The 144,179-nt window shown below is 36.1% G+C and overlaps 7 protein-coding genes and 1 long non-coding RNA gene across 17 annotated transcripts in view; 3 read left to right on the forward strand and 5 right to left on the reverse strand.

Moving 5' to 3' along the window:
• Positions 1-10,191, forward strand: part of LOC139977792 (guanylate cyclase soluble subunit beta-2-like) — a 25,920-nt gene extending 15,729 nt beyond the window's left edge. Inside the window, exons 5-12 of the mRNA XM_071987429.1 lie at positions 221-393; positions 1,832-2,315; positions 2,746-3,066; positions 4,001-4,149; positions 5,926-6,072; positions 6,439-6,593; positions 7,187-7,290; positions 9,766-10,191. Of these exons, the coding sequence (XP_071843530.1) occupies positions 221-393; positions 1,832-2,315; positions 2,746-3,066; positions 4,001-4,149; positions 5,926-6,072; positions 6,439-6,593; positions 7,187-7,290; positions 9,766-10,010 (1,778 nt within the window). The 3' untranslated portion in view covers positions 10,011-10,191. The remainder of the gene's footprint in view (positions 1-220; positions 394-1,831; positions 2,316-2,745; positions 3,067-4,000; positions 4,150-5,925; positions 6,073-6,438; positions 6,594-7,186; positions 7,291-9,765) is intronic.
• Positions 10,185-24,609, reverse strand: LOC139977793 (uncharacterized). Of its 2 annotated transcripts, XM_071987430.1 has the most exons (13): positions 24,126-24,609; positions 22,803-22,967; positions 22,156-22,233; positions 21,273-21,386; positions 19,780-19,857; positions 18,897-19,010; positions 18,638-18,730; positions 17,572-17,712; positions 17,040-17,168; positions 15,445-15,660; positions 14,333-14,521; positions 13,148-13,345; positions 10,185-12,427 (listed from the first exon to the last, which is right to left on the reverse strand). In XM_071987430.1, exons 1-13 carry the CDS (start codon positions 24,199-24,201, stop codon positions 12,222-12,224), a joined length of 1,797 nt encoding a protein of 598 aa, XP_071843531.1. In that variant the 5' UTR covers positions 24,202-24,609; the 3' UTR covers positions 10,185-12,221. The 2 variants fall into 2 exon arrangements, with proteins under 2 accessions (XP_071843531.1, XP_071843532.1); XM_071987431.1 differs by lacking the exon at positions 18,638-18,730 and having other exon boundaries at positions 24,126-24,472.
• Positions 24,610-49,239: 24,630 nt separating this feature from the next.
• LOC139977952 (uncharacterized) lies at positions 49,240-50,936 on the reverse strand. The gene is made up of 2 exons (XR_011796754.1): positions 50,609-50,936; positions 49,240-49,372 (listed from the first exon to the last, which is right to left on the reverse strand). It is a non-coding gene; the product is annotated as an uncharacterized lncRNA (long non-coding RNA).
• Positions 50,937-56,646: 5,710 nt separating this feature from the next.
• Positions 56,647-70,837, reverse strand: LOC139977599 (C-type mannose receptor 2-like). Of its 3 annotated transcripts, none has more exons than XM_071987008.1 (7): positions 70,503-70,837; positions 62,778-62,914; positions 61,873-61,920; positions 60,230-60,445; positions 59,779-59,982; positions 58,438-58,641; positions 56,648-56,984 (listed from the first exon to the last, which is right to left on the reverse strand). In XM_071987008.1, exons 1-7 carry the CDS (start codon positions 70,517-70,519, stop codon positions 56,812-56,814), a joined length of 999 nt encoding a protein of 332 aa, XP_071843109.1. In that variant the 5' UTR covers positions 70,520-70,837; the 3' UTR covers positions 56,648-56,811. The 3 variants fall into 3 exon arrangements, with proteins under 3 accessions (XP_071843108.1, XP_071843109.1, XP_071843106.1); XM_071987005.1 differs by lacking the exon at positions 70,503-70,837 and adding an exon at positions 63,910-66,826 and having other exon boundaries at positions 56,649-56,984; positions 62,778-62,930; XM_071987007.1 differs by lacking the exons at positions 61,873-61,920; positions 70,503-70,837 and adding an exon at positions 63,910-66,826 and having other exon boundaries at positions 56,647-56,984; positions 62,778-62,930.
• On the forward strand, positions 66,991-104,765 carry LOC139977595 (uncharacterized). 3 transcript variants are annotated; one of them, XM_071986998.1, is made up of 9 exons: positions 66,991-67,231; positions 80,275-80,392; positions 84,974-85,028; positions 87,720-88,424; positions 93,842-94,023; positions 96,138-96,294; positions 96,916-97,125; positions 97,964-98,042; positions 98,897-104,765. In XM_071986998.1, the coding sequence occupies exons 1-9, from the start codon at positions 67,147-67,149 to the stop codon at positions 99,745-99,747; spliced, it is 2,442 nt and encodes an 813-aa protein (XP_071843099.1). In that variant the 5' UTR covers positions 66,991-67,146; the 3' UTR covers positions 99,748-104,765. The 3 variants fall into 3 exon arrangements, with proteins under 3 accessions (XP_071843099.1, XP_071843100.1, XP_071843101.1); XM_071986999.1 differs by having other exon boundaries at positions 96,916-97,116; XM_071987000.1 differs by having other exon boundaries at positions 96,138-96,234.
• A 143-nt stretch (positions 104,766-104,908) lies between these two features.
• On the forward strand, positions 104,909-118,946 carry LOC139977596 (focal adhesion kinase 1-like). Of its 3 annotated transcripts, none has more exons than XM_071987001.1 (16): positions 104,909-108,217; positions 109,181-109,513; positions 110,290-110,643; positions 111,049-111,177; positions 111,437-111,458; positions 112,006-112,076; positions 112,683-112,713; positions 113,028-113,107; positions 113,753-113,917; positions 114,514-114,624; positions 115,588-115,760; positions 115,918-116,037; positions 116,220-116,331; positions 117,362-117,455; positions 117,808-117,889; positions 118,812-118,946. In XM_071987001.1, the coding sequence occupies exons 1-16, from the start codon at positions 107,896-107,898 to the stop codon at positions 118,911-118,913; spliced, it is 2,301 nt and encodes a 766-aa protein (XP_071843102.1). In that variant the 5' UTR covers positions 104,909-107,895; the 3' UTR covers positions 118,914-118,946. The 3 variants fall into 3 exon arrangements, with proteins under 3 accessions (XP_071843102.1, XP_071843103.1, XP_071843104.1); XM_071987002.1 differs by lacking the exon at positions 104,909-108,217 and adding an exon at positions 108,278-108,589; XM_071987003.1 differs by lacking the exons at positions 104,909-108,217; positions 109,181-109,513 and having other exon boundaries at positions 110,502-110,643; positions 112,013-112,076.
• A 1,091-nt stretch (positions 118,947-120,037) lies between these two features.
• Positions 120,038-130,498, reverse strand: LOC139977593 (uncharacterized). Of its 2 annotated transcripts, none has more exons than XM_071986994.1 (15): positions 130,355-130,498; positions 129,724-129,801; positions 128,581-128,904; positions 126,747-127,394; positions 126,109-126,453; positions 125,257-125,394; positions 124,727-124,782; positions 124,507-124,552; positions 122,506-124,019; positions 121,882-122,090; positions 121,466-121,542; positions 121,236-121,291; positions 120,915-120,962; positions 120,604-120,629; positions 120,038-120,159 (listed from the first exon to the last, which is right to left on the reverse strand). In XM_071986994.1, the coding sequence occupies exons 2-15, from the start codon at positions 129,779-129,781 to the stop codon at positions 120,144-120,146; spliced, it is 3,561 nt and encodes a 1,186-aa protein (XP_071843095.1). In that variant the 5' UTR covers positions 129,782-129,801; positions 130,355-130,498; the 3' UTR covers positions 120,038-120,143. The 2 variants fall into 2 exon arrangements, with proteins under 2 accessions (XP_071843095.1, XP_071843096.1); XM_071986995.1 differs by lacking the exon at positions 130,355-130,498 and adding an exon at positions 130,001-130,021.
• Positions 130,499-132,304: 1,806 nt separating this feature from the next.
• The window catches only part of LOC139977594 (uncharacterized), a 12,984-nt gene continuing 1,109 nt past the window's right edge, over positions 132,305-144,179 (reverse strand). Inside the window, exons 2-18 of one of the 2 annotated variants that reach the window (XM_071986996.1) lie at positions 143,236-143,352; positions 141,957-142,752; positions 141,087-141,285; positions 140,433-140,503; positions 139,568-139,681; positions 139,268-139,295; positions 138,573-138,679; positions 138,296-138,356; positions 137,614-137,696; positions 136,586-136,637; positions 136,232-136,299; positions 135,873-135,993; positions 135,138-135,458; positions 134,597-134,823; positions 134,002-134,145; positions 133,705-133,851; positions 132,305-133,338 (exon numbers count right to left, since the gene is read on the reverse strand). In XM_071986996.1, coding sequence (XP_071843097.1) covers positions 133,324-133,338; positions 133,705-133,851; positions 134,002-134,145; positions 134,597-134,823; positions 135,138-135,458; positions 135,873-135,993; positions 136,232-136,299; positions 136,586-136,637; positions 137,614-137,696; positions 138,296-138,356; positions 138,573-138,679; positions 139,268-139,295; positions 139,568-139,681; positions 140,433-140,503; positions 141,087-141,285; positions 141,957-142,752; positions 143,236-143,264 — 2,583 coding nt within the window. In that variant the 5' untranslated portion in view covers positions 143,265-143,352 and the 3' untranslated portion in view covers positions 132,305-133,323. The remainder of the gene's footprint in view (positions 133,339-133,704; positions 133,852-134,001; positions 134,146-134,596; positions 134,824-135,137; positions 135,459-135,872; positions 135,994-136,231; positions 136,300-136,585; positions 136,638-137,613; positions 137,697-138,295; positions 138,357-138,572; positions 138,680-139,267; positions 139,296-139,567; positions 139,682-140,432; positions 140,504-141,086; positions 141,286-141,956; positions 142,753-143,235; positions 143,353-144,179) is intronic. The other variant, XM_071986997.1, reaches the window with a different exon arrangement.

The following is a 144,179-nucleotide window of genomic DNA, read 5'->3' on the forward strand; positions in this document are numbered from 1 at the left end:
AATTTGAAGGTGTTGTATAAAACAAATAATGAATGGTTTCCATTCGTGCAATAGTGCAAATATTTCATTCGTTGAAAGATGTAATTTGTTCCATTCAACTCGGCTGCGCCTCGTTGAATGGAACATTTCATCTTTCATCTCATGAAATATTTGTATACTAATCACTCAACACAAGACTTGAAATATTCCTAATCTTGTTTCTCTATGTTTGTTTGTACAGGAATTGTAAGGGGCGTGGCACGTATCATCTTCATGACAAATATAAAAATGTTACTGCTTAGATTTAACATAGAAACTCAAATGGGCATTGTCAAGGAACATTACACTTTTCACATCAAGAAACTAGAAAGCAATCTACCTCCTCTTGAGAAAAACGGTTTCATCTCTCAATCGGTAAGAAAACATAATTATCATTGTTTCAATGGTAGTAAATAATTAAAGTACAATATGTCAGTCAATACAAACGTGGTTGTGTCTGGTACATAGGCCTATCATCTGAGTATGTGTAGTAAAAGTATCAACGAGGTTTATGCTTTTTCTTTTATGTTAACGAATGGTCGTTTCCATTGACTTCTCGTGTACGCCATAAGGTCCCACATACAGGCGAGTAAGTGGAATGTGAGGCTGACGCTATCTTCACGTACAAATCTGATAATGTTGATTAAACTAATTCTTCATTCTATAACTGGATTTTGGTATTTTGCAAGTTACTTAGAAGAAGATAAAACGGCAAACAAAGGCAAATGGCGAACGGAATAGATATCGGTCAGTCCATATGTAATATTTTTGGATGAAAGCCAAGGCTCTCTCATATCTTACATATACTTGGTAGACAACGTGCAAATGCGATAGACACCATTTCGTATACCTTCATCATACCCATATCCGCCATACACGCACAATGCATTATGGGAAACATGAAAGTGATTTGAGATTGTTCGGCGAAGTAACGCTTGCATGCATAGACCTGGCTCTATGAATTATTCAATTTCCATACACATCAAACTGTTTTTATACAAAAGATTATAAAAAAGTTTAAAAAAAATGTTACCAAAAAAGGTGCTGCATGGCGTGTGTAGTTTCCGTTTTTTCTTTTTCTTACTCTCAATTTCATATATGCTACATTTACCATCCTAAACTGTATTCCAATTTAATTCAAAATATGTTAATATCAAAATAGACTACGATTCCACCTTTTTTTGAAATTATCAAGTCAAAGTTTGATCCTGGGGTTATGTTTCAACAATTGTACAGATTAAATTAACTGTGTATATAAAGCAATTTCCGTGACTGAATTAGTAATATGATGGTTAATCTAATCGAGCATGTTGTGAAGTGACTCTTGAAAGCTTTGGTTTGAACGTCGAGTAAGGAGACTGATGTTTTTGGGGGCTAATCTGTAACCTTTGTATTTCTTAATCGACTTAAATTTAAAGAAACGCTGATGTAATAGTAATGTACATATGTTGTCTACAAAGATTTTTCAGTTCGCCAGATGAATTTCCGATGAAAGCTCAAGTATGAATTTAGTTAACTTCGTATTATTCAATAAGATTTAGGTCGTTCTTTTTATGTCATCGGTCGCGTGTATTTAAAGAAGGGCCTGCATGATGGGACAGTTTATATCATTCATATCATCATAAAGAAATAGATAAATAGTATACTTAATTGCAAAATATAATGGTTTGCCAATTGAAGTTGGAATTTTGATAATAAATTCTTCCTTTGTTTTTGTTTCTCTTCTTTGTATTGATTCCTGCATGGTTCTTCAAATAGATTCAAATCATTATTCGAGTGGACATTTTTTTTAACACTGTTTCTTCCCTGACAGGACTGGATGTCCATTTTAGACACTGACTGGAAAGGTTCACCGGAGACTTTGGATGATTTAGCTGCCAAAGTAGAAAATACTGACCAGTTACAAGGGAATTCTCAAAGAGATTTGCAAGAAAATATGCCGGCGGTTGAAATCAAACATTGCCCCTTCGATTACGGTGCCTCTGCAACTCCATTAGATTCTGGTGTCGGCAGTGTAGTCCCATTCATAGATAACGCAATTATCTGTGAGGCACAACCTTATCACGTGATATTTGATGAGGACCTTAACATTAGACAAATGGGCAACACCGTACAGATGATTTCATCGAGGGATTTGACGAAAACAATAAAATTTGGCGATATTTTTTATTTGGAGCATCCACAAATTGACCTAACCGCTAGAAACATCCTTAAATATCTAGATATGATCTTTATGATGCAAATAACGAAGGGTAAAGATGAAACGAATGGGAAAAGACTAACCTTATCTCTACGAGGTATGTGTATATGTCGTATATTATTATTTTTGTCAATATATGTCACATGTTATATGCACACAAATAATGTCTCTCGGTACATCAAGGTTATGCAAAGGGACAATACAAATACACATGCATATGTCTCGAATAGGATTATGTAATAAACTATTAACGAAGATCAATTATGACACTTCAACCGGACTGTGACGTCAATGACTATCACATTATCTCCTTAAAATATGGTACAATAGTTATAACACCTGTCGGACTAAGACATGTGAGTGGCACGTTATTAGATGAATGCATAATACATCCAATTATAATTAATTAAGCGAATAAGTAGATTAATTTATTCGTATTAATAATATGTACATTTTGTAATAACACGAAACCTAACCCATAGCTCAATTCTATCATATACATGATATCACTTCAACAAATTCTCCAGGACAGATCATATGGATGAAGAGGCAACGACTGTTCCTATTCCTGGGTTCTCCGATGCTCACCTCTTTCGAAGACCTTCAACAAAGGGGTATGCATTTCTCAGATATTGCAGCCCATGACGTCACACGCGACCTTATCCTCTTCAATCAACAGAGGATAGCTGAAGTCGAGTTGGCTCGGCAACTTGAGCAGAAACAAGAAGAATTGAGAGTCTTGATGAAAGCCTTAGAATTGGAAAAATCTAAGACGGACTCACTTCTTTACTCGATGCTGCCAAAAGAGGTCGCTAATCTTCTAAGGGAAGGCAAAGCAGTTGTAGCTGGTAAGAAAAAATCAGTAAAATTGTCATTGGTACGAGAACATGAGTGTCGTAAGTTGGTGTTTCTGCATTGCAATAACTACATGCACACAGAATAAGTTTCCAAATCGACATAAAGAAGCAAACATGAATGGATGGATTATAATGTTCTACATCAACATTTGTTAATGTACACTGGTACTTCTACAATCAATATAACATACGTGATTATTCCTTCAGCGACATAAGTGGAAGCATACAAACGTGTTTCTGCATGGACATACAGAAGGAAACATGGCAGGATGTATTCTTGTGTTCCCACATAAACATAAATCCATGCATACGTTAGAACAATCAAACTGATACTTTTAAATGAAAACAATTAAACATATAGACATTTGTGTTCTTATAACACCGTGATCTAGAGGTTGACAATATGATATAATTTTAATTTGTTATTAGCTGGGGAAACCAGCTACCAACAGTGCAGGTTATTTCCATAACAGAAGCTCATCTATTAAAGTGATAAACAGCGTATTAGAAATCCCATAGAGTATACTTTTTCCTTTTTAATGGACTGCTTAGATAAGATTTTGAATTGTTCGATAAGTATAAACACTCTTTTCAGTTCGTATCCTTCTTATTCATGCTAACTCACTGGAGAAACGCTGATCTTTCTGATATTATTAGAAACAGAGGGGAAAAATCAGTACTTTTGGTAGCAAACTTAATAGATAGTAAAATTTAATATTTAAAAAAAGGATGGTCAATACAACTGATTTCGCTATTAAATGGTTTAACTAAACCATGTTGTTCTAACAAAGTGCACTTCATTTGACCACCACGATATGTCTGTTCTATTCAGATTGCTCAAGATTTTAAAAGCAATTAAGTTGTTACTCCATTTTGTCGAAATATTTTCATCAAAAGTAAATTAAAGTGTTGTTCTTACCTCCAGGTGAATTTGATGAAGTCACGATTCTGTTCAGTGATGTGGTTAAATTTACTGATATGTGCTCCAGCTGTGAGCCAATGAAGATAGTTCATTTACTGAACGAAATGTACACTAAATTTGACCAACTTACAGAGAAACATAGTGTTTACAAGGTGAGCAATGACATCTAAGATGGCATCTGATCCATGATTGGTTCAATATTACCTACTTATTACCTACATAAATATTCATCAAATCTATCAATGAATGAACCAATCATGAGTGAGAAAGAAAACAACACCTGGTCCAAATTTGTGGTTATGTTATTCCTTGTCTGAAAATAGGGGCTCCGGAACTAGACGTCTGAAAATGGCCCGAACAATTGTTTATGTATTTCTTTATTCGGGAACCGTGTGAATTAACGAGTGGAAACTTGAAGGTCAAAAGTGCAAACTGTGAAAGACCTTGCGGGAGTTTCAAAGGAACTTAAAAGACTTAAAGAGGTATAGTATCACTTCATGACAGTAGAGATCTTCAAGAGATTTGCGTTTCATATTATAATGATGCATTAAGCTTGTAATACGATACTGTCACGGTTGGATTGCTTGCCATTTTGGCCAATGTTCTCTATATTTAGAATTTCAATCCCAAATTTCAAAATTAATTTTTTGAAATTAAAAAAAAAGTAAAAATATAATCGTGAAATCTTTCACTCTGGCAATAATCAGAATTATTCAAAAGACGGCACCCAATCTTGAATTATAAACAATTTTTTGGATATACAAAATTCGATGTAAAAATTTGGTTTCAACCTAAATATTCCGACAATTTTGTAAACCAATAAGCATCCCCAGCCAGAATATCCAATTCATAACTGTTGGTTGATGATATTCTTACTGATATGAATTACTCGTACTATTATGAATATGAATATCATCACAAAATGTATAATATTACTTGGCTTGTAGTGATATTCTAACAGACAAGTTGTTCCTTCCCGGAAAATGGATTAACCCTTTGTTATGAAATTTCTCAAAGCAACTATTTTTTGATCATGTCAGAACACGTGAAGTCAGAAATTGTTTTAAACTTTGGAGATCTATATTGAAAGTTCTTATACAATATAATTCTTTCAATGATAAAGTTAACAATTATTTTCTTGTCCCACTGACCTACGAAGAACGATTCATTGCAGAGAGCTCAGTCACTAGTAACAACAAGAAACAAATTAATTAATGCCGCTGGTAGTAACCTTGATCAACTTTAAGTTTTCGCCGTTTGAATTGATTTTAGATTGTGAAGCCAAACACATACATAGAACGGCAATGAAAAATATAGAGAGAAAGGCAAGCCGGACGTAATAACTTTTCTTCGAACGTTCTGTTTGGATGTCTTTTTTCTATTATTTGGTGAAAATTCAATTTAATATTTAATATCGTTGTAATTTTCAATACTCCCTAAACAAGTTTTGTAAAGCAAAGAGAAAAACAGGCAAGATAATATCTTTACATTGTCATTACACTCTGAGTCTCTCGGTAAGGTACAGTGTCGGCTGGGAAACCGCTCATTGGTTAAAGTTGACAGCCTGTTGCAGCCAAACCAGATAGTTACGTAACAGTAACGTTTTATATATATATATATATATATATATATATATATATATATATATAATGCTATATTTCTCACCAGATTCATTCAAGTTAATAGCGCCCTCTTTACCGACTAATTACATCAAATCAATCATAAAAGAAAAGAAAAGGAAAGAAAGGTTAACAACAACAGAGAGCGTAGTTTACCAGAACAAAACTTCAAAATGCTTTCTAATCTGGGTTTCTGAGTAATTGGTGCTGAATGGCATAGAGAGGGGCGGTGTGGGGGGGGGGGTAGGGGGATGGTATCAATTACTGTTCCATCTGTGTGACCAAATTTAATATTATTTAACCTTGCAGGTAGAGACCATAGGCGATGCATACATGGTGGTTGGGGGAATATTCTCTGCCTCAGATTCTCACGCAGCTCGGATTTGTGAGTTTGCCCAAGATCAGTTGAAATGCATTAAAGATGTTAGAAAGCCAACAGGCGACGGGTCTATACAGGTCAGTAGGAGAGAGGTGTAAAATGTTTGACTACATAAAAAATAAATTTATTATGTATTAAACAAATGCGAAGAACTGAAGTCATTTCACATTACTATTGCAGTTAGGTTTTTAAAGTAATGATATATCTTATAGAAATTGCTCCAACATGAAAAACAGATCACAGTTTCTAGGGCACATATACTTCACAAAGAACATAGCCATCTAAGGTATTTTCTAGCAAGAGTGTGGATAATTTGATGGTCAATTGGTTTTACCTTTTTAAAATTTCGATGTCAACTTGAGTTATCAACAGTGGGTTACTGATTTTGGTTCTGCAAGAAAGTTGTTATCGACTTTATGTATTTTGTTGATATTTTGTAATAGATACGGGTAGGAATTCATTCAGGACCAGTCGTTGCTGGTGTGGTCGGTTTGAAGATGCCACGATATTGTCTCTTTGGTGACACCGTCAATACCGCCTCCCGAATGGAAAGCCACGGTTTACCAGGGAGAGCCCACGTGTCAGAAAATGTTCTCAGGTAAGCAACAACTTCATTATATTAACACTTAAATCCTCAGTAAAGCAGTAAATGTGAAACACCATGACGGTGTAACTCCATAACAGTGTAGTCAAGTAACACCATGACGGTGTTACTCCCTTGATTAAGCACATGGCTATCTTTTTAGTTTAATGTGCAGTTATATAGAATACAAGCAGTGGATGGTAAATGGCTTATTAAACGTTTGTGTTACACTCCACGAGAGTGAACAGCTTCAATCTTTCATTCCCTAAAAAAATAATTTATCGATTACGAGTTGTTTTAACTGTTCAATCAAATCCATGAAATGTTGTTTCACCCCAAAATTGTGTTATTTATGCCTTAATCCATCATTTCCTATGTGAATGTATTAGAGTAAAGTAACATATTACATAACATAACATATTACATAGCATATTACATATTACATAGCATATTACATTTTTCTTGAAGTAGTTTGGCTTTCCTTTAAGTCCTTTAAGCCCACGAACCACCAACCACCAAAATATGTAGTATACGGTATTAAATCCGTTGTTATAATTATTGTTAATATTAAAATATATTGTGCTTCTGGTTGTGTGATTTTTATGTAGGTGTATTACAGAAGGCAACTTTCAGTTTGAATTCAGAGGCAAGGTAGATATCAAAGGAAAAGGAATGATGCCGACCTACTTCCTAACTGCTGATAATACCGAACGTAAGTATCTGAATTCTGCAGTATGCAAGAACATACGGTTACAAAACGCAACATGGGCAATGGAGCCCCCTCCCTCCCCTTCAAAGACGACAGATTAAATTTTTAACGTCAGTGGTTTCATATTGGGGTCCTAGATCGCTTCAATTGCTTAAATAAAGTAACATTGCATCAAAATAAAAACAAAAATTATATGACGATTAATTACATATTCACGAAATGTATAGTACCACGTTTAATAATAACAATGTTTGTGTATATAATATGTAGATGTTGGTAAAAAGACGTGAACAGGTGAAATACATGCATAATGCATAGTCTGGCTGTACACAATCTACTGACACTTAACTATATAGATATTTAGAGACAGTGTGTTTTTACAATTATCTTTATTTTGTTTTTATTGTAGTACAGAAGCAATTTGTCTCTGTGGTATGATGTGAATCAAGTGGACATTCTCAAACAAATGAACTTAGCTGTGAAAATTCATTGACTCATTCAAAAACATTAATAACTCACCACCGCCTCTGTACCCCGCATAAACAGAGCTGTCACTGTCAGTTACACGAATTGCCCAATACATTTCAGGAAATATTTCATTTTCAAATTTGAAAAACAACAGCCTCTACACTAATTGATACGATCCATTTTGTCCTAGTATTTATTTTTGATATTACGATACCGTCTTTGATTAACTATCCATATTTTAGGTACAATAAAAAAGCACAATTGTATATATTCTGGGAAGGAAAACAGACAGAAATAAAAACCAAAAAAAATTCGTGAAGCTTGATTAACTGAAATAAGCGATTTCATAGTTCGGACTTTTACTTCTTCTAATCATGGTATTATTTATTTCAATAGAAATTAAAGGTACCTAATATAGGAAACGTATTTTTATCACAAATTGACCGAGTGATGCTAAACGTAAATATTATTCATAAACTAAAGAAACAATCTTCCCGAGATACCGTGTATTGCTACACTACATGACGTGTTATTTTGCCAAGAAAAAGGTAAAGAACGGGATATATATCTGCCAATTTACTTATGGATTAGAAATTACACTATAACTCAAGTCTTTTCTTTAGAATAAAGTGATATTGCTGCAGGCTGCAATACAATTTATTCAAAACGCGTTTGAAACAAACACGGTTGTTAAGAAACGTGTGAAAAGAGGGCTTAAAAAAAGTGTGATGTAAATACGTTATTTATAGCTGACTAACTTCTAGTGGTATTTAAAGATAGCATATGGTTGAAAAGATAATGTTATGTTTTGAAATTAAAAGACTGTTCTTCTTTGTTTTCTGATTTGCATATATTCACTAGAATGATTCCACTCCAGTGAAGTCGTCATAGTTGGAAGAAAAACAAAAATCGACTACGGTCGTTGCATGCCCCAGAGTTAGTAAATTAGGCTTGTAAGCTTGGAAGCTTGTATAGAACAGCGCATAACAAAAGGTGAAAATGATATACATCATTAAATATTGTATTAATTTTGTGCATATTTAGGGTAATCAGTAGTAATCCCAAAAGTTGAGGATATAACAGCTGGCAGAAGTTTCTGAACAATTTCATTAAACTTTGCAAACAATTATGATTCTCAAGTAATATTGACGTGCCAGTTGTCTACATTACGCATGTACTGTATTGGAAGAGGCATTACTGGTGTCCTGAATTCTGCTTCAGTCATTTTGGTAGAACAGGGTATAAATATAAGCATTTTGGAGGATGGATGATTCTTGAACAAACGAAGAGAATAATAATATAACATCAGCGTGTAATGACACGAATGACGTTCGTAACTTTTTCCCGTTTATTTAATACATTGACGACCATTTTATATTATATGTTCCTGCAGCCGATACTCATAGCTAGTACATTAACTACTGGTCCCACCGTGTAACACATGTTACATTGTAATTAACACAAAGTAGTAATTACTGATGCACGATTGTGGAACATGTGCAGTAGAAACATGTGTTACAGGTGGCACCAGTAGTTACTGTATTAGCTATTTGAATGAGGTAAAGGAGGTAACGCTTGATTACAGTTCACACCTCTCTTTAAATTACGCCAATTCATCATGCCGAGAACGCAGAAAGGCCATGTTCGGGTATATCCATAGACCTACTTGTAGTATAAAACGACTTGATACGACTTCATTTGAATCGCGTGTCAAAGAAATCGCACTGAATGGTTGGTACGGCAACTACTGTTCATGTCCCACAACCGTGCATCAGTAATTACTACTTTGTGTTCGTAACATGTGGTACAGGACATGAACAGTAGTTAATGTACGAGCCATGAGTATCAGGTGGTTCTTGAGTTTACATGTCATCGCTGTGTGCATGTCTTCTCGTAGAAAGATTAAGGATGCTCAGTCAAACCCTGCTTTGTGCTCTAAACAATAAGTAATCTTAATAATGAACAGTTCTTGAATTCCAATAGAATACATTTCGGTTTCGATCATTACAGATACAGCTGAAATGGTGACGTCAGTGATTCGTAAATCAGATGCTCCTCAAGTGATACTAGAAGACGAGGAAGCTATGGATGGACCTCGGTTGAGCATCATGGACACCGGAAAAGCAAAACTTGGGAAGATTGACGAAATACCGGAAACGACCAAACTGTCAGAAACTGTACAACCGGCAGAAACAATCATAAATAACCAAAACACGTCGAAATCAGGACAATCGTTCGTGTGCATAATTTTGTAAACAAACATGGAGAAACTCAATGGAAATATGACTATACTTTCAACGTTCATTCATAGCAATAGTGTAAAGCGTAAGGAAATAAATAAGTGGAAACCGGAAATGTGCTTCTTTCTTTGCCAAGACTATCTGTTTATGACTTGAACAGAAGAGGCATTGTATCCTTTTACCTATGAACACTATTTTGTCCTTGTTTATTATTGGATATCTCGATAAAGTGTTTCTTGATTCGACTGTTGGATCACTTTTCAAAAGCCAAAATGATTGCCCAAGAAATGTGAGCATACTTAAAACAACGCTACTCGGGAGGATATTTCTCATTTCTCATTGGGTCCGATCCATTCCCCCCCCCCCCCTCCCCAGCAGCTAAGAGAAGCTAAGGTGCAACCGACGCAGTGAAAAAAAGAGGTTTGATCAAAGAGGCAATAATCTTTGATGTTGTATTGAATTATTATTTGTAATATCCTGACTATCACATGTATAGTTAAGCACGTAAAGTTATAAAACCTTACCATAAGTAAGCCATCTATGGTGAAAACCCGTACGATTCTCGCAGGACGTGTACGTTATAACTTGTGTGATCCAACAAACGTTATTTAGAGTTCTATGAATTACGTTCAACATATATATCATCCTGAATGTTCAAAATGGTGGCCTTCATGACAATAGCCGGTTTTGAGGGAATTAAAATGTTAATATTTTGCTTTGAAATGCCTTTATGTATCCTTGATAGGAACTGGTCAGGCGTCCTACCACAAGTATAACTCTAATATAATGTTAAACATGATAGTTTTTGAGTTACCAGAGAAAAAAAAGCCCGTTTTGATGCGTACATATTTACTTTTGGTTTACTTTTAATGGCGTTAAGTGGACGATGTCGTATCAGCCTAACGAGAAGTAATGGTACATATTTTGAGTCCTAACCACTATAATTTGTTAAGCTCAGCATAGACTGTCTTGTCTGTTCATTAAGTTACGTAGCAGCTGGAGGCCTTCAGTATTTATTACATTTTACTTTTTAGGGTCCAACGTGTTTCAAATTCGAACTATGAACATTTATAAGGCTCACTTTATTTATTTAAGAAGACATAAATATTTGTAAATTGAAAAAAGAAACAAACATAAATTTCACTGACATATATTTTCGAAAACAATGTATGTAAATCAGTTCAAATAAATGAAGCAAAATAGTACATTTTAATGGCTGAGTCATTTTTCTGATGCTTCTTTTCTGCATAACACATTTCGATGTTGGATTCCGCCTGTGTTTACTGACATACCTTACATCTATTCATACAATAGTCCACGAATTAAAACAAGATTTAACTGAGTTGCAGTTATAACAGCTAACTAAAACGAATAGATATACACAGAAAGAATTATTCTTCATCTATGCCTTCAAGCTTCAAAAAGTATGGTCGGAGCATCACGTTATTAAGCATGACGTCACGTAAATCATTTACTATATTTTACTGCTGAAATTGAAAAATTTGTCTCGATTTCCAAAAGTTAGCGACATGAAATGGTTGTTAATGCATTTTCGAGATTTAAGTGGTCAACATATTGTACAAAGCAGTCTAAAATATCAAACAAATAAGAACGCTATAGCAAAATCTTGGTTACGACTGTTTTTTGTTGTTCTTCATTTGTTGGTTGAATAAATGAAACGATGCTTCCCTAAAGTTGCATGCATCATTAGTTGTGTTAATATTTATCAAATTGATTTTCCTTTTAATCTTAAATATCTAAATCTAAAATAGAAACAACCATTGCGCTGCTCTGAGTTGGAAAAACAATAATTGCTTAATCGATTCAGTCAAAATGAAGTCAAGAATAAAACGGAGGCAGGATATAAAGGTCATAGAAATAAATCGAACAATATAAGCATTATTAAAAGTCAAGCGTCAATAAACATCAAACGATATTTATGTTTCATTGGTTTTATCTTCCAAGGAGCTGACGTTGATAATTTGATTATATTCCTTGTGGTTCCACATTTCTATGACTAATTTAGTAACAAATAACATTGAATAATGATGTAATGCACAATGCTCCATTAAGCTAGTATAACAGATTGCTACCCGCTCATTGAAAATAAAAATTAGGAAATTAGAACAAATTTAAGACAACATTCAACGGAACAGTCAAATAACATAGACATCGATTTTCCTAATCTTACAGTGCATATAAAAAATATGAATTAAATTAATCAAATCAATTAAATTTATGCATATAAGCATAGAAAATACAAACAATGTTAATATGGGCTAAGGGGAAATGATCTTGTTCAACTTCACATATAGAATAATGCTTTTCGTTACATTTTGTTGTTACCCAATCGCCATTGATCAGTAGAACGCATGGACCTTGGTCAAAGCTCTCACCATTCACCCAGTAGGAGTAAGTATCAGAGGGTAGTCCTGTTGACATAACGAACACAAGGTGACGTATTATTTACAATTAAAAATTAATATACAACATTGCATCCACATTTAGATTAATATGCTACGAGTTGACAACGTGTTTTTTTTCAAAGTAACTTCCGGAGAATAACAAAAAAAGAACATCCCTATTTATACCTATAATTGAATGACTGGTTCTCTTAGGTAATTAAATTTGTAAGTGTTTGGAAATGAGCAAAAATCAGTGGGCAATTTTCAGACTAAGAGATGATTACTTGACTTATTTATTTAAACGTATATATTGGATCATTGCCGTTAACCTTCAACATGTAATTAGTAATCTTCCTACTTTGCTAATGAAACGTATATACCAAACACCAAAGTCTACTGTGACTGTTAGAAATACATTAGATGTTTGAGGATATACAGTGACATTTAGCTAGGTGTTGAAATTGTGTACCCGGCTATAAGTTCGTTTATCTAGTGTGACAATTCACTTGGCTGAATTCGTTCACATAGAACCTTGGAGTTGCACAAGAAAATATTAAGCAAGAAATAGACACATCTTGTTTGTCGTTAATACTTTCAGAGCCAGTTGTAAGATAATGGGAAGTTGAATTACCTCACAATGTATGTCTGGTGATTGTGACTGTCAATTCACATTTGTTTGGAATATATTTCAAATAGTATGATCAGATTTTTTTCTTGTACTACTTCCATTAGTTAATTTACACTCACCAGGATGAAGGTCGTTAAACCAACTACCTGGAATCATAACGCTGACGAATTCGGATTCTTGAGAAGAATCCAAGAACACCAGATGACCACCGTAAAACATGTCACAGTTGAAGGTTGCCTCTGACCAGTCCGAAAGTACTGGTAGTTTATAATAGCAGCTTCCCAAAGCAAAATTACTGATTCCGTCAGACAGGCAGTCTAAAATGTAAGCATCAAAAGGTGGATACAAAAGAAAGAAGAAGGAAAAAAAAAAAAAACATAACACAAACATACAAGAACTTCTTTCTACAGAATGATTTTTATTGACATTTTCAATTAAGATACATAGCTATTAATCGTGTTATTGCTAGTAATATATGTTCTTTTTAATCATGAATTTGCAACCAATCAAGGTTACCGTTTATTGGAATGCGATCTTAATTATTCTAAATTGGATTCTTTCTTCTCATTGCGTGTCCTACGACGACACTTGCAATATTGCTTTTCTTCAATCAAAATCATAGCGAATTAAGTGTGCCCGAGAGTTGTTTTTTCGTTTTTACCTCTACTAATTTACCTCTACTAATTATTCGACCAGTTTTATCCTTTACTTTGATATTTCTAAATAACCTGACAATGTATCATGTCAGAGAGATATACATTTTAGCGCAACGTAGAGGTTTACAATTGTAAATCTCGTTAACGTAATTAATGGACAACTTTAAGTATAATGACTGCAATCTGTAGTTCTTTGTTTTGTTATGATTCATTAATTACCGTACAGACTGATTTCACATTTTCCTGTTTTCATGTATGTTTGTCATTTACCCATGACAGAGAACCAACTAGTGCCATTGTTACAATTTAACAATTCAGTTTCAATTTTGGTTCTTTCCTTTAACATCCCGGCTCCACTCACCCCTCCCACACCCCACCCCTACCCCCAAAGTAACCGTTTCTTTCAGTCTTACTCTCCGTTGAAGTATACTTTTAAGGTATAGTCACTTCCTTCACCAAGTGTACAATAATTATTATCAAAGTCTTTGATTCCATACTTCTCACAGTATGACATCATGTCTATAGTACAAATAACAAATAAATAACATCATTCTACAGGTTTCTTTTTTCGTTTAACCAAATTAATTAAACTTTGTCTCTTATACATAGTACTTCAGAAAGGGGAACATAATAGATAGAAATCATTACCGGTTTCATAATCTCGTTCGTAATCTCTCTCACATATGAAGTCCTTGGGGTTGCCGCAATGATCCACTTGCCAATAACTGCTGGGAGAAACGTACACGCAATCCAAATTCATATCATTCGAGGGAGAGAGTGCCCAACCAACGTAGCTGCTCGGATTAAGCGCTTTCTTGTCTTCCCATGAATAACGACCTGTTTTTTTTTTTTTGTAAACCAATACCAAGAAAAGAAACGATGTAGATACGATATCTCTCAGAGCAGCATACTTGGGTAAAAACGAGTAAAAACGTAGATAGGATGTCCTTACTATGAGTATGTCGAATGTTCTATTAATTATAAGATTCCGCTTACATGATGAGATGGTTTTGTATGAAGTCATACTAAGTATTTTCTCTGCCAACGTCGCGCTGCCTAAGATACTTCGTACAATAAATATGTCCATATTTACATAATATGTCCATATATACAATTTCATTCAATTGCACAGTGAACACACATGTTATGTTACATTTACGCGACGCGCATGAAACATGAACATATGTCTAGTCACCAAAGAATTGGTTTGCATATTCTAGGTCAATTCAGTTAATAGCTGTGCCTACAAATATATTGATATGTAATTGTAGGTCATAACCATAACTTCGGTATATCTTCCAGCGAAGATAATACCGGATCCCCAAACACCCAAAGCTAGAACGTATCAATTCACAACCACTGGATAGGTCTGTAGCCTACCAGGCCATGTTATCTTTGTAAAATATACTAAGGTTTTCTTTTACTTTTGAAATAAGGGCTGTTTCCAAAAACAGAACATTATTATTTGTAATTGTTCACTCACATTTTACTTAACATAAAAATAGATGTAACAATTATTTAAGTGTAAAATTAAAGTATAATAATGTATCAGCCTTTTAGGTCTTTATAGATCAGATCCGAGATATGTAATGTAATGTAATATTAGCTACCACAGACAAAAAAAAACACATCATTTGTAATGTAATAATGTCGTTAAGTCACAAAAAGTATCCTGCATTTAAGCAGTAATATATTCTGTTAACGTCATTTCTAGTACCACCCACTCTCTAAAGATAAAATTGCCATTACGTTATACGAACCCTCAGTAGCAATGTCGTTCAGACCTATCCATGCACCTGTTGACGAGTTAAGCATAGACAGGGAGTAATCCATCTCTTCGGCTGTTTCAATGAATAACAAATGCGAGTCGAAGAACTGGCAAATACCTAAAGCCACATCCCAAGTAGTTGAAAACGATGAAACTAAATAACAACTGTTGATACTTTCAGGTCCTGAATGGAACCATGATTCACAGCCTAGTGAAGAAGAAGATGAAGTGAGAAAGATAAAAATTAAAACACAATTCCTATAAATGGTCCTCGACGTGAAATACACACTTAAATGAGAACGCCACTTAAAATGTGCCCTATTCTACAATATGGTGAATGTTCTGTTTGGCTATATCTAAATTGTTATCCGCCTCGATTAATCCTCATTTCTTTATACGATAGATAAATCCACGTCGTCAACAGATATTGACTTTAAATTCGAGATAAATACTGTTTAGGCTGGTACATTCTCATTTAAAGAGGTAGACCAGTGATAATGTCAGTTTCTTTCTTACCATATAATTTAAGCCTGTATCATAATTCACGTGTACGAATGGGAGCTTCATCGCATTTAAGTCTACTTAGGTCCGTCACGAAAAATGACTCTTCATTTTCTGGAGGCAGGTCGTGGAACAGTATTCCCCCCAATTTGAAATGCTTGCCAAATGTAAAAATATTTAAACCCAATATAAATACTTATATAGTTTGTTTAGATTTCTGATATTTGTTTTTCTATCTTTTTGCCGTCTTTTTTTTGTGCTTTTAGATGTTTACCGTTTGTCTATTGCATAATATTGTATATGTATTTTGTATTGAGGGTTCCTCTGGAAAGCAGTGCTTCTGCACTGAGCAGGACTCCCCTCATTAAAAATTACATTAATTAGAAAAGAAAAAAAAAACAAAGTTCTGCCGTTCGGTTAATGCTCATACTATTGAGCTCGGAATGTAATATCACAACTATTTTATCAAACATAGGATCTTAATCAAACTCCAACATTGTTGGATTTGTATATAGGCAAACCTACGGTAGGCGTGTAATCATCTTTCTCTGTTGACGCCTGGATGTCGATGCTGGAGTCCATATTTCATACTGAAACTGAAATCTATGCACTTAGTATTTAACAATATAAAAGTATCATTTGTCTAAGAAAAATATTGTGACTGTCTCTTTTGTTTGGGCTCTACATATTTCAAGGTCTGGGTAATTTTTGTCTGACGCATTCAAAGCCGATTAAAATGGGTTGAGCGGAATCCAATATAACCCTTTTTGATCGAGTTATGTCGATTTGTGTGTGGTTGTTGGTGGGGTGGTTGGGGGGGGGGTGTAGGTAGAGTAGATGGGAGAGTAACCGTGAATGGAACTGTTGTTACTGATATTTTTTCCTAGGTTCTCTATCTTCGATAACCGACTGAAAAAAAAATATGCAAAAAATAAAAACTGATTTTACGGCGCTGTTATATCATTGTAATGGTTAGATTCTTTCGAAATCTTGAAACAGATCGATGGTAACTCAGTTATCCAGTCACAGTTTCATTAATCAAATCAAACTTTAAACGGACAACTACACAATAGTACAATAATGTACCTGGCCGTGTTGCTTTGATAATGCTCTCGGTCGAAGTATTGAATAACGGCAGACTATCTGCGGCGGTAGTCGATTCATTCCTGTTGCTTCGTTGGTCCTGTTGGTCCAGGTAGGTGGAACTGGCGTTGTCTTCAGAATGAATTCGGATAAGAAAGAACATGTGTTACAGAAAATCTACAGATTGAAAGTAAATTTCTTGAATAAGTCAAGCAGGATATACGGGTGGACTCCCAACATCCATCGAAGAAGACATTCTCTTTGGATACATTAGTTAGCATATGTGGACATATCACCATACTTACGAAGAACTGTTTTCTTTTTTATCTTCAATCACATTTGGTTTTCTTCGGAAAGTTCTATAAGTAATACAAGGAGTTGTGGGACACAGTTGTAGTTTCACCTTTACTTTATCGCAACTTAATGCTTTCAATTATCTTATTGATAAGTAAAGTTACGATTTCAGATTAAGGCATTTCACCAGCTTTATATAAATTACTGAATGGAGCTATGGTTTCAGATTCAGTCAACTCACCAGTTTGGTGCAAATGATTGAATGCAGTCACAATTTCAGATTCGGTCAACTCCCCAGGTTGATACAAAGAATTGGAGGTAGGTACATGTTCAGATTCAGTCAGTTCATCGGTTGGGTACACGGAAGTAGAACCAGTGGTATCTTTTTATAAACAGAAATATCAAATAAATCAGAATATCAAAGGATCACTTACGGGAAATGTAAAACATAGAAAACATAACATGATATTGATTTACATTTTTACAAATTATTTCAATACGGAATCGTTTTATATCAATGGTTATAATTTGACTAACTACATCATCAACAGTAAAATTAAGCTTATAGACATTGAAATACTGTACTGATTAATATGATATGATTACAATAACTAACTGAAATTGAAACTCACCTAAATTGAAATTGAAACTCACCCGAATTGACAATGAAACTGACCTGAATTGAATTGAAACTCATATGCATTGAAAATAAGACGCAGCTGAATGGAAATTGAAACTAACCTGAATTGAAAATGAAACTCACCTGAATTGAAATTGAAACTTACTTGAATTGAAATTGAAACTCACCTGAATTGAAACTCACCTGAATTTAAATTAAAACTCACCTGAATTTAAATTAAAACTCAACTGAATTGCAATTAAAACTCACTTGAATTGAAATTGAAACTGCTGAATTGAAATTGAAACTCATTTGAATTGAAATTAAAACTCACCTGAGTTGAAATTGAAAGTCACCTGAATTGAAATTGAAACTCATTTGAATTGAAATTGAAACTCACCTGAATTAAAAATGAAACTCATCTGAATCGAAATTTAAACACACTTGAATTGAGACTCACCTGAATTGAAACTGAACCTCACCTGAATTTAAATTGAAATACATCCAATCAAACTGTCATTCACCTAAACTGAAATTGTAACTCACCTGAATTGAAACTTACATGAATTGAAAATGAAACTCACCTGAATTGAAACTTACATGAATTGAAAATGAAACTCACCTGAATTTAAACTCACCTGAATGGAAATTAAAACTCACTTGAATTGAAATTGAAATTTAAACTTACTTCTTTGTGTAGACTTGATCACAGATCTATTGTATGTGATAGAATTGGAAAATGACGTCAGTGACTGTGTGGTTGTGTCCTTAGTCTGTTTTCCTAGTTGTTCCGGAGAAGTTAAGCTATTGGTACTTTTATAATGAATAAATTAATAAGAAAATGTCGTATGTTTAGTAAATCCATTGTCGCTTATTTTTTTCACCTTTAACGGTCAAATGTCTAACAGATTTACAGAAAAAAGGCAAACCATATTGGATTGACTCACCTAGCGATGTCTCTTCGGTTACAACGTCATTTGTGGTAGAATGAAGAGATGGGAACATGGTTGGAGATACATTCGTCACTTCACTTTTGTCCAGATTAGCATTACTGGAAGTATCTTTAGAGGAAAAAGATATTTAAACCTAAAGTTACATATATTTCAGACGCATATGTGATCTTCATGCGATTACCACGGTACTTCATTAGTATAACTCGTTAACTGGTAAAGCAAAGGCAGATACTTGAGATATTATGCTTGTTTCCCGAAATTGATGTACATATATCTCATCCAAAGCTACTTTATTTTGTTCTTTATAACAGCATGCATCAAACAGAAAACGAACTTGAATATTATCTATATTTTCATCAAGCAGAAGTGAGGACGTTGTATAATAGAGAAAAATGAAGGATTGACCACTATTGGAAATCGTTTCTATTGTGTTTTAAATTATGCTCCTCGCACTCACTCAATCATTTCATATTGCGGTTTGTTAGTATAGAAGTGTCTTTCCTTAGGTAGCCAAGTTGAAGTTTCCCCATGGTGCTCTAGAGAAAGGATGGCTCGTGACGAAGACACATACCACGACCTGCTCCGAAAATACGTCCAGCTAGAGCAATTATTACACGTTTATATCATGCCGAACAGCAGTGCTGTTTCGATGATCACAGTGTTAATTATACCGCGTGTACTATAGCGTAACGTCTTCTTTCACTTAGGGAACTATTACTGGGTGACACATGCACCCAACCCGCACCCCACGCGCACCCCCACCCCACCTCCATCCACCCCCACTCGCCTATATCAAATGAGTAATGTTTAAAGACGCAGTAACGCATACACAATTGTAAATATTATCTGAATTTTAAACAAATATATACCCACTCACCTGCAAGATGTGCAGTACTACGTTGTCCATCACTCTTCGTTGTTGCTTCTGTAAATGACACACTGTGAGCAATTGGATCTGTTTTGAAAACCAGCAGCAAATATATATTTGATTTTATACCATAGCACCCGTATTTACGAGGTTGTCACCATTATATGCCAACACATTATATCACTTTAAAGCAATGATATCATGAAAACACCGTTAACTTCTACGCACCTTTGCCAACATAAACATAGATGTTTTAGCAGCTTTTTTGTACCCGTACTGAAACTTGTATTTCAACGTTCATCGACTAGACGGGGTATTCATATATAGATACTAAACAAATGGATCTAAACTTACGAATCGTGGTATTAAGCATATCCCGTACCCTCGGTAGTGGGTGAATTCTTTGCTTGAAACTTATGGCAAAATAACTAAACATAAGTAAGAATGGTGCTCTTCGAGATATCACATATTGTGGAGGTGATGATTGGATCAAATCTTAGAGGAAAAAGGGTTACGTTCCTTTTGCGGCTGGAACAGATTATGCACTGTGCTCCTATAAAGTGATATTGCATCTTTAATAGTCATTGTATTAAAGAGAACCCCATGGGGAAATGGCTTACTTCATAATACATATGAGGGAAACATATACAATACGAACCAAAGCGAGTGAGGCTGGTAGTAGAAAAATCCTCCAAAGGAAAAGTTATTATATTGACTATGTCGTTAGTCTCCTTCTCGCAAGGCACACAGTTATACCTAACAGTTTTCTGTGAAACTATTTCAACATGAAAGCACAACTGTTCCTCTAAATTGAAATTGGAACCCACCTGAATTGAAACTCACCCGAATTGACAATGAAACTCACCTGAATTGAATTGAAACTCATCTGAATTGAAAATAAGACGCAGCTGAATGGAAATTGAAACTAACCTGAATTGAAATTGAAACTCATTTAGATTGAAATTGAAACTGACCTGAATTGAAATTTAAGCTCACTTGAATTGAAAGTGAAATACATCCAATCAAACTGTCACTCACCTAAATTAAAATTGAAACTCACCTGAATCAAAATTTAAACTCACTTCAATTGAGACTCACTTGAATTGAAACTGAAACTCACCTGAATTTAAATTGAAATACATCCAATCAAACTGTCATTCACCTAAATTGAAATTGAAACTCACATGAATTGAAACTCACTTGAATTGAAATTTAAACTCACCTGAAATGAAAATGAAACTTACTTCTTTGTGTAGACTCGATTGCAGATCTATTGTATGTGATAGAATTGGAAAATGACGTCAGTGACTGTGTGGTTGTGTCCTCAGTCTGTTTTCCTAGTTGTTCCGGAGGAGTTAAGCTATTGGTACTTTTATAATGAATAAATTAATAAGAAAATGTCGTATGTTTAGTAAATCCGTTGTCGCTTATCCTTTCAGCTTTAACGGTCAAATGTCTAACAGATTTACAGAAAAAAGGCAAACCATATTGGATTGACTCACCTAGCGATGTCTCTTCGGTTACAACGTCATTTGTGGTAGAATGAAGAGATGGGGACATGGTTGGAGATACATTCGTCACTTCACTTTTGTCCAGATTAGCATTACTGGAAGTATCTTTAGAGGAAAAAGATATTTAAACCTAAAGTTACATATATTTCAGACGCATATGTGATCTTCATGCGATTACCACGGTACTTCATTAGTATAACTCGTTAACTGGTAAAGCAAAGGCAAATACTTGAGATATTATGCTTGTTTCCCGAAATTGATGTACATATATCTCATCCAAAGCTACTTTATTTTGTTCTTTATAACAGCATGCATCAAACAGAAAACGAACTTGAATATTATCTATATTTTCATCAAGCAGAAGTGAGGACGTTGTATAATAGAGAAAAATGAAGGATTGACCACTATTGGAAATCGTTTCTATTGTGTTTTAAATTATGCTCCTCGCACTCACTCAATCATTTCATATTGCGGTTTGTTAGTATAGAAGTGTCTTTCCTTAGGTAGCCAAGTTGAAGTTTCCCCATGGTGCTCTAGAGAAAGGATGGCTCGTGACGAAGACGCATACCACGACCTGCTCCGAAAATACGTCCAGCTAGAGCAATTATTACACGTTTATATCATGCCGAACAGCAGTGCTGTTTCGATGATCACAGTGTTAATTATACCGCGTGTACTATATCGTAACGTCTTCTTTCACTTAGGGAACTATTACTGGGTGACACATGCACCCAACCCGCACCCCACCCGCACCCCCACCCCACCTCCATCCACCCCCACTCGCCTATATCAAATGAGTAATGTTTAAAGACGCAGTAACGCATACACAATTGTAAATATTATCTGAATTTTAAACAAATATATACCCACTCACCTGCAAGATGTGCAGTACTACGTTGTCCATCACTCTTCGTTGTTGCTTCTGTAAATGACACACTGTGAGCAATTGGATCTGTTTTGAAAACCAGCAGCAAATATATATTTGATTTTATACCATAGCACCCGTATTTACGAGGTTGTCACCATTATATGCCAACACATTATATCACTTTAAAGCAATGATATCATGAAAACACCGTTAACTTCTACGCACCTTTGCCAACATAAACATAGATGTTTTAGCAGCTTTTTTGTACCCGTATTGAAACTTGTATTTCAACGTTCATCGACTAGACGGGGTATTCATATATAGATACTAAACAAATGGACCTAAACTTACGAATCTTGGTATTAAGCATATCCCGTACCCTCGGTAGTGGGTGAATTCTTTGCTTGAAACTTATGGCAAAATAACTAAACATAAGTAAGAATGGTGCTCTTCGAGATATCACATATTGTGGAGGTGATGATTGGATCAAATCTTAGAGGAAAAAGGGTTACGTTCCTTTTGCGGCTGGAACAGATTATGCACTGTGCTCCTATAAAGTGATATTGCACCTTAATAGTCATTGTATTGAAGAGACCCCCGTAGGGAAATGGCTTACTTCATAATACATATGAGGAAACATATACAATACGAACCAAAGCGAGTGAGGCTGGTAGTAGAAAAATCCTCCAGAGGAAAAGTTATTATATTGACTATGTCTTTGTTCTCCTCGCAAGACACACAGTTATACCGTACAGTTTTCTGTGAAACTATTTCAACATGAAAGCACAACTGTTCCTCTTCGCCGGTCCATGCAGCAGCTGGAATGAAGAACGACACGTCGGTACTATTCATTAACATAACGAACACGAAATTATCCAGATGGGAAAACGAACTGGGCGGTAAACAGAGGGAACATGTTTCGAATAGAATTGACGTAATGGTAGTTGTCTTTATCCAGTTGGTTGTATTATTTATTGTATGATTAAACTTGATAGCATTATCCACATTCACATTGCCTCTCTGATCAACTATAACATTAGGCCTATTGCGTTGCAAACGGAATGAACTGCGTGGTATAAACCTGTTTTAACTAGCCGAGAAGTACCCAGTTCCAGCAAAACGATCATTAGAGGCAATTTATATGCATATCTGTACCCAATGGTACATGGCATGATCAGTTTGTACTGTGAAAACCGAAACAACAGTTCATCAGTATAAACTGAAGTGTGTTTTACCACCGTAACACATGTTAGACCTGCCAGCAGATGCTACTGTGGAAAAACATACAAATCTAATTACTCAAAGGCTGTTTCAACTAATGACTGGTTAGAAATCTAAACAACTGTCCCTATGTTTGTCGAGTAAGTATACCTTGTAAAGATGATTCAATAGCATATTTTAAGCATTTTGCAGTAAAGTGTCACACATTTTCTGTTATTACGGACGAAATTATTGGCGAAACCTTGGAGTAGTCTGGTTAGTCCAGTCATTCATTATGCATATGATTGTATGCTTAGTTTGTAAGTCCTTCTAAGTAGTAACTGCTCATACTTGTTACACATGTTAAGAAATTATAATACACATCAGGTGTAAACTGATAAACGGGTACTCACCGTTTTCAAGTTTAACTGATAAAGCCATGTGAATCGGTTGGCATATACCTATTAGTGTAACAGTTATTGACAAAACTGAAATAAGCACCATTCGGACCTATTCAACTAAGAAGTTAGACTCTTGTAAACGAATACAACGGGCTTCCTGTCAAGTGAGTAACATATTAGTAACAATTCCACAATCCAAATAATATGTCATATTTTTTTTTCAACAGGAAGTTCATTTATTACAAATCAGTAACGAGGTTATCTCCAACAGAAATGTATTACTGTTCTAATGTTATGACATATTACACGAATAAATAAATAAACCAAAAGAGAAAATTGATGCTTTTATTCGACCAAGATGTCAAATAGACTTACCGGTAAAATGTTCTTGTTTGTTAGAGACGATTGTAAGGCAAAAAAGTAACACGGACGAGAGGTGTACAGGAGTCATCTTCCCAAATGAATGTGTTATGTTAGGTTTGACGACAGTCGACGCGGTACGTCATCAGCAATGTCGCTTAAAGTTATAACAAACTATTTGTACGTCCAGCCTATTTTACGGCGGAAGCCGTTTTCAATCCAACCAATACAATCTTTAAATCATTCCAACGTTTTCCATGATTTTATTATTGACGAGTTCTAAATTCTAGTTCTCCTAAAATATATTTTGACGCACATTGATATGATGTTTTCTGAGTTGTTCTTCCATTAAGATATAAAAAAAATACAAGTATTTACTATGTCTGCTTTTAATCGATTATTGCATTCAAAGATACATCAACTGTTATTGATCAACTCGTCACAGCCCTTGCCCAACGATTGTTTACTCTCTGGGCATATGTTTACATACGTGGATGTCGAATAACGATAAGTCTCGATACGGGTATAACAAATACAGATACTTTAGTTACCTATATGCTGTATCTAGACCTAACTTCTTTATTGAGCTATCAATTTGTGACATATACCAAGCTTATAAAATCACAAAAAGAACTTAAAAATTGGATTTTTTTGGGGGGAACCTTTGATCATAAATCTTCAAATCTAATTTGGGTCAGTGGCTTATTGATACAAGCCAGATATTGATTTTGTTTTTCACCTTGGAGTGTAATCATGAAAAAATGTGAAACTAAGAAATCTAAGAGAACAATGAAGGTTTTGTAACTATTGTTAATTGTCAGAAAACAGCGGCGTGCCAATAAATCGATCGGATAAAACGGTTTAAATATTTGTTTTCAAATAATGTCATCTCGTAAGTACACTATAGATATCAACCTTGCAAATATCATCTGAGGATGACTCATGTACTTGATGTAACTCTATACGTTAATAAGGTGAATATTTCAGCCTGTTTAAACTGTCATCACAGATCACTTTTATCTACTTTCATGATTGGAGACTAACAATGGTAGCACTTAAATAGGCCATATCTATGTCATTGTATTTTTACAAAGTTACTCGCAGTGTGCTTTATACGAACGAATATCGAAATATATCGTACTTGATTTAAGAATATGAAATTTTGTCTAATTTCGGGTCATAAAGTGGATTTGAAAGACCAGATATAGTGTTTTCAAATAAATGTTACTTCTCAGTTAGCAAAGATTTCGTAATCTAGCCCTACCCTCCCCACTCTCTGGAGGGAGCCCAGGCCTCCCAGCTAGCGAAGTCAAGCGAATAAAAAACAGTTTAATTTTGGATTGTGGGTGAAGATGAGAGACAAAATCATGATAGTTGATGATAATAAGAGATGTGCAAAAACATGATATTTGGACACATTTCAATCTATTATCCTTATTGACATATTCAACTTGGAATGGTTTAGTGCAATAATTGCACTGGAAATACAGACAGAAACAATTTGCTACTTTACGTGTGCATTGGATAATGTGTCTATTTAAGGGGTATCTGCGGATCACGGGATAGGACAAACACCACGATCACAGGAAGTCAGTATGCTGAGGAAGGCTTTGTCTACTCGCAAGACGAGTTATATGCATCACTAAACTTATTATATAGGTGAAAATTTATTTCAATGTTTTCATTTCAAAGCATCGCTTAATATTTACAAGTTATTTCGACATGTTCATGACTGCCGTATTACCAGATACTGACACGTGCCAATGACTTCAGATCTTCTTGAAGCACTTCTTGAAGCACTTCTTGAATGCACTTCTTGAATGCACTTCTTGAATGCACTTCTTGAATGCACGTGCTTAAACTCACGTGCTTAAACTGTAACGTCGAACTAGTAAAATAAGATTAAAAACCAAATAAAGTGATAACTGGTTAAATTATCTTACATTTAACATACTGGTCATGGTCAGTAGACGAAGTCGTTGGTGCTAACCTTCAAACTGGTTTATTTCTTTCGGCGATTAACGGGTCATCGAAACTAGAAGTTTGCTTAACCTCAACCACCATCCAGCCACCCACCAATTTGATTTCCTGCTGTTGGTGTCCATGCAGGAAAATAAAGTCTCTTCCTTCAAATGATTTTACTGAAACTACATTAAGCCAGGGTCGATATTCTTGGCGATTGTTGTTTGCTTTGGTCAGTTCTTACATCTGTAAAGTAAGAAACATCCCATTGTGCAATTAATGAAAGCAGCTAAAGTAATCACAATTTGCATGATACAGCGTTTATGCATGCAGAAATGTGATTGTACAAACAGTATTATCTAACTTTATTATATAGAAACGAAATTAGTTGAGACATCTCATCTTGCATAGTCGTTTCGGTCAGATTGTTTTGATTCTTATATACGCTTCACCAGTACTTTTAATAGTTTTTCGATCTCATATTCCTGTTTATATCTGTTTTATATTGTTCTGTCGTGTTGGGTTTTAGGTTCTAACTTCAATTGGAATTATCACTTTTTAGCATTCCAATTGTAGATTTTGTAGTCAATCTGTTTTATCGCTTTACGCTTCACCAGTACTTTTAATAGTTTTTCGATCTCATAGTCCTGTATATTTCTGTAGATGGTATATGTATTTACTGTTTTTTCTATTTAATGTTTTATGGCATTGTATTTTCTAGATTGTTTGTAAAGCGCACAGATGCATCGCGCGTAGTGCGCTATATAAGATTTTATTTACATTACATTACATATATAACATAGAACCTGAACAATTAACGCGTTTCAGAAAACTTAACATTTATTCTTTTATTACATTGCATTTTATTATGCACGTTATGTTAGTAAAAGTTTACGATTTTTCAATAACATGTTTTTTAAATATTGATAACGTTGCTACTTGACTTTCTCGTTCTTTTTTTCATTCCAATCCATGTTTGAAATATTGAAATCAACAAATCGTTTTTTTCCCCCTCTGTCTGCTCCAAATCGATCTCATGATTATAATCAGGTAATTGCGTTTTCATCGATTATGTCGTCTCGTCCGTCAGAGAATGTGTTAACAAAGAAAGTGTGGCTGTTAAGGCTTTTTTTTTTAAATATATTATTCTTTATGGAAGTCTCCATGTGGCAGCAAATGGTAAACGTTTGTCATAACAACATTTTTCAATATGTTTGTGTAAGTGAAGACGATGTAATCAAATGTATATTAGTCTATAGTTATCATTCGTTTCGAAAATAACAATGTCAGATGTGAAGTAGTACACCACTAACGGGGCTCTCTATAGTCGCAAACAAAAACTCAGTATTGGATAAATCCGGAAGTAAGAGAGAGTGTGCGGTGACTTGTAGGAGAGGTCACCGGGGGCACAGTGTTACAATGTATACCAGTGGCGTCTAGGTAGACTAGGAAAGGTGCGTTTGTGTTGTAGGAGACATGTGAGAGAGGAGTGAAGTAAATTCAAATAAGGGCGCTGTCATATCGGTCCTGGCTAGTTCCCAAAACACTTGATAAGTTGCTGTTATGAGTTTTATTACATTTGACATGGAATCACATGCAGTTGCATAGCGGTAACATGAGCCGAGTCAAACAAACTGTTTTAAGCACCTTAACATTTGCTTTCTCATATGTGTTTTCGTTGGGCTGCGCAAGTAGAACCTTGTACCGAATTGGGACACTCTTGACAGCACGAGCAATATGAATATCAATTTCTGGCATATAACAGTTAGAGACTGTTCATATAGTCAGTATCAGGGCTTTAAAGCATGATATTGGAGGACCGTATAGATTGGTACTAGCATTAGGAACTATTCATACTGTCAGTACGAGTGCTTTAAAGCGTGATATGAGAGGAAAGCACATGGTGGTATAACTTATAAGCATTGGAAAATTGTCCAAACATGCTGAACTTTGACTCAGTCATGTAGCGCTTCTGCGCACAAATGCACCCAGAGTGTTTACACGGTTGTGAGTGCTGCAGTGTCACGCGACCGTGTTACTTTGATTCAGAGATTTGTTAAATACACTAAAGATTAAGCACATTAGGACCTTTTTGAAAGCCCCATTAACTAAGACGCTGGAGACCAATATCCCCATTAGTAACTTAGTATGGTTATGTCTTATTGTTTGATGGTTTAAAGCTAATGAATCTGGTTAACTAGGAAGCATTTTTCTTAGTCCTAGAGCAATACCAATTTAGCACTCTAAGTCCTAGCTTGAAGTTTCTTTGTTTACACAGATATTCCGATGGCTGAAGTGAACTGCTTTACAAAACTGGTGACAAGTTTCAACATTTTGAGATCAAAAGCAATATCTCAAAGCATAGTGTACAATCTTTTATTTTTAGGTGATATTCGGTGAATGCATCTGCCAATTATCCTACTGAAAGGTAGTATTTTAATAGAATAAATGTTGAATTATAATGAAATTCTCAATACAAACAGCAATGAGGTCCATTTCACTAGGAATATTACATTAGTGCAAGGTACTGTAAAGCTTTTGCAGTATCATAAAGCTATTCAGAAAATAGAAGTAGTAGTTATACACACTGGTATACGATGTGTGAGTTATTTGTCTAAAGTTAAATATTGGATTGGGCAATTGATATCACTTCACCAGCGAGTAATACAACTTGAGTTAATACATTTTGGTGACATCCAACTGTTGAACAAGTTTGTTCAAAAGTAGTTATTAGCACAACTCTACATTTAGACCTACTAATATACCGTTATTTATAGTCTAAATATACCGAACAATGCACCACTTAAGGTCCTTGTTTCTGAGGAGGATGCCCCTCTACATGTTCATCGGCTTCTTTGACTCCAGGCAACACAACACTCCTGTTCTTAAGAAACAACCTCTTAAGTGCCCATGATGAATTCGAAGTTGTAAAATGAACATACATAAGCCATTTATTAAATGAATCAAATCGTTCAATTCTAAGCGTCGAGTTATATATGTTTGGTATTTAACACAAAATAAGTTGCCAAATACCATTTATTTTTTTTTACTTATATCAAGTGCAAATTTATTTGATTTTATACAGTCTAAAATTTTGAGGAATATGAAAATGAAATAGATGAAAAACCCTATCTGAATAAATAGATATATATCTTGTATCCGTTACTTTCGACACATTGAAACGAAAAACTCAAAATTATGCAATTTCAACTTTAAGCTATTTCCGTTTATATTCAGTATCACACTTACTCGCGATACAGTCATAATAACATGATATCAAACACCCACTCAAGCACACAAAGACCATGGCAAAGTAACGTCGTTTATAAACACAAGACTATAGTTCTAACAGAACAAAAAAGGTAAAAAGCCAAACCGTTTTTCAAATCCACATAATTTAAATGATCTTCTCTGAGACTTCAACAGTAAACTCCAAACTCCCCAATATCCTTTAATCGATGCGAACAAAATAGATGACTTGAAAAAGTAGGAGGCAATCTCCGCGATTGAGATAGAATGTTTAATTTAACAGTCCATAGCCTGTCAAAGTACTTCCTCGATTTTCGGTATTTATATATGATTTACAGAATCACTGTAGTCAGGTAAGCGGTGATGCTTTCTAGAACACTTCATTAGTTTTCTCAACTATGTGATATCCTTATGTAGTCAATTCTATGAAATAGTTCATCTGGCTGCGGAAAAAATAATTGAATGAAATGAATGTATTTCAAGGGAAATTCAACATTGTGGTACATTATTAAACTGACTAAATTACCTGAGGTCCTAAGTCCTAAGTCAATATTCATTGATAACTTTCTACTCAGATTGCTGTTCAGAAATATGTACATTTATGGAGAAGAACGCGATAGATTATCAAGGGTAAGCCGTTCTGTCACATATATATGGTATATGTACATTTATTAGCTATAAATCATTATCTTTCCGTATTTGCTTTTTGGTTTTGAATCACTTGTTTGTGGTTAGTCTACTTTCCATGTGTGTTACAATTTTAAATCGCATCATCGACAGCATAGCGACAGTGATCGTAATGACAAGTGCCTCTCACTGGACTTTCACGCCCCTTCTCTTCTCTTTTATGATATATTGGTATATATATATATATATATATATATTTGGTAGTGACAGCTAAACAACTAGGGAAAAGAAACCCTAGAACTACATTTGCCTGGAAATACGCAATATTTTAGTGCGCGTGGAGTGCTTGCAGTATTGTAGGAAGAACTTTGCAAATACGCAGAATTGTAGTGCGTATGGAGTGCTTGCAGTATTAAAGGAAGAACTTTTCGGTTGTTCATTGTGTTATTTTTTGATCAGACAACACACCATGGAGTATTCATGTAAGTACCTATAAAGTGAGGGCGCCAGTGAGTGCCTTGACATGCTCAGAATAAGTTGGCTTCGCAGCTAGACTCTGAAACTGCAAATGTCCATTTAGTATTATGACTATTTGAAACTTTAAGTTTTAACGTCCAGCCATGTAGGTATCCGTTCACCTGTCCAGTGATGACAATATTGTAGCGCGCACGCGAACTACAGTAATGAGAAGGCGGGATACAGAATATAATCTATATATTACGAACAGCAACCGGTTTTTCTCGTAGAACTTCCTGCAAAATGCTCTGTTGGACATATTATTGAACAGCACATCATAGCAGCAGAGACATGGGGGTACCCTTACAAATTGATGGCGCTATTACGAAATATGTGTCGGGAAAAATCCGAGTGAGTGAAATCGTCATGGCAATTTAGATCAATAGGTACTTGTTTGAGCTAGTTTATAATGTACAAACCATGTATGCAGAGTGGAAAATAACATTCTTAAGATTTGATGGAAGTTTTGAAGAGTATACAGTGAAAGCATCGTGAATATTTAAAAGTTCGGAGCTTGTCACAATTGATTGAACAAAGGATAGTAAAGACTTAGAAGAACATGCATACATCATGAGCATATATATAGCAGATCACATAGCCTACTGTGATTCATTTCATGGAGAAAACGGAAGTCACCTGCGAAAAACCATACATCGTGTAATATTCATACATCGTGTAAAAACCATACATTGTGTAATATTGCAGATTCATTCCAACAACTACTTTGCACGTTGCAGTAAATGTGTCAAGGCTTTTTTGTTTACATAGCTTGTTCAATTGTCGGTTATTTGCTTTATTTAGTCATTTTGTATTGTCTTTTGAAATTCCCAATTTTGAACTGTGCATTAAACCGTAACACATCAACGACCAGCTTGAATACGTCATGCAGATGGATGGGAGCATGAAAACCTGGAAGGCAAAGTTAAAAATGAAGATGAAAACAGACAAAATGCACCATATGCACTAATTAACAACTGGGACTGCTGTAAAATGATTACCGTGGTGTTTCTTTCAAACACCTGTAGTGTGTCAGGGTCGGTGTTATTCCGCAGTTTGCACCATGTTACCGTCAAATTGTACACGTGTGTAGTTACGTCCATTCTCACATGTGTGATTTAAATGGAAAAAGAATAAAAAAAATATCATGGTTGAGCGCCTGGGGAACTGCCCCCCGAGGCCCTGCCCATGCCCTCTTTTCGTCCCGTAGGACATGGCGAGGAGTTAGTTCCATTGAGACATTCTAAATATGTTACACATCGGGTGTTCAAAACAGTTTGAAAACAGCCCTCAGACAATCAGACACGAAGACACGCAGACAATCAGACAGGCAGATATTCAAACCAGGCAGACAATCAGACACGCAAACAGGCATACACGCATACAATCAGACACGTTGACAATCAGACACGCATATAACCAGACAGGCAGACAATCAGACACGTTGACAATCAGACACGCATACAACCAGACAGACAGACAATCGGACGGGCATATAATCAGACGGGCAGACAATCAGACAGACAGACAATCATACGATCATCACATCTGAAATGCAGACAGGCAGTCGTTTATACGATCATACAATGAGACAGTCAGACGATCAGACACGCATACGATCATACCATCAGACAGACATACAATCAGGCAGGCAGTCAGGCAAACAATCAGAGTGGCAGATAGGTAGACAATAAGGTACTCAGACAATAATACACGCAGACAATCAGACACGCAGACAATCAGACACGCAAACAGACATACACGCCTACAATCAAACACAATGATAATCAGACACGCATACAACTAGACAGGCAGACATTTAAACACCAAGACAATCAAAAAAGCAGCCAATCAGACAAGCTTACAATCAGACAGGCAGACAATCAGAAGGACATATAAACAGACGGGCAGACAATTAGACACGCAGACAATCATTCGATCATACCATCAGACAGGCAGACAATCATACGATTATACCATCAGACAGGCAGACGATCAGACACGTATAATATCATACCATCAGACAGAAAGTCAGGCAGACAATCATACAGGCAGCTGGGCAGATAATCAGTCAGGCAGACAATCAGACACGCAAACGATTATACCATCGGACAGACATAAGAGCATACACCTAAACGATCATTCATCAGACAGGCAGTCAGGCAATCAAATCAGACAGGCAGTTAATCAGACAATCAGTCAGGCAAAAAGTCAAACACGCATACGATCATACCATTAGACACACAGAGGATCATACACGCAAACGATCTTTCCATCGGACAGACAGACAATCAGACACGCACACAATTCGACACGCAGACAACCAGACCCGCTGACAATCAGACCGCAAACAAAAAGACACGCAGAAACGAAGACAGGCAGATAATTAGACACAGAGACACGGAGATACGCAAACAGGCACACACTCAGAAAATCAGACACGCATACAAGCAGACAATCGGACACGCAGACAATCAGAAACGCAAACAATCAAACACACAGACAATCAGACCGTACACAATCAGACAGGCAGACGATCATACCATCAGACAGGCAGACGATCATACCATCAGACGAGCAAAGACACAGAGGATGAGACACGCAGACAGTCATACACGAAAAAAAGCATACACGCAGACAATCAGAAACGCATACAATCAGACACGCAGACAACCAGACGGACAGAATATCAGCCAGGAAGTCAATCATACGATCGTACCATCTGACAGGCAGGCAATCAGACAGGCAAACAATCATACCATCAGACAGGCAGACGATCATACCATCAGACGAGCAAAGACACAGACGATGAGACACGCAGACAGTCATACACGAAAACAAGCATACACGCAGACATTCAGACACGCAGACAATCAGACACGCATACAATCAAACACGCAGACAACCAGACGGACAGGCAATCAGCCAGGCAGACAATCATATGATCGTACCATCTGACAGGCAGACAATCAGACAGGCAGACACGCAGACACCAGAAATGCAAACAATCAGACACGCAGTCACTCTTACATGCAGACAAACAGACAATCAGACATGCAAACAGGCAGACATGTAGACATGCATATAATTAGACACGTAGACAATCAGACTTGCATAGAACCAGACAGGCAGACCACCAAGCACTCGCACAATCGAACACGCAGCCAATCAGACACGCAGACAGGCATACACGCAGACAATTAGACACGCATACAATCAAACCATCAGGCATGCAGATAAACATACCATCAGACGAGCAAAGACACAGACAATAAGACACGCAGACAGTCATACACGAAAACAAGCATACACGCAGACAATCAGACACGCATACAATCAGACACGCATACAATCAAACACGCAGACAACCAGCCGGATAGGCAATCAGCCAGGCAGACAATCATACGATCGTACCATCTGACAGGCAAACAATCAGACAGGCAGACACGCAGACACCAGAAATGAAGACAATCAGACACGCAGTCACTCTGACATGCAGACAAACAGACAATCAGACACGCAAACAGGCATACAGGCAGACATGTAGACATGCATATAATTAGACACGTAGACAATCAGACACGCATAGAACTAGACAGGCAGACTACCAAACACTCGCACAATCGAACACGCAGCCAATCAGACACGCATACACGCAGACAATCAGACACGCATACAATCAAACCATCAGGCAGGCAGATAATCATACCATCAGACAGGCAGGCTTTCATACGATGATACCATCAGACATGCAGACGATCATACGATTACACCATCAATCAGGCAGACGATCAGACAAGGCATACGATTATACCATCAGACAGACAAACGATCATAAACGCAAACGATCACACGATCAAACAGGCAGCCAGGAAAACAATCAGTTAGGAAGACACCCAGACATGCAAACACAATCAGAAACGTAGACATGCAAACAGACACGCAGACAATCAGGGTACAGACAATCAGATGCTCAGACAATCAGACACGCAGACAAACAAAAACGCAGACAATAAGACACGCAAACAGACATACACGCAGACAATCAGACACGCATACAATCAGAAACGCATACAACCAGACAATCAATCACCTAGAGAATCAACACACAGCCAATCAGACAAGCAGACAATCAGACCCGCAGACACAAATACAGGCAGTCAAGCAGATACGGAGACACGCAGAAACGCACACAATCAAACACACATACAATCTGACAGGCAGACAATCAGACACGTAGACAATCAGACAGGCAGATAATCATACGATCATACCATCAGACCGGCAGACGCTCATAAGACAGCCAGATAATCATACGAAAAAAAGAAACGAAGACAGGCAGATAATTAGACACAGAGACACGGAGATACGCAAACAGGCACACACTCAGAAAATCAGACACGCATACAAGCAGACAATCGGACACGCAGACAATCAGAAACGCAAACAATCAAACACACAGACAATCAGACCGTACACAATCAGACAGGCAGACGATCATACCATCAGACAGGCAGACGATCATACCATCAGACGAGCAAAGACACAGGATGAGACACGCAGACAGTCATACACGAAAACAAGCATACACGCAGACAATCAGAAACGCATACAATCAGACACGCAGACAACCAGACGGACAGAATATCAGCCAGGAAGTCAATCATACGATCGTACCATCTGACAGGCAGGCAATCAGACAGGCAAACAATCATACCATCAGACAGGCAGACGATCATACCATCAGACGAGCAAAGACACAGACGATGAGACACGCAGACAGTCATACACGAAAACAAGCATACACGCAGACATTCAGACACGCAGACAATCAGACACGCATACAATCAAACAGACATACACGCAGACAATCAGACACGCATACAATCAGAAACGCATACAACCAGACAATCAATCACCTAGAGAATCAACACACAGCCAATCAGACAAGCAGACAATCAGACCCGCAGACACAAATACAGGCAGTCAAGCAGATACGGAGACACGCAGAAACGCACACAATCAAACACACATACAATCTGACAGGCAGACAATCAGACACGTAGACAATCAGACAGGCAGATAATCATACGATCATACCATCAGACCGGCAGACGCTCATAAGACAGCCAGATAATCATACGATCATACCATCAGACCGGCAGACGCTCATAAGACCATACCGTCAGACCGTCAGACACGCAGAAACGCAGACAATCAAACACACAAACAATCAGACAGGCAGACAATCAGACACGCAAACAATCAGACAGGCAGACGATCATACGAGTATACCATCAGACAAGCATGTGATGATACGATCATACCATCAGACAGAATAACAATCATACCATCAGACAGGCAAGCAATCATACCATCAGACAGGCATACGATCAGACGATCATACCATCATACAGGCAGACAATCATACGATCATACCATCAGACACACAGAGGATCATACACATGGACGATCGTTCCATCAGACAAACAGACAGTCAGACGCGCAGACAATCAGACCCGCTGACAATCAGACCGCACACAATCGGATACGAAGAAAGGCAGACAAGCAGAGATACGGATATACGCAAACAAGCACACACGCAGAAAATCAGACACGCATACAAGCAGACAATCGGACACGCAGACAATCAAACACACAGACAATCAGATCGTACACAATCAGGCTGGCAGACAATCATACGATCACACCATCAGACAGACAGACGATCATACCATCAGACAAGCATATGATGATACCATAACACCATCACACAGACAAACGATCATACACGCAAACGAACATACGATCAGACAATCAAATACGCATACAATAAGCCACGCATACAGCAGGCAGACAATCAGACGGGCCTATAATCAGACGGACAGACAATCAGACAGGCAGAAAATCATACAATCGTACCATCTGACAGGCAAACAATCAGACAAGCAGACACGCAGACACCAGAAATGCAAACAATCAGACACGCAGACAATGAGACACGCAGACACTCTGACATGCAGACAAACATACATTCAGACACGCAAACAGGCAGACAATTAGACCTGCATACAATTAGACACGTAGACAATCAGACACGCATAGAATCAGACAAGCAGACAAGCAAACACCCACATAATCGAACACGCGGTCAATCAGACACGCAGACAGGCATACACACAGACAATTAGAAACGCATACAATCAGAAACGTAGGCAATCAGACACGTTTAAAAAACAGACAGGCAGACAATAAAACACCCAGACAATCAATCACGCAGCCAATCAGACACGCATACGATTAGACAGGCAGACAATCATACGATCTTACAATTAGGCAGGCAGACAATCATACCATCAGACAGGCAGGCGTTCCTACGATCATACCATCAGACATGCAGACGATCATACGATTATACCATCAGTCAGGCAGATGATCAGACGCGCAAACGATTATACCATCAGACAGACAAACGATCATAAACGCAAACAATCAAACAGGAAGCCAGGAAAACAATCAGTAAGGCAGACACGCAGATACCCAGACATGCAGACACAATCATAAACGCATACAATCAGACACGCAGATAGACAATCAGATACTCAAACAGTCAGACAATCAGATACTCAGACAATCAGACACGCAGACAATCAGAAACGCGGACAATCATACACGAAAACAGACATACGCAGACAATCAGACACAAATGCAACCAGACAAACAGACAATCAATCACCTAGACAATCAACACGCAGCCAATTAGAAAAGCAGACAATCAGACACGTTTGAAAAACATACAGGCAAACAATAAAACACCCAGACAATCAATCACGCAGCCAATTAGAAAAGCAGACAATCAGACACGTAGGCAATCAGACACGTTTAAAAAAACAGACAGGCAGACAATAAAACACCCAGACAATCAATCACGCAGCCAATCAGACACGAATACGATTAGACAGGCAGACAATCATACGATCTTACAATTAGGCAGGCAGACAATCATACCATCAGACAGGCAGGCGTTCCTACGATCATACCATCAGACATGCAAACGATCATACGATTATACCATCAGTCAGGCAGATGATCAGACGCGCAAACGATTATACCATCAGACAGACAAACGATCATAAACGCAAACAATCAAACAGGAAGCCAGGAAAACAATCAGTAAGGCAGACATGCAGATACCCAGACATGTAGACACAATCATAAACGCATACAATCAGACACGCACACAGACAATAAGATACTCAAACAGTCAGACAATCAGATACTCAGACAATCAGATACTCAGACAATCAGATACTCAGACAATCAGATACTCAGACAATCAGACACGCAGACAATCAGAAACGCAGACAATCATACACGAAAACAGACATATACGCAGACAATCTGACACGCAGACAATCAGACACGAATGCAACCAGACAAACAAACAATCACCTAGACAATCAACACGCAGCCAATTAGAAAAGCAGACAATCAGACACGTTTGAAAAACATACAGGCAAACAATAAAACACCCAGACAATCAATCACGCAGCCAATCAGACACGCATACGATTAGACAGGCAGACAATCATACGATCTTACAATTAGGCAGGCAGACAATCATACCATCAGACAAGCAGGCGTTCCTACGATCATACCATCAGACATGCAAACGATCATACGATTATACCCTCAGTCAGGCAGACGATCAGACGCGCAAACGATTATACCATCAGACAGACAAACGATCATAAACGCAAACAATCAAACAGGAAGCCAGGAAAACAATCAGTAAGGCAGACACGCAGATACCCAGACATGCAGACACAATCATCAACGCATACAATTAGATACTCAAACAGTCAGACAATCAGATACTCAGACAATCAGAAACACAGACAATCAGACACGAAAACAGACATATACGCAGACAATCAGACAGGCAGACAATCAGACACGAATGCAACCAGACAAACAGACAATCAATCACCTAGACAATCAACACGCAGCCAATTAGAAAAGCAGACAATCAGACAGGCAAACAATCAGACAAGCAGACACGCAGACACCAGAAATGCAAACAATCAGACACGCAGACAATGAGACACGCAGACACTCTGACATGCAGACAAACATACATTCAGACACGCAAACAGGCAGACAATTAGACCTGCATACAATTAGACACGTAGACAATCAGACACGCATAGAATCAGACAAGCAGACAAGCAAACACCCACATAATCGAACACGCGGTCAATCAGACACGCAGACAGGCATACACACAGACAATTAGAAACGCATACAATCAGAAACGTAGGCAATCAGACACGTTTAAAAAACAGACAGGCAGACAATAAAACACCCAGACAATCAATCACGCAGCCAATCAGACACGCATACGATTAGACAGGCAGACAATCATACGATCTTACAATTAGGCAGGCAGACAATCATACCATCAGACAGGCAGGCGTTCCTACGATCATACCATCAGACATGCAGACGATCATACGATTATACCATCAGTCAGGCAGATGATCAGACGCGCAAACGATTATACCATCAGACAGACAAACGATCATAAACGCAAACAATCAAACAGGAAGCCAGGAAAACAATCAGTAAGGCAGACACGCAGATACCCAGACATGCAGACACAATCATAAACGCATACAATCAGACACGCAGATAGACAATCAGATACTCAAACAGTCAGACAATCAGATACTCAGACAATCAGACACGCAGACAATCAGAAACGCGGACAATCATACACGAAAACAGACATACGCAGACAATCAGACACAAATGCAACCAGACAAACAGACAATCAATCACCTAGACAATCAACACGCAGCCAATTAGAAAAGCAGACAATCAGACACGTTTGAAAAACATACAGGCAAACAATAAAACACCCAGACAATCAATCACGCAGCCAATTAGAAAAGCAGACAATCAGACACGTAGGCAATCAGACACGTTTAAAAAAACAGACAGGCAGACAATAAAACACCCAGACAATCAATCACGCAGCCAATCAGACACGAATACGATTAGACAGGCAGACAATCATACGATCTTACAATTAGGCAGGCAGACAATCATACCATCAGACAGGCAGGCGTTCCTACGATCATACCATCAGACATGCAAACGATCATACGATTATACCATCAGTCAGGCAGATGATCAGACGCGCAAACGATTATACCATCAGACAGACAAACGATCATAAACGCAAACAATCAAACAGGAAGCCAGGAAAACAATCAGTAAGGCAGACATGCAGATACCCAGACATGTAGACACAATCATAAACGCATACAATCAGACACGCACACAGACAATAAGATACTCAAACAGTCAGACAATCAGATACTCAGACAATCAGATACTCAGACAATCAGATACTCAGACAATCAGATACTCAGACAATCAGACACGCAGACAATCAGAAACGCAGACAATCATACACGAAAACAGACATATACGCAGACAATCTGACACGCAGACAATCAGACACGAATGCAACCAGACAAACAAACAATCACCTAGACAATCAACACGCAGCCAATTAGAAAAGCAGACAATCAGACACGTTTGAAAAACATACAGGCAAACAATAAAACACCCAGACAATCAATCACGCAGCCAATCAGACACGCATACGATTAGACAGGCAGACAATCATACGATCTTACAATTAGGCAGGCAGACAATCATACCATCAGACAAGCAGGCGTTCCTACGATCATACCATCAGACATGCAAACGATCATACGATTATACCCTCAGTCAGGCAGACGATCAGACGCGCAAACGATTATACCATCAGACAGACAAACGATCATAAACGCAAACAATCAAACAGGAAGCCAGGAAAACAATCAGTAAGGCAGACACGCAGATACCCAGACATGCAGACACAATCATCAACGCATACAATTAGATACTCAAACAGTCAGACAATCAGATACTCAGACAATCAGAAACACAGACAATCAGACACGAAAACAGACATATACGCAGACAATCAGACAGGCAGACAATCAGACACGAATGCAACCAGACAAACAGACAATCAATCACCTAGACAATCAACACGCAGCCAATTAGAAAAGCAGACAATCAGACAGGCAGACAATCAGACACGCCTACACAAAAACTGGCAGATACGGAGACACGCAGACAATCAAACACACATACAGTCAGAAACGCAGACAATCACACAGGCAGACACACAGACAGACAGACAATCATACGATTATACCATCAGACCAGCAGACCAGCAGATCATACCATCAGGCAAGAACATGATGATACGGTCATACCATCAGACAGGCAGACAATCAGACGGTCATACCATTATACAGGCAGACAATCATACCGTCAGACAAGCATATGATGATACGATCATACTATCACACAGACAGACAACTATACCATCAGACAAGCAGACGATCATACCATCAGACACATAGGCGGTCATACACGCAAGCGATCATTCCATCAGACAGACAAACAATCAGACATGCAGACAATCAGACCCGTACAAAATCAGACCCGAACACAATCAGACATGCAGACACAAAGACAGGCAGACAAGAGATAAGGAGACACGGAGACACGCAGAAACGCAGACAATCATACACATAGACAATCATACACATAGACAGGCATACAATCAGACACGCAAACAATCAGACAGGCAGACGATCATATGATCATACCATCAGACAAGCATGTGATGATACGATCATACCATCAGACAGGCAAACAATCATACCATCAGACAGGCAGACGATCAGACGATCATACCATCATACAGGCAGACAATCATACGATCATACCATCAGACACACAGAGGATCATACACACGGACGATCATTCCATCAGACAAACAGACAATTAGACACGCAGACAATCAGACCCTCTGACAATTAGACCGCACATAATCAGACACTCAGAATAGAAGACAGGCAGACAAGCAGACACAGAGACACGGAGATACACAAACAGGCACACACGCAGAAAATCAGACACGCATACAGGCAGATAATCGGACACGCAGAAAATCAGACAAGTTGACAATCAGACTAGCATACAACAGACAGGCACACATTTACCATCAGACAAACATATGATGATACGATCATACTATCACACAGGCAAAAATCATACCATCATACAAGCAGACAATCAGACCCGCACATAATCAAACCCGAACACAATCAGACACAAAGACAGGCAGACAAGAGATAAGGAGACATGGAGACACGCAGAAACGCAGACAATCATTCACACAGACAATCAGACAGGCAGACAATCAGACAGGCAAACAATCAGACAGGTACACGATCATACCATCAGACAAGCATATGATGATACGAGCATACTATCACACAGACAGATAAATATACCATCAGACAAGCAGACGAGTATACCATCAGACACATAGACGGTCATACACACAAGCGATCATTCCATCAGACAGACAAACAATCAGGCATGCAGACAATCAGACCCGCATACAATCAGACCCGCACACATCAGACACGCAAACACAAAGACAGGCAGACAAGAGATAAGGAGACACGCAGAAACGCAGACAATCAAACACACAGACAATCAGACAGACAGACGATCAGAGAGGCAGACAATAATGCGATCATACCATCAGGCAGGCAGTCGTTCATATGATCATACCATTAGGCAAGCAGACTAGCAGACACGCATACGATCATACCATCAGAATGGCAGTCTGGTAGACAATCATAGTAGACAGGCAGACAATCAGACACGCAAACGATCATACCATAAGACGGGCAGACAATCAGACAACCAGACACGCAGATTACTTATTAGATTACTTAGGAATAATATTCAACTATGAATATGTGTGGCATGGAATACTTAATAATAGAATAAAGCTATGAATATTTGTGGCTTAGAATACTTTAGAATTTTAAGCTATGAATATCTGTGGCTTAGATTACTGAGGAATTAGAATAATATATGAATATCCGTGGCTTGGAATACTTACGAATATTATTAAACTATGAATATATATGGCTTAAAATACTTACGAATAGTATTAAACTATGAATATATATGGCTTAAAAAACTTAAGAATAGTATAAATCTATGCATATCTGTATCTTAGAATACTTACGAATAGGATTAAACAATAAATATCTGTGGCTTAGAATACTTACAAATAGGATTAGGCTATGAATATCTGTGGCTTAGAATACTTACGAATAGTATTAAACTATGAATATCTGTAGCTAAGAATACTTCACAACAGTATTAAACTATGAATATGTGGCTTAGAATATTTACAAAGAAGCTTAAGCTATGAACATATGTGGCTTAGAATACTGACGAATAGTATTAAGCTATGAATATCTGTGGCTTAGAATACTTACGAAGAACTTCAAGCTATGAATATCTGTGGCTTAGATTACTTACGAATAGTATTAAACTATGAATATCTGTGGCTTGGAATACTTAGGAATAGTATCAAACTATAAATATCCGTGACTTAAAATGAAAACGAAATACTTCAAGCTATAAATATCTGTGGCTTAGATTACTTACGAATAGTATGAAGCTATGAATATAAGTAGCTTAGATCCCTTACGAATAGTATTAAACTATGAATATCTGTGGCTTGGAATACTTAGTGAATAGTATCAAACTATGAATATCTGTGGCTTAAAATAATTACAAAGAAGGTTAAGCTATGAATATGTGTGACTTAGAATAATGACGAATAGGATAAAACTATGTATATGTGTGGCTTGAACTACCTACGAATAGTATTAAACTATGAATATATATATGGCTTAAAATACTTACAAAGAAGCTTAAGCTATGAATATCTGGCTTAGAATACTGATGAATAGGATTAAGCTATGAATATATGTGGCTTAAAAGGGTTACGAACATTATTATGCTATGAATATCTGTGGCTTAGAAAACTTTAGAGTAGTATTAAGCAATGCATATCGTTTGATTAAAATACTCTAGAATAGTATTAAACTATGAATATCTGTGGGTTAGGATAATAACAAAGAACTTAAAGCTATGAATATCTGTGGCTTAGATTACTTAGGAATAGTATACGGCTATGAATTGCTTAGGCTTAGAATACTTATAATAATAAACTAAGAATATCTGAGTCTTTGAAATACTTAGTTATAGGATTAAGCTATGAATATATGTGGCTTAAAATATTTACACAGAAGCTTAAGCTATTAATATCTGTGGCTTACAATACTGACGAATAGGATTAAGCTATGAATATCTGTGGCTTAAAATACTTACGAATAGTATTAAACTATGAATATCTGTGGCTTATAATACTTAAGAATAGTATTAAGCTATGCATATCGTTTGATTAAAATACTTTAGAATAGTATTAAACTATGAATATCTGTGGCTTAAAGTAATAACGAAGAACTTCAAGCTATGAATATCTGTGGCTTGGAATGCGATTAAGCTATGCATATCTATAGCTTAGAATACTTTAGAATAGTATTAAACTATGAATATATGTGGCTTAGAATATTTACAAAAAAGCTTAAGCTATGAATATCTGTGGCTTAGATTAGTTAGAAATAATATTGAACTAAGAATATCTGAGTCTTGGAATACTTAGTTACAGGATTAAGCTATGTATATGTGCGGCTTAAAATACTTACGAACAGGATTAAGCTATGAATATCTGTGGCTTAGAATACTTACGAATAGGGTTAAACTATAAATATCTGTGGCTTAGAATACTTACAAATAGGATTAGGCTATGAATAGCTGTGGCTTAGAATACTTAGGAATAGTATTAAACTATGAATATCCGTTGCTTAGAATACTTACGAATAGTATTAAACTATGAATATCTGTGGCTTGGAATACTTAAGAATAGTATCAAAATATGAATATCTGTGGCTTAGAATACTGATGAATAGGATGAAACTATGTATATGTGTGGCTTGGAATACTTTAGAATAGTATTAAACTTTGAATATCTGTGGCTTAAAATAATAACGAAGAACGTCAAGCTATGAATATCTGTGGCTTAGATTACTTACGAATAGTATGAAGCTATGAATATAAGTAGCTTAGAATACTTTAGAATAGTATTAAACTATGAATTTATGTAGCTTAGAATATTTACAAAAAAGCTCAAGCTATGAATATCTGTGGCTTAGATTAGTTAGAAATATTATTGAACTAAGAAGATCTTAGTTACAGGATTAAGCTATGTATATGTGTGGCTTAGGATACTTACGAACAGGATTAAGCTATGAATATCTGTGGCTTAGAATACTTACTAATAGGATGAAAATATGAAAATATGTGGCTTATGATACTAACAAATAGGATTGAGCTTTAAAATTATGTGGCTTAGGATACTTACGCAAAATATAAAGCTATGAATATATGTAGCTTAGAATACTTACGAATAGTATTAAACTATGAATATCTGTGGCTTGGAATACTTAGGAATAGTATTAAACTATGAATATCTGTGGCTTAGAATAATTACAAAGAAGCTTAAGCTATGAATATCTGTGGCTCGGAATACTGACTAATAGGATAAAACTATGTATGTGAGTGGCTTGGAATACTTACGAATAGTGTTAAACTATGAATATATATGGCTTAAAATACTTAAGAAAAGTATAAGACTATGCATATCTGTATCTTAGAATACTTACGAATAGGATTAAACTATAAATATCAATGGTTTAAATACTTAAGAATAGTATAAGACTATGCATATCTGTATCTTAGAATACTTACGAATAGGATCAAACTATAAATATCTGTGGCTAAGAATACTTACAAATCGGATTAGGCTATGAATATCTGTAGCTTAGAATACTTACGAATAGTATTCAACTATCAATATCTGTGGCTTGGAAATACTTAAGAATAGTATCAAAATATAAATATCTGTGGCTTAGGATAATTACAAAGAAGCTTCAGCTATGAATATCTGTGGCTTAGAATACTGATGAATAGGATAAAACTATGTATATGTGTGGCTTGGACTACTTACGAATAGTATTAAACTATGAATATATATGGCTTAAAATACTTACAAAGAAGCTTAAGCTATGAATATCTGTGGCTTAGAATACTTAAGAATCTGATTAAGTTATGAATATCTGTGGCTTAGAATACTTACGAATAGTTTTAGGCAATGCATGTCGTTTCATTAAAATACTTTAGAATAGTATTCAACTATGAATATCTGTGGCTTAAAATATTAACAAAGAACTTACAGCTATGAATATCTGTGGCTTAGATTACTTAGGAATGATATTGAACTAAGAATATCTGAGTCTTTGAAATACTTAGTTATAGGATAAAGCTATGGATATCTGTGTCTTAGGAAACTTACAAATAGGATTAGGCTATGAATATCTGTGGCTTAGAATACTTACGAGTAGTATTAAACTATTATTATATGTGGCTTAGGATAATTACAAAGAAGCTTAAACTATGAATATCTGTGGCTTAGAATACAGACGAATAGGATAAAACTATGTATATGTGTGGCTTGAACTAGTTACGAATAGTATTAAACTATGAATATATATGGCTTAAAATACTTACAAAGAAGCTTAAGCTATGAATATCTGTGGCTTAGAATACTTAAGAATCTGATTAAGTTATGAATATCTGTGGCTTAGAATACTTACGAATAGTTTTAGGCAATGCATGTCGTTTCATTAAAATACTTTAGAATAGTATTCAACTATGAATATCTGTGGCTTAAAATATTAACAAAGAACTTACAGCTATGAATATCTGTGGCTTAGAGTACTTAGGAATGATATTGAACTAAGAATATCTGAGTCTTTGAAATACTTAGTTATAGGATAAAGCTATGGATATCTGTGTCTTAGGAAACTTACAAATAGGATTAGGCTATGAATATCTGTGGCTTAGAATACTTACGAGTAGTATTAAACTATTATTATATGTGGCTTAGGATAATTACAAAGAAGCTTAAACTATGAATATCTGTGGCTTAGAATACAGACGAGTAGGATAAAACTATGTATATGTGTGGCTTGAACTAGTTACGAATAGTATTAAACTATGAATATATACGGCTTAAAATACTTACAAAGAAGTTTAAGCTATGAATATCTGTGGCTTAGAATACTGAAGAATCGGATTAAGCTATGAATATCGTTTTCTTAGATAACTTACGAATAGTATTAAACTATGAATATCTGTGGCTTGGAATACTTACGAATAGGATTAAGCTATGCATATCTGTGGCTCAGAATATTTTAGAATAGTAATAAAATATAAATATCTGTGGCTTAGAATATTTACAAAAAAGTCTTAAGCTATAAATATCTGTAGCTTATAATACTTACGAACATGATTAAGCTATGAATATCTGTGGCTTAGAATACTTACGAACATTATTAAGCTATGAACATCTGTGGCTAAGAATACTTAGGAATAGTATTAAGCTATGCATATCGTTTAATTAGAATACTATAGAATAGTATTAATATATGAATATCTGTGGCTTAAAATAATAACGTAGAACTTTAAGCTATGAAAATCTGTGGCTTAGATTACTTAGGAATAATATTACACTAAGAATATCTGAATCTTGGAACACTTTGTTTTAGGATTAAGCTATGAATATCTGTGGCTTATGATACTTACAAATAGGATTAATCTATGAATTGCTGTGGCTTAGAATACTTAGGAATAGGATTAATATATGAATATCTGTAGCTTAGAATACTTACGAAGAAGCTTAAGCTATGAATATATTTGGCTTAGATAACTTTAGATAGTATTAAACTATGAATATCTGTGGCTCAGAATAAATACAAATAGGATTAACCTATGAATATATGTGGCTTAGAGTACTTATGAATATATGTGGCTTAGAATACTTACGAAAAGAATTAAGTTATGAATATCTATGGTTAAATGTGGCATGCAATCATAACATAATATATTTATATCTCTGATTATATGTGGCCCACAACACTAACATTTAATAGATGTGGGCCACTATCTATGAATATATGTGCCCACAACATTAACATAACAGCTGTATCTTTGAATATCTGTGGCATACAACCCTAACATAATATATGTATACATAGATGTTTATATATATATATATATATATATATATATATATCTGAATAAAAGTGGTCTACAACACTAACACACTATATGTATCTTTGGACAATGTGGCCAAAAATACTAACATATATAGATTTGGGCCCCCATCTATGAATATATGTGGCTCACAACACTAACATAAAAGCATATTTTCGAATATATGTGGCATTCAATACTAATAAAACAGTTGTATCTATAAATATATACACTACAACAATAAACACAGAGGAAAAAAAGAGAGGGGTTAGTAGAAACTTAGTCTCTATGTTGTGTTGTTTTATGAAGGGAAATCATACAGAGTTGGATGGGTTGGTACCAGAGTTTATGTTTGCCCTTAATCCTACACTGGATTCCACTGGATTCTCACTAGCAGAGTTATTTCTTAACCGTACCCTGGGAGGACCCGGAGAATGGGTGGGAAGTGATAGCAAGGTAGAATGGGATTAGGAAGCCATGTTGGCAGCTGCGAAACAGAACATGGAACGCTAGGCAAAGGTCAATAAAGGGCAGTATGGTAGAAAGAGGGAAGAGTCTATGGTCAGAATGGGTAATGGGGTGGCACTGCGATCACATGCTTTGTCTAACTAAAAAAGGGGTTTTCTGCTAAACTAGCACCAAAATGGAGGGGTCCTTATTTGGTTTCTGGGCAGGTTTCTCTAGTGACATTTCGGATAACAAATGAGTCGGGGGAAACTAGGCCTTACAACGGACAGGCTTTGAACATAAAACACAGAAATAAGAAAATACACGTGGACACTCTGAGTGTCTGGGAGGCTCTGCCTTACTTCTTTATTCAGTTTCCCTAACTAGACTGCTTGTCCAGCTATTTACATAACATAAATGCATGAGAACAATATAACATTGATAGAATGAATGAACCTGAATACAGTACAATGTCCACCTGGTGAACATATTGTAAGCTGACACATATACTGCTCGTACATAGCAGGCCCAGTGCAGCCACCTAAGTATTAAGCTATCTCTACAATTGTAGAGTCCGTCGGCTTGACAACGGATAGACTTGGAACACAAAACACAGAAATAAGAAAATACACGTGGACACTCTGAGGGTCTGGGAGGCTCTGCCTTACTTCTTTATTCAGTCTTACTAACTAGACTGCTTGTCTAGCTATTGACATAACATAAATGCATTAGAACAATATATCATTGATAGGAGAAAAGTAGCATGTAGCATAGTTTGGAATTGCAAATAATTATATATAATTTACTTTGGGATATTTAATCAATTAAGCTATGTTACCTGTCCGTTGAATAAATTATTTAAATTGGGTCTCAAATGGGGTCTCAATGTACGTCGAGAAAATTGTTGTTCCAGTGTTAGTAAGAAGATCTGGAACATTTAGTATAGAATAAGTGTACTCACGGTTTTTCTTCCTCATCTGTTCCCTTCCTCCCCATGGTCCCCTTACTGTCCCTAGATACTTACCACGGACCAGCAAAGTAAAAGACCAGTCGATCACCACCGTTGACAACAAGAATCCGACACAACTTAGATTGGAAATAAAGATATCCCTTAATTATCCAGGGCAAGGGAATTCAAAATGGCGCCGTTTGATTGTTTATGTTCCGTACGGCGTATAGGCAGAGAACCTCCTTATCCGGGGCAGAGGGTTGCCTTAAAGCAGTTCATTGATCTCCGCAGGTTCCTTTTTGAATCCAATCCCTCCGAGAAATGCACGAAAATCCTGTGTTTCGTTCCAAAAATCCTGCAAATACATACGAAAAAAACCCAATTATCTATGAATATATGTGGCTTACATCCATTCTATAATAGATGAGTCTATGAATATATGTGGCTTAAAATACAAACGAAATACGTTTAGCCTATCTATGAATATCTGTGGCTGAGGACAACTGACATACTAGCTGATTTATATATTTATGAATATGTGTGTGTATTACACCACTTACATAGTATTTTTACTAGTGTTTACACGGGTCCAAAAATCGGGAACCGGGTATCCGGGAACCCGATAATGTTTTGTTTACCCAAGAGCATCGCGGTTTTAAAGAAATTACATATTAGATGCTCTTTTTCCAATAACAATGATTTCATGTTCAAATTGGTGTAAGAAAAGTTATAAAACCCTCCTCAATCAGTTTTGTTTGCTTTTATAAAATCGATTTCGGTAACATACAATTGTTTCTTTCATTTAAGTTGTCAATAACTTTATATAATTAACATCACTACTAACATCGCACTGCCGCCGCTGCTTATGTTTGCTCTTAGCTCTTAAACAGTTTTTACTACTACAATCTATTATGGCGGCTAGGATTCGCACTACCCGCGGGATTGCGCATTTATCCCGCATTTTGATCGCATTTGGAATAAATGTTTAGTAAAAAGCCACTTGCGATTATTATTTTTTAGTTACCCCGTCTATAATCCATTAGTAACATCTAGTAAATTTCAATGTCGTTCTTTCCTTGTACGAAATAAACGAATGAAAAACTAATAATTGTGAGAATTCTTTCAATTTCTTCCACATGGTAGCCTAACACCAAACTAAGTCAATGGGGAAAACTAGCCTAACCATCTGTTTCTTCGCTGAAGTTGGGAGGCAGTTATAAGATATCCATGGAATACTTTCATTATTGCTTTATCTTCGACCACATGGTAGCCTAACACTACACTAGGTCAATTGGGAAATCTTGCCTAACCATCGGTTTGCAAAAAAAAAAAAAATTCACCCTTTGCGTAGGATTCGGGTAATAAATTACGAATCGGGTAGAATCGCGTCGGGTGGGTACCCGGATACCCCGTGCAAACACTAATTTTTACCTAGATGAATATATTTGGCTTAGAAAACTTTTAAAGTTAAGTTATTATGAATATTTGTGGCTAACATCACTTAAAGACTAAATGTATTATTGTATACATACATATACGAAACAGACTAGGCTAGCCTAATTATCTATCTTGTAAAAAAAAATCTACTTACAAATGAGTAGTCATGAGTTCAAACACTCTGAGAACGCAAGAAAATCACGTATTTAGTTCCAAAAATCCGGAATTTAGTTCCAAGAAATCATAAATTTAGTTCCAAGAAATCATAAATTTAGTTCCGAAAATCCTGAATTTAGTTCCGAAAATCCTGAATTTAGTTCCGAAAATCCTGAATTTAGTTCCGAAAATCCTGAATTTAGTTCCGAAATTCCTGAATTTAGTTCCGAAAATCCTGTAGTTAGTTCCGAAATTACGCGATACGGAATATTTACGACAGGTCAGCCAAAATAGTGCCTGTGTAACAAACAACTTGTTCTCCTCTCAACCCCAGTCCCATTGAAGGTATAGTGGTGCTGTTGTCGTTTGCTTATAAAGGCCTTATACTGGAAGCCCGCGTACAGTGTTCACAGACAGGCCTGTACGTGTATGTCTACATCGATAGGTCAGATACAACAGTCTTTTATCTTTACCGTATGGGAGTATAGCTGTTAATTTAAATAACAATATAGCAGTTACATTCCTGCATACTTTGTTGAATAGCTGATGAACGCACCAGCTGGTATCGACATTCGTGATTTTCTGAATCAAGGTATACTTACCCTGCCTGATCTAGCCTTGATGCGATAAATCCGACCACTGAAAAACAGAAACATAATGAGTAAAGACTTTTACAACAGTTTGGATGAAAGCATCATGTAAACTCAACGAATGCCCAAGTTTCGCTGCCCAGGAAAAGAGGGGAGGGGGGGGGATGGGGGAATGGAAAAATGATTTAGCTTCATATTGGCCATGTTGTATTTACACATGTGAATTGTGAGCGGTAAACAAGCTAACATTCCCGTACCATTATCAATATCCCGGCACAGTTTATTCATCTCGTATCATAACGATCAAGTAATATCTTCTGAAATTCTTGCACAGATTTGAATAGGTTAGTCTCATATTACATACTTTTGATTCAGAATTCTTTAGTTGGATTTGGTTACAGGCCACGAGACCGAAGGTCCGCGAGACCGAAATGAAGAAAAGGTCCGCGACACCGAAGGTCTTGGAGACCAAGGTCCGCGAGACCGAAGGTCCGCGAAACCGGAACTAGGCCCCGCGAGACCGAAACTATTACTAGGCCTATAATAGTGGTAAGAAAAATATTACTACTGGTAATATAACGTTGATAAAGCGCGTAATTAAAAAGAATTTACAGCCATTTCTTTTATCATAGTGGATACCAGTGACTTGCGCAAGGGGGCTGGGGCGGCTTACATTGATATAAGGCCTCCACCAGTGGCGTAACTAGAGGGGGCTGCAGGGGGAGAAAGCCACCGCTCTCAAAAGTATGCCCCCTGCTGCCCCAAACGGAATTTTATAATACAATATAACTTAATAATTAGATATAGCGATACCCTATTTAAAAAATATTGCCCCCCCCCTTGTCAATCTCTTTGACCCCCTCTGGAGCGTGGAGGTGGGAACCACTCAGTCGGGGGAAGTCACTTGGTCGGTTCAATCCGGGGAAGATTCTTACTGGGGAAAATGAATCGACAGACTACGCTATAGTGATTTTATTCTAAGCTGTTTAACACTTAACAGGTGTTCTCTTCTCTTCCACAGTCCCGATGTATTTTACAAATAATCTTTCTCGTCGAGTCCGCCCTTCGCATGCTCTGTTTTTTCGTTATATTTAAACTGAATCTACAGTAATGTATTTTAAAAAGGGACGAATCCTAACCGTAACGTTCACCAGTCAAAAATTAAGGGGTACGCCCCCTCAACCCCCTCAAGCACCACCCCCCCCCCCCCCGCTTTCGTCGCCTATGGTTGTTAAGGTTAAGGTCGTCTTATTACCTGCTTCTATTTTTTTCAAAATGTCAAATTTTGAAATTTTGTAGTTAAGTGAGAAAATACATGCAATTTTTCCGGACAATGTTCTGTTCAACAGTTGTTTCTTTCTGTTTTGCTTTCTTGTACTTGTTCTAGTATGTGCACGCAATCAAATCATAAAATGGTGTCATTTCAGGCTCCGGTCACTTGGCTCGGACCTTCAGTCTGGCCGGGCTATCGATGGACCATCCATAGACCATCGGTTTCGCGGACCATTGATTCGCGGAAATTCGGTCTCGCGGATCTTCGGTCTCGCGGACCTTTGGTCTCGTGGAATTCCAACGATGGATTTGCCTCTGACGGCGAGTTATGGAAAGATATGACTGTAAGACCGACAATGCCTGTATGGTGACGTCACACATTTTTCATGTGAGATGTTTTGACTTCGAATTTATTGGGGAACCGATCAAATATATTTATTAAATCTATTGAGATCGGTTAATACTTAATGAAAATTAAATTGAAACTTACGGATGCGGTTAAACTAGGATAGGTTAATTCGATCCCGTACATATCTTTTTTCTTTTCTCCCTTCAGGGAAAAGGAATTCAGAAGACATTTTTGTGGCTACTATAGGTCATGTTAGGAAAGCAGACAACAAACTGCTACTGAATTATAATGATGAATACGCCTACACGGAATACAACAAATTATTTAAGTTTACCTCTGATCTCTCTCCTTTGGAGGACGAAGACATTTTGGATTTCGTCACAATGACGTCATTAGCACAAACGGCTGCACCGTATGGACTATCTTACACTGAGTGACGCTTTAGTCGTTTACGTATTTTTGTGAATCGTGTATAGTCTCATAATTCATACCATGCACAATACTGGCTTATATTTTTTATATGTGGATTATTTTCCATTTAAAAGGAGAACTGTTGAGATTTATCGTTTGAACAAATCTGGAATAGCCTTCCTCATATCAAATTGTTTTACTAGACTGTATTTACTAGTTTGTACCATAAATGAAATAACATATCAATTTGACTGTGTCTTGTCCCAAAGGTTTGTGATTATCCGGCAGTTTTTAATCATTTCTTGATGATCTCAACAGTCCTGATAACTGCCAGGATCCATGCTAATAATATTTGTGCAAATCGTGGTCATTCCTCTATACGTGTGTGTGTGTCTGCCGTGAAGGTATTACAGGCTTATTAGCAGTGCCGGATTACCTGATTAGAGGATGAGGCGAGGACCAAAGCGACCGGATTTTCCAAGGCCAATTGTCTCAAGGTCAAGAGGGACCCATTGGTCCTCTATGGTTTTTCGTGAATAATACTCCACAAGATATACCAAGTTTCTATTTTGAGGTTGTGCCTGCCAAATCGGTGGATGGAGAAAGCATGTGTGGTCTATTCTCTATTGGATATAAAAGGGTGTTACGTTTGTTCTCATGAGGTAAGGGCTGTACATTTATCATAGAAAGACAAATATAGCTTGAAACGTAGTGTTGTTATGTCATAGAGAGACAAATTCACTCTAACCGCAGTATTGCTAGAAATCATACATTCGGACCGTCTATAGCAGGGTTTCCCAACTTTATCCCCCCCCCCCCCCCTTAGAACCCTCTGTGGATGTCAGAGTTGTCCACGAACCCCCAACTTTTCGAGACTCGACCTGAGTCATTATAATACTATAATACGCATAACAGTGCTTCGTAAAAGATCAAGTTCATAGTGTAATGTTGTAACGAAAAAAAAACAAGAGATGAACAAATATTTCATAGTTCAGTTATTTATCACATGCACGGTACTGTACTACTATGGCAACATATGCGTATGGAACGCGAAAAGAGTTTGTCGATAGATACAACTTTTGTACATTACTAAATAATATGATATATCAGATTTTAATTCAACAAAAAGTACTCTAGTTTTGACTTTCAGAAACGTCTCATGAACCCCCTGGGATGGACTCACGCACCCCCTGGGGTTACATGCACCCCATTTAGGGAAGCCCTGCTCTATAGAGCCTTTCTGACAAAGACAATAGGAAGCTGTGACCAATTACTGTGAAAATAAATCATCGAACCTACCACGGCTTACTAATCGAGTCCATTTAATTTCTGGACTCGGATTTGGATTTTCTGGAATCCACTACATTCGCAGTGAAGTTGCGGTGTTATTGTTTATTTTATGATTTAAAGAAAATAAGATGATGTATTTTTCCACTTTAGAGGAAGATTATATCTTTTAGTGAAATTTGTCGATGTATTCACAGGCAAATATAGAAGACAATTACAAAGGCATTTACAGTCAGAATGTGCTGCCATTAAAAGACTCAAAAATTTAATAAAATTTTTTTTTTATTAAATGACCCCTCCCCTCCCCCTCCCCTTCCCCTCGACCATGAGGTGATTTCTTTGACTTGCCCCTTTCAACGAAACCTAAAACATCTTAGTTGTTACAGTGTTGTTATAATGACAGTGGTCGTTCTACTATAGTCTAACACACTGCATCGCAGTATGTCAGTTACTCAGATGCATGACAAAACTGCAATATTGGACAACTAACTTTTGATGCCCTCAAATAATATGCTACGATGCATTACACATTTTGCCAATGACAAATAGTGCTGAATGCCATCCAAATGTGATCTTTTGCTCATAACAATTTTAAAGAACATGTTTTGGTTCAGTTATTAGAATTTATTAATAGGTATACACTTAGGAGCACGACGTCGGAAATGTGATCTTTCTCCTCATAACAATTTTAAAGAACATGTTTTGCTTCAGTTATTATAATTTATTAATAAGAAAAGTGGATAAACTGTAACATAAAGGTATACACTTAGGAGCACGAAGTCGCCATCACTGTAACCTTAAAGGAGCGTTCCATAGATAGTAGCATATTTTAAAGGTGAATATCTCAAACTAGAAAAGCTATAGAAACAATGCTTGTGCATTTTATCGTTCACTTTAATCCAAAAATACAAATTATAGTAAGAACAATGAGATTAGTCGAAAGTTGTTATGACTACAAACTTAAAGTTAACAAACTTAACATTTAATAAACATAAAACAACATTTTAGAAAAGTTTCTTGACTTGATAAAACGGTAAAAATCTCGCTAATTAAAAATATTAAAATAAATACTAAAATATTAGCAGTTAATTGATTATGTGTGCGTGCGCATATGTGTTCAAAGCATGTATTATACGTTGGTTTGTAACTATAGACTTATGTGTCATAAAGACTAACTTATACGCAATAATATTACAATCACACATTATAGTTATTCATAATGACGCATATAGAAACAATCAAATTGTAACACAAGTTTTGAACCCCCCCCCCAAAAAAAAAAAACCACACAGGAACAAAAAAATATATAATCGAAAGCTAGAAAAGTAGCAATAACAACAAACAAAACCAAACACACCCATACACAACAACACATACAAAGCATAGGCTAATGTTTATAATACAAACTAAACAGATGCAAGGCACTATCTAGATAAATTTGTATTCAATGATATCAATGAATGTGTAGCAAGTTGTATGACAGATATATATTTCAATAATATAGATCAACACACCAGAAAAATTCCACTTCATGACCGGTTTCGTCCTTTTGGGACTCACCAGGCGAAGGTAGGAATCGAACCCCGGATCTTTGTGTCACAGACCGAAGTCCGTACCACTCGACCACAGTGATTCTACTGGTGTACGAAAGCGTATACAACAGGCTTTGTATAACTTCTGATGAGGGCGTACTACTCAAGTGTTATGATTGTATAGAGCTCACTCCCGGTGCTTTTGAATCTGACAATTTACACAGAATTGCCACTTTATATAGGCAAGCAAAGCCGTAAATAAGAAATAAATGTGTAGCAAGTTTAAGGAACATGTCTGAGATGAGTTGGAATTGATGACACGATCGATTAACGTTAACGTGAAGGCATGTGCTATATATGACTTGATTTATTAAACCTTAAAGGAGCATTGTCAAGACGTATATTCGAAATGAATATCTTGCAAAGCAGCATAATTATCTTTCTTCTTGGACTATACAATCTTGTATATATATATATATATATATATATATATATATATATATATATATATATATATATATATATATATATATATATATATATATATATATATATATTCAGGATACTCCCTGTAACATTCACTATATAGGATTTTTAATTTAAATTATTAAATCTATGCATTGCATTTTTTGTCAAACGTAGAACTAAATGACAGTCAACATGAAGAACAACAACAGTAAAAATAAAAGAAAATTAAACAATCGATTAGGAACAAACAGTGGATATGTTTGCAAACAAACGAGTCTTTTATATTCTTCGTTTACACAGATGTAACATTTTCCACTAGCGTCGCTTTTTCACAGATGATGTAATATTCTTCATCACAGCTGGCTTCCTGTGGCAAGAGTGTATCAGCGGTGACCATGCAGTCATATTCTTCAAGACGTGTCGTGGAAAAGTGGTATGAGTAATCGTAATATTGGTACCAATAGTCTACGGAGAAGGCAGGAAATGGTTTAGACTTTAAGACATAACCACAGTTAAAGTTGAACGTTTTATTACGGAAACGTAACTGTGGGACGTTAAATATGAATGTAAGAGACTGATTTCGGTCAGCTTGCGGCTTTGATAAGCCAATGAGGCTTCTTCGCGAGTTCCTGCTTGCGGGAGGATCTAAAATACATACAGACATATATACATACATACATAAATGGTAGAATATGTTATATGGATGAGTGATAAAGACGTGATTGCTAGTGGCTCAATCATGCATGTCGCCAGTGATATTGCTTGCTTTAATCTAACCAATACTGACCAAAAATGACAAAGGAGGTACAACATGAATATTGCTGTATCGAATTATTTCCGCAACCGAAAAACTGATTGGAGTTTGTACACCAAGTTGAAGGGATGTAGCCCAAAGGGGGAAGGGGCAGGCAATGTGACTTATCGCACCACCCCCCCCCTTGAGTACCCCGAAAATGTTAATTAACTAATAGCATGAAATATCAAGAGCATTTTTTCAGGTTGAAGTAAGCCAAGCGACCCAACTCAATTTATCCTTTTAAAGTTTGTCTGCTACGTAATACAATACTCTTATCATTGTTTATTTCCTGCAACGTGGGAGGCATTTTGGGCCAAAATTTTCCTTATACATTATGATGCTCCGTTAAGTGTAATAATGCTTCCTTTTGTGAGAAGTGCCCCTTTTGAAATTCAGCTCCCCCCCCCCCTTCAAATTTCTCGCTACGTCCCTGCCAATATGACGAACGGAGCTTTGTCTACAACGGAGGTCGAACCAGTCTCATGCCGATTAAAGGTGATTCATGCTGGCGGATTCATGATGATTAATGGCTTTTTGAGACGAAAGTCATCATCGTTATGGCTTGTTTTTCGGATATTAATGTCAATCAATAGGCCAATACTACAAATGAACGTTATGTAGAGTTGTTACTGGGACCGCTTCATCAGTGGATATACATCAATGGTACAGTAGTGATGAATTTAAACTTAATCATTTCAAAGTTCATGCTTATAAGTCAGAAACACGAACGTATCCTCATGCAATTATATAGAAGTGTTCAATTAGACACTTAGATGTTCATTACAGGACATTTTTAGTGACAGTCTATTGTGTATATATGAAAACAAAAAATTCATATCTTTTCATTCGGGGATTTTTTTATCCAATGATTCAGGAGAAGTGAAATTTTGAGCCTCGCGCCAACTTAATCGAATCTATTTTGAACATTGGAGAACGATGAGCGCTGTGACGTCATCGGAGCACTTCGTTTCCATTAAGGGAGTAGATTTTGAACATGGTCATTAAACGATATGTAATTTAGACATGGATGACACATCAGTTCCTTGACTTTGTAGCATATATTCCCTACGTAAAGAAAAGACATGCATTGTAACAATGAACTTGTTTACACTGCAGACTTACCTGTGTTAGTGTTGGATGACAACCAAACTTTGTGTGAGTTAGCAAGGACACTGACAAATTGCCACTCGATCCAAGAATTCACAGACACAACGTCTCCACCGTTTTGATTACATAGACTCTTTGCGTCCGACCAGGTACGGTTGAAGGGGAAAAGCTTGTAACAACCTGAGGAGACGAAATTGCCATGCCATGCCGGTGGACAATCTGTAAAAACAATTGGCAGAGCATGACGTCATTGAAACTTGTGAGATGATCTGCAATTTATGGTTGAACGAATGAGGTTTTGCATTTTGATGAAAAAGTCTTTTTTTTTACAGATAAGAAATATTTCAGCTTCATGCCAGTTGAAAGGACAAATCAACATCAACATTCGGAAAAGGACCTAAAAAGATGTTAAATACTATCTACTATATGATAATAACACATACCAACAAAATTGTGAAGTATTTCTGGTAGTGATGAGAGTTTCATCTAGCAAAAAATAAAATCGTTCATCTTACAAAGTAATAGAACTCTACCATCACGATCAAATTTATGAGAGGGTGTTTCGCCTAAGGAATGCAAAATTTTATTCAGTTCACATTTAAACGGAATATCAATATGAACAGACCTTGTTCATGATCAACGGGCAGGGCGGCGATTTGTTTAAAATATTGGAGGGGGGGGGGGAACATTTGCTCGGGTGCAGGCGCGTCAGTAGCAACTTTCATCCCCAAATTCCGCGCGCTTCGTGATATTTTGTATGTATATGATATTAGTAACAATTTGCGACATGGCTAGACATGCGCGTAGCTAGGAATTTGCCAACTAAGGCTGGGGTGAGGCTTGCATGCACTCTATCTAAGCGTAGCGCCACCATGTTTGACGCGAAGCGTAAAAGAAAATTTTGGCTGAAAATGGCACTTCCCAGGCCTTGTTAGTTGCATCTAAGCATTTTCTACGCAGTATTTTCTACTTATAGCCACAAAAAAAATGCCACCAAATATTGGGGGGGGGGAATTAGAAACTATACCCCCACCTACAAGATTGGGGGAGACATGTCCCCCGTTCCCCCATGATCGCCGCCTATGTCAACGGGGACCCTCAGCCCCCCCCCCCTCCATGCACAAACACTTTTCATATATGTACTGGAGGAAGTACTCACATGTCTCTTTGCGGGTCGTGTGACCCTGGGGGTATCCCTCCCCCACCCCACCCCCAATTCACACACACTTTTCATATATGTACTGGAGGAAGTACTCACCTGTCTCTTTGGGGGTCGTGTGACCCTGGGGTATCCCTCCCCCACCCCACCCTCAATGCACACACACTTTTCATATATGTACTGGAGGAAGTACTCACATGTCTCTTTGAAGGTCGTGTGATCATATTCACAGATCACTGGGTATTTCTCTTGACACAACTCAGCTCTCAATATTCCCTCTGACGCTAATTTGACACAGTCTGAATGTGGCACGTTTGTGTGACTACTAAACCAGTTCGTATTGGGTAGAACCGGAAATGATCCGTTAGAGAGAGGCTTCACATTCTCCCAGTAATATGAATCTGCGAAGAGAGACATATTTGATGTTTGGGTTTCGATGTGCAAAAAACTGTGTAATAGTTTTCTATTTTGTGTCTAAAATATTCCGTGATATTTTAAAATATATATATATGTATATATATATATATATATATATATATATATATATATATATATATATATATATATATATATATACATATCTTGTGCTATGTAACCTCCAGTTTTTATCCTGTTTTTTTTTTTAAATCACAATGGCAATACACTCACTTTCCGTAGATATATCATTCAGTCCAGTCCAAACAATGCCGTAATCGCGAATGAATTGAGTACCGATAAAATCAAGTTCCGCCTCAGTCTCGATGAAAAGCATATGTCCACCCTTAAGTGAACAATAAGCTAGACCCCCATACCATGTTAGAGGTCCTGATATAAGATAACAACCGTCAAGAAAAGTTGATAGATAGGTGAAGTCTGACGGACACTCTGTAAAATAAAAATAAAATAACCATTGAGGCTTGTCAAATGCAGAGATTTGTCAAGTTGTTTGTCTTTCTAACTTTCAAATGATGAATACAAATGTTGGATAGAGTGAACTAGCTATGCATAAACCTCGAAACAAAAAATTAAATTATACGGCATCATAATACACTACAATATGGGGTAATAAATCAATTCTGTGTTACTTTAACTGTTGAATATTAAAATGCTAATTAGGTACATGGCTAAACAGAGAATGTTTATAATAGTTATATGACAGCTATTAGGTTATTAATTCATGACCTGTTAATAGGGTTATACACATATACACAACATACAGTATTAAGAGGTTAATCGTTGTTTTGTATATCCTACTATACTAACTACATATGTGACATGTCATAACATGTGACATGTGACATGTGACTTGTGACATGTCATCGATTGATCAGTTTCTACAATGCTACTATTAACAAATCAATTCGCTGAATATTACGTAAGTAAGAAGATCAACCACTATTACCAATCACGTATATAAATCAGTGATATGATTGCACGAAAATCAATGTATCCACTTACAAACGATTACTACATTAATGTATGACACGACAGCGATCATTTTGAACAAATTTAAAACAAAACTCTTCCGTATCAGAGAAGTTCCGTATCTTTAACGCTTTATTTGTTTTTCAATTACTCATTACTCTTAATCGCAGACAAAAGAAATTTGACGAAGATGGATTTTACATACTTTTACGATATAAACAATCAAATTGCTTTTGAAGTTCTCATTTTTGAAATCTTAGCACAATTTTAAAGGGGATCAATTAAAAATTAAAAAGTTTGAAAGTTCATTTAACCCTTAACAACCGAGGAATGACACTTGGTGGGCGTGATGTTTACGTATTGATTGAGTGAGATCATGCATGGTTTAAACAAATTTGCTCATATGGAGGAATTATCCGTTTGATAAGAACTTTGCTTACCTATGAAAGTTGCCAACTAATTAGTTCATTGTTTTAACTATACAGACCAGTTTATTTTTGGTAGGAAATACACATTGCTTTATTATAATTTTAAAATATGTAAGACAAACTGTGTGTGATATTTTCTGGGAAATACTCAAATAAGCAAAAAATAAGAAACAAAGATGGCTTGAATGTCATACATATGGAATATTTCATTATTTGAAAACATAACTAACCAATGCCACGTATTCGATATTATCATGATATGAATACGGCTGTATTTTTATTATTATATTGCAGTTAACGTTCCGCTGTGCATCTACATTATTATACGTGGGTAATGCATAAATTGTATGTATATATCATACAATTGTTACAAAGATAAGTCTCTTTGCAAAACTAACAATAATAAATTAAGGAAGGAAACTCTGCTTGAAATACTTTGAACAGAAAAACAAAGTTCACCTGAAGTTTCATTAGTCGGTACATGAACTTGTACTCCGAAAGATACGTCTATAGGGAAACATAAAAAAAGATTAGACGATTTAAAGGAATGTGATATTATGTGACGATCATGTTGGCTTTAGGGGAAGGTTATCTGTTATGAGAACTTACGAGGACGTTATAGTTTTTAGACTATTAAATTTCTGGTATTGGACAGGTAAAATTGTTACTGAAGTGGCTGAGATTTTAAACGCCAGCTTCCAACGGCCTAAATAATGATTCAAGTGAAAATACAGTGCTTGTGTATACACATGTCTATAGTCTTGGAATAAGAATCGGAATTTACTATAAAGAGGGTTAGTTCGTAAGACTGCTTCAAATTTAATTTTGGTACGAAATGATCAACGAGCCTCCCTGGTATCAACAGAAAAGATGAGCAACTTAAGTGTGTTCCAATCTTGACTGACTTTACCAATTGACTCTCACAGTGACGTACTAACACACAAATGTTAACTTTTGCCAAGGTTTATGCACCACGAAGGTTAAGCAAGAGTGCATTTTTCTTCTTAGGCCTAAATTTGTTTGATGAACTGAATACGAATAATAATAATAATCAGCAATTATGTTTACGTCACTTAATCGACCACAGATAGTGTGGGAGAAACCCGAAAGGGCTTACGGATCACAACTTAACGTCGGGTGGCTTCCAATTCAACATTTTAACTCATTTTGTTATTAAATTTAGAAAGCCATTTCAGAGGGAAAACCGCACCGTTGCTTTTGGATGAAAAAACACGTTACTTTATGACGTTACTTATGAAAAAACACGTTACTTAAGGTTCCGGGTATCGAACCCGGAACCTCCCGATCGCTAAGCCTCAGTGCTTTAAATATTTCCACTCGGCCACAGCACAGATGACACTTACCATACTTGAGTATGTATGAGATAACTGACGTCTCAGCAGTAGTGTTGACCCGTATGGTGCTCCCGGTATCATTACAATCCTCGCGAAGGTACTTGAATGTAGTTGGGGTTATCTGGTATCTCAGGTAGCAAAGTTGACTGATATCGGATTCATCTATTCTCATAAATCAAATAAATATGTGGATACGTTTAGAAGCCCCTAATTTGTCAATACAAATATATAACTTTCTCTAGAAAACAAAAGTTAAAGTAAATTTTATTGCAAATCCGGCGTTACTTTTAACATATAACATGTTTCTCATCTGTGATCTTTTTTTCTTTTATTTTGCACACGACTCTCTCTCTCTCTCTTTCTTATATGTTATTAGAAAGAAGCAGAGAAATCATATATATATATATATATATATATATATATATATATATATATATATATATATATAAATGAAAATCGTAATGAGTTGGAAAATCAAGAACAGTGAAAAAACTTTCAGCCTCCACCGGGATTCGAACCACGGGCCTCCCGCTCTGTACGCGGACACCCTAACCACTAGGCTATGGACGCTGATTGTATGTCCAGGGGCCCGAAACCGGTAAGGAAGACCGTAATTCCACTGTAGGCGTTTGTCACCTATATCGAACAATACTAGTTCTGTTTTTGGTGACATATTTTGCCCTACTCTAGAGATCAAACATGATGCTATCCAACTCGAAAATCATTTGTGATTCCTAAAGCCGGATCCAGAGATGTATATATATATATATGTGTGTGTATATATAAATATATATGTGTATATATATATATATATATATATATATATATATATATATATATATATATATGTATATATATATATGTATATATATATATATATATATATATATATATATATATATATATATATATATATATATATATATCTGAGGTAATATAATCGAACAAGGGGAACATAACTTTATAAAACAATCAGAATATCAAATATTTCCTTATGCTATCTTTTCTTGACATATTCTACTCCGATATACGATATGAAAAATGAACTTTATTAATATCGTCGATAAGTTCTCCAAAAAAAGAAAGAATAAAAGAACAAAAATCTATTATAATTGTATATAAATTAAACATTAAATGTTACCGTGTATTGTTCCATCAGCACCAGCCGCAGAAAGAAGAAGAAGGAGAAGTAAAACACCTGCAGATTCTGACATTGTCCAGAGATGTTCATTTACTTAGTTTGTGGTCGTTGAGGAGTACACTCGATCTCCCTGCCAATATTCAACTGGTTGCAGCTCAAGAAGTTAAATATTACTTTAGTTACATTATGCAACCAGTATAGTTATATGATGTAAAAGATGGATTTTCATTCTTTTCTAAATTTTATATCAATCATCGATCAGAATACCATTATAGTTCCAAAGACAATCCTCGTCACTCCTCCGCTCTTCTTTACTAACCTCTTTGATCACTTCAAGTTTTGATAACTTAATGGTTTCATTCTTTACTCTTGGTGCCATGGTTGACATCCAAGGATGACATTAAAAGCTTTCTTTGTTGTTCTCTGTATAGTTACACTAATTGCAACAATCTGATGAAAAGGTAGTAAATGCTGCCACAACGACTGTATATACTTATTAGAGCGATCGATTAATGGCCGAAAAATATCAATATTATATTTTTATCACAGAATTTTGACTTATTATTATTATTTCTTTGTTAAGTTTTATATTTAGTAATTTAGTTTCACGGACATAAATTCTTCAATCCATACAGGTATATATATTTCGAACCCTTGATACATGCATGTATATAGCTGATCTTGGGAACTGTCGATTTTTTTTTAAAAGTGGTGCAATCAATGTTCATAAAACTTTCCTGACAATTTTCCCTATTCGAATTTGCATCCGCATAAAATGTGCAATAAGGTTAACTATAATTCTGTACATTTAAGTATAATAGGGATGTTACCCTTTCCCTTTCACATTCCCAGTGATTCGTTGTGAAATGAAAGTATGATACTTTCGAGTTAGATAACTAATAGCTGTATAACTCTCTGTTTGGTTTGACTGTTTAACAATAATATTTGTTGAATATGATACACCTGTGTCCTGTTGTTTCTATGAATTAAGGAAAATGTTTTAGTTGAACCATTAAAGAAGTTTTAAAATGGTGGACATGCACTGGCAAGCCGTCGTCATCAGCCAGTCAGCCTTAAAGGTGCTTTACTGTGATGAATCATATTTTAATGCTGAACAACTCCAAAACCGGAACAGCTATATAGAAGCATTTAATAGCCCTCATCTTTATTCTTTTTTTTCTTTCTTTTTTCGTTTTTCTTGAAGGATTACCTATCAAGACTGAACTGTTACCTAAATTTATCCTTTCACAATCATGCTTGTGCAGCGTCTATTTTATAGCTTATTCTTAAAAAAAAACAGACGTATTTTTAATAGGACGAGTATACATTATATGCTTTGCAGGATATGATTTTGAAAGTATATATTAATATTTGTTCCTGAACAATACCGCTAAATATGACTCATATAATATATACTGTCTTTTTTTATTACTTACGTATCGTTTTACTACAGTCACGTCTCGCTTAGAAAAACAATTAAGTTAGGTCAATATATCCTTGAATAAACAAAATATAAAAATATGAAAATAAACGAGGATCTGAAAGAAAACATCATGCGCTTCCCAAAATCCAAGATTTTATAAAGACAGATTAAAAAAAATATATATATATATATATATATTTCTGATCAACAACATGACACGATTAACTAAGAATTTCGACAGTATAGTCGCGACGGAGCGGGAAAGAAGCATTGGTGTGTACGGGTGGCATGAACGTGGAGGGATCGAGTCGATTAACTTTCGACTACCGGGCCGAGATGGGCCTATACAATGTGTTAGAAGTGAATTATGTCGGTATAGCCCTATGTAGGAGTTCAAGAGCCTGACTGACGGGTAGAGTAGGAGGGCTGAGTAGAGGACATGGGGTATAGGTGATGATGAAGGTTGGGGGTGGACGGTGAGTGGTGTGTAGCGGAGGAGACTGGAGGATACAGGGGAGGGCAGGGGTAAAAGCTTGAACCATCCGCTTACTGTGACACTGAACAGATTCTCAATGATGGACGACATTTTACCCGCAGGCTGTGTTTTACGCATCATTTCAATGTCTCCGATGATAGCCTGAGCGAGAAGCCTGCTGCCTTCATCCATCCGTCCAGGATTAGTGCCTCTCTCAGACCCAACACTATTACTATTTTAGTTCCACACTAGTCCATTCACTACCCTTAACCTGTGGCGTTTTCACCAATAGCTGTGAACACATGCTAGCACTATAGCCTGCATCCCATCTTAGCCCCTCCGTCCACACCTCCTTTCCCTATGTTTCATTGAAATTTATGAGCAATTGGTTATAGCATTGTTACACTGATAAACAATTTTCTTATGATATTATTACACTACCATGGTTACCGCCTCAAATCTATAATGAAATTGTCTTCTTATTCCGCATGGATCAAATATGACACCGTTCAGGCCGAACGATTTTTGTTTATTCAGATGTGCCATTGATTGACCAATCTGAACTATAATCACATAATAAAGATACTACTAATGCAATAGCAAAACTACGGAAGCTTAAAATTGCCAACAACAAAAGAAAAACTTTGCCCCATAAGTTGACATTTTTCAGTAAATTGTTTAGATAACAAGATAATATCTTTCAAAAATCAGAAAAATGTTGGATTACTCAGTTGCTTTAACCGAGCAATTGAACAATTTTCTGCAAATTCTTTAATTGATAACTTATCATATCTCGTCAATTCAACATTTTTCTGCAAAATGTTCAATTGTTCACTTCATTCCCTCTGAGCAATTTAACAATTTCTGCAAAATATTTCATTGAAAACTTATCGTATCTCGTCAATTCAATATTTATCTGGTTATCTAAACAATTTACTGAAAATGTTGACTTATTGGGGAAAGTTTTCTTATCTTGATGGCACTTTAAAGCTTCCGTACAAAACCTTTTGTGAAAGATTATTAATCAGCCACTTACACTAATATATAAAACGTTCGAATAAAGACTACTTGTGACCTTTGACAGAGTATCTTTTGTACAAACGTAAACATTGGCACTACACACAGTCCACTACAAAGTATGCTATGTTATTTGCCAAAGAACTAGGTACTTACTCAACCGAGGTACAAAATCCAACACACTTCACAGGACTAGCATGAACGATGCATACCAGTACTTAGTTCCGGGTTTGTAAATCTTCATAAAACATAGCGAAAGCGTTCGGGGTGGTGTTTCAAAGGTACCAGACTGCAAAATGAATAACAGATCTACAGAGGAAAGATGAAACCTCCAACATTATGGGCGTTGGTGCTGATGGGCGGTTTAGCAGTTCCCTTGTGTACTGCTATGCCAGCGGGAGTTTCAGGTACAAAATAATTTAAAGATCAAGGGGCTAAATTAGGTGTGTTATAGTTTAAGTTTTGGCCTAGGCCCACATTAGAGCTATATATGAACTTACAGTGCACTAGCTTATACTTGTTATAGGCCTAAGTTACGTCTTTATTTCGAACTCTTTATTTCGAACTCCAATGTTGTATGATTACCCCAGTAGCCCACATCCTACAGGGTTAGGCTATACCAATGTAGTTTAGTGATGTAATATATTGAATTTACATTGGCCTAAGTAAGGACTCATAATCACATCTGAGTGACTTGTGTTAATCCTGATATAGGATTTGGTATCGGCCACATGCATCAAGTATGTTGAACTGTTACAAGTATTAGTGACTGTACAAGTGTCTAGGCCAAAGGATCAAAGTACAGTACTGCAGTTATCTCATACATGGACTTAATAACATAAATTAGGATACAAAATGAGCAGAATTTTCACGCGATGGGTTCAATGTTGATACCTAACAATAGAGTAGTATGACTTACCTCAACCTGTTTGTGAACTCTAAGTTTGGGACAACAATCAAATATATATGAGACCCACAGAAATGGTGGTTTTACCCTCAAATACCTGGAGGTTTGAACTAGATGCGATAAGTAGTCCTGGACCTGAAGGAAAGCAAATCTTTATGAATTGTAAATTGTCACGTTAAGGAAAACTGGGCTTTCATCTCATATCTTAGTAAGTATCAAAGTATAAGTATCAAAGTATTTGAATTATAGATGTTCTGTACATGTGTAGCTTATAACATCCAGTTGATCTGTAGTGGCTTCAAATTGATGGGTCTTCATGCTGAATTCTCTGACTTTGAAGCATTTACAGTATCTTACAGTATGAAATATAGTATCCATGCTCATTCAATTTGTTTTCTTTCTCACGTATGCATGTACTGTATACACAAACATGCAAAAGTCAGTACAGACTGTGTTAGATATACTCTACATTATACAGTTATAATACTTGAGCATAGTAAACATAGTGGAGACTGGATAAAGCAAAATATTACGAACCATGGTTATTAACCGAGTTATGGTGAACATTTGAAAAGAATACAGTGGAACGAAAAACAAAATTTACGAAAACTGGAAGATAAACATGAAATTGATTGTGTAGTATGGTTAGTACAGTACAGTATGCACAGTATAGTATATGCCAAGACCTTTCATTTAAAGGATTTTTATGATATTACATAACATCATAATTGCTACTTTTGAAATGGCCACTTTTTAGTGTTTTGGACTACAATGGCCCTGGGCCATGATAGTCTATATGCAAATTCAACAGTGAAAGAACTATTAAAGTGCAGTTTCTTTTCTGGCCTTTTTTATCCATCTTAGGTTAGTCGGCCACTTTCCCAACCTTAGTGAGTTCTAATGGATTTCAGGGCTAACACAGCTCTACGTAGGTCTGGTTGAAGGGGATAATTAGTCCAGTTTCACAAATTGCAAATGATGGCAAATTTTCAAGTTGCTTAGTCTACAAATTTACAAGTCGATGAACATACATATACATAGTTTTCTACACAGAAATAAAGTATTAATCTATAGATTGGAGAAGTAAAGCTACAGTAGAGCCTTTCAAAATGCTGCATGTCAAAATCTAGAAGTAAAAGCGAGACTATTATAACTAATCTATTTGATATTTAACTAATTGATGGAAATGTAATTTATCTTCTAGACAATGACCTATGGAATATATATACTCTAAAAAAAAAAAAAAATGAGATATCAGTTTCAATTAGCATCAGTCAAAGAAGTTAATAATCAGAATATATCAACTGAAATCAATTGGCCATATAAACATATATTTTCATAATAAGGTGTAACCCCGCAAATAATCTGGTGGTCCAATTTTGCGTGGCAGTTTTGAATTCTCAGAATTTTGTCTGGCTTTATGAAACTACAACTGTATGGTTTCTGTGAAAATAACATTGTACTATATATGTTTTCCCCCCTATTTTTGCATAGCATATTGCCATTGTGATAATGGATATACTGTAGATTATTTGTACAACTTGCAAGTTTTACACTACAGTACAATATTAATGTTCGTTTTTGTATGAGACAAATGCACAGTACAATCCTTAATGTGTAAATATATATACTGAGTACCTACAGAGGGACGTAGATCTAACAGTGCTATTCTCCTAAAGCCACCAAAAATTAAAAACCAAGATGTATGGTGAGCTTTCTTCTTTTAATTTGCAGGCCCCAAACTCTGGAACACTCTACAGGGCCCACCCACATTAGGAATGCCAGGCAGACACTTTTAAGAGCATCTTAAAAACTGACTAATATTCACATGCTACACTCATTGGACCTTATAATTTTTTTGTTCTGCTATTTGTTCTACTAAATTCACAAAGTAACCTGCTGTAGGCCTAAAGTATCTGAAATTCACAAAATTACCTGCTGTAGGCCTACAGTATCTGCAATTCGCACAACCTGCTATGAGGGCCTAAAGTATCTGTAATTCACACAACCTGCTATAGGCCTACAGGCTACAGAATTCACACAACCTACTATGGGCCTATAGTATCTGTAATTCACACAACCTACTGTAGGCCTACAGTATCTGTAATTCACATAACCTGCTGTAGGTCTAACATGTCTGTAATTCACACAACCTGCTGTAAGCCTACAGTATCTGTAATTCACACAATTACCTACTGTAGACCTACAGTATCTGTAATTCACACAATTATATACCTGCTGTAGGCCTGCATTTCACACAATTACCTGCTGTCGGCCTACAGTATAAATCTGTAATTCACACAACCTGCTATATAGGCCTACAGGCTACAGAATTCACACAACCTACTATGGGCCTCTATCTGTAATTCACACAACCTACTGTAGGCCTACAGTATCTGTAATTCACATTTATAACCTGCTGTAGGCCTAACAAACTGTATCTGTAATTCACACAACCTGCTGTAGGCATACAGTATCTGTAATTCACACAATTACCTACTGTAGACCAACAGTATCTACCTGCTGTAGGCCTGCATTTCACACAATTACCTGCTGTAGGCCTACAGTATCTGTAATTCACATAACCAGCTGTAGGCCTTCAGTATCTGTAATTCACACAATTACCTGCTGTAGGCCTGCATTTCACACAATTACCTGCTGTAGGCCTACAGTATCTGTAATTCACATAACCAGCTGTAGGCCTAACATACTGTATCTGTAAATCACACAACCTGCTGTAGGCCTTCAGTATCTGTAATTCACACAATTACCTGCTGTAGGCCTGCATTTCACACAATTATCTGCTGTAGGCCTACAGTATCTGTAATTCACACAACCTGCTGGTTGACAATATTCATAATACATATTGCTATGAGACAGATGCACAGTACCTGTAGCCTAGTACTTACTGTAATGGTTGCACTGAGACAAGGTACAATACAGTATGTATGTATTGTTATTGGATGCCATTCAATAGATACAAAGACTAGACAGTTATTTGTATGCATTCAAACAGACCTGGGGTGAGACAATTTATAGGTGTTGTCATTGAATATTATTCAATGGATACATGCATTATGATGTATGTTTTCAAACTGATTGGGTGGGTGGGGGGGGGGGTTAGATAATTTACAGACTGGTATTGTCATTGAATGTTATTCAATAGTTACATTTATGTCACATGAATCAGGGTTGTAAGCTTTCAAACAGACTTGGGGTGAGCCAATTCACAGCTACTGGCATGGAATGTTATTCAATAGATAGATACATATTGTTTGTTTTCAAACAGACTTGGTGTTAAAACATTTAAAGAATGGTATTGTAATTGAATGTTATTCAATAGATACATAGACTATAGAACACTTTGGTTTCCAACAGGCTTGGAAAATGGAGTGCAAAGCTTGAGTTCTGTACATGTACAGTAGAATAACATTTGTTATGAGCAGTACTAGTTTATGAGGACCTCAAGTACGAATACAGTGCAGTTGGTTAAGCTTTCACATAATAGTGTAGACAGTACTGTACTGTATAAGGCTGCTGTACCTTGTAAATTTTCAAACTTCTCCCAGTGCAGTACATGTACAAATCGAGTTGTTCTTACTGTAGAAAAAACAAAGAGCTTCCTTTCACAACTATATCCATGGCTGCTAATTGAATTGGAACTTAATCAGATTATATTGTGTCCAAGAAACCCCCAAAAAATTAAATAAGGTCAAGTTCTGCTGTGTATGAGTTAAGTAGGAAACTACTCTAGTACATGCATTTAGTACTGTACATGTATACGTACTAAATATGAGTATGCCTACAGTATTATAATAGGCTCAAGTCTAAATTCCAAATATATATATAAATAATATAAATATATATAAAAATATATATATAAATATATACATATAAAATAGCAATTTGAGTTACTGTAATATTGTGCAAACTACATGACTGTTCTTGTAAATTTGCATGTCAGTAGCACAATAGTAAGCCCCCATCCAGTAATACAGACTCGTATAATTTATCTCAGGGTCATGAAACCTTTTGAATATCAAACTATATATGCAGAAATTGTCACAAAAGTAGCGAATTAACAATTTCACTCTGAGAGCAGTCGAGTGTGCGTGAAGTGCGGTGCCATGTAAAACGAAGTGCTGCAAAGTTGCTGATAAAACTGACTGGTTTTTGGTTTTAACATGTTTGCAAACAATTTAGTCGAGTACTGTACAAAACTGTGCACACTGTATGTACATAAACATACTGTAGTTTTTTATACATTTGTTTTTTAAAAGTTATTGTGGTGCATCATGGTAATTGTTCTTTTTATTGTGATGGGCACACTTTCTTTTAGGTCAGGACATCATACATAGATCTGACCCACCACTGCTCTACTACACATTGAACTTTTCCCGGGTCGAGCGAAAGTCTGCCCATTGAAAGTAAAAAGTTCATACTGTAATGCGTCCAACTTTCCTTTTACGCACCATTAATTCTACTTTTATTGCATGAGTGGAAAGTGATCAGGTGAATTGAGAAAAAAATTTGATACCCTGTATGTTGAGGATTGAATCACATGAATGAATATCAAGTACTTTACAGTAGCATATAGTCTGTATCTCATGGAATGTCAGTCGATTTATAAAAGAATAAGAATTCATAATTAAACACACAAAAAAAAAAAAAAAAAAAAAAAAAAAAAACTAAAGGAAAAATAAAGGGTGTCCAACTGTAAAGTGATCAAAATTGGCAATCTAACATTATTTTTCACTAATTGGGGAATCTTTTTTGTTTCAACTAAAACTCAATTTTGCATGTATGTGAAGATGCACATGTGCAGTATTTGATACTAAAAACAGATATGGTGGCAAGTTCGTTTTCAGAATAATTCAACTAATTAAAGTAAATTATTAATTCATATCATAATTTATGATAATTTTGTCCGGGATTTATAACTCTGATATGGAAATTTAGTGAATTGCCGACCAAAAGAATGTTGGAATCGAATACGTTTTTAGAATGATTTCATAAGATTGGTTTCCACTTTCTTGAGTAGACAGAAGGTTGTTTAGTATACATGTATACCGTATACATGTTAACCTGAAAATTGCAAAAAATGTTCAACACATTACTTCTTGTAGTTTTCAGTAGTGAAAACATTTGACAAAACTCCACAAGCTGCTTTACAGAAAGAAGATTGCTATCCATTTCTTTATATACCCATAGTGTAGACATACAGTATATAATTATAGTTTTTACAGATGTGAGACTGTTTACAATACAAATTTATAAGCCATATGGATCCTGGATCATCTAACTTTGGAATGTTTACATTTTGTGCCAAATTTGTTTTTCCTGTTTAGCAAACCGGAATGCTCGCAAGTTGGTACAAACAGTCATGGAGCTTTGCTTTCATAGTCTTGAAGCTTTCAAATGTCAAGTGTACAAATGAGATGCAGGTTCTAGAACATACTCTACTGTACTGTGCCATGCTGTGCTGTACTGTACTTTATTTTACTGTACTGTACATTAAGTATACTGTACAATACTGTACAGTAATTACTGTGCTGTACTGTACTGTAGTGTACTGTAATTACTGTACTGTGCCGTGCTGCACTGTGCTGTGCTGTACTGTATTTTACTGTACTACAGTAAGTACTGTACAATACACTGTGCTGTACTGTGCTGTATTTTACTGTACTGTAATTACTCTACTGTACTGTAGTGTACTGTAATTACTGTACTGTGCCGTGCTGTACTGTGCTGTGCTGTACTGTATTTTACTGTACTACAGTAAGTACTGTACAATACACTGTACTGTATTTTACTGTAATTACTCTACTGTACTGTACTATAGTGTACTGTAATTACTGTACCGTGCTGCACTGTGCAGTGCTGTAAGTACTGTACTGTATTATACTGTACTGTAATTTTTAAACTGTGTATTTAAATTTCTTTCATGTGCAATACTCAAACGTGCATGTTTTTTCATTTTTCATACTCATTTATATTGTATTTAATTCTGTATTTTTTACTACATATTTTGTGTCATATTTTTATATTTCTTTTTTGCTGTTACATAGCGTTTTAGAGCACTTTTGTGGATTTTACGCTTTACAAAATAAATTATTATTATTATTATTAAGTACTGTACAATACTTTTACTAATACTGTAATTACTGTGCTGCACTGTGCTGTACTGTGCCGTGCTGTACTGTACTGTGCCGTACTGTACTGTACTGTGTTGTATTATACTATACTGTACAGTAAGTACAGTGTACAGTACAGAACTATACTGTACCTGCCAGCTATCATAGCTTTGTACTATTTACCTTGTGACTCACAGTGAAATTGTTATTGGTCTCCAAATCTCGCTAACAAAATATCCAAGCCAATAAAACGAAAGTACAAGCAGATTTACATCATGAGGTCTTGAATAAAACAATATTAGTTTTACATGACTTTAATTTTAACAACACACGTGTTGGATATTAAAATCTCCCTGTTCTAGGCACCGAATGCCAGTTTTGTTTTTCTTTTCTTTTTGTGGAGAGGGGGGTGGGGGGGGGGCAGGGAATGAATCTCTGGGATTACACGTTTGGGGGTTGGCAGCTTTGCCATGTGCAATAACATATAATATCCATTCCTCCTATTTTATGTCAGTAAGGTATTGTACTGTATGTGTCTGTTTCTTTACTCGTGTACACTACAGTGTTCAACCAGGGAGCTGCTACTCTAACTTAGCAGCTCCCTGGTTCAACTCACAGATTTCAACCTTGAGTACACTACTGTACACATGTATGTAGTTATAGGCTACTATGCCCCACTGCCTAAAATCAACATTTGAGCTCATTTTGTGGAATTTTCAAGGTTTAAAGTATTCTTTCTACCTCTCTCAGCATTGTAAATATTCATATTAATATATTTAGTTCATGGTCATACAGTATCTAGTGTAGAAGAGCAATGCTTGGTGTAAGTATACATGTATTGTAATTACTGTATACTGATTATATACAATGTAACCTTGGTGATTCTCAGTGGTTCAAGGCAAACTCAGCAATTGATTAATATTGTAACAGAGGATGAGTAATTATAGGCTACAGTATATATGACAAAGTAGTGTGAAACTGTGGTTTCTATGAATTGTAATTAGCATGCAGCATTAATTCAAGCACAATATAAAATTTATATGTGTTTGAATAAATTAGAGACTTCCGGTAACAACACAGTCCAATACATATCTTGGAGGGACAGTTCAGATCACAGAATATATACTGTACTGTATGTACTGTAGTTTGGGCAAAGTTACAGTATTAAACTGTGAAGTTCAGTGTTATTTACTGTAAGCAATTATAATGCATAAATCTGCATTGCAATTTTATCATGCCATACAGTACCTTACAGTGTACATTAGGGATTCAATTAACTTTGTGACATATTATTCTTCATGTTTCAAATTTTAGCACAATTTGAGGACAATGTGCCAAAAAAAGGAGTAATATTTTAAGTTTTCTTTTCACTTTGTAAATTGATGCTTAATGCAGTATATATACTGTATACAGTGCATGTTAGTTAATACAGGCCTAGAGATAATGTATTTTGACTGGACTTTGTTAGTTGCCAAAATTTGCTGGCCAGTTAATGTTTCTGTGTTTCTCCCAGTAGACATTTAAGTTTGACTGAACTTAATAAATAATGATGAAAAAAAAAATTCTGCACATGTCTCTTTCCTATAACCTCAACCTCACAACATTTCAAGTGGGGAAGAATTCTGGAAGATTTGACTTTTTCAAATTCTGTGGTGTACAGTACTGGATCTTGTGAATTATGGATAGATCTGGCAATGTTCAACAGAGTGAAATGATGTCAATTTCATCTGAAAATGCAGATTGTTTTTTCATATCACATCTAACACATCACTTATTCACAAAGGAAATAAATGTTTTTTTTTCTCCAGAAAAAATTGCATTATGATTCAAATTGATATTATTTTAGCTACACCAAATGGCACCTTAAAGGAAATACTCCAAAATTGATGTAAGTTTTATTTCAAGGATCTAGATAAACAAGAAGGTTACAATGTAAAGAAAGAAAATTTTAAAACTGAAGACCAGTCAAAATTTAAGTTTACATTCTATCAATGATATTTAGAGTTTAGGGACAAGAAATTTGTTTATGGTACAACTCACAGCATGGACAATATTTTTGGCTTAAAGATCTACTTTTAGAGTTTCATTCTCTGATGACGTTTAAATACCTTTAAAAGTTACATTAAATTTACCAATTTTGTGAGCTCAATTTTTCAAATGAATCACCTCACAACTGGATCCATTTAATATCGTATCGTATGTATTTTGTATGTATTTTAGATCCTCCTGCAAGCAGGAACTCACGAAGAAGCCATCATTGGCTTATCAAAGCCACAAGCTGACCGAAGTCAGTCTCTTAGATTCATATTTAACGTCCATGATTATGAATTGTCAATTGTCAACAGCTCTGTAACTGGACGACATAAAATTTTGGAGTGACTCTGACTCGGGACCTTATAAGATTGAAAGGCACCGGTGTTAACCTCTGAGCTAACACTCCTCATGTTATCCATTCTTTTGTCAAGTTAGTCTTTGTCGAATTAAAGAAAAATTGTTTTTAAACAAGCTTGTGTCATGATGGAATTCCTGGATACATGTGTCTGTAGTTTGTGGACTTTTAAAAGTATTTATAGGGTAATGAAGCTCTGGGGTAATGCACTGTGTATTTCTACACCATCAAATGATATATTTACAGTAGTTCTGACAAATTTATATAATATTAATTAATAAATGGTAATGTACTTTATGACAGCCCTAGGGGTATAGTAGATTGGTGCCAATTTACATATATTGAATACAGACTTGCTGTACTGTACATTCAACTTAGAACTTCGTACAATAGGCACTTGTAATTTGAACTTGTAAATTGCAAATTACATTACAAATTGAAAGTTTCGATTTGACCGATCATCTCAATAAAAATTAGGTCAAAGGTAAAATTGTATAATATTTCAAATTTGGATGCTTGTTCTTAAACTGCAGGAACAGAATATTGATCCAGGAAATAATTCCGTGTTCAAAAGTGGGTATACAGTAGCAGGTTTTTGAAGGCTCTTAAAGATTGTCTCCTATAAATTACCAAATAGTTCCAGCTGTGCACAAAAAAACAATAACAAAAAGACACTGCTCTATATGAACATAGCAATTTCACCACTTTGCATAGTATATATAATGTGATACTGTTTAACACCTTGAGTAAATATTCCAATACTGAAATTCCTTGTTCCTGGGTCCTGACCTCAGTCCAAGTAAGTCTTTATGACTTCCTGGTGGCACAGCTTTTTTCAGGTTGTTGTACAGTACTGCATAGGGTATGTATGGTAGTATTGCAATTTCTGCATACCCTCCTACTGTACAGTACAGTAGTGTAGGCTACATTATATGTAGAGTACAGTATACTACTTGCTATGTACAGTAACTAGCTTATATGTGCAGTATTACTCCACAACGGACCAGTTTTATGCAAAATTATTTACAACAAGCCATTCTGTACTATGAGTGTATGACAGTAACATACAGTACAGTGAGTGATACTGGCAGAATAAAAAAAAAAAAAAATTGTATGGTAAAATAATGCCTTAGAAAGTGATTAGTTAAATATAGATATTGCATGGTCTGATGTTGTTATCAGGATGTATGGTCACCACTATCCAAACACTGGTTAGTTTGAATCACTCGGGTAGGTAGGGCAGATGCAGAGTGACTCATCCTGTAGTTCCTGCCTTGTGGCTGATATATCTTCCTGGATTGATCATTGAATAGACCTCCAGAAATGCAGATTTGCTTATCCCAGGAAACAGAGAATACTGTACGATTAATTGCTGGCCTGCAGGATTTTGTCTCAATACTGTCCTGTTGTGTAATAGTTGGTATATTAATACTGCTCTACATACTGTATGTAAATGTTGACTCGGCAGGTTGGTGGATTTGAATGCAATTACTGTATATAGTATGCGGGCATTTACTTTTACTGTACCTTAGTACCTTTTGTTGACCTCTGTATGTGTGGAAACAAATGGAGAAAGTGTGAATTGAAGTACAATGACTATGGCATCATCCTACAGTACACAGAACAGTAGAATTTTCAAGTGAAATTAATTGCAAAAATGTAATCAGTAATGTCCTTGCAACAGATATAACCACTGACCTAATATCCAACTTCCACCATCTCCAGCATACCAAAAAAAAAAGAAAGTTAGTAATTACAATAACATTGTGAACAATGAAATTTCACTAAATTGTTGCACGACAGATAAGGCCTTTGTTAGGAGATTTCCTTCAATTCAGATTCCTTAAATTCAGATAAAATTATATTACGAACATTTGTCAACCTTTCTTATTAAGTGGGACTCTGTGAGTACAGTACACTTACAGAATGACTCATGATGTCAAGACTTGTAACACCAGTACACCTGTATGAGTGCACTAGTTGACCTTGGGTATGAGTAAGATGCGAGTACTGCACGGGGCTCTGAGCATTTAGTTCTACTCGTGAGAACTTACGGTTTACAAGCTTGTACTACAGTAGTACTATCGTACTCAGTATCTTTACCAGACTACAAACATGAAAACAAAATCCAAAAGCCAGAGGGTGAGTACATATGAGTACAGTACTGTATGTTCTCTACATACAATAGTAAGTACATGAGTATATACTCTACGTACAGTGAGTACATATGAGTACAGTATGTATTCTACATACAATAATGATTATGTACATATGAGTACAGTATATACTGTATGTACTCTACATACAATAGTGAGTACATATGAGTACAGTATGTACTCTACATGCAATAGTTTATAGTACACATACTGTACAGTATAGTAAAAGTACCACCAACTCACTGCAGGGGTGACTCTTGTCCGGAGTACAATTCTTACCCATTTACCATGATGTACACATGATACACACATAGTTGAGTACTACTTCAGGTACTGTACTGTATGTTTGTACTTCCTTTTATACCAGTTGTACAGGTCAACTGGAGTGCAGCTCAGCTGTTTTCACAGCAATGCATACATCTGATAACCATCCAAACCTCCAACCTAGGCAAACATGCGTTATCATGGCAATCATCATATAAACTGTATGGTACTTGATGTGATCTGTATCTATGACAATATTTTATCTCCTACATTGAGCAGTAAATAAGTACTGGTGGGAGTCAAACTCATGTTGGAAATCCCCCAATTTTAATTTTCTTGCATCATATTCTGCTGTACAGTTTGGTATTATTACTCACACAGAATAAATGATTAGTCAGAATCCGAGATGTGTTTGTTTTGGTGTATTTTATGCAAATAGACTGAACTTCAGTAATCTTATTGTCATGATTGTTTTAACGAGTAGTCTAGTTTAGTCACAGTCACTTTAGCAGTTAATCATAACATTTGAAGTACTGTAAGTTGATACAAGAATCTGAAAAGGAAATCAGTTTGGAAGAAGACTGATGTTGCAGATCTGCGAGTATAAAATATATCCTCTCTTTGTCCCTCCACTGTTTATCTCCCACCTCTCCTCTTCCCCTGTTGGTTTCTTTCTTTCTTCATTCCATCCCTTGTCTACTAATCCCCTTACAACCATCTCTTTGTGTTCACCATGCTCATTAACCTGTCTGTATTCTGTGCGTGTATTTGTCCCTTCTGTTACTGTTACTTGTCATTCAGCCTCTGAAGAAGATCCTGCTAGGATCGAAACCTCAGGTCAACTTACTTTTACACATTCTCTTACACTACTGTAGCTCTTTAGTGGATAAGCAGTTTACTAACAGTTTTATTTTTTTTTTATTTTAGTTTAAAATGTAAACTAACTGCTCAAGAGGCATTTAACCCTGGACACTTTCACTGAAGATGCAAATTGAGCCCCCACATCATTATCCACATAGTTGGGACAAATTTTTTCTATAATTTACTTTCGTGTCTCGCTTTCAAAACACTTGTACTGACAGTATGAGCAGTATGAAGTACTTATCAGGTTTCTGTCAGATAAAGCTTAGGAACTGTTCGCACTGACTGTACCAGTGCTTTGAAGCATGATACCATAGGACAGTATAGAGTGGTATTAGCATTAGAATCAGATAAAGGTTAGGAACTGTTCATACTGTCAGTACCAGTGCTTTGCAGCATGATATGATAAGACAGTATAGAGTGGTATTAGCAATTAGAATCAGATAAAGAATTAAGAATGTTCATACTGTCAGTACCAGTGCTTTGAAGCATGATATGAGAGGTACATGAGCATTACCACTGCAGCGTGAACAGTAGAAGAAGATGAACACATGCTAAGACCTTACAGAGAACTTGTCAGATGTGAACATTGACCATATTATTAGTAGTTTTATTTTAAAGGACAAGCCTGACACCTGAGTAAAGTATCAAGTGCTGAAAACTATAAGAATATCGTCCAACTGTTAAAATTGTATGATTTATATTACATTTTAAATCCATTTTTTCATTTGACCTACAGATAACATTTCACCGGCTGGTGCATCATGGGAATTACAAGCCTTCCTCATAGTGATGTCTTTGGTGGTCATCGTCACACTGCTGGGGATGTGTGCTTGTGGGGACAAACCGCAGACCAGGTAAATATTGTCATGATTGTTTTAATGAGCACTCTAATCACAGGAGTTAATCATAACAAAGTACTATTTAGTAATGTACAAAGAGTTTTAATTCATGATAATTTATGTATACAAAACACACTGGTTGTTCTTGCATACTCTGCAATCAGAACGCATGGTACAGTGGTACAGTACTGTAGTTGGGCCTAGATACACAGTACAGTATGCTGTGTTACAAGTTTAACACATTATTATTTCTTACAGTACAAAACACACTGGTGGTGAATGTATACTGTGCAATCAGAATGCATCGTTACAGTGGTAGCTGGGCCTAGATACACTGTCTACTGTGTTACAAGTTTTAAAACACATGATAATTTATGTACAAAATACACTGGCTGTGAATGTATACTGTGCAATCAGAATGCATGGTTACTGTGGTAGCTGGACCTAGACACACAGTCTACTGTGCTACGAGTTTTAACACATTATAATTTATGTACAAAATACACTGGCTGTGAATGCATACTGTGCAATCAGAATGCTTGGTTACTGTGGTAGCTGGGCCTAGATACACTGTCTACTGTGTTACATGTTTTAACACATTATAATTTATGTACAAAATACCCTGGCTGTGAATGTATAATGTGCAAAATGCATCGTTACAGTGGTACTGTAGCTGGGCCTAGTACACAGTCTGCTGTGTTCCGGGTTTAACACATTATATTCAAAATACACTGGTTGTGCATGCACACTGTTCAATAAGAATGCATGGTACTGTAAAGTGGTAACGCTGGGCCTAGATACACACAGTCTTAAGCTGGCTTCCGAGTCTTAACACATTTTTAAATTGAACTTGTTTACCAAGAGGTGACAAGAACGTATGGATTTCTATACAGTCAAATCACCTGATTCAGCCAAACCCTACTTTAGTACACTATATATATCAATGAGGAAGTAAAACCATACATCACTCACACTATACGGTTATATTCTACAGAACAGGTGTGGTCTTGTGAGATCTCAAAGTCCAGAAAAATATCTTTGTCACAATGTATGAATTATAATAACATAAAAGAACAGTTTTATTATCCAATAAAATTGTAGGGGAACAGCTCTTCCATCAGACTCGACCAGGTCACATTGACTGGCGAAGGCTCATAAATCAGGGATACGGTTTGCAAATTTAAGAGTGTCCTAGAGTTTAAGCGTTACATAGAGTCAATACTCCAATCGGTCACAGAACGATGGATTGGTGTTAAACCTGCACCAGAGTTGCACCAACAATAATGAAATTAAACATGAAACCTCAACCATTTGCAATATTCAAAACTATAAAACATAAAACGGGTTAATAAATTAATAATTCAACTTGAATGCTGAAAATGTTGGAACATAAAATTGTCACTTATTGGACAACAAAAAAGTTAGTAACATATTTAAACTTGCTACTTGGAATGTGGTAAATGCTTAAATAACCACAGAAACTACACTAGAGCAGTTGGATATATCTTTGTTAGTTTAATTGGTATGATACAATCATGGGTTGGAGAGAATGAAACATGCAAAAAGAAATATGTATTTTTTTTTTCTTTTTTGTGTGTTCTGGGAGTCAAGAACAGAGAAATCTTTTTGAAACTTCCTGAAGTTATTACAGTACAAACATACCTTGGGCCTTTGGGCACTTAATCATTTGATCCCAACTAGTGTTAATAATTTAACTCTAGATTGTCAAAGTTTTAAGAAAATTAAAAATAAAATTTTGCCATTCACATTGATCTACTTAATATGAAAAGAAAAGAAATAGGTTGATATGGTGCAGTAGCTCAAATGAAGTTCAATTCGTTGGGGCTTTCACAAAGGTGACAACAAGTTTCCCTGTCTTTGTGTTGTGTTCTGCAGTCTTTGTTCACGCTTTTACCGCAACAGGTTTGAAACTTGCGTTAAAGTACACACTACGGTCACTTTAGCCAAGTTGCCCTGTATTCAGTACATTTGTTGTGTCGTGTGATTATTTCATTTCCAAATCTGTCGAAATGTTTTGATTTAAGCTCTTTCCGTTTTCAAGATATGTACACATTTGAATGTTTTGATAAATCTGGGGAGACTCATTAAATTATACTGTATGTGGAAACTGTCAAATAGAGTGTTGCACTCATCAAAACTCCTTTATGAAGGCCTCAATAAAATACCAGCCCACATATACAGTAACTGTATATCAATTGAATCAGGTGATTGTTCCTCATTTCAAAGAAGACAATGAACGAGTACTTTGTATGAGGTCACAAACCTGGCTTCAGTTTCCTTGAAACGTAGGTTTTAAAAGCAAAAGGAAATAACAAAACAGAAAACTAGGCAGTGCCTCGGACCTTAAACATGATCAATGTGCATAATTTTCTAGATCTGTTTATTCATATAAAATAAAACCAGAATTTAGAAAGGACAGTTTGTAAAATGGTCAATTTTTTGATGGATCTTGATGGGACTTGCAGCAATTTTTCATGATTTCTAATGCCTATTAGAGTGATTAGGGCAATGTTTGTTCATGAATGTTACTGTAGGTGTCGGTAGAACTTTTAGTGTACTGGTCCCCTGTTCTGATTCTAAAAGCATGTGGCTCAGGAGCGCAGAGTGAAGTAAAAAAAAACAATTTCAAACTCAAAGGTTAAAAGAAGTCCTGTTTTCTTTTTGCTTGGAAAAAGCACCTACACCATGCAGTAGGTTTTTCCACAGGAAATTGAAAAGGGGAACCAAAAGTTGAAACCAAAATGCATTTGTTCTGTAACTTTGAAATTATTATTGAAATTATTGAAATATGTAAGATTTTTGCAGCTAGTGATAGTGGAGTGTCTCACATGCTGTACTGCATGCTGTACTTCGCTGTACTGTACTGTGCTGTAGTGTACTGTACTGTGCTGTAGTGTACTGTACTGTGCTGTAGTGTACAGTACACTACAAGTAGTAGCAGCTGAGAGATACTTTTGAGCTGTCTCACATTCTGTACTCATTTGCTGTGCTGTACTGCAATGTAATCTACTGTACTGTAGGACACTACGAGTGGTAGCAGCTCAGAGAGAGAGTTGTGTCTCACATGCTGTACTGTACTGTACTGTACTGTACTGTACTGTACTGTACTTTACTGTGCTGTGCTGTGCTGTGCTGTGCTGTGCTGTGCTGTGCTGTGCTATGCTGTACTGTGCTGTAGTGTACACTACAAGTGGTAGCAGCGCAGAGATAGAGTTGTTCCTCACATGCTGGACTGTGCTGTACTGTGCTATGCTGTACTGAACTGTGTTGTGTTGTAGGACAGTACGAGTGGTACCCGAGTTAGATTATCAAAACAGGAACCATGATAATTAATCAGATTCGATTACTGGGGTATTCTACAGTATCAACAAAGAACACATCAGTGATGTAGTTAATACTACTAAGCACTGTAGCCGACATACTGTACAATACCTGTACAGTCTATTCACATTATAAATATGTGGTTTTGTTTCTTTCAACAGTTCAAATAAATGTTTTTTAACCACGACTGTTATGCAATTGATTCACCTCCCTGGGTATATATATATCCTTGAGAGAGTGTCATGTCTGATCGATCAAGGAAGTTAACCTACGGTCACAGGGGGGTGGGGAGGGGGGAAGGAATGGATGGGAAATATTTCACGCATACCTGTACATAATTAATACTCTCTGAATGCTCACTGAAAAGAGAATGCATGATGTGAGAAACTAAGGAAACAAGGGTGAAAAAGGCTGATTGGATAACATTGTAGGGACATGCCATTTTGGCATGGCTGGCCTTCCTTAGGCATGTAACCCAGCAGCAAACTTGTGTATGTGTCCAACCCTGCAGTTCAGATTTTGAAACCCGTCAAGGCATTGGGTAGCCTCGAAATCTACTGTTCTCTTGCATATACTTTCACTGGTTGATGTAACAAGAACGAAACTTCCCATCAACTTACTCTTTCAAACCTAAATTTTGGGTCTCTGTTTTGGGGCAGATGAAGTAGTCTTTTTAATTGGCTCTATGAGAGCTCGCTTGTAGAGCGGATATATAGATGAGAAACCAGGCTATCTTGTGGTGAATTCCATTCCTGTTGTACCAGTACAAAGCGAGCTCCCCTAATCCCCACTCCTAGGAATGTCATCACCGAACATCCTTCCCTCCGGCTTTACGACAACATGATACCGTTGTCCTTGTCAAAATCCTCCATTATGCCGATGCGTAGAACATTTTTATCGCAATAAGTGAATCCTGCTCACTGTACTCATGAATAAAGAGCTGAGTTTACTGTACGATACAAGTACTGCTATTATTTCAGCTCCATCGACTGTAATTTGTGGGATATTATTACTAAACAAATAAACTTGGTACAGGATATTATAATTGCTCTAGTATATATACTGTACTTTATGTAGATGTATGCACAGGTATATATTGAAGATTTGAATGTGATAATGGAAGGCAATGGAAACTAATCGAAACTCTTTGTATATAATCTAACCTTCTTAAACAAGGCACGACTGTTTTCATGAAAAAATGGAAATGCAAATAAAGTATTAATTACGGTCTTTCTTTATCTTTGTATCTTGAAGTGACCACGTAGCAGGGAATGGTAACCAGGACCAACCTGCCCAGATAATGAGACAAGTAAGCAGATTTTGCATTTTTTTTTCTTCTTCATTCTTACTTTATATATTATAAAATGTTAAGTTTTATTTTGACTCAGGCTTGACAAAATTATGACAGAGGGTTCCTTTATTACAGATTAACTGACAACTAGATATGTTTAGTATAAACTACAGTAGTGTGAGTACAATGTCCACGATGCGAATACAATTAAGTACCCGAATATGAGTACCAGTACAAAACCATGTCAACATATATATTATGAATATGAAGTGTGATTTTGACTTTTGCTGGGTACTTACAGTACTACAAGCATCAACCCACGAGTAAGAGTACTGCAGTGTACCGTACTGTACGAGTATGGAAACTGTTACTGGAGCAGGAAGTACAAGTATGGGTCAAAGTTCAACAGGTTTAATGCGGACAGGATCGTGTCCGGGATATATCCGCTGCATTATGCACCAATTGTAGCTGTTGAATTTATGCAAATTAGTGCAATGCAAATTAGTGTTCAGAATGGTAGATCATCCTGAAGGAGGGGTATGTGGGCGGTGCCCAGAGAGCGAGGGGGCAGTCCTAAAATCTTACTTTAATGCCGACAGGATCATATCTGGGATTTAACCGCTACAGTATGCACCAGTTGTAGCTGTTGAATTTATGCAAATGAGTGCAAGGCAAATTAGTATTCCAACGGTATACTCCGGTGCCCAGAGAGTGAGGGCGCAGTGCTAAAATCTTCCAATATGTACTTTTCTGTTTAGATATTAAGGTGCAGCTGTGTTGAGTGGGAGACAGGTGAAGCATCGTCACTTTTCAATCCCTCAAACCAGTTTATAGTTTTGGGGAATATGTTGTGACTTATTTTAGTGAGGATTTATGATGTAAAATTTGGTAACTTTCTGTTCATTACAGTTTTTTGATCACACAATTAATATTCTGAAGACAAATTTATGCAGTGAGCAAAATGGCCCCAAATCAACCAGTGGTACTCATGTTGGGATCACTCAAAAATATGCCTTAAAGTGTGTGAAGACTCGCACAAAGAAATGTCTCATGCCGGTAATATGACCTAGTTTAGAATGAGGTGTAACAGAAGTGTTAGACACCACCATCGTCCCCGAAAATACACACACAGTTTGCTACCGACGGTAATTAGACACTAGTGTATAGTCAATACATACAGCTATGAGCAATACCCACAACACAGTGTACATAGCAGCAATGGACATATCAGGTCTAGATAAAAGATAACAATTTAGGTATCAAGTTTCATTACTGTCTGCATTTTGTAGCGACAAGAAGAAAATTCGACTTGCAAGCAATGGAAAGTTAACTTTTTCAGAGCGCGGCAAGTGGTTTGGTGCGAGTCTTCAATGCCTTTAAATTAGCCAAAGCAGAACTTGGTAGCAAAAATGGTGGCAATTGGTATTGGTCTTTTTAACAGTGCTGTATCTGCTGTGAAGTACAGTACCTTTCGTCTTTCTAGCAAGGAACCGACTTAGTCTTACGGTTGTGGGCTATTACGTAGGTGTCTATTAGTCACATGTGTCTCTAGGCTCCATCATACACTTGTTTCAATTTAGATCCATCTGTTGATGTTGTTGCGGTGCAGAGGAATTGTTAACTTGTATTGTTCGTCACTAACCGCTCCACATGACAACTTGCATGACTATTTACTTTCCTATTGTAGGTTGGACTTCCTGATTGAGTTTAATTAAACAAAACAGGAATATAGGACAATACATAAATTTGTAACCATAGTAACTAGCCATCATCTTCAAGTGTGACAGAGATAAACAAAGTCATTGTTTCAAAAACGAAAACAGCTTTCTATGACACTATGGTAACTGTGACCATTATAATTTCAATTTTATACTTTAAGGCATATTTATTGTTAATTGCAACAATCATATACAGTACCCACACAATAGATATATTTTAAAATAGAAAATTAGTGAATAAGAAGAAATACGTTATATTAACAGCTCATGAAATATGTAGATTTAAGCCTTTTCAAAGGTTTCAATGACTCAAGGAAATGTTGATTTAAACAAGTCCTTTTAGTTTCATAAACTCAATGACATTAAGTATTGCTTACCCTTGAGTTTTCAAATTTACTTCGCTCCTCGCTTACCTGTCTCCTCACAACCTCAGCACACTCGTTCTACCATGCCTAGACTGAACTGATAACCTTTTCACACGTGTGCCCTCTATGATCAGATCCCCCTGGTCAATGCCCTCCCTTCTCATTCTACCACCCAAAGTGCTTACTGCAGACGTTCATTTTGAGCTCAGATTTTCTATTACCTTTAAATTCCTTTGTTATGTAGTATTTGTTAGTCATACTGTAAGTTAGATGCGTCTTATAGTACGCTCTTGCCAACTGTTCAAATTTACCGTACGTAGATTAAGTACAGTGTTTTCATTGTCTTAGAGTGTTCTTCATCTTGCTGGGAAATCAAGTGGCAAACCCAGCTGCCTTAGGGAAACCACAAAGACGAAGTCAGGCCTGCTTTAACAAAATTCTGCACACTTAGATATTTGTCTCATTTAGCCATTCTCAATATATTCCAATTCGGAGAAAACAAAATTCACGAAATGTATGATGTTAAGCAATTTATTGTGTGCTGCCATTTGTGGTTACTTGTGCTACCTGGTGGTATTTGTTTCTTTAAATTACTTCACTTCATTTTTATCCTCTTCTTGTATCAGCAATCCCAATCGAGCGGAGGTGATGGCCATTCCCAAGGAGGAACCAATCCGCCCCTACCTTCCACTCCGAATGGTCCACCCTACCAAAATATCCATGAGAACGGTACCGTGCAGGCACCTCCTTCTCCTCAAGACGGCGCTAAGGGTGGGAGCGCGTCGCCGATAACCAGGACAGGAACCATCGATAGGCAGCTGCCGGCCATTCCTCCCATCGGCGCAGTCGGACCGAGGAAGTCGATGGATTACGACGGCGACTACGACACCATCCGGACCGGCAAAGATGAAGATTACGATTGCACATACGCCCTGGTCAAGGAGAAGGATAACAACATCTCTCCGATAGCCGAGACAGAGAGTGACTATGCCGATGTCCCCGACGTAAGGCGAAGGCCGATGCCGAATAACTTTGGGGAGTACGCCGATGTCGATAATTCAAAGGGTGGCGATGCAGGGAAGAAAACTTCAGGTGGAGTGCAGGAGGGGGCAAAGTCACCCAAGGTGGTCCCGGTAGAGAGGATTGCACCGAGAGCCGAACCAGAACCGGATATTTCAGATGCTGAGTACGCCGTGGTAGATATCAAGGAAGCCAGGACTCCTCGTGCCACCGCTGCTACACCATCCACCAGTAAGGATGCCACGGAACTGTATGCGTCAGTCAAAGTGGGGAAAGAGCAGGGCGCAGTCGGTGGTGCTCAAGTTAAAAAGGTTTGTTTAACTTTTCAAGGTCATACTCTGACAACTTAGTGATAAATGTGTCTTTATGTCATTCTTCTAACCTGTCTCCTACTTCATCAGCACTCTGATCTACTTCCAAGTTGGTTACAGTACATTCTTGCATTGCAGCAACAATGACCCACTTCAAGGTCAGCACCCCCCTCTTCCTTCTAAATCTACCATATTCAGGAGACCTGACATCAAATTTCCAGTATGAGGTTTTCATCGACCTGAATTCCCTTTTGGTTTCGTTCTTTGTGAAAGTTTTTTTATTGCTAGATGGTGTCTGTTTCATCCTTCTGCATCTGCAATGAATTTCTGCATTGAAATATACCCAAGATTTTCATGTATTTAGAATACTGTACAATAGTGCTAAAATTGTATTGTAGTCTAGCATCAAACGTACTGCTTGCTTCACATGTAAACAGTTTAAGATGCTGTTGTATTGATGTTGTTTTAATGACGTGTTCAAATTTATTGGATATTTTCTTTCAAAGTGAAACTACAGTACTTAAAAACCTTACAAAAAAGAGAAAATGCAAAACAAGGTTAAACGGTTAAATGTAAAATTGCATATTTACCAGTGAGTTTAGGAGAGATAGTAAAAAATGTTTGATCAGTTATAGAGTAACACACCCAGATTCTTCCAGCATAATTTTCCAGGATTGAAACTTATCAAAAATGTATATATTCTTTTTATCTGACAAAGCACATCTTAAATGCAATGAACTTTAATCCTCCTCATATTGCCAATCAGCAGACAATCATACACTACCTGGAATAAGCAAACATGATCGTGATACTGTATGTACATACTATTAAAGGACCCTGAAACATGAACACCAGGAAATGTTTCATGTTCGGTTGAATGTTGCATGCAGTATAGCACTTCAGTTATCTGTCGTAATTACATGTTGGATTCATGCACAGGATGTCCTGTGTAATACTTGTAAGTAAAACAAGACTTTTACAATGATAGAACACACCGGCTTCCATTATTCTAGTCTACTGGTCACAGAACCACCATTACGCCAGCTATTCAGAAGCAAAGCATACCACATGGAGGAACATAGCATTTGGGCTAATATTCTTTAAATTTCCCAAAGTGATACTGTAAAAGGTGGTGTTATTAGTTCTCAAGTTTATTTAACCTTGATTTCTTTTTAAAGAGACTGTTTGGTTTGGATATGTTTTGGAATTATATCAATGTTACTGATAACCCTAGAAAATGATATGAAAATAGACTGTAATATTTTAAACAGCAAAGGAATGAAGGTAACTTTGGCCTCTGATGCTTAAAGCTAAACTTCTTTTTATTTACTGTAATAACAGGTTCTATTTGAATTGCAGTAATCATACAAGCAACCATGTCTCTTCATTGGAGTTCATTTTATATCATTTCAACTTTACCATGCTAAACATTGCCAAATGTTTCTGAAAGTGAAACCGTTGATGGTTGTTAGCTTGTGAGCTATCGCTACTAGAGCTTAAAAATGCATCCACTTCAGTAATTTGAATGGACAAATTATGCACAGTTATAAAAAATGACAATTAAATTGTTACAACTTAGACAACAAATTGTTTACAAAGTAACAATCAATCATTCCTACCGTATGCTTTCAGCAGTGATTGGGACATCTCAAGACAGTACTACTGTATCATTTAGAGATACATCAGTATTACCCCCCCCCCCCCCACCCAGCTTGATACCTGTACCAGAAACTACTAAGAACTAACTTGAAAAATGTGCTCCAAATTCTTCTTGTTTGATTGTGAGCCTCCAAAGTATTCCTAGGTTTTGCATAAATGTAAGTGTATTGGGTCCAGTGGCATTGCCAGAGCACTATACATGGGGGAGGGGGGGGGGCGGTCGGAGGTTGGAAGTGCCATGCTTTGCCAACTAAAAAGATGAACAGAATAAAATACCGACATGAAGTGTTGATAAACGGAGGGCGATATCACAGGGTGGGCAGGGTTCCGCTGGGGCCTGAAGGTGTCCTACAGTAGTTAGGGTCCAGGTCCACAGAAATGCTGAGGTTTACGGTATTTGTGTGCTAATATGGGGTTAACTTCAACCTGTACCATAGCAGATGAGTTTTTATCTCAATACATTACATGTATAGAGATATTGTAACAGTAAGTGGGACTCTCTCTTCTCTTAAAAATTTTTCAGCGTCTTCATACAAAGTTCTTTTTCTCTGGAATTTCCAGAGCAAGCATATATCATATAGGCCAACAAAGGTTACTATTTTTAATTCCAGAATTGTATCTCATTCTATGACTTTTTCACCGATTTATGTCCAAATTTGGCCAAATCCCTCTGAAAAACAGTTGAAATGAGGCCTTTTTGCACACGCTCCAAAACTTGTTTGTTTCATTGTTTTTGATGATTAAGCCCCGCCTCCAAGTCTTGTGTAGCAGATTGGCTATGACTCAAGCCCCGCCTCCAAGTCTGGTTTGTAGCAGATTGGCTATGCCTCATGGCAGCTACATGTTAGATATACGAAAATGGTCACCCTCACGACCAATGCACACTAATTCCATATACACATTGTTGTGCATTTAATTTATATTAGGACTTCGTCTGTTTATAGCTCCATGGTTTTAGTAATATCAATTTAAGGATTGTTCTTTTGTTCAGGTAGTTTTTCAGAGCAAGAATCATGATAAGTTTGTTTGATTGCCCATCAGGTATTTTGTATAATTACGTATACACTTTGTTGTGCTGCTGAAGGCTACAAGTTTAGGCTAGGCCTAATGCATTCTATATTAGGCCTTCATTTAGTAATAGCCACATTAGCATTGTACTGGTGGTGTTCAGGCAGTTTTGGGCCATGGTACAGTAAGTTTGTTTGATTGCCTTACAGTGTGTTTTAATTTTTAAGTTAAGTTTCCAACTTATATATTAACTGTGACTCCATAAATTTAACATTATGTTAATGGGATAATACAACAACTCTTCATTTGGAATAGAGTGTATATTGTGCATTTCTAGAATGAAGCATCATTATGAATTAACAGCTTGTTTGGTATATTTCTTTAACCCTCCCCCCCAAAAGAAAAGAATTAAAAACAAAAATTATAATCTATCACATTTTATTTTCACTGGAGTATGTATAAAAGAGGAGCCGGCCATAGCATTACAACTTTTATAAGACTATAAAAATTGGATAAGGTTATGTCTTATTTATAAGGATATAATAAGGTTATAAGAAGTATGTTTAGCTTTCTTTTGAACCTGTGATGTTTGACATCAAATATACAAAGAATTAAAAGAAAATACTAAAATGAAGAGGAACTGGGGTGGCTATTAGGGGAGGAGGAGGCCACCCATCACTTTCAATTTAAAACTTATATTCTACATATGTACATTATTTTTTCCAAGTCATAAATCCACGAAATCTTCATGTCAAAATTATTGAGATGGAAAAACGTGGGTTGTTTTGATAATTGGAGGTGTACACAGTTTTGATGGTAGTCACCACTACAGTCTACAGTAACCTACAGTAGGTCGATAGGCCTAGCTTTCTCAAGGCGGGCATCAAGAATATGGTTGAGTTGTTCGCCTCTTCTTATTTGACTGTTGTCATTGACGTCAAACTATATGACCAAAAATATTATATATATTGATATTGATAATTGTAGAGACAGAGCAAAGATAAGAAACTAGGAATCAAAATTAGAACTTCCAGTATTGAGATACTGCGTCATTGATGCTCTTGTTTAAGGAAGTAGAGAGTTATCTACAGTCTACAATATACATTCCAAGCTCCTCTCCTACCTGCACCAACCCCTCCCCCTTTCTCTCGTCTTTCTCTCCCTCCCTCTTCGGTGGCGTACAGTACCTACAGTAGAATAGATGCAACTTAGATTGGCATAAACCACCACAAGGATTTACGAAAATAGGGAAAACTTTCCTCTACAGCTGGCCAACACTAGCATCCCCATCAATAAATGTTTATTTCATTTCATTTTTTTGGGGGGTGGTGGTGGGGGTTGCAGCATTGCAATCCCCTGACTGGAACCTGGGTCGGACCTCCCCCTGCCCCCATCCTCCATTAAGTAACGCCACTGCCTCTCTTTTCTCTCTTCTCTTCTCTCTTTATTCTCCCTGCCTTCTTTTCCTCTCTCCTTTCCTCTTTTTTTCATGTTTCCTCTTTCCTTTTCTTTACCGACCGGCGCAGATTTTTGCCAACTGCATGGGTGCTATGGCCCTGGTTGTGTCAAAAGTAGGATGCTGAGGGCAGTGCTGCGGCCATATGCATCTAGGCTGCAGTCTTTACATAAGGAAATACAGTAATTACATTCACAGTTCCACACAATGAACCCTTTTGATTGGGGAGTGAGTCCCTAAAATTCTTTAACATTGATTCCTTCTACTAGAACAGAATTGTTGAGCTACTGTACTGTACTGCAGCTTTTCTTTTGACACAGTGCCTGAATTAAAACTAACTTTGAGTAGTTGTACTGTAAAAGTGTCCTTAAATGTTGTGGAGTAGTGACAGTTATTTTACTTTGTAGTATATTTTGGGAAGCTTAGGCTATGCTAACGACCTTTCACCCATTATCAAAGTATTATCCTGTTATATTGGATAATCTTTGATATACTGTACAACCAAGGGAGGAACATAAACCTCAGCTGTGAAAACATTCATTGCAGAAGAAGGTTTTGATTGTTGCTTGTTAATCCTGTTGGATTGTTATGAAAGTAACGGTATCTGGTTTTCTTTTCCTTTGAAAGCTGTTTCGCCCTGCGCTTGCAGTCCTTCCTCATGTTTGTAGACTTATATATAGGTCAAGTCTGTAACTTTCTATGTCATAGAGTTCATGATTGGCTTCTCAGGTTATGAACTTGATACCATAGAACACCAGCAGGACTTCAATGGAAATATGTCCACTTAAGTATTAATTTATGTGCTAATATCAAGTCCAATTGTTAGGTAATTTACAACTTCCTTATTCTGGAGTAGGATGCTTTCAGATATACTTGGATATGTACAGTATACTTTGTCTCATATGTGTTGAACAGTTTCCTGTATATCTTGCTTATTAATTGGCTTAAACAGGAACAGTGAAAGTGAAACTACCCTGTCCAATTTGAAAACAACGTGAAGAAAGAAGCAAACAACGGTCAGCTAGCAAACTCACCCCGTTTCATTCAAGTTTACTCTCGACACAAACTGACAATTTCATATACAGTATCAATATCACAAAAATGAAAATGTAGGAATTGCTTGAAAAAATTCACCAGGATGGTAGGAATATGTTCCTCTTATCCTCAGTTAAGAATAACAATTTCCGTGAATTGTTGCGGGAGTCGTTAAAGTCAACATACCGCCACAAAAAGGTTTTTTGCACGGATTTTGATGATTATTAACGTTGACGAATCTCATTTCTTATTCTTGTAGAATCATGGCTATGCCAAGATTGGAGATGTCAGAGTGGAGGGTTCTGTTCCTGGCGGGGATGACGTCACCGAAGGATCTCAAGGAGCCGACCAAGCCGGTGGATCGTCTCCATCCCGTCCGTCGGGAACTCCTCCGCCTCGATCCCCTGTCCACTCTACAGGATCGCCTTCTCATCAGCAGAGGTGAGAATGAAGTTTGAATGACAAATGATTAAAGTTTGGATGTTCTTATGAGACAACTTTTAGTTTTAACTGCGGATTCTGTTCAAATAAAGAAAAGGAGAAACATAGTCGGACTCCAATAATATAATTGACTCTCCTTTCAAAGCTCAGCTAGTTCGGCTTCATTACTACACTTACAAACCCATCTGGATCACTACTTTTTGGATATTACTCTTGAAAGCTATAGATATAATGCTATGATGCATTTTGTCACACCTTACTCCCCCCTCTTTACATTCCCCACTCCCTTGCTCCTACCCACCACCCCTTCTCTTTCCCCTTCCCTTTTGCCTTCTTCTCTTCTCTTGCCCCGCTTAGAAGGAATAGAAATTAGGTGCTAATTAGGTACATTTTAGGTACCACTTAGGTACTAATTAGGTGCTAATTAGCTAGTAATTAGGTGCTAACTAGCATCAGTCGTGATCAAACAATTCACTTTGCAATTCTTAACTGCAAATAAGGTTAGGCCTATAAAGTACGTTTTGATTACATATACAGGTATTTCAATGCAAAATGCAGTACTTGCATTAATGTAGTTGTTAACAGACACTCACATTGTGTCAAACCTCTGCTCTGACACTAATGCACCAAGCTAACAATGTACTGTAGTTCATGTACATTTTTTAGTTGTATATTTTCATTTTTAAAATAAAAAAAAATAGAGATAAATTTAACATTGAATTCTGAAGTACAGTTTATGAAAGGGATGCATTTAGTATGTTATTTAAGTGTCTTTTTGTTTTAGTTGCATTGTGCTTAATACAAATTAAAGTGATGACCATGGCACGTACTAACGATAAAATCAGCTTGTCAGTTGCAGTTAACTTGAATTATTTGTTACCATTTATACAGACTTTCCAAGAGGGTTCAAAGTGATTTGAGGATCTGTCAATAGGACATTATTACAATAGCAGTTCTTGGCACTATTGGGAAACTGTGAAAGTTGTTTGACAGAAAAAGAAAGAAACATAAGTTGAAAGAATACATGTAGCTGTGAGGAACAAAAGAAAAATGACTCTTGGATTGAACTGAAATAGAAAGAATCAATTTAGGTGCCTGTTTCTCGGCCCTGCACTTAAGCATACAAGTATTCCAAAGTTCATATCTGAAAAGCCTCATTATGTTAATCCAGGAAATGAATGAGTTTTCCTAGGTACCACATGTCTCTTCATTTGATCAATTCTTTTGTAATTTATTTTTTATGTGTTCAATGAAGCGAAAATAGTCCAGTTTAATCTCAAGTGCTTGCGATTCTGTCAAAGTTCATTAGCCCATAAGTCAGGTTAAATTACAAACAGACAATGTTGTATCTTCTGCATACTGATGAATGCAAGCCATAACTAGTCAATAATGCACTTCAAAAGATGATCATGTTGGGCGCCAAAAAATGACCTAAGTTACATTGTTTTACTATAAAAAAATATATATATATATATACTGTATTTATCAACACGCTATTCCATCGCATTGCAACTCAGAGTTTCACTCACACATTGAGTTATTTTCACTGCGGCGATCATCAGATGCCTGAAATCTCTCTGCTGTAGTATGAAATTTACAGTATTAAATGGTCAGGGATCAGCCACCTTACATAACTGCTTATCAGAGAGTACTGAGGATGCAAGCAGGTTTTGTAATGAAACATGAAAGATTTGCATATTATGGCACAGTTACGGATATATATATTTATATATCTACTGTATATATTTATATTTATATGTATATCTATATATTTATATACATGTAATATACTTGCAGTGGGTGGGCACCTTTAAATGAATTATTGTTTCTGCGTACATTAAAGTTTCATTCAAGTCAAGATATTTAGTTAGGAGAAACTGATTAAGTAGTAGACAATGGACAGTATGCAATGGCAATTATTTCCACATCTTGAAGACTAACTGGTCAGTAGTCAGCATTGATATACTGTAACGCCCATATCATTACTGTAATATTCTTAAACTACTGTATCTTAGCTTGTTATAGATGCGACCTAATGCTAAGTTTAGCTAGTCTCATACAGTGCTGGTGCTCGTATGGTGTGTTTCATCATTATATCCAATTTGTTGTAACAGATTCCAACCTGAGGTAGACGAATCAACACTGGGTGCTGTTGGTGGCGTTGGCACTGGACTAGGACCAGATGGTGTTCAGCTCGTAGGACCGGACCAGGTAATAAACGAAGACCCATCTCTTCAAAATGCAGGCAAGAAAGAGCCTCGATACTCACAGGTTAGTTCATGCTTTGGTCAGTCAGTCACCTGCCATGAGTCATGATAGTCTAACTGGAAAGGTTTTTCTCGTTCTAAATCGTAGCACACGAATAAAAAAGTGTCTCTACCAGCTCAAGAGGATGCCTTTCAGATGATAACTTTCCAAACCATGACAGTCCCTTTAAATTCACTTTGTTCTTTGCTTATCTGTCACCTGAGGACCTTAGTGCTCTCCTTCTATAATTATTATTATTATTATTTACCAGCTTTATATAGCCCTCTTTTCATGCTTTAAGCATGTTCCAGAGCTCTTTACAATGACAACAAAATGACAAAACTCTTAAAATATGAATATGAAAAATAAAATTGAAGCAGTTTAAATATTAATATTAAAACAATATGTATATATACAAAGGAATAATTTTTAAAACATTATAGATTTACATTCTACTGTTCCTGGAATTACCTTTTAACACTGCGCCTTGTACAGTATGTCCAGACCTCTCCGGTCTATGCCCTCCCATCTCATGCTACCACCCAAAGTGTTTGGTCTTTCATTTTGAGTTTCTTATTTTATGTGGTTTAAATTAATAAATTTTTGAATTGTCACGATTACAGTTGCCTGTTTGTTTGTCTTCAGGTCAGTGCCAGGGAGAGCTTAGCAAGACTGCGAGCAAGACAGATGGCAGAGAACAACCAAGCTTCGGCCGGCGACGGAAGTCGTTATCAGTCGATGGACGAAGGACCTCTAGAGGAAGAAGAAGATCATAATGGTCTCTATGAGAGTGTAGACTACCAGGCTGTGAATAAAACAGAAGATACAAGCACCTCTGTTGATAATGTAAGACCGGTAAGAGATTCATGTCGACAATAATGCCACTCTTCCCCCACCCCCACCCCCTTCCTCTTTCCTCCCCCTTCCCTCCCCCCTCTTTGAACATCATTCTCTCTTTAATGATGCCACCCATTCATACACCTGAAAGGTTTCAAAATGGAACAATTCAACATCAACAATGAACTTTTTATTGGAATGTTTATCTCCTCTTTTTTAAAGAGTTAACTTGAATACCTCACTTAGGCTTTAAAGAGTAGCTAAATGGTTGTAAATATTGCATGTAATTATTTTATGGCTTGACCAAATTGGTGAAAAGTTATAAACCATTGTGAAAATAAGGCAGCTGAATGACTGTCGTTCAACTTAATGGCATTGTTGATTCATTTACATTTTGTTTCATTTTCCTATTATCAAATTGATCACACTGTCCAGTATTCAGTTCTAGATACCTGACTGTTAATTACAATACAGCTAGTACATTAATAGATCAATAATAAAACACTCAGCAATAATGGCAGTTTAATGAACCAGTAATGTCACCAGTAATGGCTTAGAATAGGCTAAAAAGTCTAATAGTGGTCACACATGCTCCAACTTCAACAATCATTTTACTACCACCATCAAAGCATTATTCCTGACTGTTTGTCTTTGTTATAGCACTCAGCAGTGTCTGGAAAGGACACACCAGGAATGTCCTGTTGACAGCTTGTAGCAATTGTTATCATGCTAAGAATCAGTTAAAATACTACTGTCATAATCTTTAACATTTGATATGTTATACCAAAATTGACAAATGTTTCTGTGTTGTTGTTCTTATTAACTCTTTACTCTTATATATATTATGTTTTGACAGACTACAAACACCTTGCCACCAAGAAGAGGAAGAGTGTATGAAGAGATAAATGACAGAGAGGGTGCCAATGGTAGTAATGGTGAGTAAAATAAGAATAATTGGCACATGTTTGAATATTTAAAAAAAGTATCAGAAGTTTTCTGCTCTTTTGGCCCATTGCACCAATCATTGAATATTTATTTGATTGGTTTATTAAATTTATTACTGAAAATTATGAATGTTTGCCTGGGAGTGATTGCTGTTTTTATACATTTTTGAATCCTTTCCAAGGGCAAAAAACATTTTACTGTGTGTTATGGCATGCGTGTGTGTGTTTGTTTGACACCTGTATATCAACAGGATATTCCAACAAGCACACCAAACTGATATATGATCCTCAATGGTGAGTACAAGAACCCTGAAAATGCTATAGGATCAAAGGTAAATAGTCAACGTCTGCAAACCTTGTAACGGTGCAGGTTGATTCGATTTCATGTTTGGGAGGGAAGAGTGCCTCGTCCCCCTTGGTAGACATAGGTCAAAATCTACACAAATAACCCAAAAGTAAGTTTTGAATGAGTTTCATACTTGGTTTGTACATGCAGAGAAACAAGAACCCTGTTGTTCTTGCATAAAGGTCATAGGTTACTGGAAGTAAATACAGGTCAAAATCAGAAAACTTGTAACAGTGATAAACTGAAAAGAGAGACTTGGATAAACTGCATACGTTGATCACAGTTAGTGAATACACAAACCCCAACTGTTTTTTGGGTCCAGGCTTGAAAATCTTGCCTGCATTGATATTAAATGCTCTTATAGACAACATGAAAAGAAATCACTGTGCCTGTATGCTTTGTGGTCTATTAGTTTCAAATTCAGTTCGCGACACTTTTCAGAGCAATTCATAAGAAAAAATTGGTAATATTATCATCGTATGGTTTTCTTGTGTCATAGATGCAGACACAAACATTGAACCATATGCGGTGGTGGAGCCACTTGGCCGTCGGAAGACCGCCCCCTCGAAACTTGCAGCCAGGAATGATAGTTCCGGCTCAGATTTTAGTGAACTATATGCCAAAGTTGATAAACAACCCAAGCTGTCTCAAGGCTTATCTGTAGACAGCGCTGGGGATGGTCAAGACTTTGACGAACTCTATGCTAAAGTGAACAAGAAGAAAGCACCCAAGAAAGTGCAATCGTTTGATGACACATGCGATGACGTTGACCCCTTTGGTAATGATGGTATGTACGCTGAGGTGAAGAGCACACCACGTGTCGATAACACAGCAAAGGCTGCCACCAACAATGATCAGGCAGCTGCCAAAAGCCAAGACTATGATGATAGTTATCAATCGATTGACGACATCAGAGCAGAACAGAAAATAGAAGAGAAAGCGAAAGAAGCTGGCATGGTACATGTAAATGAGGTCCAAACTGCTCCTGTGCTTTGGACGAGGCCAGAACACATGTATGCATCAGTGGATAGGGAAGCCAAAGCAGCCCAGAACGGAGAAGGGAGTCAAGTTCAAGATCAGCGTCAGCATAATTATGAGGTTGTCGACAAGAAGCAGCTCAAGAAAGGGAAACAGAAAAAGAAAGCCAAAGGCAAGGAAGATAAGAAAGCCAGTAAGGAAGATAAGAAAGCCAGTAAGGAAGATAAGAAATCCAGCAAGGGAGATAAATCTAGCAGTAAAGGAGAAAAGTCGTCTGGTAAGTCAAGTCCAAAGAAGGACTCTCCCACACATCTGGATAGCCGCCAGTTGAAATTGCTTGCCGACAAGGCTGTCAAAGAAACAGACCTATAAAATTGAGTTCGCCGACATGTCAGAATCTCCAGCATGTGGTATGACAGCAATGCTATTTAAAGCTTTGTAATAAGTTCACTGTTGTACAATACTGGACTCATGTGAATAAAATGGATGTTAAGAGTATGAAACACTAGTGGCATATCAACCAATGTCATTGCCAGTAGACCATGCAAACTTAAAGAGCAGCAAAGCTCTGAAATATAAAACCAAAGCTGCTATTTTCTTCGCAGTATTTCCATTGCATAGCAGCCATACTGATGCAGTAATCCCAGCAAGTATTCTGATTGAACTTGTTAGCCATTTAACTTGGCATAATTGTTGGCTGCAATGTCAAAAGGTTTTTGGACATACACAGAGATACAGTGGACTGCTTCAATTGTGATACTATTACAGCAGCAACTATTGAGAAAATGTGCATGAAAGTTTACGAATTACATGTGAGAAAAGTCGGCTTAAAAATCTGTGAACGTTAAATGTTTTACAAGGGTCACAGTATAATAACTCTGCTCTGTACTACACCTATGCTGTATGATTATCCTTGCCTAAATTTTCATGAAAACTCTGAGTAGACATAACTCTGGCACAGGACCCCAATTTGTTAAATGAAGTGGAATAGAGGTTTGCATAACTTACTATTCTCACAGATGTGTACATATATTTGTATCATAACCTCTGATTTGTTTTGGATTTCTAATGTATGATTCATCTAAGATAATTTTATTCCAACTATTGCTTCCAACCATTTCTGACGGTGCAAGAAACAAGTTCATCCATCTTTTATCTGTAATTGATGTAAAATATTTTAATGTATCTGTTTGTCTTTTTGGAAGAAGAAGAAGAGGAAGAAGAAAAAATCACAGTTTAACAACTGCCACTCTTGTAAACTGTAACTGCATCCTATACAGGGCTCTAGCCAGAATTAATTTCTTTCTTTGCATCAGATATATTGTTTACTGGCACAGTATGTTACTATTCAGTTCAAAGTGGATAGTGGTGGTCAGTTTTTCACACAATATTCTGATAGTAAAGTGCTTTTAAAACATTTTGCAAAAGCACAATGCGAATAAGAAATTGAACAAGGTAGAGATAAGGATACAAACCAATTCAAACATTGCAGAGTTTTGCAACCTCAGTTGTTGCAGATGCCCTTACTTGATGTAGTTCTTGGTTCACTTTTGTTTTGGTCCAGTGTGGCTTTCCTTTAAATTTCACGATGAAACTTAAAGTTAGTAAGCTATTAAACATCCTTGAAGGCCATGTTCATCGTGCCAATGTTGTGGAAAAGTAAAAGAAATCCAGTAATAGTATCAAATATTTCAAACCAAATACAAGTAGTGAAATATTAATAGCATTTGTTTTTTGGTTCCTGGAATCCCAAAACACCAATCAAAAGAAATTCATTCATTATAAGTCATTTTGCCTGGCTAGAAGCATGTAATGATATACACTCACTGCAGTTAAGGTTTATATTGTCTTGTACATCTTTGTAAATCAGTTGATTTTGGTGAGAGTGTCTATGATGATTGTTAGTGGTTGCTTGATTAGAAACCTGCGGTGATGTTATGTATGCTGCAGTAAGGGTTTCTCCTAGTTTCCTTGTTGTTGTTATTTGTGTATCATGTGGTAAGTTTCCTATTAAATCAGTCTTTCAAATGATCTTGCCAATGGGATAACTGTAAATTTCAAGATTGGTGACAAAATAAAGTTAACAGTGTTATTGTGTTCCCTCTGAAACATGTTTGCTTTTAATTTAATCAACAGTAATGAAGTTTCAAATGTTGCTGTGTATATGTTGTCTTGCATGTGGTTGTAAAATTGTTCATATATATATTTCAACTTTTTTGGGGAAGGTTTTAAATGTCGACTTGCACAATATTATTATTACTATTGTTTTTTGTTTTTTTTACATAATTTACAATCACTGGATGTAATAAATTGCAAAATTTTGACATTTTAAAAACTGACTAGAAGAAAACTTGAACTAGTGACCAAATGAAATTAGAAGCCGTGTGTACTGAATACACTACAAGTTAGTTAAGTGATCCTTATTTCAGGACTTATCAATGGTGAACATGTGGTGTTATTTTGTACTACCAGTTAACTGATCCTCATTGTAGGACTAATCCATGGTGAACATGTGGTGTTGGTCAGAAATTACAGTAATTCTATGGTGAACATGTGTTATTTTGTACTACCAGTTAACTGATCCTCATTGTAGGACTAATCCATGGTGAACATGTGGTGCTAGTCAGATATTACAGTAATTTGCACCGCATGGGATACAGATCATTCCAAACAAACGGGATATATTAGAACTTGGATGAAGAGTATGTCACTTTCTTTGTTTTGTATGCAAATGGTGTTTGGCTTGCTTTGTGAAAGAAGGTGGTTTGTTCATTCTTTCAAGATTTGTTTACAAGGTTATTTTATAACATCCTCATGGTCAGTATGGATTTTATCTTGGGAATGCTTCCAGTAATACATAATTTGTTTTTCATCAGATATCATTTGACGGACAAGTCAATGGAATGCTGAAGAACATTTTGTATAACAAAGCTTTTACTCTGCTCATATCTTATGGAGTCCAAAATTGAGTTGAAACATTGAAAACGGTTTTGTGTATTTAGGTAAAAAATATGCAAGTTTTGTTAGTTAGCAGAAATATGTACAGTATATCCAAAGAGAAAGAAAATTACTCATGGCCATGTGAGGCATGTGTAAAGAACTACGAAAAATGACAACAAAATCTGAATTTTGTTTTGTTTCAGTCCTACCATGCCTACAGTATTGTAGGTCCAAAGATTGCTAATGATTGTACGTGCTTATCTGCATAAAGTATTTTGATTAATACTCCATTAGTTTCAGGTCAACATTCTGAACCTGACTTACATAATAGTGATAATAATAATAATATTGAGGATTTATAAAAGCGTAGATATAGCAACTGATAACGGTGCTCAAAGGCGCAATCATGACGTTTTTATTGCATACATTACTTGTTACTGAATATATGTTCCTGCAGGGATCAATTAACATATGAACCAGGTGAATTATCTTGTGCCATTGTGTACGTATGTGGAAGTAATGTTACTAGAAGTACTGTATATAACAACCACCCAGTAATGTTTGATAGTTGTAGAGACTGAAATACTGTACAGAGATGTTAGTGTAAACACAACTTGGTACTGAGAAGATGTCCTTACAGGGATCAAATAACAGTGATTCAGGTGAATAATCTTGTGCCACTGTGTACATAAGTGGAAGAAATGATACTAGAAGTACATGACAACCACCCAGTGATGTTTGATAGCTGTAAAGACTGAACAGAGATGTTAGTGTAAACACTACTTGGTACTGATTATGTCCATACAGGGATCAATTAAAATTGTGATCAAGGTGAATTATCTTGTGCCATTGTGTACGTATGTGGAAGTAATGACAGTAGAAGTACATAACAACCACTCAGTGATGTTTGATAGCTGTAGAGACTGAAATACTGTACAGAAATGTTAGTGTAAACACAACTGTATATATAATGATTATGATGGCCACTACTTTGATTATGAACTTGCTCATTTGTGGGAGGCATTGTCCTTCTAGAGGAGAATTCCGATTTAAAGCACTCCCATGCCTCACAACTTTGAAGTATAGAGCTGTACAAAGTACATTATCAATAGTACAAGAAAGCCAGTAGGTTGCTTTGAGGCTACTTCAAGGGCTACAATTGTCTGAGTGTGGACAAGTCGGTTTCAAAGAAGTTCCATTTGATATGTATTTCTACTGTTCTTTTGGGGGTTTTGAAGCAAACTTGGTTTCTTTTTACTGTACAATTAAGACCAATGAATATCTCAGAGTAGACAGAGATGGCTGACAATCGTATTTAAGGCATATTTGTTTGATTGCATTAAACTATATGTACAGTCATACGTATAATAACTCAATTATATTAGAACTGTTCAAAACAGGATTTTTGTTCTCGATATATATTTCACCTCATGTCAAACTCATCAGAAAGTGCACCCGTTAAATCCTCCATATCTCATATTCTCAATTATAATATTCAAAGAATGATATATTTACTAGTTTGTTACCTGACATTTTTTTTTTATACAGATTTGACATCCAATTCTTTTCCTAAATGACATAATGTACACCAGAAGAATCCTTTTTTGTGGAATTGCTTTTTTGAAGCCACATGTTTGCTAGTTGACAGTTGCATTTTGAGGTTTATTATTTGCTTTTAGGTTTAAGTTGTTTCATCAGCTAAACTACGTTTGAAGGTGTTGCAACTAAATCACTCCATATCGTTTAAAGAGCTGTATACATTTTTTTCACGTGTAGAGGCATGCAGTACATAAGATGAAGGAATGGCTCAACACACTATACGTCGGCTGTTGTATGAACTATAAAGTGTCTAAGACTTGCTTATTACATAGATAATCTCTTACAATGAATTTGATTGATAATTGGACTATCAGTCCAATTTAGTGCTTAATACAAACAAATACTGCCTAAAAAGATCAGCGAACCAAAGATGAATAATTATGCAATGCATTGCAGAAAATACCTACCGCAGGATAATGAAACTGCTTTTCCACTCTGTTGACCTTTTGTTCAGATGGGAGGTTGAATATTTATTACATTAAATGCACAAAATCCTTACCCTGTTTAAAATTTATAACGTCAATCAGTACATTGTGATGTTACATATGTATAGGGACGAGGCACTGAACTACCCGTAATGTATGTTATTTTGTAGTTACGCAAATGCATTGTTATCACAAAACAGGTGTGAAACCTCGAATCCATAGTTCTGTACCGTATATACTGCCTGAGATGCTGCAAGCAAGCTAACGGTACACTATGATGTGTAGTCTACTTTCTTACCATCTTACAGTGAGACAAGCATCAGAAAAAGGTGCATGTATGATATGAAATTTCTTCCGTTATGTTAAAACTGTAGTGATTTTCATTTATACCTGAAATGATTCCAATATTAAACCATAAACCAAAAACAAACAATGATAATAAAAAAAATAAAGAATATGTATGCATTTGGATACTTATTATATTTATAGCATTTCACGATAATTGTATGCATTACTTTTCTGCGGGATGTATTCCATATCCTTCGCACATAAAGTCAACATAATGTTCCTCTCCATAGAGAAATTAAATTCTTATTAATTTGTCACTTCAAACTTTAAGAACCTAGAATGTAAATTTTTCATTTCGAATTGTTGATAAATTTGATATCTAATATCACGTTGAGGTAGTACATTGGGCAAGTAAATATTGATTGATAAAGCATGTTGAGCTTATTTTCATATACAAAGACACCAGAATGTTACGTTTTGAATTGTTCCTATGAATGGCCAAAGTCACGCGTCAAATTTAGCCAAAACTTACATCCGAAACGTTGATCGTTTTGCAACCTCAGGAAGACATCTAATCACGTCTCATCCATATGTTTCATAACATTACACAAGTTTGGAAGGTTAATTATTAGGGGAGGAGTTGGGATGGTGAGAGAGATTGCAAGGGATGTGATACTGGCGTTAATCCCTTTTCCCTCCTCTTCTGTTGGAGTGCTATATCACTGGCTGCAGACAAGCCTTTATTGAAAGTATTTCACGAAAAACTTCCATCGTTGATTGATATTACTTTCATAATGATTCATAACATGTATAAATTATTGATACCAGGTTGAAATAACGAAGGATGCGTTTGATATTGCTGAAGTTCAGGTAGACGTGAAAACCTTTAGCAGTTTACTGCATATGAATTGATCAGTCATAGGAATTTTGCCATCCTTGTGTTTTTTTTATGTTACCTTTATATTCCTTTTGTTACATAGTTATGTTATTGCGCTTTCTTGCAAACTGATTTACATATGTCATATATTTCTTCGTATCGTGTCTATAACCACTACCTAATTATATATGCTTTTCATTTGTTTAACATTGTATGTGTTTAATTAATCTATATTTGTTGGATGGCACTTACCACACTATAGTTGCAGCTTTGATCCTAGTAAATTAATTATTTAAAATATAAACTAAATTACCTATAAAACTTTGAAGAAAAAATTGAAGAAATAACTCACATTTAATATTTTATTTATTATTTTCTTTTTATGTATGTTACTTTCACAGTATGGTACTTGCAAGTGTTATATTCGTTTGGTTTTCTTTAGACAGTTTCCTGGTATTGCATCATTCGCTTATCAGGCGACTTGGTCACTTGTATTTATGATAACTGCTACTTTGCAAAGTCCGAATGCAAAGCTTAAAGTCATTATCATGGAACGTTTCAAATCCTGATGTGACAAACTGCCTGATACAGCTTTGCATTGTATATAATCATTAATCGACTGTGCTGAATGTTGGACATTGTGTTCGTTTTAATCGAACCGAATCTTACACATGAAACATAAGACCCATAATGATCTACGCCAAATATGTGTGTTTCCTTGAGTTCCCAAGCTGTGTCTTCTCTTACATACATTTAAGGTAGAAAACTTGAAAATTGTGTAGTATTTCCCTATAATAATTTTTTTTTTCAATTAGTTTTTTCATATAATTCATACCAATGGCACCCTGTTCAAGCTGGTAAATGGTGCTACCTACCGGCAACAGATCAGTTTCAGTATTGACATACAGTAACTCGATATCTCTTCTGTGATAGGAGTCGATCTATTTTTGTAGGGTGGCTTTCTTTTCAATAAAATCAATCCATGTGCTTCAATCTTTATAAAGAATTAATATGTGCAATCAAGGTTGAAATCCTACAGTACAGATTACAACTATTTTCCTCGCAGAACTACAGATGTAGAAGTTATGTTCGCTAAGTCCCCGGCAGTAACGTACACGTGGAAGAATCTTTCTCTCTTTTTACTTTCTATAAATACATCAATTGACGCATATCTGAAAATTTATAAAACCCTCTTTTGTGTCTCATTCCTTTGTCTCTGTCTGTACCTTTTCACGATTAATTATCCATTTTGTGGGGGGCTTTCGACTAAGAGAAACCTATGCAGTCATGAAAGCATGTTTGTGGGCGTTAGGGTGTGTGTGACGCCTTGCTGGTAAACACGATATCTCAAGAAGTTAAACTGTGATGAATCTCATACTTGACATATAGATGGACCATATTGGGTAGAAGGACCGTTATGTGTTTGGTGGAGTTCATTTGAGGTCACCAGAGGTCAAATTGAAAACCTCTTAAACAATATCTCAACATGGAAACTGAAGAATCGCATTTCATGTGATTACTTGAGGTCACCGGAGATCAAAATGTGAAAAGCTTGTAAACACCGTTTCTCAAGATGGGAATTTTGACAGATCGGATACTTGGCATGTAAATGCCCTATTTGTAGTAGAGCTCTATTGTTTTTAGTGGAGTTCAGAGGCAATTTGAGGTGATCAGAGGTCAAATTGTGAAAACGTAAACAAGATATCTGAAGTTGGGAAGCATGTTAAATTTTTATAACTGGCAATTGTATGCGTCATATTGAGTACAAGAAAGGTTTCTTTGCTGTTCACTTCCTTTATCGTGTGTCCGCTGCAAACCAGGTGATCGTTTACAAGGTGATTAAAATATATCTAGGACAAACTCAGCGTTAATGATGGGAAAATTTAAAAAATCGTTAACCTTTTTCTTGTGATGCAGCCAGGGTTTATGCAGTGCATTGTGTCATTTCTGAACATGACTTCAGAGAAAGTGAAACTTAAATCCATAATCATGAAGAACATGTTGTATAAAAATAATTCATTATCAAAATTCATTATGCTGATAAGCTTTGAAACCGAAAGAAGTAACCTCATTATTACCCCATTCGTTCATAGAAGGTATTTTGTTCCGTGCCCACACATTTCTTCAAGATAAAAGTATCATAGCGGTAAACATCTTTCCATAACACGTCACTTCAGAACACTGATTGGATAGATTGATACTGTGTTAGGGTAAATCATCCTATTCACGATATTTTGTGAAAGAATTTCTTTGTAACAATGTTAAAAAAGGAAAAACAAATGGATTAAACATTGGCTGGAAATGTTCCGAGCAGACAAGACCTTGGTTTACACTGGGAAAGAATGAGCGACTAAATTTTCTTTCGGGGAAAAATCGGAATGTAAATTCATAATGTTGAATGTTTTTCAAGCAACTTTGATAATTATGTCCTTTATTGTGATTAAAGGAAATATGCCTCAAATCCACCGAGTGATTTTGGATGACTCAGTCACGCTACAGTGTCCCTGGTCTTCTGAAGGCAACAAGCAATGGTACTTTAACGACTCACAGCTGTATTTCAATAAGTTATGTTTGGACAGACGCTGTGATGATTCCATACTACTTCGTGAAGACTATTCTCTGTACATACAGTCAGTGGAAATTCAACTTGAAGGTGAATACCAATGCAAGCAAGCATCGAGACTAATAATGAGGCATAAATTAATTGTCGAAGGTAGGACCATTACCGTTTGTTCTCCTCATCCATTTTGCTGTTATACCCTGTACCATTTGAGGTTTTACTCCCTGAACAAAAAGTACTTTTGTCTGACAATTGCAGAAAGTGAACGTATGAAGATTTATGTGATGATTAAATATGTAGTTGTTATCAATTATCCAACTTTATTCGTACCAGTATCATCTATAAATATTGTGTGATTGCAAATTGCAGTTTTATATGGAACGACATTTTTTAACATTTATTCAATAAATAAATATTGTGTAAAAGTAAGTGAGCCTAGCCTTTCGATTCTAGCAGGACCTTCTTCAGAGGCTGAATGACAAGTAACAGAAAATACAGGGGACAAAACACAAGCACAGGATGCAGGTAGGTTAATGAGCAGGGTGAACACAAAAGAAATTGATGTAAGAAGATTAGTAGACAAACCAGGGTGAGGAGAGAGAAACCAACAGGGGGGAGAGGAGAGGGAGGAGGTAAACTGTTGAAGGACAAAGAGAAGATGAAGGGAGGATGGTTGGGAATGAACTGCAGAAGGACAAAGACAGGAAAATTTGTGGAAAAGAGGTGACAGAGAGCTAGGAGAAGAGGGGAAGAAGGGGAGATGGAGTGTGGGGGGGGGGGGTGGTAGGGGGCAAAAGAAAGGTAAATAATGTCCTTCCTGAATGCTGAGCCAGCCCAAGAGGTTGAATGGTGCGAAGGCGTTGCTTCCACTGTCTCTCTCTGCTGATTCGTACTAGGTCAGGACGGCTTCCTGAAGATTCAATGCCCTGTAGGGACAAGTCATGAATGGTATGGTATGGTATGGTCGGTTCACAACCATTATAGGAGGTCCCTGGGAAAATTATTTACAAAACTTAATTACTAAAAATTTATTAACTTTAAGTACGCATAAAACTGGTCATGTTTTAATTACATTTTAACTATCCATACTTTCTATGTAACATCTTTCTATTGCAGTTTATCCACGTCTTTTCCTAACATACAAAGACCGACATATTACCGGAGACTTTTATGTTAAAGAGAAGGACGAGATTAACATAAAGTGTTGTGCTATTGGCGCAAGACCTTCCTGGCAGCTAGGCTGGATGATCGATGGGGAACTCATAAATACATTCGAAACAGAAAATGTAGTTACCAAAAACATCAATGATGTTGAAACTTATGATTCGACCACGGAAATAACGATATCAGTGAATTACAAAGCTGGGAATGTAACTTGCATGGGACGAAATAGTGATAATATTTCTCTTCTGGCAAAATCATATATCTCTGTCTACTATTACGTCTACGGTAAGCCAATTTGTCATACCTATATCGTGGCAAATAAAATTGTCTCTTTTACTATGGTTATAGGTTGTTGTAAACACAAGTTAAGGAAAATAACTTAAATTAAAATTAAAGATAACACCTTATACCTTACTAGACGGATTATCAGGTGTCTTAACCAGACTCTTTGCGTTTAAGGATATTCATATTCGGTTAAACTGGTAGACAAAAACAAAATAAGACACATATTTGCTGATACTGAAGCTGCATGGGAAACGAAAGAAACAATGTAGCGAATGCAGTATCCTTATAGAATAAAATACAGAAACAAGTATATACTATTATAATGATTCATTAATTCGAAATATATCTGTATTGTCGGTCTCCTCATATGTTGAATATGCAATAGGCTGAAGCCTTGCTGTCACGATGTAACTCATTTGATACAAAAGTATGTTATTTATCACAATAGATAATGAATGCTTAACTAACTATACATTTTGTTTGAGCAGTTCCACGAAAGCCTTATAAACTAATCGAATATGAACTTGTGGGCTCAGTCTGTTTGTTGGAATGTGGAACTACTGTATGTTAGTTAATTGTTGCAAATGTATAAGAAATGTATGTGTTACTTGTTATGTGTTGTCTGTGTTACATACTGTTAAAGGTTAATTCATAGTCATATTCCTCTATCAAGTTGGGTTAAACAAACTCCTTCTCATCAAAAAGGGGAAACAAGAAGATGACAGTAAAGATTGATGACATTATTAGACAATATTTTATTTCACTGTTTTTCACAGAACTACCCATTCTGACTCTTTTTGTGAATGGTGACGTGGTATCCAGTAAAACGGCAGTTGAAGTTCCTTACAAAGGTTCTGTCAAGGCAACGTGTATTGCCATAGGTGCACGACCGTCACCAAATCTTACTTGGATCATCGATAATGAGGGAGTCATTAGTGGCCAAACTGTGCGGCTGAGCCAGGATATTGTTATTTGGGATTCCACAACACAAAGTTTTAACGTTACATCAACTGTACAATTTTCACCTCGTACCAAGAATGGGTCGATGGTATGTCATGCGTTGACTTATTTTAATGACACCGTCGACAAATTCATCTCCTATGTCACGAAGGGTCGAACTATTGTAACAGGTATATGTGTGATTTATGTTTACGAAAAACCGTACCATGTTTATTCCGCATCCTTTTTAGATAATCTTCGGGTTAAACGATCATAGCATTTCTCAGATTGGTTAATCAAACTACAGTTTCCACTAGTTTTTCATTCAATTTTTGCATTCGAAGAAGGGTATAAAACAAAAAATATCAAACAGTTAAATTGTACAACATAATGGAAATAGATGTCTCCTATTGTTTAATATTTGCAAATTCCATGTCGCACTTTGCAAAACAAATTTAAGCAAAGAAACAAATGCCCGAAAAGAGCAAAACCTTTAAATTTAAATTATTTTAATAAAATTCGTTCAAAGTTTTAGATTGTAGTTAAATTGTATTCCATCTCGATTATTTTTGTACTTAAATTTGTTTATGTAACAGACAACAGGTCAAAGGTCGACATAAAAAGTGCTGGAATTACTGAACAAACAGTTCCAGTTATCTTGGTACCAATGACAGTCATTTGTACAGCGATAATTATAATGTGTATCTTATGGGCTGCAAAGCATGGTGAGTGTTTTTATTATTCTCTGTTTGTTCTAAACGTATTAATGATAAGATAATTACTATAATAAAGTCAAACGTTGGTTTTCGTACATCACTGACGATGAGATCTTTCTAAAATTTAAATTGATAAAGCTACACAAATTTACACAACTAAACCGTAACTCTTTGCTTACTTAATGTTGATGCTCTTTTCTTTATGTATATTTTCAATACGTTTTTATAGTAGTGCAATTTTCACTTATTTTTGGCGTTTAAATTTCAGCACATTGTTGTCATCCACAAATGTAAGTAACGTTGATATTTTATATTGAAGCTAAGTAAGTATACTTTGTTCCCGAAAGAATAAACACATGTAAAACTTTCATAGATGTGCATGTGAAAACTGGTTTGGTCTTTTCTCCCCCAAATTAAAGACATTCCTATATATGAACTACATATTCACTGATTTAAAGATATATTCCAATAAAAAGAAGTATCTTGAAATTTAAGATTTGTTAATTTTAATGCTTCTTAATAATTCTAATGGATGTATTTAGGTATTTCAAGATAGGTGTAAATATTTCGTAAACATGCGTAATTAACTAGAGATACCTCAAAATAAATAATACGTGTCTCAAATTAAGTGAACTTAATGATTATCTCTCATTTAAAAAAGAATACAGACTATATTGCTCAAAGTACGACTCAGCATAAACTAGGGTAATGGCTTGCTCATACTTTCTATATTAAATATTTTGATATTACCTAAAACCTTATTATGTTTAGAAGCAAAAACAATTGAAGCGGAACATCAAAGTTAACACACTTCTGATTCATTATATATTGCCTAAGACCACAGGACACACTGCCCTGCGAAATGTCAGAGGAATCTGTCAGTGAGCAACCCGTGCTGACATCAGTGAGTAAGTGTACAATATAGTATCTACCGATTTTACAAAGCACTGAAACCTCAGATATAATCTTATAAGAGCGTGGTGGCCAATTGGCTAAGGCGCCGAACCCGTCATCTAAGGATTACTGGTTCGATTCCTGCCTAGTTCATTACGTTGTGTAATTGGGTAAGATGCTGTATCTCAATTGCCTCTCTCCACCTAGGGGTTAAATGGGTACCTGTGAGGTAACAAGTCATTGGGTGCAGTATATACCTGCTTCCATCTAGAGGGATTGTCTCTGGGACAGGTTATCATTGATCAGGGGTAATGTAATGTCTGTAAAGCGCTTTGAAACATATCGCTGGGATATATCGCTGGTATATACATCGAACATTATTATTATTATATAAAAACAAAGGTGATACTGCACGTCAAGTTCATTGCAATGTCTCTATAACATATATAATTAACTTTAATCATCATTGTTGACATGAAATACGAATAATCTCTATGTGAACTGAGTGACATAAACTGTAAGGGGTTTGGGGTTAGAACACTATGTCACTTATTAACCCATGCCACACGTCTGGTAAAGGGAAAATAAAGAATCGTTTCTTATTGAATCAATATTTGCAGAAACTCGCAAAACACGTCCGACTCCACAAAGGTAAACTACTTCAATTTTGATCATTCTACTGTTCTCTGTGATATGCTCTACTCACGTGACAATGAGGCATGGTACCGAATTTACTGTAGGCTGTTGAGAAATTGTTTTCCAATTGTTTATTTTTTATTTGTTACAGCGCCAATGGAGCGGTGACTAATTGTCTTCATGACCGACAAAGGAATAGATTGTTTAAAACTTAAATATTTGCACAATTTTCACCACCGGGTAATTTTGTAAGCTAAGAAACTTCCTGTTACGGCTATGGCATGAGAAGGTTCGATAAAACACATCTTACACCTTTCTTTAAATTCCAGACTCAGTTTAGAACTACCGCAGCTTCCGCATTATAACAGCAATGAGTCACGACGGGTTACAAAACCTGAAGCAGAACATGGTAAAACACTTGAAATGTTCATTCACTGTTCATTTCAATTGAGGATCATTTCAATCCGTGTAATAACATACTAAGATTTTCATTGGTCATATATGTCCTGTGTTGAAACCATTTAATGTTACAAGGTCTCGTTTATACAAAAAAAAAGTTTTAAAAAAATACAAGGAAGTGAACAAGTGCTGCTTGGTGGCTATGTTCAAATACTGAGCTCTGATTGACACTGTTAAATTGTGTATTTACTCCCACCCCCCCCCCCCCATGTACACCTTTGATGGTATGGATTTTAAAGTTCCTTAAGTAAATGCAGCCTGCTTTTTACAACATATGAAACTTTCACTATAATGTATAGTTATTATCATTGATTTCCTTAACGAAATTAAATTATTAACTTACTTATGATCAACAAATTTTAGGGTCTTTTCAAACTGAACAGTAATGATTTTCATAGGTCGTATATCATGTTGCTCAAACCAATAGCCACAGCCCACAGTTCCTCATTATCGTGATTGCTCGTCCATGTGGTTCATTCCTTAAACCTTCAGAAATGATTTTTATGCAGAAAGTTGGTTTCATCATATTGGGATATTCAATATTTAAGATAGACTTTATTATTATTTTTTTGGTCTTCATTGATTGTTTTTGTAGGGATTTATTCAATGATTGATGAGAGTTTTCCCGAATTCCGAGTATATCGCGAGGAAGACCTATGCAAAGTCGTTACTCTAAATATTGGAAAATCGTACACCAGATGGATGGGTATGATTAAAGAATCGCTGGGTACTAAATGTGTTATTATAACAACCGCTTCAGGTAAAAACTGTTAAATCTCACACAATATTTGATTTGACTCTATTTATTACTCCCAGTGTAAACAAATGTTGCTTCTGGTTATGGAGGAGTAAATTATAGATTTTCGATAATCAACCCTTTCTGCTCTATATAAACAATTTCCGTATGTTCGTAGATATGATATTGTACGAAGTCTAATACTGAACGTTTAAATATTAACATAAATGCAATATTCGAGAAAAGGAATAATGGCGTTTGAGTGTGTTATCTGGCCCTCTCTCGTGAAAGACTATCAACTAATTTGGCCATGGAGTGTTTAAAAAGTTGTCCTTTGTTACATAAATATGCTGTCGAGACTCCAATATATAGTCATGCAAGGCGACGTATAGACGACGGTAAAATAGCTTATTGGGAAACATGAAACTATTTCGGTAAATTAACAATGCATTGTTTTTTGCTTGAATACGATTCCACAAGACATTACGAAAATACGTCATGTGATATAGCGTAGCAAATAACATAGATGCTTACTGTGAAAGTGAAATGATATCATTGTCGACTTTGACTTTGTTATCAATAAAGTATAATATTTATTTTAATATTGAATAACGATCCAGAGACAGCGATCACTACCAATGATGTACACTGGGATTTGTTCGCAAAACGTGCTCTAGAATTACCGACGTCGGACTATATTACGAAACTGGAAGGCATTTGTATATCCTCAGGTATTTTGTGATTCTATATTTACCTTTCATTAATATAAATATATCTTTATGAATATAAATATATCTGCATAAATGTAAATATATGTTTATGAATATAAATAAATATTCATGATGATAAATATATCTTAATGAATTTAAAATAAATATTCATGAGTATAAATATATATATATACATTGATATGAATAAATATTCATGGAGATAAATATATATTCATGAGGATAAATCAATCAGATGCTTCAGCAGATTAAGTCGTTGGTTCCGATACTGTGAGATTCACTACATTGCTTCAACATCTTCTGAATGTAGTTAAAATGTACATACATATCTCACCAAAATATATGTTGTGAACTTCCTTCGTTTAGGCATAAAGCTTAACCAGATTAATAAAATAATGTAACATGCTAAGAAAAGGAAAGTATATAACATATTAACGTTCGTTTTGTTTCGGCCTTAAGCTTAACACATTAAACAATAATGTACCGTAACATTCTAAGCAAGGGAAAGTGAAAACTGTCGCCGAGCTGTAGACGACGCTCAATCAAGCTATACCAGAGCACATGCGACACCAGTCTGAACTAGGAGAGGAAAGAACCATGTAACTTACATAACGCAGGTATTTCAGAATGGCAGATTCAGGAGTGACCCGGCATTAGGTCAGTGTGGATGCATTGCCTAAACCTTTACCAATTTCAGAACGATAGGACGACGAAGGCATGTAAATATGTTACGTACATACGCAAAGAAGAGAGGCGGTTATAGAAGGTCACACCCTAAACACACAAACACCATAGGGCGAGGTCATCGGTGACCTTTGCCCGACCTAGACCCAACGGAAATTTGCCTTTCTACTACGTGAACATGTACTTGCCAATGACGTGGTTAAAGTCGTTTTTATTTTTCGCATAAATATCTTACATTAAATCTCTTCTTTTACAACGTGTTTTTTTTCTTTTTTTTCACAGGTCAACTCCACCTCTTACATGAAAACCTTGCATGTGGTACACTTGCAGCTCATATGACAGCCAGAAAAACAGAAGGCAGTGTCTTGAATTTGAATGAAGGCATAAGATTAAGAGAGGTCATCACCTATATTCTGGGAATTTTAGATGGACTAGAGCTAATCCACTCTTACGGGGTAAAGTTCGTTCTGGTTTTATTTTGTATGAATAAAGTGACATCTAAATTAAGAAAGCTTACTTTATTTAAAGGTCAAACAAAATACCTTGAAGTTATACAATCACTTACAAATCTCTCTTCTTTTCGCAATTTCCCTTTTTTTTTTTTTTTGCCAGTTTGTTCATCCTGGATTGGAAAGCAGGAAAGTATTATTTACGAAGCAAGGCGTTTGCAAACTCTATGACTTCTGCCTTTCTATGGATGCTACGAAAGCAATCCTTGTCAAGAAATCACAGGTTTGTCTTCCATCACTCAAAGATTAAACATTGTTTTAATTAATTTCAAACACAGCAGTTCCTAATGAACTTCATATTCTTCTTATGATAAATTACAGTGCGAATCTAGACTGTAAATTTCACATAAAGTTAACAGTCATGATTTTCACAAAAGTTTGAGTTTTCTATTTTGGTTCTTTTAGGTTTCATTTCGGCCACAAGTTTATCCACCCGAATCGATAGACCGTAATGAATACACGCAGGAAAGCGACATCTGGTCATTTGCAGTGATGACATGGGAACTCATGTCTGGGGGTAAGAGACACGCCTGAGTAGTTAAGCGGATGCATTAACCTTAGCATAAACACAATGATTAAGATGCGGCAGTTACAGCCCATTGTTGCGCTAACTTTAACCATTGGACGTGTACCTTCTAACACCATTTACTTAATAACTGAAATTCTCACCGAAGTGAGTTTCTGTCTGAAACAGACAAAAACAGACCAATGATATGGTTCAAAAACGAAATGAAACTCTTTCGAACTTTTCCGTAGTGCACAAGCACGTGTTTCACACCCTCGGCTCCCGATAGAGATTGAGAGCTAAGACTTCCTTCCCTTATTCATGTTATAGAGATCACCAGCTCTTCACACAATCTAAGCATGTAAACAGTTTCACTGTATGCCCATCTAGACCGAGTACTTTAAGAGTTCGTTGGGATGAAGGTCAAGTTTTTTCCTTATCAGTGCTCTGATTCCCACGGAGAGAAATGTTTAAGTTTAATCTATATATCTTGGGGAAGTTTGGAACTCAAGGTTGTATGCCATCTACACTAACATGCAGCAGAGACGTTAAATTGCAGATATTGCTTAATGGCTTATTCTGACCGTCATTGACCACATGATTAGTGTTGTTCATCAATAGGTTAACGCGTTATGTGATTTGTGTCGTTTTGACTGGATCACAACTCAAATAGTGCAAACCTGTGTCAAAAGTTCAATATCATGACCTCCCAAATATTAAAAGCTGTTCTTTTCAGTTATATTCTTGTTTAACGTGGGTTGAATTAATGTGTTATCCAAACTTAGTTTCAGCAACACAAAGGAAAACATCAATGTTTTTATTGCATAGAAACTTCCTCAATAAATTTTTATCAACGATTCACTGCTATAACCATCGTTAACATTCATTTCAGTCACTTTCATGAAAGAGAAAATTGCTGTCGGTTTTTATAACCCATATTTTGTGTAATTAGTTCAGTGTTCTTTCTGTTATTGAATGAACATTGAAAGTAGCTTTCTATTCAATTATGAGTCTCGTTTTAATCATAACCTTCCATTCAAAGATTCAACAGTGCTTCCAACAGCTGGATACAGCAATGACGCTCGGGTTGATACAGTAACGGAACTTTCCTGGCCACGCACTTATAACCAATACAGGTAAATGACTTTCAATGAACGATTTATTGTGCTCTAGGTTGTGAGCAATTAACATGAATTAAAGTTTCTTTGGAATTCTTACTGTAGAACGTCTGAAGTATTGGTAAAACAAAATCAGCAGGATATGACAAAATCCCCCCCCACTCCCAAAACAACAAACCTTTCTCATTTCTCATCTTCCACCCCCCACTCCCTCAAAAATAACCCATCAGATACACTAAAAACACAAAATGTGTTATACAAACTAAACCTGAAGCACGTATTCATAGGAAAGAACTCGCGTTTGATACCATTCGAAAAGTAAATACTTATAAGTAATTTTAGAACACATTTGTATTTGTTTTCCGAGCAGAAATGATTTACTCTTTGAATGTTGGAGAAAGTGTCCGTCACTTCGCCCAGGGAGTACAGCTTTGAAGAAATCTTTCAAGAAGGTACAGAAAAGTTTCTCATTTTTTCATTTACCACAGTTTACCAGCAGATGATGGAATAGATAAATTCATTTCCATTCCAGCATATTCATTTCCATGGAAACAATGTATAGTATATACAATAACTACCGTAAACGATTAGTCATTTAATCGTTCAAATTGGATTACAGTTGTATCATTGAAAAAGCCTTTTTTTCAGCAGCAATTTCCTGCCCTTACTTTAATAACCCTTAAGAACGTTTCATCCCTATCACGTACTGCCACAGTCTTGATTTTGATTCAACAATATGTAAACATCAACCCGAATGATACCCAAGGCTCGTACAGAAACTACTGTTCATATCATGTAACACATGTTACATATGTTACGAACACAAGGTACTAATAACTGATGCACGGTTGTGGGACATAAAAAGTAGTTGCTGCACCAACCAATGTGTTTGAGTTCTTTAAAACGCGTTTTCTAACGTGAAGCCCGAACCTTGTCGATTTATGCTATCAGTATGGGTATACTCACACATGGCAATTCTTCGCTCTCGGCATGAAGAATTGGCGTAATTTTAAAGAGAAGTGTGAACTGTAATCGAACGGTACCGTACCTTTACTTCAAACACATTGCTATAGTATAGTAACTACTGGTGCCACCTGTTAACAGATGCTACTACTGTTCTGTCCCATAACCGTGCATCAGTAATTACTGCTTTGTGTTCGTAATACGGTAACATGTGTTACAGGTGGCACCAGTAGTTACTGTACTAGCTATGAGTATCGGCTGAAGCATCTCTACAGGAGCGCTATCATCACGTATAATGTGGCGCTCTTAAACTATGTTCTATAACTCGACATCCGTACCTGGATCAGTATTTTTCAGGTGATATTTTCTATTTATTTTTTCTGCTCTCACATCCTTTCTGTTATGCATTAGAAATGTCATTCGTCGACACTGAAGGTTTTGCCACAAAGAAAGCTGCAGTCACTTGAAGAAACGTATGTTCCCATGGACCGGCCGAAAAGTTGGAATAATTAGAAATGAACAGATATAATGGTACACCAAAGTCAGTTTTTCCATAGCAAATAGAGTTAACATTACTGGAAAATGGGTACGCTGTACATATATGTGACAAAAGGGAGTGTGAAACATGCCCGTCCCAATAGGATAATTATCCAAGGAGGGCTATCGATAGTACATTGTATATTTTTAAACATTTTGATAAGTCTACTCGTATCACACCGACTACTTCTGAGAATTTTTTTTATTACCCATTGAACATGTGATTTGCTTCATTTTTTTCAACAAAATATTGTTAAATTCGCAAAATTACATTATTTGCTCCAATTCCAAGAGGCCCGCGTCGAATGACCGATTAGTTTTACCGCAGATATGACTCGTTACTCGAAACTGTCTTCTTTCCTTCTTGAATGGGCACTAATATGATGGTGACTTCATTTACTCATAAAAGAGAATACAATTTGCATATCATAAATGCATACATGTACATGTGATGCACATTAGGTAACTAAAATGTGTTACTTAATCAGAATTTATGAAAGTTCTGATTAAAAATTTAAATCCCGATTAGGGTCCTTCTAAAATATCAACATGTATAGCTTGCATAACATTTGACTTGTTCATACATTATGATCGGTTTACTAAATCTTGTTATATCATATTTAAAAGTATATAATTATGTAAAAGCAAAGCAGCACAGTGGTATAACATCCAATAAGTATTATTTTATTACTGTTTATTTTTGTATATTTCATACATTTTGTTATGTATTACATCAATACATCATTACATTTTGTAATGAGTCATCATTTATCAATTTAAAATCCATACCATATATAAAAAGAAAAGAAGAAAACCAGGTGTTAGAGTTTTCATGAATTCAGAATTGCTTTTGAAACTTTTGAATTACTTTAAGTATTCATAATTAAAAAGCGTAATACGGAATTCCCATGCCTTACTGATATTAGAGATATGATTCTCAAAGTCATCGATGGTAGGTCTCACCCTCAACAATAATTTTGCAAAAACCTCACAAGACAGTTAAGCAACTGTTAGCAGTTGCTTATTTGGATAACTTAAATGCAATCGACGTAAATATGATACATAATAACAATTTAAGGTGGGGGAAATTGCATTGTTGGCTGCCCAGTTGACTACATATAATAGTCAAACGTCATCATTTAAAAATAGTCGATATGTAAGTATATATTCTTTGTGATGCTGGTTCTCTTGTATACTTCTTGGCGTCTACCGTATTGCGTTTCTATAAGGAAGAATAAAACATCGCAATATTTACATTTCTATAAAGGTTATCAGCCAACATGTCTCTATTACAAAAAAGAATATCACGTTTCATTTAACGTTATCTATACTAAAACAAAAGCAACAGATCAAAGGGTATGAATAATTAGTTGTTAAGTTTGATTGCAAATACGATAAGAGAAAGAACTAAACGTAAGTGTGAAATATCATTTTACTTGTAATGAAGCACCGGATTTCTGTGTAAAGTAAGAAAACACGCTCGCCACAACTGCTCTTTGTAAAATGTGCAAATTTTGCGTCCATCACACTTTAACAGTGACACTTAAATAATTGGGGGGGGGGGGGGGCGAAGTTTGGCAATGCCTGCTAACATAATTCATACTAAGTTTGGAATTGTGCCAATATATGATGATAAGAATGTAATAATAAGACATTTTGTACATACCTCCATTCTTCACGGAAATTCTTTACCTTTATTAAACGAAACATATGAGACATGTAATTTAAAGCATCATGAATTAAAACAAAATAAACAAGTGTGTTTACATAACGGTTAAGCAATTGAAAAAAACAAAACAATGATTCCTAAACCATATGTGCATTTATATTTGTGTAATATTATTTTCAACAAAATGTATTTAAACTACATGTAACCATATCCATTATGCTTCCTGTTATTAAGTAAAACCTCCAATAGTTAGCTAGGTTTCCAGCTGCAACAAATATGTAAAAGATATTATGTAAACAAAGTCGAACCTCTTTTCTGTAATCGTTTTCCGATACTTTTTTTCCTCCATAACGAGTCTGAAAAATTAATTAAAGAATGATGCTGAATTAAGATTTCTACACTCAGTTTTAAATCGTTAATTAAACGTAAAGAAAAATTGATATAAAAATGAAAGAAATTGTCCAAATACTGTATGTCTTCACTAGAAAATAAATAATAATAACATTTAAGTTCAAGTAAATGTTTAACAGCATATAGTAAGTAACACTGCAAAGTATATATATCCACTGGCGTTATAACAAATCTTTCTGTTATATTCATTCGTTTCATTAGTGGATATATCTACTCACCTCCCATTGACCTGATGGGCGCAGACGATACCATATTGTTGTAGGTAACCAAAATACTGTGAACATATAAAAGAGGAGTAAAATAAAGCATAACTGTAAACAATATTTATGGATGGCTACCGAATTTCAAATTTCAAAACAAAAATTGAGAACACTGTACTACATTGATTTATTCATGCTACTGGATGTTGTTTGACTGTTCAATTCAATTCGGTTGTTTTTATTCTCACCTGATGTATTTGCTTTCCCAAAGTTTTGCAGGAAAGACTCCTCTTCGAAACGTTTAGGCAATAGGCAGTAGTTCAACCTGCAAAGATATTTATATGAACAAAGCAACACATTAATTTATTCTCTGTTTATTGGCATTCTCAAATAATTATCTCATATATACAACCATGATTATGCATTACAAATCAACACAAAACATAGCTTAAAATAGGCAAGAATTAAATTCTTTATGAAATTTATTAAAACTAACCCCTGAACAATGTGTTGGTTTACAGACTAGGCTTCATTTACATTTTCCAAAAAAAAAGCGTTTACCCAAGCATAAAGGTTGTTATCATTTCCGTTTGGAAGTAGTAACAAGAGTAACAAACCAAATCAAAAATAACACTTTAATATCTATGTCACAGTTTCAGCTTACGTTAAAACCTGCAAACCATCACAATTAAGTGAGAATTTGATCACACTGAGTGCTTCTTCACATGTAAGCTCTCGACCCATTTCAGTGATCTTCAATTCCTTCACATGTTTCAACGTATCTACTGCCAATCCGGACTTCAAGTGGATCCGTGGACGATCGAGCTGCACATTGGCTACACAGTCTTCTAAATGAAACCACGCAATTGGAATCTGCACGTTGAAAAACGGAAACAAAATATAAAGGATATGATGGAGGGGTTTTTCTCCGGTGAGATTAGATACATGATGGAGTGACGTTGAAATTATCTTTGCTATAACTTAGTACTAATTAATAGTTTAATCTTGACACAATCATACCATATTACCTCCTGACAGTAACAACTGTGTTTTATAACCTCGTTCTTTGAATCGAGTAAGCTATGACCACTTTGTAAAAAAGTGGCGGCAGAAATCCCGCGTCTCATACTAGCCGCGTATCATGAAATTGATGAAAATATACTCCTCTCAAATTGTACAGTACTAACATTAAAACCACGTAAGAAACAAACAAATACGTTGCTAATTTGTAATATAGGTATAAGCTCAAGGTAATATAAATGCTTTAAAAGGTCTTGAAATAGGTTACCTTCATTTTTGATGCTATGGCAATTAGTTGTAAGGTAGATCTTTGTACCAGTCTGCTGTTGTCTTTACTAACAAGAAAGTTATCGGAGCACACCTCGGTAATATTTTTAGCTATGGACTCGATATTTCCACTTTGTTCCATAACACACAATATCGCGAAATTGTCACCGTCTGGAGTGCTTTTTAAGTAATGTATGATATCTGTAGCTATTTCTTTGTTTAGGCCACATGTGAACCGATAGACATACTGAAGTTCAAATGGGTCAATTGTTTTAAGAGTATTTGTAAGCTCAGTCTTCGACGCGTTGGATGCGAAGCGTGATAAATAATGAGCTGCGTACCATTCACAAAATAGTTTATGGAAGAAAGTTACTCGAATTGTCTTTGCATGAATAGCATCGTAGTCCAATATTGTTTTCTGATTAAGAAACGATGAAGACTGCTGTTCAACTAAAATGCCAACTTGAACGTAGTGATTATAAAATTCATCGCTGAGGTCAGTACACAGTTCATCCTTTGTCCAATGTTTTTGGCTGTCGGTTTTCGTTAAACTTTTAAATGCTATTTCATCAAGTGCTGCGTGATCGAAGTCTGGAACAATCAGTTGTGAAGCATTGTTCTGGCTAAATTTTGATGCCTGATGCCTGTGGAAACAGGCAATGACGTAACGAAAAAAGTCAGTAACAGAATCCACATTAATGTTTGCTTTATCCCTTAACGCTAAGTGGACATACATCACAAAGAACAAAGGTACCTGACAGAGATCCCCAAGGATTGAGTTTATCTGTAAACGTTCCAGGACTTCTTCGACAGGTTCTACGCCGCTGATGCCTTCAACCACACGATGGAGATAGCTAACTCGAGATATTTCGTTAAAACCAGTCATTCTGAGTAGGTCCTTGTTAGGAGTAATGTTTGCAGGGAGGCAGTTCGTTCTGGTTGTTAAAATAACTTGACATTTTTGAAACAGACTTCTCTGCAAAATATGCCGGATGTCAGTGTCAACATCTCTACATGGAAATTCATCGTAGCCATCAAGTATTAACAATATTGATTTTGTATGAAAAATAATATTCATGATGTCTTCTTTTGTAAATGTTGAGTCCATCGGAAGTAAAAGTGCTCTGATTGCTTCAAAAATTGAGGTTTTATTTGGCCAATCCCGTAACCGGAAAAACAACAAAATATCAATATCTTTCAAAGGTGAATCTTGTTTCATCGTGCACCAGTCGTAAGCTAACTTCAAGGCTAGAGTTGATTTACCATGACCAGGATCTCCTTCGACTACAAGTAAACGTGACTTGATTCGAGGATTATTAAATAGTTCATTGTAATTTTTCAACGTCATCCACTCACCCCTTTCAGTGATGGAGCTAGTCTTTAGTTCAAGACCACCTTCGACGTAAAGTTGCTCCACACCGTATGCATCGTCTCGCATGAATGGTAATGGTCTTATAGAATTATACATATTTTCGTAACTTATTCGCAATTCGTCGAGAAATGTCTTAGTTTTGTCTGATTTTGAGAGAAAGGGAAAGAAAAATGTCCTTATGCAAATTAGGACTTTGTACACGAAGTTATGTTTTTTATTTATAGAACCAACAAAATAACACATTGCGCGGAAGGATAGAAATATTGCTTGTTACAGTTTTCGTTATTTGAAGTGTTTTTTTTTTTTAGGGAGGATTACATATTACCAGAAAATTTACCGTAAAGTGAATCATCTGATCACTTTGTGCAACTAACCCCTCAAAGGTTTACTTGAAAAGTAATTAACCTCCATTAACGGTACAGTTACATGTCACAATGTAGGAACGTGTTATTTAAAGAAAGGTAAGCCCTCCAGGTTTGTCAAAAGCCTAGAACTTGCAATGTCAGGTTTGTAATGCTCATTTGAAAACTCATGGTTTTCTACGTTTGTGTGTCACAAGTACAATACAACTGTTGGAGTGATTTATGCAGAACTTTACATTATTCGTTACAAAAAAAAAGAGCTAATTACCCGGTATTACATTTTCCGTGGTCTCAGGTGTGAGTACATCTTTCATCTTCAAAAGGAAAAAGAAATAAGAAACACCTTGGTACAAGCCGCACTTAAAATGATTCCATCTGTAACATTAAATATTTGTGAATCGTTAACCACAAAACAATGTGTAGCATATGCAAGAAGGAATTATAAACTTCTAGAGAAGGTAGAAAATAGCATGTTATTGGGATATTACCTCAACCTCTTCGCAATTTGAGGATCTTCGTCTTCTTATTTTTCTTCTTTTGCGGACTAGAATAAAATAAATAGTAATATATGGTAATATATCAACAACGAAACAATTATGTAAAAGATCTGCACAATGTCATTTTCATATTAGTGACAAGATTCCTATAGGTACAACATTTTTTTTTCTAATCTTAATCTTAATCGTGAGAATTTAGAGCCAAGTACATACTTCTCTGAATGAATTTTTCACAATGTCGATAAATAAAATATTCATTCTCTCAAGACGATAAAGTCTACAAGCACACAATGTGGTTGTCGTACATCACGATTTAAATGCCATTCTGTACACATGAGTGATAAAAAGGTATTATTTTAACCATCTGAAACCACAGACTTCTTAAAGTTTCATCTATAAAATTGATAGTGGAAAATATTTGGTTTTAGAATCTTTACATTAAATGAAATGTGGGAAAAGTTGCATACTTTTGTGATAATATATGAAAATTATGTCACATGTTACTATCTTACCAACATTACCTTTTGTGAAAATAATAACAACGGAGATCGCCGCAATGACAACGAAAGCAAACGAAGCTAACATAACAACCGTGAGATGATTAACATCTTTCAGTTTACTTCCAAATACTGCATCGTTTGGCTCATTTATTGGAGGATCTGTTGAGAAAGGATATTAATAACATTAAAATAATAATCAGAATTTTATTTTACGACATTTAAGCGACCACAATAATTGGAGAAACCCGCAAAGGCTTATGGCTTACACGTCGAATGGCTTCCAATTCAACAATTTAACTCAAATTTGGAATCTTTCAATTTAGTAAGTCCTTTCAGATGGGAAAACGTTAATTTTTCTTGGATAAGAAACCCACCTTAATATGACCCGGTTAATATAGATTGTTCTACATAGTTTGCAGCGTATTGTTAATTACAAATTTACAAATTACCTTACTAATAAACCATATCACATCGACTAACATGTTGCTCTATTGATATAGTATCTTTTTCTGCCATATTTTAATCCTACTGTTTTACTAACAACTCTTACATATTTTACTTTTATTTTCCTTGGCATATCTTTAAATTAATGAAACTCTGTTACTAAATAGCAACATATGGTTGCCAGTTTGTGTAAAACCATTTACAAAAGACGGGGTACCGTACCACAATTTCGGGAATTACATCTTCAGCCTTCATTGTGACATTCAAAACCGACATCTTTGTACTTGAGTCAAGCTTGGCTTACAAAGAATGACTCGTTGCTTTTCCTTCACAGTGAAACATAATCCATGCTACCTTTTGTCTTAAAAGCTTCAGTGGTGCAATTTAAACAGGATTTGATAAAATATTGAATAATGGTTACCAACTTACCATCTATGAAAATGGCCTGAAACTTCCTTGACGCTTCAAATAAGTGAGCGTGGGATCCAGCCACTGCACACTCTAACACCAGTGGCTCTTTTGTAAGTGCTTTATGTTTATACGTGGAAGTGAGCGTGATGTCAAATGTCACACCATCAGTTGAAACTTGTTTCTTCTCTTCGAAAAAGTGTATCATCGAGGATTGAGTACCGTGAGACGTTTTCCAAGTGAGATCCACTTCTGGACGTACACCGAAGAGTGAACAAGTTAGGTTACCTGTGACGCCCACTTCAATTGCACAATATATACCTGGTTTACACCCTTTAATATCGATGTAAAAAGGCTCCGGAATTACTAGTAAGAAATAAAAATACAAAAAGAATACGTGTAAAACTAACCGTACGTAATTTCAAGGATGTTCCTTTTGTTTTAGTCCAATCGATATATAAAAATGTATCCTTAAGGCAAAAATAAAAACAAATGTTCCTTCGAAATGCAGAAAAAAAGTATTACAAGATAACTACAAATGTTGAGGGTAGTATAGGTTTACTGGTAATGCATGTACTGCATACCTGACTAACATATACATCTGTATAGCAATATTGCAACTAGAAATGAATATTCTAGATTCAGATCACGAAACTTACCATAAACAAACAGCTGGTACTTGTTGACACTGTCTGTGAATCCATCATGAAATATGCATGCATATGTGCCTTCATCTTCCACCTGTACTGCTTCTGTCGTTAGGACCCCATTCCCTTCCAATCGAAAATCTGTCGATAATTCGGTGATGGCTTTCTCTCCTATAAATGTTAATACCACCAGATCGACAACTTGGTTTTTCGAATACTTTTTCCACACTACGTAACTAATTGTTCTATTTGAACAGACCATTTCCATTCGGTTGTCTTGTTTGACCCAAAGTTTGATGGGATCTGTGGCAATTTCTCGCCACTTTTTAGAGAGCAGGATAATGGAAGAGCGATTATTTTGAAGTAGTTCAGACGGACAAGTAGATTTGCAGCTAAACAGCATCAGTAAATTCGAATCAAAATCATTAATTTCGATTGATGAATTTGAGTCATAAGTACCCCCTTCTTTTGGAGCAGATGTTTCTAGTGATGTGATGTTTATCTCTCCTTGTGAGGTTATGTGAGTCCAGTGAAGTAAGACGGACGGTTTAGCTCCTTCAACAGAACAGACGATGCGAGCAGATCCTGGGTCCTCTAATAAACAAAGCCTGCTCTCGCTACCGCATTTGTCAATGACAGGAAAGTCCACAGAAGGTTTTACTAGAAAAAGATAACACAAGTATTTATATTTTACAATGCATGTTTTGACAAAGTGACACTTTAAATAAAGAATACACAACCTGTTTAACATGTTTTTCATCTGTTGCAAAACCTAATGTTGCTCATTAATATGCTAGAGAGCCGTTACGTTTCGATCCTAGCCGGATTTTCTTCAAAGGTAAACTGATACAAACAAACAAAAGACAGAGATAACACAAAGAACAGCTTAACATAAGACAAGACCAAGTTTACAGTGCTAATCCCAACTGATTGGGTCATGAAAGATATCAACATACACTACTTTCACTATGCCTTTGGTTGCCTCCACACCACTTTAAACACCAATTCCTACGTCTTCGTCACATTTGCTCTAATAGGCTCAATTTCCTTCAATTTGCATAGACAAAGATCCTCGTCTCTAAAGGACAAAAAGCCAAAAAATTATTCTTAGTCCTGGACGAGACACCCATGAGAACTGATAACAAAAATGTCACCCCTCTTGTAATTTTCCACCACATTCAACTTCTCTTTCACCAAATTCCTGACAACTGTAATCACATTCGCCATACATAATATCATTACAAAGCTCTCTAAGAAATATATCATTGCCTACATACACCGTTTGTGAAATGTAATGTGTGCTTGCCAAAACTGCTGCTTCATTAATGTTCAGAACGTTACTTGCAAATGATTGCTTCTTCATGTTGTATTCTTTGCAGGTTCCAGATTTCAGAATATACTTCTTTCAGTTGTCACAGAAACCAGGATGCGTATAAGTCAAAAGGTTACAACACTTGAATATTATAATCTCTAAGATATTTTATATTATGTCTAAATAAGGTCCTTAGTATACAATTTTCTGCTGGAACCAAAGCAAAGACAAGTCGCTCGTAAGAGACGTTTCTATGGCTACTGGTTCAGAGTCGTCACAGCATATAGACTGAAAAATTAATGGAATTTCAATTGCAGTTTAAATGATGTACACAAGAAATTTGTCAGCGAATAAACTGGAATCAAATAAACGTGATTCTGTTATTTAAAGGACTCCTTGCTTCCCAGAAATGTTTGAAACCTTAATTACTGTCTATCAAAAGAGTACCCAACTTACTAATCTCACTCTGTTGCTTGTTTCAAAAGGATGTTTCAACACAAATGTCATGAAATTGTTATCCTTCAGTCTACTTACCGATGGTGATTACTCTAACAATGTGATTTGTTGGAATTTCTGACTGTATCTTGAAGAATACTACTGTGAAATGTTGTTCGTGTCTAATATTGACTTGGTTTATAATCAAAGAACCATTCGGATAAATATCATATTCTCCTGAAAGGTAGCCCACACCAGATTTTTCGTTCTCTTTGAAGTTCAGAATCGGTCGATCGTTCACCAGGTCTGTAGAGTTATACCAAAAGACGCCGTGGAATCCTGCACTAAATGAGCAATTCAACATGCCGGTTTTATGAAGTTCCAAGTACTGTGTAGGTTCACATGCAGTAGTAAGGGCTCCATCTGAAATGATAGATATTTGATATACAACAGTTGTTAAGGTTTGATCACATTTAATAACGTGGTGGCCAATTGGCTAAGGATTCGGACTTGTGATCCAATGATTGCTGATTCGATTCTTGCACAGTTAATTACGGTGTGTCATTAGGCAAAGATCTTAAATACCTCTATCCATACAGGGGTGAAATGGGTATCTGTGAAGTAACTTGTCACTGGGAGCAGTATATAACTGCATCTGCCTGGAGGTATTGTCTCTAGGACAGGTTATCATTGGCCAGGGGTATTATAACGTTTGTAAAGTTCTTTGAAGCAACATACATCTATTATATTTATTTTATATTTATGATATTTTTATTATTAGGGGGTATAAGACACATCAAGGGCGATGGGCACCGTAGTGTGAACGCTGGCGAATTAACAGTAACTACGAGCAGACTCCATAATCGTGATCTACATTCCGGGAGGATATTTATATCCCGTAAGGCCTATAACGTATATCAAATGAAGTATATCAATCTTTTCTGCTCTTGTTACAGCTTGTAATTTGGTAGTGATGGCTTTGTAATGTTAGTGTGTTCGTCCCTTATTTAAACTGTCTCCCATCCTTTTCTTTACAGTGGTTACTTTCAAATGTCGATTAATGACGACCATATATAAGGCAGTGTAAAACCCATAGACATGATACACACGCCATCCCTGATGATTCCCTGAACTGCTGAGCACAAACGGAAACAAAGTCGATTAACTGAAAAATGTGGGGAACAAACTAGGTTTCTTTAGAGTTGAAGCAAGAAATATGTAATAACGATATATTATAATTACCTGTATAGTGAAGCAATGTAATTGCAAGAATTCCCACAAGCAAGTACATCGTGTCCATTTGAGTGAGTATTTTTCTTTCTATAGGAATCAATTGTATATAATTAACCATCGTAGAAGTACCATACAAAGGTTCCTACTTACAAATGCAAGCCATTAGTTAACAGCTTAACAGAATTACCCACAACCAATTACAGTATTTACTGCTGTTATCAATTATATCCGTAAGCAAAGCATAATCTTTACTTATATTGTAATATTAAAATATTTCACTGCTCACATTTGGAGCTCTCTAAAGTTTGTTGTTCATAACATCATGGTCGTGGGTCCACAACAACAGAGAATACGAACTTCGGGCAATTTGGAACGTGATGGGACAGCTTAAAGAACACCGCTCTCACCTTTACCCTACTCGACACTAAGCCTCCTTGGCCACCACAAGATTCAGCAAAGACATTCAATACAATTACAATGTAGGCCTACCCTTCCAAGGCACAGACATTGGTCAAGCTAGTCGGGATCGTTAAGGCTCGTAATTAAGTCAAAATTGGACTCACATTTTTTTTGTACTGCTGATATGTTAATAAAATAGTGCGACTGGATGTAAAACGTAATAATAGCAAACACAACTTACATATTCTCAAAGATTCCAGCAACCCTGTTCTAGTAATTCAGAAATAGTTTGAACATCTCAGTTACTGGATATGCCGAGTCAGACCTATATGCAGGTTGGTTGCTGTTACTTGTAAAGGAAACGACCAAGATGGCGTACTCCTGTAATGCAGTATCATACTGTCTTGCGCGTGGTATGATAAGCAATGTCAATAGAATCATTTCAAAAACCGTTAAAGCAAACACAGACGCGTACGATGAACTATAACAGCCACATGCGAAAGACAACAGTTTGTTGACTTTCTGGAAAACTCAATCATTTTATCTAAAGTGTTTATCCGTGATTGAAGTTCAATGTCCAAATCAGGATAAACTAAGAATTCAGAAATACTTTCGAACATCTCAGTTACTGTATATGAAGAGTCAGACCTATATGCAGGTTGTTTGCTATTTCTTGTAAAGGAAACGACAAAGTTGGCGTACTCCTGTAATGCAGTATGATACTGTCTTGCGCGTGGTATGATAAGCAATGTCAATAAAATCATTTACAAACCGTTAAAGCAAATACAGACGTGTACGATGAACTATAACAGCCACATGCGAAAGATAACAGTGTGTTGACTTTCTGGAAAACTCAACCATTTTATCTAAAGTGTTTATCCGTGATTGAAGTTCAATGTCCAAATCACGCTGTAACTCAAACATATCACGGAGGTCAATTAGTGTCAGGTAGAAAAAAATTGAAGGCATTATGGAGAATTATTTGGTTAAAACAATTACTGTATGCCAGTCAGTTTATGTCTCTTTAGTACACTCCTACTTACCCTTGAATGTTAGCCGTCGGTTTGTAGATATTCATCCATAGGGAAAACTATAAAAACCTTGGATATGATGACATTTCGTCTAAATTTCCCTTCAGATTTAACTGTCTGTAGATGTGATTTAATAAAGACGTTGGGGTAATAATCTAATAAAATGATTTAAATTAAATACTAGTAACCACTAACCTTACAAACACAGTTGCAATTTAATTATATCCATAATCGCCAAGGTGATAGTTTAATTAGGTACCATCTCTTATTGGCTAAGGAATTTAGTAAACTTCTTTTCTCGGATTACACCAGTACCTTTACTCCCATATACATTTTTTTTTGTATAAGGTGAGTGTTATACACAGTATTTCATTGATTAAATGATTGTTAAATACGATATAGTGTTCTTGAAATCGGGGTGCGAGTGCGCACATCTGAAAATTCAATTATTATATGGAAGAAAACAAATCTGTATCAATTGGCTTAATTAGTAAAATATAATTTATTTCATTTTTCGAATTTGCTTGATCAACCTCGATCAAATTACAGTCAATATATCAAATGAATATAATATACTATAATACAAAGCAAACTTGACGTCGAGTCTTCATTTTTCTCTTAAATCTCAGAAGGCGAGCCTAATAATATTTCTTGCTGAGAGATTAAGAGTAAGAGTAAGAATAACTTTATTCATCCTTCAATTGAACCTACAGTTCGGGAGAGACAATAAAACATGAAAAGCAGAAAGCAGTTAATAAAAGGCAAGAAAGACAACCAAACGTTTAAAATTAATATTATGAGTATTAATAGCCCGAGAAAGAAAGATACAGAAGACTACTACTGCGCGGGATTACTTGTCTCATAAGTTGGACATGAAGGGGGTGCTACGTACAAGGCAGTGATAAACAAAGTCCACCTCCTCTTGTACTTCACCAATCACCCGTAGTTTTTATACGTTTATTAATACATAATTGTACCATTGCCGCCTCAGAAAATTATAGGAAATAACGCCAAACCCCACACAAAACAGAGTTATAGAAAATTTGTAATAACTTGACCTCTACATTGAAATAATCAAATTTCCTCTAGCAGTACAATCTAGAGTTTAATTTGTCAACTATACGCTATTGACATGAACAGACCAATCCAGTTTGTGGTCGATATAAGCACATAAATACTTGGAAATATCCACACGATCGACTCTACAGTTATTATTTATGACAGAGTCCGGTGAGGGTCTATGACGACGAAAGTATACCAACATCTCCTTGGTTTCATCTACATTCGCTCTAGCATTACTTAACAAACTTACCAAGTTGAGTATTACCTTAAAACTAACAAAGTGCATTTCCCGTTCAATCTGAATTCATTTCAATGATTTTCAGAATCGATATTAATCAAGCAAAAAAGCAACATGTGAATCATTCAAACGGACTAATCAAGATGAAACCAAAATATTATAAATTTGTACAGTATGTAATGGTCACTGCTAACCAGTGCAAAATATCAGTTTCAGGCAAAATACTATCTGAAGGATTTATTTTTCAAACGTGACACTTATAAGAAAAAGTCATCACTATATCAAACCGATATAGTTCGTCACTTCAAACTTGACGTATCAAATAATAAGTTGTTAACAGAACTATATAAAGATACGGTGAAAAGCTGGATTTAAAAAAAAAAAAAAAACAGCCTAAAGCATCCGGAAAACCTCGTGTGGAACCCAAACTGAAAACTGTTTACATTCAACATGAATACTGTAAGCATTTTAATGAACAACGGATATTAAATATGCAGGATGTGTTCAATGTAAGCAACAAAACAATAAATAAAACCAATATAATTTATCGAAACTTCATTCATCTCTTAGATATTAGTGTTCATATATGTGTTTGCTTTGAGAAAGTTAAGGACTATCTAACATACAGGGGGAATTAACTAACATAATTATCAAACAGTCAAAGCTATACTCTGGGCGGACTTGTAACGTAGGTTTACAAGCAGGACATTCAGGAAATCTGAAAAATACATGTGAGCGACAATGCACAGTTCTTTTGAACAAAATATCCTCTGATTGATAGACTGAAGAATAGTAAGCTTTGTCCTATCACATCCCATCCTTCCCTCCAACCGAGTAGTCTTCTCTGCATTCGTAACATGAATTTTCATGACTGTAGTTTCAGCTTTCAAGCACCTGTAGGTACGAAAATAGAAATATGCAGAAAGTAAGATACTCTGGCCAGGCATTACCAACGAGCGGCTCATTCTTCTTATAAGTTCTGAATGATAAATGTTTCCCACCAAGTGAGGTAACATAACATACCCTGAGCTATCGCCCCACGGGACGGCTTACCGTAACGCATCAAAAATGACATACATATATTTTCATTGTTTAAAAATGAAAGTGTGACATTTTATTTTCATTAATGTAAGAATATTCTGTAATATGCAAATCCTCACTCTATCAGAAAACCTCTTCGTAATGATATTTGCACATTTAACTGTTGATATGAAAGTTATTAAAGGAATTGGTATGACATCAAACAGCAATCATGCAAACCTTTGGACTAGCAGTTAACTGCATAAGCTTGTCCTGTTGTCCCACGAGAAATATACACGTCGGGATATCACGATGACGGCCCTTCCTCTCCAGGACAAAGTTACAAGATTTCTCCTCTGAGTTTGAAACGACTTTAAATGATACTTCCTGGAAATGAACGGAATTGTTGACACAATATTAAATCAAAGACAATACAAAAATGTTACTTATTCGTATCATTCTGCCTAAAATATTGACCGTTACTGTTAGCAACTGTGTCATATAAGATTAACAAACTAAATATAGTCAAGTCCTTACCTTGGGGTTTTCCCTTGGAGTGATGTATTTCCAATTCTTCGAAACAATACGATGGAGAAAGATGTATAGATGTTTCCGTCCTTCCTTTAAGAATAGGTATTGCTTGTGCTGTTCTAAAAGACTGTCATCCTTCAGATGTAGTTGCTAGTTATCAAAAAGAGGATATAAATATCATTAAGTAGGTTGTATTTAATTAAAAATAACCAAATATCTAAGAATTTAGCGTTCTTGAGTTAAATGTGTGAACGAGATCGACTTAATACCATAATTTAAAGAAAAAGGAAAAAATATAATAAAAATGTTACTCCCATGTAGGTTATGTAGTGATATCACTTATACCATTGATGTGATATTCTCCCAGTTAATTTCATGTTATAAACTTGCCAAAGCCTCGTCCTATGCAATTGTATGAGTTCACCCTTCGTTAGTGTTTGACTAGTACTAATTGAACATATTGTTTTATTCCATACAATCCGTCAGCTATTCCATGTAACTAAGGTGAAGCTTCCTGTTACAGAGTATAACACACATCTCTCGAGTTGCCACGTACCACATGACCTTCGAGAATGTAACATCTCGATAAATTTACGTTTACCTGACTGTATCCTGGAAGATCTGGATAATAGCCAACTTCTAAATTGACAATTCTGTCCCTGAGATTCATCGGTTTTCCAGCAGTATAAACTCTGATTCGCTTGCCTACAACAATGTTGTCATCAACTCTGTAAGTCACCCAGCAGAAACTACGCAAGAATATAACACAATGATCTGCCTTGAGTTGGAATGCAACGTTGGGCATTTCTTCCCAACTCGGTTGGTATCCTGTATAAAAATAATGACAAACCGAGAGCGTTGTGTTTCAGATGACATCATCAATTTCTCGTAAAGAGAAAACTATGTTCAATAAATTTACAATAACATAACATGCAACTATTAACTAAGTAGAGCATCTTTCCTTTCCAAATCAACATTACTGAAAAGGATTTATTTAATTGGACCATCAATCCGACGCATCTAAAACGATAATATACCTGACTGAATTGAATTAAAAAGGCTAACAATTTAGTGACATTTTCTGAAAACCGATCAAAGTAGATCAAAAGTCAGTCAAAAATTGATAGATAAACACGTTTTACCTTCCTTGTGATGACTGACGTAAACTTTTACAAGCTCTTGATTAAAGTCTTGCTTTAACTTCAAGCAGTGTGGTAGAAAAAGTTGAACAGGACGTCTGAACTGAAGTTTGTTTGGGAGAAGTTCCACAGTCAGAGAGGAATTATCCGTGAATGATTTCGGATGTGCCTCAAACCTGGCATCGGATACAATGTTCATCTCGATGGGATACGACTCTGTCAGAGCGTTGGGAGGAATTTCCAACTTCACATTTGTTCCGTGTATCCGCATATTTTCTCCATCTACGGACACTAAAGACTGTGTACTCAGAGGAGAAGAGGCGACTGAAACAGAAAATATTGAATGATAAATTTTAGGAAATGATAGTAGTTATGAGAGTTGAAAAAATGTAAGATAATATATAATAGTGTAAAGGGAAGTAAATTTTGGTAACAAGTAATCAATGTGCTATGCATAATGTAAATATTGATACGCAGAGAGCATATCGATTAATAAACTTATTGATTCATAGTTCGTCATATGTGGTATAGACTATGCACAATGAAATTGATCAATCATAGTCTAAGGAATAATTGTCCAGAGAACAGTAAGGAATAAACGACGCCACATCAACAACCATTATCAAAACATCCATTCTGCACATTTCACATTAACTTAAAATGGGAAAAATAAGGTAAAACGATAATTCAGGAAGGAATGAACTAATATATCAACCAACGATAAATTAATCAATTTACCTGAGCCCCTCGACACCGGTGAATAACGGGCATATGCAGCTGCCTCGGATTCAATCATTGGATCAGATGTTGGAGGGTTGAAATAATGTTGTCTTAATTTAGTCATTCCCAAATCAGAAATCTTCAATAGAACAATGAAAAAAAAAACATGAGTGAACTTTATCACATTTACTGCAAGTTTTATGTTAAACAGAACAAAACATACATATGAATTAAACACAATGAAATGTTTTGTATCAATAAGGCGGATAATAGGTACAGAATGACCGTAGTAACAGTTATGGTTTATGGAATTACTCGATCGCCTAAGGATATCAGTAACAAAATCATAAACGATGCGAATAGCTTATCAAAGTTACCTCTAAATTTGAAAGATGTTGTTGAGCTTGTTCTCTCTCAAAGACGACATCTCTGTCTTGATCTTCATCTACGAAACATGAGAAAATGATGAAAACAAGTACTACAATATCACAATGTAATGCTATATAACTCGAAAGATTTGAAAACATGGTTAGTGATTAAGAGCATGAATTAGATTATAGTTCGTTCTGTCGATATTTGAATACAGACGTCTCACTAGATACATTCATTGCCAAGATTATTCTTTCACATTCATGAAATAATATGTCAATTATTTTAACTGTTGTTTGTTGAAAAGCAAAAAAAAAATAGTTCGTGCGATTATGACTGATCATACTCCTGTCATTTCTTACCTCCTGACGAGTAAGGGTTCCTAGGATGAATTTCACTCGTTGTGCTATAGTACTAAAAAATGGAAACAAACATATATCGATAAAGGTATTCCTAACAGGCTTCTTCATTGACATCGTAAATGACATAAAATAAACAGAAAGTATGTTTATGATAGTATTTAAAAGTTAGAAAGTCTATCCTTTTGATCCTAAATGTATCTTGTTAAGAGGATGTAGCTGAAACGAAAGCAGACCAAAGAACGACAAATAGAGCAGACTTAGATAGGATGGTGAAGAGAACTGCTGACGGAAGTTTGCAAGCGTTAACATCACTACAAACTAGCAAGATAACAGTCACGGGTGACAAGATATCGTATTTTTTAACTGAAGTCATAGCTGACATGTAAATGTTTCTATTAGAAAGTATAGAAACTTACTGTGGACTGATCAAATGACTAAAGGATCACGTTGAATCATGTATGACAAATGTTAAACAAAACAATATGCACGTAACATTCGGAAAGGTGCACTATCCTTGTTTATTGAATGTATTAAGACAATCGGGCTTCCATAAAGAACCCTTTTCAGAATATTTACTAACATCTCTTTTAGCTAATTAGCCAGCTGGACTAGCCAATCAATATTTAGAATAAACAAGTAAAATCCGAGGATTATAGGTTTTAATCAATGAGTCAAACCACGTCAAAGCAATTACATCAATGGAGTTTTATAGATCGAATAGTCAAGTACAACAACAATATAAAAACAAAACGTACAAAAGAAAACAGAGTGATAAAATTGAAGTGTGACAACTTTATGTGGTAAATACCACCACGACTCTGTGTCTGGACGATAAATTAGTGTGGAACCGAGTTAATTGCAATCAATTAATATTTACGTTATTAAGACAATTTCAATCTGCATTTGAGTAATTCTCTTTAGATTTGGTAACATTTTAGAACAATAGTAACATGGTGCATTAAAGGCAGGAGTCTAGCTTATTTGGAAAAGTATATTCATCCAATACATATATTGTCTTTTTGACATACCTCGGATACCTCTGATTCCCCGGAGGAATCAGTTTCCGCATCGGATTCTGACTCATCTGAAGGGTTATATTGCTCTACCTTGCCTGAATGTTTTGATAAACAAAATAATGAACGCATTTAAAACTGATGGAAGAATTCATTTTCCATGACTAATATTATGTAAGACGCTTAATGCTCTTAAAACGAATATTATACCTCACTACATTGATACTTTATATTAACTACAAATATTACATTGATGAAACGTAATTATTTAAGCTGATTTATAAGATACGATATGTTCAGGAAACAGTCAGCTTTCGTAGTGGGGAGGAGGAAAATTCAACCTTCGTTCTCATTTTTACGATTGAACAAATTTAAGTTTAATGTGGTGTTGTTCACAAGATTTAAAAATAGAGATATGTATATGTATGTGTGAGGGTGGGGTAAGGAATGTGGGGTTTGGGCATACTAATTCCATAGTACGGTCATGATAGAGAGTGCCATCCAACCGATCTAGGATTTCATAAATTCTAGGAGATTTTTAGGACGTCTGATAAAAACTAGGCGCCATATGGTGTATTCTGAGATATATTTATTGTTATGTTTCCTCTCCCATTTTTGTCTTCTCCGTTTCATCCCTGACACTTTCAATTTGCTCACCCCCTGTGCCTCCCCGCTCTACTGGTTCCCAAATAGTTACCTTTTTCGTTTGCCCTTTGACGTTGCGAGAACCCGCTTGCTGATGTAATGGATGATGGCAGCTGCGGATGGGAATACCATAATAATAATAACCACATCTGGGAAATCTTTAGACAAAATAAACAGTCTCCAGCTTTTTTAAACTTAAAAATATGGTTTTAACAGAAATGAAGTAAAGTTAATGACTACAGTTTTTAATATGGTTCATTTGTTCATTCAAATGTTATTGGATTGTGTGTTCGAAATATGAGGATAGTTCCAATAAAAGTTTAGTTTACCCCGGAATCAGAAGAAGCTTCTGATCGTGAGGATGATCGTTTTGATGAATCTTGATACAAAACACTCGGTGCAGACTTCCGTGTTTGACGAGTTTCAACCGAACTTGCTAAATAATTGTGAAAATTGAGAACATTATTGCAAATTCATGGAACATTCTCAACACATCTGTTTACCGTAGTTTATATCACACGTGCTTATACATCAGAAACATATCGATGACTTGATAGCTTAAATTCCTAGACATTTTCTATTGTTTGATACTTTTGTAATTTTATGTTTCAAAAGAATTACTTTATCAAAAGAAATACATTATGCAATTAGGAATTACATATATTGGTCATTTTAGTAAGGTTGTTAGCCATTTACATACCTATGAAAGAGTAACTGGTTATTGTCACTATTGAGCAGAACCTTGTTTTGTAGAGGTTCAAATTACAATCAACATTTCGGAATGTGCGACATAATATACTTTACTAGTACGTGATCGTATAAAGAGTTACCAGTCAGAGCTGTGTTTTATTGGTATCGCAATGTAAATATTTTTATCAATTTCTACGTTTAGTTAATTGAACCACGTAGGCCTATCTCTTTTTTTATGCATGCACAATGCTTAAAAAAATTGTGAAAGTGAAAATTAATAACAACGAAAACATATATGAAATGTAACGGAAGAGAAACTTAGAATGACCATTACCTGAATGCGCACTCGTCTTTTTCTTGCTCTGAAGATGAATATAAACAGTGAAATGTCTCATACCATGAAAAGACAAAGTAACACGCTTGCGATTTGAAACTAAATAGTACGATTTATTATATACACTAGTCAGTTTCACTTGTATATCGAATTTTTCATATTTCCCATTTTTTCAAGATGTCTTTAGACTATATTCATCTTTAATGGATTTCCTGTTGCATATTGATCACTTTAGAATGTTGTACTCACTGATTAATTTTTTACAGATTGTATTTTGTGACTTGATCATATTACACTCACCTTGTCTGATGCGTCACTAACACGTCGGGTGATTTGTAACTGGTTCTGAAAGAACTTGATGGTCTTCTTTTGAGATTTTACCTCCTTTTTCAGATCTGTAAGGAGTTGTTTCTCCTGCAAAAATGCAATTGTACATTGGTTCATTTATCATAAAGTCGACTAATAAACCTGCGCTGTGGCAGAGTGGATTGAGGCGGTGGCATTTCAACCAATGAGGCTTAGCAAACAGGAGTTTTGGGGTTCCATCCCCGGCCGGGTCATAGAAAGGTGGATTTTTTATCCAAGAGAAATCTACACTTTTCCCATCTGAAATGACTTTCTAAATTGAAAAGATTCCGAATTTTAGTTTAAATGTTGAATTGGAAGCCACCCGACAGTTCTAATTCATAATCCCCAAACGGGCTTCTCCCACATTCATCGTATAAATAACTGCCTGATTATTATTCCACACTGAAATAAGAATAAGTTAGCGACCAATGAAGAAGAGTGAAGTGGCCTTTTAAGGAAGAGTAAGACAGTTTAAATGTCCACAAATTAAGCATCTCGCAGTTACCAAGTTTGAAAATAATCACAGGCAGCTAATTCTAAGATAATGCGGGTGATTTATTGCTCGGGGAAAATAAACTAGCTACCAGCTACTACGGGAACCTTTCATGGAAACTCAAACGGTAATGCCATGAAATTTGAATTTCCTAACTGACTGTACATAATTTTTGTCTACCACATTTTTAATATTTTTCTTCGAGCGAGGAAACCAAAACTGATTTCATTTTAAGAGAAGTTATTTTATGCAATTTCCAGTGTTGGGAAGGTACTGCCTGTAATCACATTGCTTCATATGCCTAACCTAATCGATTCTACGTACCTTTTTCCTTTCTTCCTCAATCGCTTGGTTTCTTAGCTGTTGTTGGTTGAATTGTAATAGGAACGAATCGTCTGTTAATAGATAAAAACGAATTTACGGTTGCATTCAAACGGTAAATTTCAACCTTTACTTCACTGAAGCAATAAGACTTTTCTCATCCAAACCTATATAAAGTTGCTATGACGTTATTTGTCTCTATTCATTCGACCGAACACGAGTGAAGCTAAATTTTGTTTAATAGACTAGAAAGCCATCAATTTATAGTAGAGATGCAGACCATTCTTATTGGCTTTACATAAGACCAAAAGAAAAATTTGCAAAGGTTAGCGCACATATTGTCAATCTCACGCTAGCCAATACAAAGCATATCCTATTATGACAATTACTTTGGTAATAACTCATTATCTTTCTATGACACAGCATTGTAATTTCATTCAGACTAGTATTGACATTCAATATTTCATGATACCTCATCGGCTCTTAGATGCTCACACATATGGACAAGTAATTGAAATCAAAAGAGAGAGTAAGGTTAACTCTCGAATCGAAAGTGCTAACAAACTTTGATACATTTAATTGTATTATTACGTCGAACGGAGTAGGATTGATTAAATATCAACACTAAACTATAAGACCATTGGTAATTCAACTTACATTCCAATAGAATGTCCTCGTGCATTTCAAAGAGAGTTTTCAATCGCTCTTTTGTAGTCATCGCTGTATCTCCGCGTTTTGATGCTTCACTTAATGACCTTTCCACCGGGAGTTCACTGATGACGAATGCTTTACGTTCTCTTGTTCTAAGTGACGTAAGGAGCACTTTCTGAAATGTAACCAGTTTGATGATCCGATCCTGAGGATTATAATTAGAACAGGGTAAAAACGCAGAATTGTTATAAATCATCATTGTCTTTCGACAATGATGTCATGATGTGGGAAGTTTGTATTCTACAGTCGACTGACGTTAGCAAACATATGTCAAACCTCTTTCTCTGCGAAAGTATATGATGCATCATTTGTAGGACGTCATCTCTACTCATCTTCTACTCTCATTTTGAAATCGGCTTCTATGCATCACAAAATCACAAAAACACAAAAAGTTCTTCACGAAAAAAAAAACAGGTTTTCGGATGTCGATTTAAAGTATTCTCTTTCCCTGTAAGTAATAACTATTTGGTGAACTGTTTTGTTTTTAGTAGCAGTACGTCCCACATTATATGAACTTTCGGAGAAGCATGTAATCATGTCGTAGACATGAACAACTGTTGCAACTTGCTGCAACTGAAGACGATCTGGTTAACTTAGGGGGATTGTTTGCCCTGGAAGATTCGATATATCAGCATTTCTAGAGTACGATAACGTAAACAGCATTATTATGTGCGCAATACCCCAACTTAGCCCCGCTACAGTATAAATACTTACGTTTTATAACAATATTTTTATTTTTACATCGATAACTTAGTCATTACATATTCATTTCGATGACTTTTGGTTTACACTGAACTTGATGAATTAGCTACTTACCATATCAAATAATGATACAACATTTCTTTTGTTGTCGGCAGCGATGAGTATGTGATCTGGTGTGATCCTGATTTTCCATGATTGTAGGAATGTCACTGCGTGTAAACAGCAACCGTCCACATTTGAATAGATTTGAAGTTGCGTTTTGTCCCATAAAACGAATACTAAATTAAGTACAGAATGAACTGTTATGCTGTTAGCCATGGTGACAACACTCAGAGAATTCTCGAATGTGAGCACCTTTCTGCCTCTTGTAATATCGAGTGACATAGCTTGACCGGATACAGCCAACGTGACGAACATCTTATCCGTGACAACTACCATGTCCGATATGGATTCCTTGGCATCTACGTCTCTTAGTAATATCTCTCCTTTTTTACGAAAATCAAGACCCAAAATAATGACTTTGTTGGACGAAGCTGCAGACAAGAATATCTCATCATCTCTAACAAAAACATTAGAAGGTTGTATTTCCAATCTGACAGATTGCTGTAAACTATTAGTATTCAAATCATAACTTTCAATTTGATTCTTGAATACGACAACAACTTCAGATTTAGTCTTTGACTTGATAAGTGAAACTAAATAGCGACCAGTTTCTTGCCGATGAGGAGTTATCGATATTCTATCGCCACGACCGGCCCTCCCTTTAACACTACCATAGACGAATATCGACGTTTTCATTAAATCTTTATAGTATGCCGATAGTACCACTGTCCCTGACGAAGATGGTTCGGTATTGATATCGTTGATCTGCCATTTGTCTCGGTTGGAATCGTCCGAAATGGATGTTAAACTGTAAACAACAAGATATTTAAAAAAAAGGAAATTTAACATAGCCATGTGCATCATTACTTACATTTCTATCGATATTTAGGTATGCATATTGTGACAAGAAAACCAAAATTTTAACGTTGCAGAAAGAATGTTGGTCTCTTTTGACGAACAGAATATATGTCTCAAAGTGTAACATGCGCTATAAATCAAGTTAATTTTCCATATGTTTGGTCTGTACTCATCATATGTGATATTTTACACCAAGGTTCTCTTAATGTAAAAGTTTTTCAAAGGATCCAGTCAAATAATCCCGCCACGCCATTAATATTCTTCCTAAATAAATAGAGAGCCTGGGTTGGTGACAGCGATGGGACGAGTGTTGTTCAATAGCGTACTTCTTACATATCGTGTTCAACAGTAGGGGAATATATTTCCTTGCCATTCAGCTACACCTTATTTGTTTGAGCTTAATGATAAAATTATAAAACATGTTAAAACTTACCGTGTAGGAGTAAGACGTTCTTCTGCCATTTTCTTGTAAAAGTCTAGCGTCTGACATTCAGTGGATGTAAACACTTGGATACATCAAATAATGTCTTCTTTTTGGCAATCAGAGAATCTTTCAAAAAGAAGTACATAAAAAATCATAGAAGTTATAAAGATTTATCATTAATATCGATAACATAAATGGTAAAGATACCATTATAACATACCTGAATTATATACTTGGGTGTCAAAATAAAGCAAAAACTATTAGCAAACTGACTATTCACTAAAGAGCCATTTGTAAGAGAATATGTAAAAGTAAGTAGGCCTGACGTTTCGGTCCTAGCAGGATCTGCTTCAGAGGCTAAATGACAAGTTACAGAAACTCCGAGGGACAAATAATCACACAGAACACAGATAGGTTAATGAGCAGGGTAGACACAAAAGAGACTGATGTCAGAAGATTATTAGACAAACCAGGGAGAGGAGAAAGAACCAAAAAAAGTGAAGAGAAGAGGTAGGAACCAAAGGTAGCTTGTCGTTGCAATCTCTTCCCTTTTTGACCTTGACTGCCAATGTAGATGATCTGGACAGAGAGCGGAGTCTCTGCATGGCTTCAGTCTCCCTTTTGGCACTATGGCCCCTGGCAATACAGTTTTTTTTAAAGCATCTGTATAGCGAACGAAAGAGGAATTGTTAGAGCAAATACAACGAAGGCGAAGCGATTGACTGTAGGCAATTCCAGACTTGCAGTGGCGGGGATGGCAGCTATAACAATATAGATACTGGTGTATGTGTGTCTGTGGGCTTGTTGTATAAGTCAGTGGAGCCAAATCGTGTTCCTTGCGAACAGTCACATCGAGGAAGTTAACCCGCTGGTGAGAGTAATCAGAGGTGAAATTAATGGTGCTATGGAAGGAATTGATTTGATGGATGAAGGTAAGCAGTACTTCGAGATGC

Source organism: Apostichopus japonicus, chromosome 12 (assembly GCF_037975245.1).
Source record: "Apostichopus japonicus isolate 1M-3 chromosome 12, ASM3797524v1, whole genome shotgun sequence".
NCBI classification, from domain to species: domain Eukaryota; kingdom Metazoa; phylum Echinodermata; class Holothuroidea; order Aspidochirotida; family Stichopodidae; genus Apostichopus; species Apostichopus japonicus.

Coding starts and splice junctions, on each gene's coding strand:
- LOC139977793 (XM_071987430.1), bottom strand. CDS start 24,201: ATGACTCCTGTACACCTCTCGTCCGTGTTACTTTTTTGCCTTACAATC. Junction 18,731..18,896: donor AACCGAAGAGACATCGCTAG/GTGAGTCAATCC, acceptor CGGAACAACTAG/GAAAACAGACTAAGGACACA. Junction 14,522..15,444: donor GAACGACATTGCTACTGAGG/GTTCGTATAACG, acceptor AAAAAAAAACAG/GTCGTTATTCATGGGAAGAC.
- LOC139977599 (XM_071987005.1), bottom strand. CDS start 63,982: ATGTCAGAATCTGCAGGTGTTTTACTTCTCCTTCTTCTTCTTTCTGCG. Junction 62,931..63,909: donor TGCTGATGGAACAATACACG/GTAACATTTAAT, acceptor TTATGAGAATAG/ATGAATCCGATATCAGTCAA. Junction 56,985..58,437: donor GTCATCCAACACTAACACAG/GTAAGTCTGCAG, acceptor CCTTCTCCGTAG/ACTATTGGTACCAATATTAC.
- LOC139977595 (XM_071986998.1), top strand. CDS start 67,147: ATGAAACCTCCAACATTATGGGCGTTGGTGCTGATGGGCGGTTTAGCA. Junction 85,029..87,719: donor CTGCCCAGATAATGAGACAA/GTAAGCAGATTT, acceptor TTCTTGTATCAG/CAATCCCAATCGAGCGGAGG. Junction 98,043..98,896: donor GGGTGCCAATGGTAGTAATG/GTGAGTAAAATA, acceptor CTTGTGTCATAG/ATGCAGACACAAACATTGAA.
- LOC139977596 (XM_071987001.1), top strand. CDS start 107,896: ATGTTGAATGTTTTTCAAGCAACTTTGATAATTATGTCCTTTATTGTG. Junction 108,218..109,180: donor GCATAAATTAATTGTCGAAG/GTAGGACCATTA, acceptor TTTCTATTGCAG/TTTATCCACGTCTTTTCCTA. Junction 117,456..117,807: donor CGCACTTATAACCAATACAG/GTAAATGACTTT, acceptor TTTTCCGAGCAG/AAATGATTTACTCTTTGAAT.
- LOC139977593 (XM_071986994.1), bottom strand. CDS start 129,781: ATGGACACGATGTACTTGCTTGTGGGAATTCTTGCAATTACATTGCTT. Junction 126,454..126,746: donor GTACCAGCTGTTTGTTTATG/GTAAGTTTCGTG, acceptor ATTTCTTACTAG/TAATTCCGGAGCCTTTTTAC. Junction 124,783..125,256: donor TGTTATTATTTTCACAAAAG/GTAATGTTGGTA, acceptor ATTTTATTCTAG/TCCGCAAAAGAAGAAAAATA.